The 144,179-nt window shown below is 35.4% G+C and overlaps 1 protein-coding gene across 4 annotated transcripts; it reads left to right on the plus strand.

Annotated features, from left to right (window-relative positions):
- Positions 1–17,974: 17,974 nt before the first annotated feature.
- On the plus strand, positions 17,975–100,539 carry RB1CC1 (RB1 inducible coiled-coil 1). 4 transcript variants are annotated; one of them, XM_090283704.1, is made up of 24 exons: positions 17,975–18,335; positions 39,620–39,735; positions 42,654–42,775; positions 44,105–44,231; positions 44,421–44,591; positions 51,447–51,649; positions 52,823–53,249; positions 57,474–57,644; positions 61,981–62,165; positions 62,335–62,521; positions 62,602–62,683; positions 62,975–63,036; positions 64,363–64,466; positions 64,884–65,010; positions 65,098–66,998; positions 76,490–76,655; positions 79,124–79,232; positions 79,333–79,573; positions 90,130–90,184; positions 91,202–91,249; positions 93,159–93,217; positions 95,331–95,467; positions 98,466–98,536; positions 99,179–100,539. In XM_090283704.1, the coding sequence occupies exons 3-24, from the start codon at positions 42,705–42,707 to the stop codon at positions 99,254–99,256; spliced, it is 4,782 nt and encodes a 1,593-aa protein (XP_090139830.1). In that variant the 5' UTR covers positions 17,975–18,335; positions 39,620–39,735; positions 42,654–42,704; the 3' UTR covers positions 99,257–100,539. The 4 variants fall into 4 exon arrangements, with proteins under 4 accessions (XP_090139830.1, XP_090139831.1, XP_090139833.1 ...); XM_090283705.1 differs by having other exon boundaries at positions 95,331–95,458; XM_090283706.1 differs by lacking the exons at positions 17,975–18,335; positions 39,620–39,735; positions 42,654–42,775 and having other exon boundaries at positions 44,183–44,231; positions 44,506–44,591.
- Positions 100,540–144,179: the final 43,640 nt, after the last annotated feature.

Here is a 144,179-nt window from a genome sequence, read left to right on the forward strand (position 1 = left end):
GAAAGCCATATGGATCTCCTCTTCTACCTCCTTGCAAACCCCATGGAATACTCCTCTCTGCCAACCACGTGGTTCTCCTCTCCAAAATGGCTGCTGCCTTATTTTTAAATCTGTGACATCATCCTGTGATGCAGTGGGAGTGCTAACAGGTTCTGACCATTCACAAAACCTTGGATAGGCCTGGTTGCTCTTTCCTCACCATTCTACAGTCAAAACCCATCCCATCTCCTTAAGGACTTGGAAGAACTAAAGCCATTTGCATAACTAAGATGCTAGCTACCAGCCATAGATATACAAAGGCATCTTGAAAGTTGGCTCCCTCCCTCACCCCCAAACCACCAGCTCTGGAGAATTCTAAGGACCGTGCTCTGTAACATCATCATTAAGTGAAATTGTAAGACACCCAGCTGTTGCCAGAGAATTGCATGAAGTGTAGAAAAGTGTAGAGGAGAAACAAAGGATTGGTTTTTCTTTATACTGGTCTCCTAGTATTTCTGTGGTTTTGGTACTTACACTTGGACATTTAATCCTTCTGTAATCTGTCTAAGGATAATGTGAAAGTAGCATCAGTGTACAGTAAATGAATTCCCAATGTCCCAACCAGATACAGAATAGTTGTTCCATACTTTTCATATACTAAATTTCCAACTACAATAATTTATTTCTGGATTCACAAATAGGATTTGCAAAATTGTCATATTAGGAATGTAGGCACTGCAGTGGAATTCTATACTGGAATTCAATGGTTAAGCAAGTATTCAAATAAGTCGTACATTTGTTATAAGAAAGAAAGCAGTGAGATTTTATAAAATGCTCAAGACTAAGAAATCACCAAGACACCTATTATCTATCACTCAGTAAATACTTAGTTATTGAAAGGAGCTATGAAGAAAAGTAATTGTTTAGCAGAATGAAGCCAGATTTTAGTGTTCTCTGATTTGTAGATACCTCCAAATTAAATCCAGATCCTTCTGAGGGTTATTTTTTGGTTTTCAATAACCCTTTTCCTCATTTCTACCCCAGTTTTTAACTAAGAATAAATTTGCATTTTAAGATTGATAGTGATTCTTTCTTTCATTGTCACACTTATGTATATACTAACATGTTGCTAGTCATTTTTTTCACTTAATGAGTCATATTAGCTTGAAAAACTGGGATATGTTCAGGGTTTATAGATACAAAGGAAGCATATGGCAGATTTAACTACAGTGAGTAAATTGGATACGTTAAAAAAATGTAGAAAATTCTGCCATCAATATAACAATCCAAAAGACTATAAAAAGTCCCGTGAGGTCAAAATAAGGAATATGTAATGTTTTATTCTGTCCTCCAGATTGAGTTAGTGATCCACTGAAAGTTGTTCTATGCTAAGTGTTGGGGTCTGTGCTAGAGTATGTGATTTAGACACTTTTATTTTTTCTTTTTCTTTTTGGAAGGCTCTTAAATATTTACTTAATTTTCAAAATTTAAAAATTTACTGGAGATGCAAAATATATCTATGTATGATAACTAAATCACTGTTCAAGAAAAATGACTCAGAGTAATAAGGTGAGCTGCAGAGGCAATAGTTTAGTGACACAATACTTTCCGTGATCATTTGCTGAACACATGAACTAATTCTTTGGGGATTGATAGGGTAATGAAGGAGAAGCAAAAGCCTTTCTGAGGTGATGGCATAGTATCAATGAAAGAAAATAAACGTGATTTATCAATTTATGGAAAGCAAAGGTCCTGGGAAATAAGACTGGTTTAAGCAACAGATACAAGGTTGTAGTTGAGGACATGGATAATAGAAACATGAGGTAGTCCCTTACAGCCCCTACGTCAAGACCTTGATATAGAAAAACAATTCATTCATTTTATTGGTTGGCTTTTGTGTGTCAGTAGGAGTGCTGGAGAGTTGAGGCTAATCTCATGTTGAATGGGAAAAAGTTACACAATATTGTATTAAGTTGAGACTGAGGTATGTGTGAATGTATGATTTGAAGGAAACCATAAGACACAGGCTGTCTGGAGATTTGGTTGCTTCTATGGTCATAAATCGCAGATCTATCTCTTATTTAATAGGTTTAAATCTCTAAAATAGCCCTGGGTCTAGTTCTGTCTTCCCCCAAGGCCTACAGATAAACAAAATGGCCCTCTAGGAGCATGAGAAAAGTTTTGTGACCTTCTGTATGGTATTAGAATACTTAAAGGCAGAGGTAATTCAAGTTTAATTGTGTCATTACAAAACTATCTTAGAAATTATCTAATCTAGTCTCTTCCTAACAGATAGGCAGAAAGATTATATTACATGCAGCAAATTAAAGTCAGCTTTTCTATTGAACTGTTATATCATACCTAATTTTGATGGATTAAAAAGTATACTATTTCTAACATTCTTGGAAGTATAATATTTTGTCATTATTGATTTGACTGTGACAATGCTTATAAAAATTCAATAATTTTTATTTTTTTAAGTTGAATTAAATTTGGACAGCTTAAAGATGATTAAAGGTAATATGAGCTGTTAGGAAAGTAGAGGTTTTAAAAAAATGTTACCAGCAAACAAGTATTCAAATTAAAATTATGCAATTAACATCAACTCAACATTTTCAAACATTTGAAGTTTTCTAGCTTACAGTGACCCCTGGTGTTATTTTGAAAACATGCAGTAAGTTATTTTTAAACAAAAACTTTTGATGCTGAAAATTGTCCTGAAAGAGGGGGTTTATTGAGTTGTAAATCAGTCAGAAAAAAGACCACGTCCTGGGACCTGCAGTCTAAACCACAAGCAGAAGGGATAATGGAGAAGAAATGTGCCCCAGTACTGGTGTTAATGGGTTTTTTTTACAGAATGGGTTTGGAGGAGAAAGATATAAGTTATTTTGAAAGCATTTACATTGCTATAGAGAAAGGGATGAGAGAAGGTGAAGGGGGAAAGTCTGGGATAGGTGAAGAGTCTGTAGGAAGAAGTTTTTGCTTCTGGATTGGTTGTGGGCAACAATGGGGGAAGTTCATGCGTAAGCAGGATGCAATGGCATCTGCTGGTTAGCTGTTCGTTGTAGATAGTTGCTGAAATGGCCACCTGAAAGCTGATTCAGAGTTTCAACATACATTCAAGAATGTAAGCAGTCCTTTGTTGATTTTCAGCTGCAGCTGTTAACTGATTAATTTCCCTTGTCTCTTCCTCCCACCCTATTATTAAGTTAATTTGGGAATCTCAGAATTTTTCTCTTTTCACTATTAAAAAGACTATCTACTGAAAGAGCTACTGGCATGGGTGGGCACATTATAAAAAGTAGCTCATTTCCAGTGGCCCATGGGGTAAATAGCAAATTTCTTTACAGGAAATTAGATTCTGTCCATTAAACATAGAAAAGAGCAATATTGTATTAGGTTAATATCTGTACATGCTATTATAAAAATGTACAAAAATACCATTTGCAAACTAATTTTATTTAATCTCAGCTATTAAAAATAATTATAGGAATTCAAATTTATCTTTAGCTTAATGTACTGGAAAAATTACTAAAAAACAAAACAAACGGGTATTTTTAAATTGTTTCAAATCCTTAATTATACAGAATTATAAGTTTGGTGCAAAAATAATGTCCGATTTTGAGGTCTATTTTAAAAATGAAAAAGCCCGCGATTATGAAAATATTTGTTAACATAACCTCCTTTGCTTTCTAGAACCTCATTCCATTTGTCAACTAACTTATAAATGCCATGCTTGTAAAATTCTTTAGGTTCTGAAGCAAAATATGAATCCAACTCATTTTCAACCTCTTCTCTTGATGTCAACCTAAGACCATCAAAATGGTTCTGTAGTCCCCAAAACAAGTGATAATCAGGAGGAGCAACATCAGGAGACTATGGAGGATGAAGCAATATTTCCCAACCAAGCTCTTTCAAGAAATTTTTGGTGCGTCTAGCTATGTGAGGATGAGCATTATCGTGATGGAAGAAGACAGCTTTTCTGTTGAATAAGGAGGGTTGCTTTTGGTTCAAAGATGCTTTCAAACGATTAAGTTGTTTCCAGTAAAGATTAGCAGTAATTGTTTGATTGTTTCTAACAGTTTGTAATGGACAATTCCTTCCATATCCCACCGTACACTCAACATGATCTTCTTTGGATGAAGTCCTTCTCTTGGTTGTTGAATTCTTTTTCCTCCTAAACTGATCCACAATCAACGACATGAAATGTTATGGTAAAGGATTCACTTCTTAGTACCTGTAACAAGCCTACCTAAAAATGGTGCCTGAAGGTGTTGCAAAAGCAATGATTCACAACAAGCAACACGCTATTGCAGATTCTCTGGAGACAGTTCATGTGCAACCCATTTTTTCAACTACTGAAACCTTTTCGATCCTTTTCGTTGGCGTAGCATGGTTGTATGAGCTACATTAAATTGTTCTGCAAGTTCCCTAGAGGTAATGGTGGGGTTTTCTGTGACAACAGCTTCCAACAACTCGGAATCAAGTTTTTTGGATGACCCTCTTTTGGCTCATTTTTCAAACTGAAATCCCCACTTCAGAAATGGGAAAACCACCTCCTGCAACTTCTTTCAGTCACTGCATCATCCCCATAAGTGCTCTGAATAGACTTTGCTGCTGTACTTGCATTGGCACCTTTATGAAACTCAGAGTAAAACATTTCTAATGTCGTCTTTAGATGGGACGAACATGGGTGCAAATATTGTGGGTGATTATGAACAATACTTTGATAATCTGAAAAAATAAGGTATAAATTAGTCATTGTGACACTCAAAAGTTATAAGAAGAGGCACAAATTTAATAAATACTATCTAAAACTTTCTTTTAAAAAAGTTGGACATTACTTTTGCACCAAGCTGATAAATGTTCCTTCAAAAATGACAAGTTTAAGCCCTGACCAGTGTGGCTCAGTTGGTTGGGCATTGTTCAGCAAACAGAAAGTTCACTGGTTCGATTTCCAGTCAGGGCACATGCCTGGGTTGGTCCCTGGTTGTGTAGTCGGGGCATGTAAGAGGGGCAACTGTTAGATGTTTCTCTCTCACATCTATGTTTCTCTCCCCTGCTTCCCCTCACTCTAAAAATAAAGAAATATTTTTAAAATGACAAGTTTAAGAAATCAGTTTTCTATGTAAAGTAATTCACCTCAAATCCTTCATGAAACATGATGGCTAAAAAAGGAGAGAATGACTGAAAATAATAGGAAGAAAGAATAGGAAGTGGGAGGGACAGAGAGGTGACAGAGAAAGACACAGAGAGAGGGACGGAGAAATGAAGAAGGAGGAGAAAGAGGAAGGAAAAGAAGAAAAATATAGAAAGGGTAGAAAAAACATGTTGGGTAGATTTTTGCCTCCTGAGAGTTTGAGCCTTGATCACCACTGAAGTCATTGGGCCTAGTACAATGCTTAATATATATTAGGTTGAACAGGTGGAAGGTGTTAAAGAAAAAAGTATTCAGTAACACTTGTTAAAGTCTGGTAAAGCCAGACTTTATGCAGGGGGCCTATCATGTTAGGGATAGGGACTACTACAACTGAGTTTTGCAGTAGAAGGGATTGAGCTCCACTGGAATTACCACAAAGAAAAGTGTGAATTTATGGCTGAGTAGGGTAGAGGTGGGTCAGTGGATGGGACATTAATAAGAGGAAATGTCAGGGGTAAGGGGAGATTTTAGACTTCTGCTGAAGCAGGTCAGGGTGAGGGGCTGCTAGAGGATAAGGAACCCAATTAGATGTTGAAGGTCATCAGGTATCGTGGATGTGGGTGGGATTCTGTCCAAACTGACTTAGCAGGATTTTTGCTTAAATTGGAAAATGTGGAGACAAACACAAAAGCCCAAAAGGAAAGAGAAAGTTAAGAAGAAGAAGAAAATTAAAACACGAGCTGGTGACTATAAAAACTAAGTCTCTATTACACAATTTTCACAAAAGCTAGGCCTATGAAAAATACTCCATCAGAAGCTATTGGTTCTCAAACTCACAGGAAGGGAAAGGCGATATGGAGGAAAGAGGCAGACCACTGCAGGTTTGTAGGTGTCAAGAGTTAATAAGTAAAGGAACTTATGAGGCTTGTCCTGGGCAGCTTCAAGACAAATAGGGCTTTGCACCTGCCTGCCAAATCTTAAGAGTATATATAGAAGCCTTAAGTGGGTTCAGTCACATATACCTCCCAGATGGTCTCAACAACTTCATTATCTCAAGGTTATATCCTTGGAACAGCTCCAACTGTGGGAATGGTGGGCAGATCATACATTCTAAAGACAGGAGGGAGTGAGGAGCCTCCAGTTGCCTGTGTAGCTTGCAGGTTAGCAAGTCCTCCAAGAGAAGCAAGAAAAGGATACTCAGTTGGAGGGACTAAAGGGGCAAATTAAGGGAGACCAAATATGGTCATACACCAATGTGTCTTCTGGAGAAAGAAACTAAAAGCATTCATGCATTCTAAATAGTGGTTCAAGATATCAGTTTGTCAGAGATAGAACTCATAACAATGCTTTTTCACTACCTGAGACCTTTGACTATACAGAACAACCTCATAATTGTGTGTGGGAGTTTACTCATGAGTTAATGAGTAATGAGGAGTGACGGGAAGAAAAGAAAAAAATGTTTCTATGATAATTGTATAGTTACAAAATGTAGGAGCAAACCTGAAAATTTTAAATATCTATCCATAATGGATCAGTTAAATAAGTGGGTTATCTCCATATGGATATCATATTCCATATGATGGATTACTATAAAGGCATTAAAAGAAATGTGATAAAATTTGTATTGTATTATATATATATAAAATGTTTGTGGTTCCATGAATGTACAGAGGACAAATATGTAACATTCAGTTGGGTGTACCAGGAAAAAAATTAAAAATTGGTAGCCTATTCATAGGGAAGTGAGCTGAGAAATTCCTAGGAAAAGTAATAGTCTGAGCAAAGGCATAAAGCTGGAAAGGGGAAGATTATTTCCAGAGTGAATGATAACAGAGAATATTAACTGAGCACTTATTACATGACAGATGTTGTTTTCAGATTTTTATGTGTTATTTCACAATACCCTGGCAAAAGAAGGTGCAATAGTTCTGCTTATCCACAGTTTTGCTTTGCGGTTTGTCACCTTTGGTCAACCATGGTCCAAAATGTTAAGTAAAAAATTTCAGAAATAAACAATTTACGAATTTTAAATTGGGTGTCATTCTGAGTAGCTTGATGAAATCTTGCATCATCCAGCTCTATTCTACCGAGAATGTCAATCATCCCTTTGTTCAGCATTTCCAAGCTGTAATCTGCCCCCCACCCATTAAGCACTTAGTAGTCACTTCTGTTATCAGGTCAACTGTCTTGGTATCACAAGTGCTTGTGTACAAACACAAGATTAGTGATGCTGGCAATTTGGATATGCCAAAGCACTGAAGTGCTTCCTTTAAGTGAAAAGGTGATAATCCTCTACTTAATGAAAATGCTGAGGTTGCTAAGAGCTATGGTAAGAATGAATCTTCTATCTGTGAAATTGTAAAGAAGGAAAAAGAAATTTGTGCTAGTTTTGCTGTTGCATGCTAGACATCTGGCATGAACTCTGAGGGACTGAAGTTTATATTTTCTACTACGAATTGCAGTATCTAAAGGAAGATGTACACAGATTTACTGAATACCCAGGGAAATCCCTGGTCCACTGCCATCATTTCAAAACCTTAGACATAAATCGAAGGAGTTGGGGAAGAACACCCTTTTATTGCTTTTAAACTCTGTACTTTTTCAATTTTCATTATTAGCCTTAATCATCAAAAAAACAGTATATATCAAGGATAGCTATTCTACTTTTAAATGTAAACAGTATCTTATTAGTCACCTTTTGAATTTCAGAGACACACGCAGCTGGCTAAGGGCCACCAACCACACCCTGTTTATATTTACTGATTAAAGAATAAATGTTGCTAGGTTGCTATAATGTTAAAAGGACAGACTGTTTAGAGTTGAAGTTTATATTTTCTGATTCTCTAGTTGGTTTTCATACCATGACAAGGGGCTGCTTCCATTGTGAATAGGACAGTATTTCATAATTGGGTATAATGTATTTGTGTCTGGGGCAAAGGAGAGCTAAATGTGGTTAATTTTACTGAGGTCATGCTTAGAAATTTCATGCTTAGGAAATGCCACACATACTTCCTCCTGGTATTTAGCTTTCTACTTGGTATTTAGAATTCAATCCAAAAGTTTACAACTGCAGATATGAGAGAACATTTTATGAGTATTTTAAAAGATACCAGTCTTGCTTCTTTCTTCTTTCCTGTCCTATGTTTTAAACTAGGGCTTATCTTAATTCTACCTCCAAATTATTTATCTGTCATTTAAATTAAAATCATGCACCAAGGCTTTGCTGATAGAGCCATTTTTGGACAATTTTTCTTTGAGGGGACTTCACATTTACTAAGCTATGAATTTAATACATTGTTAATTTAACAAGGTTAATTAAACTCACAGCACAAGACTATGCATCTAGTAGAGATGCAAGTATGTACTTATGTCTAAAAACAGTCCTTTAAAAATGTATGTATATACTAACAGTTCCATAATTTGGGACAGTGGTCTTGCCATGAAGTATACTAATGTCCTGGAAAGGAATTCTTATTCAATAAAGATCTAACAAATGTGCACAAATTTAAAAGTTACTAATTGTATTTCAATAGACAAGATATGGAAACAACCAAAGTGTTTATCTATGGATGAATGGATAAAGAAAATGTGGTTTATAAACACAATGAAATGTTATTCAGCCATACAAAAGAATAAAACCTTGCCTTTCAGGACACTTTATTAACTGAAATAAATCAGACAAAGACAAACACTAAATACTATATGATCTCATTTATATGTGCAATCTAAAAAAACAAAACACAAAATCAAGTTCAACAGAGAACAGATTGGTGGTTGCCAGAGGTTGGGATGGGGAGTGAGACAAATGAGTGAAAGGGGTCAAAGGATACAAACGTTCTATCAGGTTAGTGCAAAAGTAATGTCCAACTTTTTTAAAAGAAAGTTTTAGATAGTATTTATTAAATTTGTGCCTCAATTTTTTGACGTCACAGTGACTAATTTGACCTTATATTTTCAGATTATCAAAGTATTGTTCATAATCGTCCACAGTATTTGCACCCATGTTCGTCCCATCTAAAGACGACATTAGAAATGTTTTACTCTGAGTTTCATAAAGGTGCCAATGCAAGTACAGCAGCAAAGTCTATTCAGAGCACTTATGGGGATGATGCAGTGACTGAAAGAAGTTGCAGGAGGTGGTTTTCCCATTTCTGAAGTGGGGATTTCAGTTTGAAAAATGAGCCAAAAGAGGGTCATCCAAAAAAACTTGATTCCGAATTGTTGAAAGCTGTTGTCACAGAAAACCCCACCATTACCTCTAGGGAACTTGCAGAACAATTTAATGTAGCTCATACAACCATGCTACGCCAACGAAAAGGATCGAAAAGGTTTCAGTAGTTGAAAAATGAGTTGCACACGAACTGTCTCCAGAGAATCTGCAACAGCATGTTGCTTGTTGTGAATCATTGCTTTTGCAACACCTTCAGGCACCATTTTTAGGTAGGCTTGTTACAGGTGCTGAGAAGCGAATCCTTTATCATAACGTTACATGCCGCCCATCATGGATCAGTTGAGGAGGAAGAAGAGTTCAACAACCAAGAGAAGGACTTCATCCAATGATCATGTTGAGTGTATGGTGGGATATGGAAGGAATTGTCCATTGCAAACTGTTAGAAACAATCAAACAATTACTGCCAATCTTTACTGGGAACAACTTAATCGTTTGAAAGCATCTTTGAACCAAAGCGACCTTCCTTATTTAACAGAAAGGCTGTCTTCTTCCATCACGATAATGCTCATCCTCACATAGCTAGACGCACCAAAAATTTCTTGAAAGAGCTTGGTTGGGAAATATTGCTTCATTCTCCATAGTCTCCTGATGTTGCTCCTCCTGATTATCACTTGTTTTGGGGACTACAAAACCATTTTGATGGTCTTAGGTTGACATCAAGAGAAGAGGTTGAAAATGAGTTGGATTCATATTTTGCTTCAGAACCTAAAGAATTTTACAAGCGTGGCATTTATAAGTTAGTTGACAAAAGGAATGAGGTTCTAGGAAGCAAAAGAGGTTATGTTAACAAATAAATATTTTCATAATCATGGGCTTTTTCATTTTTAAAATAGACCTCAAAATTGGACATTATTTTTGCACCAATTAGTTATAAGTCATGGTGTAGTAACATACAGTGTGGTGACTATACTTAATAAACTTGCTAAGAGAATAGATCTTAAAAGTTTTCTTCAAGAAACTTTTTTTTATCTAGATGTTAACTCGATCTAGTGATCATTTTGCAATGTATGTAAATATTGAATCATTATGGTGTACATGTACACCTAAAGCTAATATGTTTATGCAAAATATACTTCTTTTTTAAAAAGGTACTAATTATATTATACAAATAGTATGCCATTGTATTGTTTGGTTTTGAGAACAATAATCAGCCCAAGATTGAGATAATAAAAATTATTCATGCTACTTAGAATTTTGTATAGAATTTGAGGAAAAACACTCAGTTTATTGAACTTGATCTTGAGTTTCCTCATATGTGGAAATAGCAGTTTGTTATATTACAATAGATTAAGTAAGATATGTGAAGCACCTGGCATAGTACCTCACAGATACTATTTGAGTTCTGTAAGCTCCCTTCTCCTTCTCTGAAACCATTGGCATACCTAGCACGTTGATAGCTGATACAGATAATTTTTAACATTATCTTTCTCTAAATGCGAAAACTACTTTTATTAATATTTATGAAATAAAATTAGAAATAATACAGACCAGATATAATTGTAGTCATTAAAAATACTTTATTGGTGTTCAAATACATAAAAGTTTAAATAAAATAATCACAGTACAAAAAGGAAAATAATAGATTTATACTTTTTTTTTTTTAAATATTTTATTTATTTATTTATTTTTAGAGAAGGGAGGGAGAAAAAGAGGGAGAGGAACATCGACATGTGACAGATACATTGATCCGTTGCCTCTCTTATGCCCCCAACTGGAAACCCAGCTGGCAACCCAGGCATGTGCTGTGACTGGGAAGCGAACCAGCAACCTTTTGGTTCACAGGCTGGCACTCAATCCATACAGCCATACCAGGACTATAGTTTTTCATTATGAATTTTTAAAGGGAAAAATGAAGAAATCCTTTAAGATTCAGAGAGTTATTCCAGATACAATGATTGAACTAAAATTATTCAAATTCTGTTTAGGCATCTTTACAATCATGGTGCTATCATTGTGTACATATTACCACAGAAGTTGGACACACACATTAACTTCATAGAATATAATGTTTATTAAAATAAAATACCTACTTTTACATTAAGGCTTATTATATGTTATTAAAAATTAATAGAAACCACAGCATTTATTTAGAATTACATCAGTGGTTCTCTGCCTTGGTGATTTTGCCTCTTGGGATATCTGGCAATATCTGGAGGCACTTTTGGTTGCTGTAACTGGTGGGGAAGAAGTATTACTGAAATCAAGGGTTAAAGGCCAGGGATACATTTACACATCCTAAGATGCACAGAAAAGCCTCCCACAACAAATAATTACCTGGCTCCAAATTACAACAGATTGAGAAATCCTGATTTGAACTAATGAAGTATTTTTTTGGTATTGATAAAGATTGAAGGCATATGGTGATAGTTAAAGCAGACTAATTATAGTTATATTTATTGCATGATAAACAATAACATGGACAATTTACAGTACTACCTTATTATCTGCACCCAGGGCTAGTCATTAGATTTCTATTAATTTCTCCTTCTAAAGGATTATCACTTCAAGTGAAGATTAAATCCGGTTTCTGTTTTTAAAGTACTTTAAACCACTTCAGTAATGGCTTAATGAACCAGAGCTTAGCAACAAGTGATTTATGTGGCTATTCTTTGTTTACTAATCTCATTTGAGTTTTTAAAATCTAATTAAAATTTTTTAAGTTTTATTGAAATATATAATTCACATACCAAAATTAATCATTTTAAAGTGTACCATTCAGTGCTTTTTAGGATACTCATAAGGTTGTATAGTGATCACCATTATCTAATTTCAGAACATTTTCATGATATTCAAAAGAAACCTCCTGCCTAGTAGCAGCCATATGACATTCTTCCCTTTCTCTAGTCTCTAATCCACTAACAACCACTAATCCACTTTCTTTCTAGGGATTTGTCCATTCTGGGCATTTCATATAAGCAGAATCATAAAGTATGTGGCTTTTTCTGACTAGCTTCTTTCACTTGGTATATTTACTTGGTTCATCCATATTGTACCATATATCAGTATTTCTTTTCATTGCCAGACAATTTTCCATTGTATAGAGAAGCCACATTTGATTTATTCATTCATCAGTTGATATTTGGGTCTCTTCCATTTTATTACTAAGATTGCTGTTATGAACATATGATTACATTTTTGTGTGGACATAGGTTTTTAATTTTCTTGGAGTGGAATTCTCTTGGAGTAGAACCTAGGAATGAAATTGCTGGGCCATATAATAATTCTCTTTACTATGTAAGAAATTGAAATTCTTGCATCACATAATACTCTACTATATGACCATTCCACATTATGATTATCCATAGACTAGTTGATGCACATTAGGATTGTTTCCACTTTAGCTGTTACAAATAATGCAGTATGAACACCTGTGTACAAGTTTTTGTGGAGACATGCTTTTATATCTCTAGGAGTGTAATTGCTGGGCTATGTGATAACTCTGTTGAACCTTTTGAGGAAATACCAATCTCTTTTCCAAGGTGGCTGCACCATTTTACAATCTCACCATCAATATATTAGAGTTACAATTTCTCCACATCTTTGTCATTGTCTTTTAAAATTAATAGAAACCAGATGGGGCTATTAAAACAGCTAAATAGGTTTATGTGAAGCTCACATTTGGCAGCTAAGACACATTCACAAATGTTTTATGGGCTTCAGTTAGGTTATCCTTTTTTAAAATAAACATATCACAAACTTCACCATTGAGGGATGAAGTTATAAAAGGGAGCCACTGATTGAAATACCAGAATCAAAGAATCACAAGGTTTGGGATCTAAATCATTGAATCTAATGTCTTTGAAGCCATTAGAGGGTGGTAAAATCAATTTAGTGGTTTGGGAAATTTACTAGCATTGGAAAACAGAATAGAAAAAATCAGAGTACATCAAAGACAATAAGTACTTTTTCATGAAACATTGTTTTATTGATAGAAGTCCATATCAGGTCAGTGTTAAAATGTATTTCTTAATGTGGGTCACAAAGAAGCACCTGATATTTGAATCCAATCCAAATCTGTATCTGTAGACTATAAGTTTCTGCTTTAGGACATTCCAGTTCTACTTTTATATATTTTGCTGAATTTTTCATCAAAATAATGAAAGATAAGAACTTAAAAAAATGTTCTCAATCTATTGACTTAAATCTGTTGGGACATTCAGCATGCTATAATTATCTTCCTGCATGTGTTGGAGCATCAGAAACAGCATTACTCACAAGCTCATCAAGCTCATGTTAGTCATAAGGTAGTCATAAATTAACTATCATTATCATTAGCAACATGTGTGAGTACCAACATACCGAGCAGGGCACCTTTAAGGTCTGTAAATACTACTGAAAACATTAATTTATAATCATAGTGACAAAAGCCTTAGTGTGTATGACCATATTATACACACATTAGCTATGATCTTAAAAAACAAAGTCCAAAACTTTAAAAAGGGGGTTTACCTTAAAAATAAAAAATTGTGATTCATATTTTGAAAAGGCAAATTATGTCAATTGTGGTTGCTCGCTGTTTAAACATAACCTAAAAGAAAATTAGGGTAATGACACTAGGTTGTTTGAGAGATATCTAATATATACACAGAACAAAATCCCCAGTCAGTTAACAAAAATAATTATCATATATACCATGATTTTTCCAATATCCTGATGTACAGTTGGCCCTCCAATACTGAGTTTCTCATCTGCAGATTCAACCAATCGCAGATTTTAATTATTATATTTTAAAAATCTTAGGTTGTTGCTGATGTGAACTACATAGTTAGGCCTACGATGGTGGGTTTGTACTGAATATGTACTTTTTCCTTGTCATTTATTCCCTAAATAATGTAGTATAACAAACTCTACATAGGATTTACATTGTGTGAGGTATTATAAGTAATCTAGAGATGATTTTAAGTATCTATGGATGTGCATAGGTTATATGCAAATATGCCAAATAAGGGACTTGAACACTGCAAATTTTGGTGTCTGTGGAGGGAAAGAAGGGTGGCCTGGAATCAATTATACTATTAAGAGCAGGATACCAAAAGAAGACTATCATATAAACTTATCATTACAATGATTTTTTAGTGGTCCCTGTATGAGTTTTTGAGATATTTGAGGGCAGTAATTTCCTGCAGTAACTTACTTCCTTGGCCCTCAATATTTGCAAATTTATTATATTCAATAATTAGTTGCTAACTATGTGACAAGCTCACTGTAAGTTCTAAGAACTTAAAAATGGATAATTTATAGTTCCTAATCTCATGGGTTTCACAGATTTAGAGGGGAGACAAAAAGTTATAGAAGTGTAATATGGAGCAGAGGTAGTAGAAGGGTGAGTAATCACTATATTCTCTACCAGTTGGAAGTTGGCTGATATCCAAGACCTGTTTTTAAGGGATGACTTTGAAGGATGAAAAAGAGGGGAAGGGCATTATTGATGAGGAGACTCATATAAGGCATATGTAAAGGTGAAAAGTGCTAAAAGATACAGGGGGTTGGTAAAAGTAGGTTTAGTGTTTGTATAGGAAATAATATATAATACAAGAATAAACTCATTCCATGTACTCACAACTGTAAATCTACTTTTGCCTACCCCTCTGTAATTGGAAATGGCTTGGTACCTAATAAAGGGATTCTTATGCTAAGAAATGTAAATTGTGTCTAATATACAAAACAAAACCAGGGAAGGTTGAGAGGCAGGGAAGAGACAAGATCAGATTGATTTTGGATGGAATAAATAATAAGACTAGTTGGGAGGGGAGTTGTACTATAAATTGGAAGGTCTGAAAAAGGTGTAGGGCATTATCAACAAATGTTTGCGTATACACTACCTACACAGATATTGGGAAAACAGTTTCTCCATTTAAAAAGGACTTACATTTCAGGTTAGATAGATACTTAAAGATCTAAGAACCTAGCAGAACTATGAACATATTATAGAAGAATTCCCTGAGAAAGTGACACTGAAGTTGAGACATGAAGGAAAAAGATTTTAATGATTGAAATTAATTTAAAGTAAATACTTAGGGTAAATATACAGTAAACTCTGTATAATCGCTATATACGCCTCTGAAAGAGAACTACTTTCTTTTACCCACAATGGAAATCTACCAAAAAATCTAAATGTTTATTATGAAATAATAATGTGATGAGGACAAGATGAAGTCTCTCTTATCTGTACTCCTACAGCATCTTATATTTGATCATTTACACTGTGTTATAACTATATGAAAATTTGGAAGAGGACTAAAGAAAAGGAATGCCAGATTTAAGAGCCAAGAAAGAGATACTACAAAAAGGGGAGATAAAAATATTAATTATTTTAAAATGGCAAATGCTTTAGAATGTCCAAATGTCTCAGCATTGTCCACTTAACACAATAATTTGGAGGTTCCTATTAGTAATTTTAGCGAGAAAAGCACAGTGAGTGAAAATGAGACTGTGGATTGAGGACTTCCTATTAAGAATCTTGGTTGAGAAATAATGCTACACAGGGTTTTTTGTTGTTCTTGTTTTCAATATCCTTGTTTGAAGGAAATATCACTGTTGAGACATTGTTATGGACACGTGGTTTTAGCAACCTACATTACTACTTCTTCTAGACTTCTGCATATATATTAAAAAATGTTCATACATTTCCTCCTATCACTAGAAAATAACATGAGGTACACATAAACTCTTAACATTTACACTCTGGAGAAGGTGTAAATTTATTTGTAAGATATGAACCAATCACTTATGGTCATTTCTTCCGGCCTATGACTAAGAGAGAAGACGAGGAATAATTTTTTTCTCCCAAATAAAGTCAGAGAGACAAGTTACATTTAAAAATTTTATTATATAATAATACATGATTACTGGCATATTCCAGAGATGTTTTTACATTCCAAGTTGTATCTGTAATGATGAATGTTATTGACAACTAAGAGGGCAAACACCAATTTATTATTATTATTTACTTATTTTTTAAATAGGGGAAGCCATCACTTTTTTTTTTTCTTTTCTGAGGGGAAGGGAGGAAAAAAGGGAGAGAAACATCATAGTCGGCTGGACTGCGGACTGAACCTGCAACCCAGGCATGTGCCCTCCTGACCAGGAATCGAACCTGTGACCTTTCGGTTTGTGGGACAACATCCAAATTACTGAGCCACACCGACCAGGTGCACCAACATATCTTTAGAGGCCTAATAGCGCTGTATTTTGCTTATCAACTTTCTGGTCAAACCTTTTCTCATCATGTGTTTTTTTTTTGTGCTCATTGCTATCCTATGCCTAACAAAACCAGTTCATACTTTCCCCCAAAGCATAACATTTTAGTCTCTTAATTTTCACTTCTCTGCTGTATCTTGCTGGGGTGGTGTAATAAAATTGCAGCTTTGAAAAATACATAAGTAATTGGGGCAGCTGTAATAGAAAAATAAAAAAATAAATTAAAAAGAAAGAAAAAAGTACTGAAGTAAAATGACTTATCAAAGACAAGATCTCTCTGGGATACACAGGAGTATAAAATTAAAAACAAAGTGGTAAAAACAATAAGTTTCTCAAACATAACGTTCAGATACCAGGTCAGTGTGATGAAAACTGACAATCCTTAATGCTTACCAGTTGGTTCAACGTTTTCCTTTTTAAAAAAAAAATCAGTTTCTATTAAAAACCAATGAAGTATCGCACAATTTACTTCCTAATACTATTTGTTCTGTTTTGGTGCCCTTGAAAAGTTTTAATACCCAATTTTATAAAACACAAGTCAAAAGTCCTTTGATGACTTAGCGGTACCACCTCCAAGCTTTCCTCATACCACATATTCCTGGATATAACAAGGATTTAAAATAACATATAATTTTTATACGTGTAACTTCTGCTCCTCAGATTTTAATACTTAAGCCTGTGGCTTCAAGTCACTGCTTGCGAATGCCGAGCTTCTCAAAATTAGGAATCCCCTGAAACGGTTTCCCACCTATTACAATATTCATGCCAGCTCACTAGAGAACTCAGTATTTATAAAGCTGAAACTTGTGATTGTGGAGTCGCGCGTTCATCTTCCTTCCAATCGACCAAGCCTGAACTTTTTTTCTCTTCGATGTTCTCTTTGCTTTACCTGGTCTGAGAAAAATTGTGCCGTCCCACATAAGGAGTTACCAGACACCTGTCAGCTCTTACAGTACGGGCGGTCTTGGTGAGGGTGGTGGTGGTGGCGGCGGTCTGCTACGCGGGCCCACAGTCATCCTGGTACTTCATCCTCTTACACACCTTGGCGGGGTCTGCGGGATGCCCCGGGGGCTGGCCCAGCTCCTCTGCCACAGGCTGAGAGGACGAACTCTTTTACCTGGAGCGAATCCAAAGTTTGGCGGGGTCGGCCTACCTCAGGCCGACTCTCTGTAGCAAGGAAGGTCAAGTTCACCTTGTGGTTGTAAGCGGCCGGACCGCGGAAAGCACCGAAACAGGCCGCCCCAGCAAAGCCTCCGCGGGTCAGGAGAGGACAAACAAGCCGCCCGCCGGCGGACAGCAACTAGAGGCGGAGTCATCCCCGTTTCCGGCAGTCCACTAACTTCCGGACCTGCGCGTCTCCTCCCTGCGCCTCCGGGACCGCCCCTCCCCACCCGCCCGCTGATTCCCGGCATGCTCCGCGGAGGAAGGGACGGAATCGACAATAACAAACCCTGACGCGGCCGAGTCCGCGGCCCTGCCGAGCCCTAGGCGCTGCCTCAGGGTCCTCCTTTCGTCTCGGCCCCTCGGCTCTGACGGCCGTGGCCCTCTGTCCCCCGGCCCCTGACCCAGAGCCGAGGGGCCTGACCGCGTCCTTCTTCGTCCGGACCACTCCCTCCGGTCCGGAGTTCGGGGTCGCGGTTGGCACCGGGACGCCGGCGTCTGTGGCGGTTGGCGGTGCCGGATGGGAGGTTGTTAGCCGCCGCCGAGGACGAGGCGGCGGCGGAAGATGGTGCCAGGGGCTGCCGGCTTTGCTGTTGCCGTAGGCAGGGAGGGAGGTGCTGCCAGGTAGGTACCGTCGCCGCCCGTGTCCTCTTCCTTCATTTTGCCCCGCGGCCGTTCTGCGAGCTCCGGCGTAGCGGGCCCGGGGCACTGGGGTCCGTCCCGGCAGTAGAGGAGCGCTGCCCGCGCGCAGGTGTGCGAGCCCGCGGGCCCAGCTCGTCCGGTCCCTGCAGGTGTTCCCTTGCGGTCGCCTCGCTAACGCTGCAGCCCCTGTGGAGACACACGGCTTCTATGGAAGCCCCACTGGGCTGCGGGAGGTGTGAGGTGGGCTCTCCCTGTCTAGGCCTGCCTGCGGCTTATTCGGACGGGGCCCCCAGGATGCCTTCCTGTACGAGCCCGCGGCCGAATTGCGGGAGTGGCCGAGCGGGAGAGACGCCCGCACTGCCGGGACGCAGCCCCACTCGGGGGCGCATCGTTGCTCGTCACCACTGCCGGGCTCAGCCCTAATGGTGTCTTTGACTTGAGAAACCGGAGAATGGAATTGGGCCGAGGCCGAACGAAGCGTATAGTGGGAGAAACGGGATGTCTTTGTCCCGACCCAGGAGTGCGAGGATCGGTATAAAGTTACTCCTAGGAATGACTCAGCCTCCGCCCGCCCCACTGATAGATTTGGGATAGAGTGTGTATTCGGATTTCATAACTTCCTTGGGTAAAAACAGGAGAAATGGCAGCTTCTCGAAATATCTTTATAGTTTCTAACACTGCCAGGTGGATGTGCTATGTTTATTGTTTATAGTTTAATAATCTCATTTTTTTCTGTCATGACTTTAAGCTGCGGTCATACCTCAAAGTAATGTGGGCCTGAGTGCCAAGGAACACTAATGTGCTTACTGTTGATAACGAGTCACGTTTCTACAAGACATTAAGGTACATAGCACTGTTCGCCTTAAGTGTACTATATATGGAACAGTGATTTAGACCATAGGAAAATGTACCTGTGTTAACCACTTTATTATTGCCAACCGTTTTTCTTTGTGTGTGTTGATGGTGTTTGGTTTATCCGAAGATTTGGAAAGTTAACGATTTAGGAGGAGACTTTTTAACTTAAGACAAATCAGGGTTTAATTGAGAATCTCAATATTGTATTTCGATATTTGATACAAAAGGAGTCCTTCCAATTCTGATATTACTATGAGAAGCATAAGGACGGTTGAGGAAGGTGGTTGGTGTAATTTTTTTGTGGGGGGTTGTTTATAAGCAGACCATTGCTAAGGGTGTGAAGATACTAGCATTCTGTATTTAATGTTGTAACAGAATATGGCCTGAAGAAACATTTTCTTAGTAATACAGTATTTCTGTCATTTTATTATATTTGCATTGTGTTTTAAAACCTAGAGTTTTATAAAAGAGATGCTTTATGTGGATAAATGCTTATATTGATAAGTGTTGATGGAAATTGGATATGGATTCAGACCACATTTTAAAATAATTTTATTTAGTCTATTTTGAATATTTTATGTTGAAGTAAGGATTAGTTATTGGCCTCGTTCTTTTATGTTGTTATTGGATGACAGGGAAAACAATGAAGTGTAGTACTCCTGTCTTTGAGAATATTTTTCTAGCCCTTGCTAACAAACAGAAAGTCAGAATGCCTGGCAGATTGACTTTTAGTAAGTCAAATTCATAAAGTCTAAAAGGGCAGAGGACACAAGACCTTTGTTCTTGAAAAGTCACACTTTTGAACCTGAATTGTTATTATGTAAGCTTGAGAAGAGCTTTTATTTGGCTTCTAATTTTGAGAATCTCAGGAATTTAGCGAGGGTTTGAACACCTGCCATATGCTTTATGTTGCAAATATGTATAATTTATGAATATTTTCAAAAAAGGGAATGACTAGTAAAATTTTCTCATTTGGGCAATGCTATTTTCTAACCCCAATTAAGCTTTTCCTGTGTACTACAGAAAATACTGGCTCAAAAAACTCAAGTGAAAATCTAGCAGTTCCTTTCCACACACAGTAATTCCTACGATTATTTATGTACCACAGACTTCTGAACCAGTTAGTGTGAGGAATGTAAGAACATGTAAAAGTATCATTACCTTATAATAGGAAATTGGATTCTTGTGTAAAAATAATTATAAATGAGCATTATTGGAAATTTGAAGGAAATATACTGAAGGGATTTGGGCTTTTACAGAGTGTATGAGACTATTTCTAGAAGAAAAAGCATGATAGGACATGGATAAGTCACTGTATTAAAAAAAAAAAAAAAATCCTGGCCATTTCAACAAGTTTTGACAGGATTTATCATGTACCTATTATGTGCCAAGCATTGCTCTAGAAATGTGGGACAGCGAACAAACCAAGCCAAATTCCTGTACTTATTCAAGAAAAATATGGAGTAGTAGACATAGAGTAGAGAGAAAAAATAAAGCAGAAAAGGGAGGAGATGAACTACCAGGATTGGAGGGTTGAAACTTTAGCTAGTGGCCAGGGAAGGGCTCACTGATTGGTAACTTTTGAATAAACATCCAAGAAAAGTGAGGAAGCTAGATTTGTGACTGACCATCTAGGGAAAGAATATTCTTGGCAGAAGAAATAGTAAATGCAAAGGCTTTGAGATACTTGGCATAGACACGAAAAAGTGAAAAGGTTACTGAGGGTGGCCAGGTTACAAAAGAGGGGAATAGTAATAAGAGAATGTGGTGGAGGTGTGGGGAGCTCTACAGATATTCAGGCTTTTGGGTCATAGTAAGCAAACTACTGTACTCTTTAACTGTGCATGGGCAAAGGCACAGAGATTTGTTTCATTAAACCCAACAAGGCTGTAAAGCAACTTGGAGCTAGAATCTTTTTTTTTTTTTTTTAATGTAATGTTAATTAAAACCCTGCAACACATAGTTTTAGCTCTAGCAAAGTGACCAATGAACAAGAACTTAATGTAGGCTTCGTATGTAAGGTTGTAGGAAATTTTAAAGAAGATAAATTACAAATGCAGACTGCTTTGAGAAATTGGGATAGATGTAATGTTATAGAAGCAAATTATGGAGTGCTAGGCTGATGGTTTTGTACTTATTGTCGTAGAAAAAAGTGTGTAAATTTTAATGATCTAATTTCTCTGATTTTTTTCATTATTGTGGACCTAATACCTCTAACCTGCCTGTAAACTAGACCTCTGTTGTCCAGAGCCTAGAGAGGATGGCTTTTCTTCCATTTTTCAGTAAAGCTGAGGTTCTCTTAAGTAATTTTTTGCAAGTACAGTACTTAAGTGCCTGCAAGCACCCTTTCTCTCATCTGGTTAGTTTCTTTTTTCACAGCTTTTTAGGTAGTGCCCTAAGGCTTATGCCATGACACCTCCCCCCCTCCCCATGATTTTGCTCTCTTTTGAATTATCCTATTTTATCGGTTTGTAGATATTCCACACATATCATAATTGGTCAGTAATTATATAAGAATATGTTGAAATATTAGTTAAATCACTGTCATACTGTTAATGTTTCCAGATTGCTGTGTGTTTGCATATAGTCTTGGCTTAACAGAATGAAGCTAATTCAACATTTGCTATGTAGGTAATTTTGTTTTCAGTTTTTTTTTTAAACTTTTAGTATCTATTATAAAATGAAACAAAGGACAAGAAAATTTTTAGTATAGTTATGCAAGCATTAAGAATTTAAGAGAGCAATTCATATTTAAAGGAAGTGTCACAACTTGATATTGCTGTCCCTTAACAATTATACCATGCATAGCTCTGGGTGTCATACCCCAATTGGTGAAAATAATATAAGGAAAATGGCTGTGGCATCCATACTTGGTATACTTTGGAGGCAGGAGAGTTATTTTGTAGTAGACCTGACTTAAATTCATTAAAAAATATATTTTTTATTTATTTATTTTTAGAGAGAAGGGAAGAGAGGGAGGGAAACATCAGTGTGTGGTTGCCTCTCACATGCTCCCAGTTGGGGACCTGGCATATGCCCTGACTGTGAATTGAGCCTGTGACCTTTCAGTTCTCAGCACAGCACTCAGTCCACTGAACCATATCAGCCAGGCCTTAAATACATTTTAATGGTTCTTTTAAGCAGAAGCTATCAAATGATGTGGCATAAGAAAAAGAAAAAAGAAAAAGCAATAATACTTATAAAGTGAATTTAGTTTTTATGAATGAAACTAATTCAAAATGGCAAATTAATGATACTCCTTGGGAAAACGTATTTTTAGACCATTTATTTACCAACATTTCCAAATTTCAATGATGTTTGTCAAGCATTTTACATAATTTTTATGAATGGCAGACATCAAAATTTATAATACATTTATATGTACTTACATGGAAAGGTTCCTGTGTTATGTTATATATTCAGCTCAAACAAGTGGTATAGCAGTATGTATAATGTTATTTCACTTTTAGAAAACAAACTGTATAGATATGTATTTCCTGTATACAGAGGGGGAAAAAAAGCTGCGAAGGACATACTCTAAGCTGTTAAAAGTATTCCTGTCAATGCCATTATTTTGGTGCTGTTCTTACATGAAGTTACTTGTTTAGTTGTAGACAAGATGTTCAATTTGTAGGCTCTGAACCTCTGGAAAGGTTCTTTTTTGGGAAATGTGAGGAAGATGGTAAACGTACTCTGATTAAGATTGAATGTGTTCAGTTTGGTGTTTTAGAAAATGTCATCTGGGATTTTTCTCTTTGTTTTCCCCATATAAGAAACTAATTCTAAAATTTGAATAAGTTAGACTAGCTGACAGTAAGTAACCTGGAATGAGCGATCTAACCATTATGGTTATAATCTCTCAAAGAGGAAATTGTAAATATTCTCCAGTTGATAAATTGGATAGACTGTTTTCTTTTGTTTTTTTTTGTTTTTGTTTTCTAAATAATTATAGGAGGTACTTTCTTGTTCTCCTTATCGGCATGAAAGCCGTTTTAACTCCTATATATCTGGGAATAAATTCAGTGGAATCAGTATTTTTAAAAATACATCTTTCCTTCTTCCCCTCATTTAATGCTGACTATATCCCAGAAGGATCCACGAGGAACAATATCCTTTGATGTGAAATTCCCCCACCCATAGCATAACTGATATTACCTTCTATAGCTAGGTAAGAGCTCTGTAAGTTCAGAAGTGGGGAAAAGAATACTTTCAGCCACCTGTGATTAGGGAAGACCTCCCAGAGGTGCTAATAGCACCATACTTTTGGACCAGACTTGGATGAATAAAATTCAGATGAGAAATGGGGGAAATTTTATGTGATACGACTTTATAAAGTGAGAATGTAAGTTTTGTGTAGGGGAGTAGTTGGAGATACTTTCAGAAAGATGAACTGGGGTTAATTATGAAGTCATTGAATTTTGGACTTGAAGTTATAATTGCCACCATTTTTAAAGCTTTTACTTTATTCCTTGCATGTGAACGAGTCTGAAATACATCATTTCTATCCCTTTCATTCACACTGTAAAAGGCAATATTTCACTTTATAGTTGATGAACTGTTGTGTAATGGTTATCTGAGCCTAAGTGGGAGGGATGAGATTCAAATACAGGTAAATGTTTCCCCTACCCCCTATCCCAAATCTGCCATTGTAATGCTAATCTAGTTTTATGCCAGAGTTGGCAAATTTGTATGCATACAGGGGCAGGCCTATAATGAAATAAGAGAACTCCTTTGGGTACTGAACCTAAGTCAGGAGGGGTAACTGCAAAGAACCAACAGAGCACAGTGGGCCATTGGTTTGTGGCCTCCTATGGGCAAGAGTGAGGCTCTAGGGAAGATACTTGAGGACGAGCAGCCTGACTACCATGGTTGTAACTGGTAGAAATGTTCAGAAAGAGTTGGAGCAGTATGGAGACGTACAGGCAGTAAGAAGCATGTTTAGGGTCTAAAATAAGGGTTATGTCATTTAAAAATGAGAGGTTGGATTATAAAGGAAAAAATGGATAGTATTTAAACAGAAATAACAAGCTTTGAATAACAAGAGAATGATAGGTTTTGTTGACAAAAGAAGTTAAGGAGTAGCTTTAAAGGAAAAGCACTGAATTGAAATGTGGACATGTTGAGTTTGAAGTTAACAGTATGATTTCTAAATGGAGATATTTAGCATCAGCTAAGTGATAGTCCTGAGTTTAGGACAGTGGTCTGGATTAGTTAATAATAATGGATGTTTGTATTGAACTTTAGTTTGCATAACTCTTCCATATATGTGTAGATTCTTCTTTATTTCCTCACAATAACCCTTTGAGATAGGTAGTTTATTTTCTTTTTGTAATCAAAATAATTTGTTAGATAAGGTTGGGCAGGGTCACACAGTCAGTAGTGGGGACAGGACTTGAATTATGGGTCTTATGATCCCAAATCTTATGTTCTATTCACAGTTCTATTCTCCATTTTAAGTGTACATAAAGATAACAAATGGAGAACTAAATATGAATGACTGTCTAAGGAAGACATGTACAACGGGAAGGCAGATCTGCTCTGGGACATCACACTGATGGCTAGAATGGGGACAGCAGTGGGAGTTATTGCCTTGTTCTTTTAGTTGGATCAGCTCTTCTAGGGCAGCATGTTCAGGTTCTTTATCATGCATGAAATATGGGGTTATTTTCTTTTCCAAAATGGAAATAAATTGTCCCCCGCCCCACCCCGACTCTAAATGTGATTTTTAAGGAGACCAGAGAAAGTGAGAGTTCCACATCCAGAGTTAGCCATCATTAAAAAAGATTGGCGTTAAACTGACTAGGCTTCTTTGATGCTTGTGTATACATATACATCCCTGAGCATTAGTTAATGAAGTAAAAATAAAATCCTCAAACAGAATCACATGACATTTCTTACTGAATATATTACTACTCAATATGTGTAGATGTAACAAATATTTTTAAATGCCTAAATAATGTCACATAGGTGCATCAGTTTTCTAATTTTTTATTGTTAAAATCAATAGTCTAACAAAAATTATTGGATATATACCTCTGTACTCGTGTCTAGTTATTACCTGCTTCTAAGACATCTCTATAGGCAGAATTGCTAGTTTGCATATTTTCAGTTTTGGTACATATTGCCAGATTAAATCTCCTTAACAGTTGTACCAGTATACATTCTTGCCAAAACTGTGCCAGTGTGCTGTTTTCTTATCAACACTTTGCAGTCTCAGGGTCAAAAAATGACATTTCAGATAGACTTTATTTTTCTGCATGCTATGAATAGCCATTTGTCATAATACTATTGCTTGAACAATTTATCATTTCCCCCAATTTGAAATTTTATTATTGTATATCTGTGTGTGCATATAAAGACATGTTTTCATTTGTTCTGTTCTATGTTATCTGTCTGTGAATGGGCCAGGATCCCAGTTTTAATTACTGTTTCAGTATGTTTAACATGTTTTGGTAAATATTCTTGCCTGCAGTTTCTCTCTCTATATGTTATAGATAGTTAATAGTTTGGTCTCTATGGGTAGAAACTAAACATAGTGTGAAGACAAAGGGCCACATAATTATTTTAAGAACATCTTTTTGTTATCTGTTGCTTTTAATTTAGAATTGGATTGTGTTAACTTCTGTAATACTGTCAATGTAACAAATATCCAGACCTCTAGAGAATTTTTATGAGTTTCTTTGAACCATACTGATGACAATTGCCAGGAAGCAAAAATCTCAACAGACTGAGAAAATGTTCCAGAGAATGGCAGTTTTTCAGTTTTTTTTCATGTTACAATTAAAGGAGGAGACAAGTATAAGGAGGGTTACATGAAATTCATTGGTGGTAGGTTAGGGAGGTGGGATAAGGAAAAGCAGGATCAGATAAAGAGTAAAATGAAGAGACAAATATTTCTTTTATGTTGGTGAGTATAAAATAGTTAAGTTACAGCACAGAAATGATGTTTGGGCAACAAGATAATGAAGGGATTCTGTGGTTTCTCACTTTGGTGGATGATTATGCCCTGAGGGTTCTGGAAAAAAAGGGATTACTCTGATATTCCAAAGGTGTGTTATTTTTAGATGCAAAGAGACAATAGACAGGCTCAATTAAGATAAAGATTGACCTTCATCGAGGGAGTTACTGGCCTAGGAAAGGACTACGCATCTTGACGCCCTTTTAGTTAGGAACTTTTAATTTCAAACCATTCTATGTAGTTATTTTAGGCCTCTGAATTTGTAAGGCCTGCAGGCCTCCCCTAAACTTGTCAGATTTAGTATGTGGCTTCTTTTATTTGTCCACACTGTACATAATTTCATTTGTAGAAGTTAAGATAAGTTTATATATAAAATGAACATTGGTATCAAGTAATACTGTGTTATATATATATACTAGGTTTATATTTTATATGTCATATAAAGTTAATTCATTTAACAACAATTGGCTTCTATGCTAGTTCTTAAAAATTGCATGTAATAACTTTAGTTCTAGATCTTTTAGATTCAACCCACTTATAATAGATTTTATATAGGGTAAGGGAAAATGTACCTAAAGAGCAATCCTAACTTTTAAAAGTTGATAAAATAAAGCAAGTAACTACTAAGCTTATCCCCTTTAGTTTTAATAAATGTAATCTAAGAGGGTAAATCATGGGTTCTAGCTAAAAATCAGTATTACATATTTTTCTTTTAATGATACCTATTTTATGTGAAAGTAGTAGTATTCACATCTTGCACATTTCTTCACAATATAACTTGCATACATAGCTCTCTCTAATATATATTATATTGAAATGTTCATTTATGTGATTAAGCTTCTTGTCAGAGAACATATATTTTTATTTTTTTAATCTTTGGTGACTGACACATGAAATAAATTAGAACTGGGTTTAATATATAATCTGACTACTTGGTACTTTATAGAAGCTTGGAAGAATCAGCCAGTGCTCCCCTTTGAATTTTCAGGTGAGAAAATGTATTTAGAGAAATTTAAGTACCTGGCTCTCAGGGTCACAGAAGTAAAGGTGGACTAAAATTCAGGTTTTTTTTTTTTTTTCTTTTAAGTTTCTTTTTTTTTTTAAATTTCAGGATGACCAGATATATGCATAGTTACTAATACCCCTTTTTGCTTAATGTTTTAACAATTTCATACAAGAGGAGAGACTTCAGCTTTGTTGGATCATTGTATTTTGAGAGCAAGTAATAAAAATATGTAAATTATACATTTTTGTAAATAGAGACAATATTCCTGTGGAATCTTGTGGAGCCTTTTTTTTTTTTTTTTTCTTTTCTGATTGTAGTTTTGGGTCTTGTTATAGTTCTTATCATGGCCTTGGCCTCATTTATTGATTGTCCAATGTTTAGGTAATATATTAGGTACTAGGGTGGTTTAAAGAGAGGTGTAAGGCATGGCCAAGTTTTCTTTAGCCATTTACAATATAATTTGGGGAATGTCAGGCATTTGGCACATGGGGAAAAAAATATAGCAAGCCACTGATTTATGTTCTGATTGCAAACACTGTCATCTGATTATTTCGAATTTGAAATGTGGGCCTTAGTAGGGAAGATCTTTGACAGCCAATAGATTGGTGAAAACTTTTGGGACCAGAATGGTGGTGAATTCTTGGTTACAAAATGAAGGCAATGAAATGACAAGAGTAAAGGCACAGAAAAACCAAGGGTAATTCACCTCTTGGGAGATCAGTTTAATGGCATGGAGCTTCCTGTAGTCAGGGCAATACTAGAGTGTTAGTCCAAGGAATTTAGACAATTGAGTAGATGTTATAAAGCATTTATAGTCTGGGGAGAAATAAAATGAAATAAAAATACCTAAGATTTTTTAGTTGGTGCTGTCTTCCAAGATAAATTTGAGATGAAGTCTGTAGGTAGGTGGAGCTCAGTTAGGTTATTGTCAGTTAGGTTATGGTAGTAGGCACTTATTAGATAGCTTAATGGCAATTAAGTAGAAGAGAGGGACACATAGTGACTATTAGAACAGGGGCAAGGGAGTACTTACTCACATGACATATTGGGTTGGCCAAAAACTTCGTATTTTTGTTTTTTTTCCATAAAATGAAAGACACATTTTTCATTTTCACCAGTGCTTTATTGATTTTGATATTTTGAGTATGTTAGCTGTCTCCTGCCTGGTATAATGTTAATTGTTTTCAATTAATGTCTTGATTTGATCATTGTCAACTGATGTACCTGACTGTGGATCATCATGCAGCAAGAAATCTTCAGCACAAAACTTCGCAAAGCACTTTTGACACGTTCCATCAGTCACAGCATGGTCTCCAAGCATTGCATAAATCTTTTTTTGTGTTTCATTTGCGTTTTCACCATTCTTGAAATAATAAATTATAATATGTTAAAAGTGCTGTGTATTTTCTTCCATCATCAGTATTAAAATGGCTAAACAAAAATTCACCAATTTTGATGCTTTTTTTTTTTTTTAACTGAGGCTCTCAGTACTGTGACCGTGTGCTGAGAAGTCAGCTTTTCTTTTTGTTTTTTAATATTTTATTTACTTATTTTTAGAGTGGAAGGGAGGGAGCAAGAGAGGGAGAGAAACATCAATGTGTGGTTGCCTCTTGTGTGTCCCCATCTGGGGATGTGGCCTGCATACCAGGCATGTGCCTGACTGAGAATCAAACCAACGACCTTTTGGTTCACAGGATGGTGCTTAATCCACTGTGCCACACCACCCAGGGCAGATTTTTTTTTTTTTTTTTTAATGCACTCTGATATAACAGCTGTCACAATACAAAATTGTTTCGAATGAAATTAAAGACAGCTAAGCACTATTATATTAGAGCCATTTTACGGGAAAAAAACCAAAGGAAATTTTTGGCCAACCCAATATTTAACCAAGTAGGAGAAATACAGTTTGAACAGGTCAAGATGATGATGATGATGGTGATAATGATAATGATGATTTTAATTAAAGAGCCTTTGAATACATTAGCTAATAAAGAAACTACTACGCCCTGGCTTCTGTGGCTCAGTGGATTGAGCACTGTCCTGTGAACTGAAAGGTCGCTGGTTTGATGCCCAGTCAGGATACATTCCTGGGTTGTGGGCCAGGTTCCCAGCTGGAGGCTGCAAGAGACAACTGGTGGATGTATCTTGTGCACATTGATATTTCTCTCCCTCTTTCGCCTTCCCTCCCCTTCCCTGCCTTGTAAAAGTAAATAAATAAAACCTTAAAAAAAAAAAAAGAAAGAAAGAAAGAAAAAAACTACTACTACTTGGATGTGACCTTTCTGGGTTACTATTTGAAGTCTGCTTTGTTATTTATTTACTGCTAATTGTATCCCAAGAATATTTTTGCTAATGAGAGGCTGTTCACTTGGTAGATGCTCTTGAGTACTTTGTGTTAAGTCACAGTTACTTCTGGTCACTAGGTGACATTTTGGAGTATTTACTGTGAAGCATTGTGCTGAGTTAGTCCTTTTGCATAGATTATTTTACTTGTTTTCTACAAAAGCTATACAAAGCAGGTAATAGCGTTCCCATTTTACAGATTCAGAAATGAAAATTTAGATGTGTACTGATACTAAGGTTTTTTTTTTCTTTTTTTCTTTTTTATAATAAAGCCACGTGGCTCATGGATTGGGTAGAAAAGATATAATTCAATACAATTTTAGAACTCTGACTTAGATTATCCACATAGAGCATTTAATTAATTTTTAAAATCGTGTTCCTATTTATTTATTTTTAGAGAGAGGGGAAGGGAGTAAGAAAGGGAGGGAAACACCGATGTTGAGAGAGAAACATCAATAGGATGCATCTTGTGCACACCCCAACTGGGGGCCAAACTGAATCTGGCATGTGCCCTGACCTGGAATTGAACTGGAAACCTTTCACTTTGCGGGATGATGCCCAACCAGCAGAGTCACACTGGTTGGGGCAACATTTAATTAATTTTTATAAACCATATTTTTCAGTTAGAATCTGACCAGTGCTTACATAAATATTCATATTTTCATTTTCTTTTGTGTCCAATCTGTGAAATTTAAAAAAATTAAAAGATAGAAATAAAATCTTTCTTAAACATATTTCTGTTAAGCTATGACATAACTACATAAAAGTTAGTAATCCAGGGTTCAAATAACATTTCAAGAAAGTAGATTTTTGAAAAAATGACTCTGGTTGTGTAGGAGCTAAAGTATAGAAGAGAAAACTTGAGATCAGGCAGCTCTATAAGGAGATTTAGGTGATGGAAAAGTGAAAATCTATATGATATCCAATTGTTTGGTCTGGAGCAGAGTTCATACTTACTTGAGAGAGAGTAGTGGAACTTAAGTTCCCATTTATATCTGGCTTTTCTTTACATTTTGTTACCCATGTTATATTGTACAGCCTTTCAAGATAGAGACTCAATTTTGTCTGTTTCCTTTGTGAGCCTTATACATAAAATTTACCTCATAGAATCCTGAGTACTCAGGCACTTCAGTCCTCATCCAGGTCAACTTTTCTGTAGTGCAGTGACAGTTCAGGGGAACTTTTAACTCAAAAGTAAATTTCATTTTTCACATCTATGATGATTTTTGCTGAAAAAGGTGAGTGTAGTTTAAGAATAAGAAAGTCTTGAATTTTTAAAATATTTTTTATTTATTGTGTTGGTGCAAAATGGAAATTTGATTTGTATGTTTCAGTACATATATGCTTACTTATAGAGCATTGTGATTTTCATTGTATTTGCAATTGTTACTGTTTCTTTCATTTAGTAAAATAATGTTTATGGCTTGTCATGGATACTAAGTAGCCACAGAGTCCCTATGTGTTAGACATTGTGTATTCTGTTCATGTTTCTGGGTTGTTTGCAAATATTGTTTGCTGAGAGCTGATACGCTTTGTTCATATTTATTTAACAACATGTTAAGCATTCTCTGAGAAATTATGGAAAAGAAAACTTAGCTCTGTCTTAACCACAGTGAAAGACTGCTCTCAGAAAATGTTTCAATACCTTATATCCATCAACATGAGAAAAGATGATCAATAAGTGTGGGGAAAATTAAGTTTTTGTCCGGCATGAATGGCGGAGGGTGAGATGTGTAATTACTAGTATGCTTTTGTAGTCCTTGAATACACATTGCTAATAGTTAGATTTCAGGGTAGACATGGTTCTTTATGGTAGTCTTTTATAGAATAGATTTACTTTTGTGAAATCGTTCCTAATATTGCTAAAAAACAAAACAAAACAAAACAAACCAATGAATAAGTTATTTATCAAAGTTTGTAGCTTTTATTATCTTTCTTCTGTTGTAGGGATGAGGAACTTCTGGAATTGTTCTATAAGTTTTGGTTATTATGTCTCTTCTCCTTTAATAGATAGAATTCTTCCTTTTATTTCTGAAGCTGTTTGTTAAAGAAATTAGATTGTTCTGTCGAATGCTCATTTCTGAATTTAACTGATTGTTTTTTTTATATTGTTTATGTTTTTCTCTATAGCCCATATTACTTATTAATTGGTAACTGTACATAGAAGTAGATTTAGCCTCATTTTTTGGGAGGTAGGCAAGAATAGTCTGTAGATGGAATGTATAGTTTTAGTTGAAACAGACACTTCTGTCGATAGCAGAGTGGCAAATGATCAATGTATTTATGTTTATAGCCTTATTTATCTGTCACATTTCTTCTAATTAACATCTTTTGATGTCTAGATCCAATATTTTATTGCACAGTGATCATCTATATTTTTCTATAGTATTAACTAGAGTTTTTCTATAATAAAGGACATTCCTTCATCAGATATTGGTTATCCTGAAGTACAGTTCATGTACTCTGAAAACCACAGGACATTGAAGAACACAAATAAATGAAAAGATATACCCTGCCTATGGATTGGAAGGATTAGTGATATTAAAATGTACTTACTACCTAGAGCAATAAAGAGATTCAGTGCATTGTGTATCAAAATACCAATAGCATGTTTCTCAGAATTAGAAAAACTAGTCCTAAAACTTATATGGAACCACAAAAGACCTTGAATAGCCAAAGAAATTTTGAGGAAGAACAAAGTGAGAGGTATTTAGCTCTCTGATATCAAACTACTATAAAACTACAATAATCATAACAGTATGGTACTGGGATAAAAACAGAGCTGTTGATCAATGGAATAGAACAGAAAGTCCAGAAAGAAATTCCGTATTATATGGTAAATTAACCTGTGACAAAGGAGTCCAGGGTATACAATATGGTAAAGGTAGTCTCTTTTCAATAAATGTTGCTGGGAAAACTGGACTGATAAATGAAAATAGAAAAAATGAAATTGCACCACTCTGTAACACCATATATAAAAATAAATTCAAATAGATTAAAAATAAGCTCAAATGGATAAAAGACTTAAATGTGAGAAATCATAAAACTCCGAGGCCAGAACATAGACAGGAAACTCTTTGACATTGCTCTTAGTTATATCTTTTTAGCTATGTCTTTTCTGGCAAGGAAAACAAAAAATAAGACTACATCAAACTAAAAACATTATGTACTACAAAGGAAACCATCAATAAAACAAAAAGACAACCTACTGAATGGGAGAAGATACTTGTTAATGATATATCTGATGAGGGGTTAGTATCCAAAATATACAATATAAGGCACTCATACAACTTAACACAAACAAAAAAAAATTATTTAAAAATAGGCAGTTCTGGCTGGTGTGGCTCAGTGGATTGAGTACTAGCTTGCGAATTGAAGGATTGTCAGTTCAGTTCCCAGTCAGGGCACATGCCTGGGTTACTGGCTAGATCCCCAGTTGGGGGCGCACGAGAGGCAACCACAATTGATGTTTCTCTCCCTCATTCTCCCTCCCTTCCCCTCTCTCAAAAAATAAATAAATAAAATATTTAAAAATAAAAATGTGCAAAGGATATGAATAGACATTTCTCCAAAGGGGATGACATACAGATGACCAACAGACATGAAAAGGTGCTCAACATCATCATCAGGGGAATGCAAATTAAAACCACAATGAATTGTCACCTCACACCTGTCAGAATGGCTGTCATCAGTAAATCAACAAGTAACAAATGCTGGCAAGGATATGGAGGAAAGGGAACCTGTGTACACTGTTGGTGGGAGTGTAAATTATTGCAGCCGCCGTGAAAAATATGGAAATTCCTCAAAAATTTAAATATAGAGCTGCTCTATGATCTATTAGTTTCCTTTCTGAGTATCTATTCAAAAAACCAAAAACACTAATTTGAAAAGATATGTATGCCCCTGTGTTCATTGCAACATTAATAGTAATTAGGAGTGGTAGTGGTCACAATATGGAACCAACCTAGATATCTATCAGTAGATGAATGGAGTGTGTGTGTACAGGGGTGGACAAAAGTAGGTTTACAGTGTTTGGCTGGAAAAATACAAATAAATAATAATACAAGAATAAATTCTTGCTTCGTGTACTCAAAGTGTTAACTTACTTTTGCCCTCCCACCATACACATGTATAATGGAATGTTGTTTCTCAATAAAAAAGAATGAAATCTTGTCATTTGTGATAACGTGGATGGACCCTACAGGGTATTCTAAGTGAAACAAGTCAGAGAAAGACAAACACTATGTAATATCACTTATATGTAGACTGAAAAACAATTGAATAAGTAAAACAAAATATAAACTGACACATAAATATGGAGAACAAACTGATTGTTGCCAAAGGGAGGGTGTGGGGGAAGGGAAATAAAAAGAATTGAAGGGGTAAAAGAGAAAAATGGAATCACACGCTTAAAAAAACAAAGAAAAAGTACAGCAGGAACCAGCCTCTTTGAAGAGTATGGGAAGTTAGATGAATAGGTGATGCCAGTTGGTAGTTGTGCTGAGGAGGAAGTCTGCATGCTTATTTATTTACCTAGATTCTTGTAGGTTTTTTATAGAAAAAAAGAAGGGCCTATTGTTGATCCAGGGATATTTTTTTCACTGCCATCCCCACCCCACACCGTTCTGCCATCTTATCCCCCTTACTTAGTCTCGGAACTGTTTTTGTATTGTATTTAGAAAAATAAAGACTTAAAAATGGTCATAGAAAGTGGTAAAATAGGTGGGGGAAAATATTGGAATTTCTGAAGGGAAGAGTTAAATGTCAAGTCACTGAAGGTGATTACATGTTTTAGCAGTGCATTCATGTTTTTCATTTTTTTCTCTATCAAGCCATGGATTTTAACTCTGGTTGTACTACTCTTTCGCTACATGTCTTTGCAAAATAACTGAGCTTTCTTTTTATGCCACGGTTTGGTCATTTGACTGATGGGTGTAAAACGAACTTTTCTCATGGAAGGAATTGTGAGGGTATCATAGCTGGTAGTCTTTGGTTCGTTAAGTCAAGAATATCGGTATCTTTAAAGAGTAAAACAAAGGTGCAAGCTTGTATTTTGGAATTGTTTTTAAAAGATAAATGCCTTTTTTGTAGTTATTCTTTCAGAAAGTAGATATGGAGTTTGTATCATATATAGACATAAAATTTTCGTGTTGCCTGAATGTAAGTTTCATGAGTGAAGGCAATTTTCTCATATTGTTTTGTTTTATTCCCAAAACTGAGAAAATGCTCAGGACATATTAGATTCTCAAGTGATATTTATATTGAATGAATGTCGTAAACTGACCTGGTTTTAACCCTCTGGAATTTCTATTTACCAAGGTTTTGCCTTTATGGGCAAGCCGAGTAACCTTTGAATCCTACCACTCATTTGCAAAAGGAAACTGATAATATGGATATCTTACATGTTATGAAAATTATTAAAGTAATGCCTACAACACACCTGAGTATAATGACTGGTGTACAATGAATCACTCAAGTGTTAGTGGTAATTATTTTATGTTCCATGTACAATGGACATTTGGAATAAATACGAGTAATCTGTGGCTGTAAAGTCATAAGCCTGACATTTACTCAAACCACCATCGCTGGTAGACCCATGGGGAAATGCTGACTGATCTTACTAGTTAGATTTTTTTCTCTGTGCTCTTCTAGGGCAGTCCCTTGGTGGTAGCTGACATTAAATGGGGGTATATAGAGTGAAAAGGGAACTTCTGATTAAAGCTGTCTGTTTGATGGTCATAAACAATGATAATGGATGAAAACATGGGATGTCATATCAGGGTAGGTCAACAATTCCATCCTGTCATTAACTTCACTTAGAAGCTGTTAGATATGAGCTAAAGGACCAATAGTATAGTAGTCTCAAGTGTGCATAGATAGTAGATCCAAAACTTATCAGAACTATCCTTGAAATTGTTTACATTGTTCATGAAGTATATAGACAGGTTAATTCTCAAATAAATTTTGTTCACTTGGCTTTTTTTGTCAGCATCATTAATGATTGTGGTTTCTTAGGTAGAGCTGTTTTCTATGATGACTTATCAGATTAAAAGATTGGTTGTTTCAATGCACGTAGTAGCCACTACAACTTGTCAGAATTTCTTTCTCTTACTGTAAGTTTTATGGAACTGAGTAATGGCATTGAGGTCCTCTTTACTCTTTAATAATTTCTAAAGCCTCTGATGGATTGAGAGCACTATTGACTCAGATCATGAAGAGAAAAAGAAAGATTGATGGACTGTTCCATAATGAAGGAGAGTAATAGATTTACAACTAAATCCAATATATGATGCTGAATTGGATCCTGAAAGGGGGAAACACTATAATGGATATTATTGGGGCAATGATTTGCATGTGGACTGTGGATTAGATACTAATGTTGCATCAGTGTTAAATTTAATGATTTGATAAATATACTGCAGCTATGTATGAGAAAATCCTGGCTGTTAGCAAACACATAAGACGTTTGTCTGCTAATTACTTTCAGATAGTTAAGGGGAAATTCATATATAGAGAGAGGTGTATGGGTTATGAAGTGTCTCAAATGATAAAGCAAATGGCTAAAGTTGAAACTCAGTAATAGTTAAAGACAGTGTTTAAATATAATTTAAATAATACTAGCAAGCATGTAACAATATGATATTAAAAGCATAGAGTCAACTGGTTGACCAAGTATATTGTCTGAGGAGTATAAATTGGTAAATGAATCAATTCTAAGTCTTAAAATATTTGAATGCTTTGGCACAGCAATTTTACTTGTGCGAATCCACTTTATGGAAATAATCATAAGCATAAGAAAAATGTATATCTGTGAGATAAAAACACCAAACCCTGGGAGTTAGTAAGTATATAAATTATGGTGAATTTACAAGTTGGAATGCTTTTTGGACATCAGTATTAATGTTTATGAAACATTTGTAATACTGGGGAAAAATTATTAAGTAATGTAAGTCAGGATATACTGGGTCATGCTCTGGTATGAAATACTCAAACTTTTAGTGACTTGTAACAATATTTTTTTTCACCCTACAGGGATTGGCAAGGGACGTTGCTTACTGTTACTCACCCAGGGGCCCAGCTCTGTTACCTGAAGGCTATGAAATCCTATATTCGTCATTTTAATCTGTTGACTTCCTAGCCATTTTCCTTTATTCATTAAAAGCTTTGGTGCTATTCGTGGCCAGGTGGCTCAGGTGGTTGGAGTGTCATCTCATACACCAAAAGGTTGCGGGTTTGATCCCCAGTTAGGGCCCATACCTAGGTTGTAGGTTAGATCTCCAGTCTGGGGTGGGGAGTGTGTGGAGGCAACCAGTCGATGTTTCTGTATCTCTTCTCTCCCCCTTCTTCGCTCTTTAAACAATAAACATATCCTCACAGGAGGATTAAAAAAAGGGTTTGGTGCTAATCTGTAGTATAATAGGAGCATCTTATATCTGTTAGCTAGGTGGAATGGGAGTATCTGTTTTGTTGGGCCAAGTCATTGAGTCTGCATTTGTAGAGTATCTGAATCACCTATAAATGATACTAGTGGGCTGATGAATGAAATGGAGCCTTATTGTCGTGGAGATGATGTTGAAAAATCTAGGGCTCACTCTTTGAGAACCTGAAGAAATTCTGTGGTAGATGTCAACCATGTGACTTAATAGCAGTTTTAACAAGGATATAGAATAATCTTTTACTAATATAGAATTATTCATTTATTGTTATTTAGAAAATATTTTAGGACTAGTTCTTAGGAATGCACAGCCCTTGCTTTAAAGAAGCATGCTATTCAGTAGAAGGGAGAAATATGAACAGAAACATCAAAATATATGCAAGCATAGAAATACAAAGTACACAGCACAGTTAATGATATGATTGTGATTAAATCTATGAAAGAAAATGTTGGGCTGGGAAGTAGGCAAGGGAGAAGGAGTAATAATAGCAGATAGAGGAAGGAGGGTGTTAAGTAGGGATGGTGAAGGCTCAGACTTTAAACTGTTTTGTTCATGGAGTTTAAGCGATGTGATATTTGGGATTTGTGGGGAGGAAGAGAATGGTTAAGTTGTGGTGGAAAGAAAGAAGCCATGTAATTTTCGCTGTCTTATTGGATGTTTTTGTACTCGTTAAAGGGAAGAGAGAAAATTGGACTGCCTGGGTTTGATAACTGATATCATTATTTATGTCCTTAATTCTTAGTTTTTAATCTGTAATATGAGAATGATAATATATATTATCTGCCCACCACAAAGATTCTTGAGGATCAAATGAAAGAATTTCACTTAATAAAACATTTAGAATAAGTTATGGAATATAGTCATTACTCATAAAAGGCAGTTGCTGTAAAAAATTAATCACAGCTGGTACAGCAGAAAACTCGATTAGCTGAGCATTTAGAATGGTCTTTTCGAAGGTAGTGTGGATGTTGGTGGACTAGAGATAGAGATAGAGGTGATGTGGAGCAGGTTGTTAAAAGCTTTTGTGTAAAAATTCAGAATCAATAAGGGCCTGTGAGGAAGATGAAAGATCTAGTATAGCACTTGAGAGGTCTGTGAGGAAGATGAAAGATCTAGTATAGCACTTGAGAGGTCAGGTGAATGTAGATTCCATCAACAAAAAGATACAATTAAAAAAGGAGTAGGTTAGGAGGCAGAAAAAAATGAGTTCAGTTTTAGAAACAGTAATAATGAAATGCATATGGAAAATTTGGAGTTTGAGAGGGGTTGGATAAATAACATAGGTTCTATGGAGAGATTTTGGCTAATTTTGGGAATCAACAGTGGTGGTAACTGCAGCCATGGGGATAGGTGAGCTACAAGAGTGAAGAGGGATGGTTGAGATCCCACATGAACACTGGAGAGTCAGCAAAGGAGGAAGAGCCTAAAAAGGGATACTAGGGTTATTTACTGAATTCTCTTTCTTTTTGTAAATTTTATTTATTTATTTTTAGAGAGGAAAGGAGAAGGAGAGAGAGAAAAAGAGGGGGGGGGAGAGAAAGATCATTTTGTTTTTCCACTTATTTATGCAGGTCATTTTATTTTTCCACTTATTTATGCATTCATTGCTTGATGTATGTGTCCTGACTGGGAATTGAACCCTCATCCTTGGCGTATCGGAACAAGGCTCTAACCAACTGAGCAACCAGTTAGGGTCTATTGAATTCTTAATTATCTACCTAGCGCCATACTGATATATTAACTTTTTTTTCCTTGCTTAATTGTCATAGTATTCCTATGATGTGGGATACTCTTACTGGGTAAGAAATTACCACAATTTTAATTGTTTAAAACAATACAAATATTATTTCACAGTTTCTAGTCATGGCTGGCTGGTTCCTCTACTTCAGGGTCTCACACAAGACTGCAGTGAAGGTGTTGGCCAGGGCTAGGGTCTTATCTAAGGCTTGACTGAGGAATGATCTGTTTTCAAGCTCTTGTGGTTGTCAGATTCTGTTCCTTGCAAGACTGAGACCTTCAGCTTCTTGTTGGGTTTTGGCCAGAGCCTAACTTCATTTTCTTGCCATGTGGGCCTCTCATGGCAGCTCATTACTTCATCAAAGCTGGCAAGCGAGGGAGTCAGTTGGCAAGGTGGAAGCTATAATCTAGAGTAGCAATCATGTGGCATTTCATCAACTTCACCAGGTTTCATTGATTGGAAGCAGTTCATAGGCCTTGCTCACACCAAGGGTGAAGGGAGTCAGGATTTCACTTGAGTATGGGTAATTGGAGGTGGAGAGGTCTTTAAGGTACCATTTTTATTCCCGTTTTACAAACAAAGAAACTTCGATAGTTAAGTAACTTGCTCAAGTAATGGGGCCAGATCAAACTCAGGCAGTCTGGTTCCACAACCTGGAATCTTACCATTATATTTTAAGGAATGAAAAATGGTAGTAGGGTTTGGCAGTTTGAGGAGTTCTTTGGAGACTTTTGTTTGATGTCTTTTAATGGAGTGATGTGGGTTGATATCACATGCTTGTGGTTTCACTGAATGTGCAGGTAGGAAAGAGACAGAGTAGAGATTACTCTTTCAGTAGGTAATTTTAAAAGGAAGAGAACAGTAATCACAGATTATTGTCACATACTGAATTATTCTGTCTGTAATAATCCAGAAATTTTTCTTTTTCAGTTCACTGAGTTTAACCAGTAATGCCATTCAGTTGCCAATATCAAGCAAAGCAAACATAAGTTCGTTTTAATCTGCTTTGTTAAGAAAAGCAGTAGCCCTTTTCACAGTGCCTGACGGTAAGTAACAGTTCCTACCTTCACAATAGAGATTTCAGTAGATCTATAGTAGTCTAAGGCATTTAAAATAATGATTTGGGAAGCATTAACTTTTAAGACTTTTTTTTTTTTTGCTTTTTTATCTTTTCCTGGTAATTTTACTTTTCCTGTTGAAAGAATATAAAAATGCTTACTACTTTCTGGAAATTTATTTATTGTTGTCTTTTACCACTTTTATTAATTTTAGGGATTTTTACCTCCAATTAAAAATAAATTAAATGCTAGATATTGAAATCTTTCTCTTTATTTTATAGATGAGGAAGTTTTATTTTATATATGAGGTTTTGATGTTGACAGCTAGTTAAATGGCAAATTTTTAAATATTCTGATTTCCAGACTCCATTGTTAATGAGGTCATGAAATTGTTAGGGACAGAGTTTCTTATACGGAGGATTTCTAAGTGAAGAGTGGAGAGGGAACTCAAGGGCAGCTGAGTAAAAGGAAGTGAACTAACTGATTTTCCCTAACTTGCCAAGTTAATGGCTACTTTTCTTCTTTTTTTTAAGTATATTTTATTGATTATTTTGTTACAGTAGTCCTAATTTGTTTCCCTTTCCTTCCCTCTGCCCAGTAGCCCCCTTCCAGCAATCCCACCTCCTTAGTTCATGTCCATGGATCGTGAATATAAGTTCTTCGGCTTCATCCTTTCCTATATTCTTATTATCTTCCCCGTGTCTATTTTGTACCAACCAATTATGCTTCTTAATCCCTGCACCATTTCTGCATTTCTCCCCCTGCCCCTTCCCAGCTGATAACCCTCCAAGTGATCCCATACCTATGATGCTGTTCCTATTCTGGTTTGCTTAGTTGGATTTTGTTTTTATTTTTTAGATTCAGTTGTTGATAGTTGTGAGTTTGTTGTCATTTTAGTATTCATAGTTTTGATCTTCTTTTAAGTAAGTCCCTTTGACACTTCATATAATAATAGTCTGGTGATGAAGAACTCCTTTAGCTTTACCTTGTCTGGGCACTTTATCTGCCCTTCCATTCTAAATGATAGCTTTGCTGGATAGAGTAGTCTTGGTTGTAGGTCCTTGCTTTTCATCACCTTGAATACTTCTTACCAGTCCCTTCTTGCCTGCAAAGTTCCTTTTAAGAAATCAGCTGATAGTCTTATAGGCACGCCTTTGTAGGTAACTATCTGCTTTTCTCTTGCTGCTTTTAAGATTCTCACTTTATCCTTAACGTTTGGCATTTTAATTATGATGTGTCTTGGTGTGATCCTCTTTGGGTCTAGCTTGTATGGGACTCTCTGTGCTTCCTGGACTTGTATGTCTATTTCCTTCACCAGATTTGGAGAGTTTTCCTTCATTATTTTTCCACAAAAGTTTTCAATTTCTTGCTCTTCATCTTCTCCTTCTGGCAACCTTATGGTTCAGACATTGGCCTGCTTATAGCTGTCCCATAGGTTCCTATGTCTCTCCTCATTTTTTTCAATTCTTGTTTCCTCATTCTGTACTGGCTGACTTTTTTTTTTCCTTATGTTCCATATCATTGATTTGAACCCTGGTTTCAGTCCCTTCATCATTGGTTTTGTGTGGATTTTCCTTTGTTTCATTTAGCATAGCCTTCACTTCTTCCCTTATGCATCTGCCATACTTAAGCATATCTGTGAAGCCTGTGAGCATCTTTATCACCAGTGTTTTGAACTCTGCAACTGTTATGTTGGCTATCTCCTTATTGCTTAGTTCTCCCACTGGAACCTCGATTCGTTCCCCCTTTTGGGCCATACTGCTCTGTCTCCTCATCTTGGCAGGCTCCTGTGTTTGTTTGCCTCTGTCTTAAGTAGAGCTGTCACTCCTGTTATGTTGTAAGGGGTGGAGCCTTAGGTATTTGTCAGTAGTGGGCGACCCATTTCACCACGTTGTGGCACTGTTTCTGGGGGAGGTGTCCGAGAGGGAACAATGCTACTTTCCCAGCACTCACCCCTTTTCCAGGCACTTCTCCCACTTTGTATGGGACTGGTGCCTCTCTAGCTGTTGCCCTGGCTGTCGTCCCAGAGTGGGTGGGTCTGCGGACGTTCGAGGACTGTGGGGGCCTTTTAAACAAGCGGACTCTGCTGAGAGACTGGCAGTTTCTTCCTCCGCCCCAACCCCCACTGGTTTGCACAGTCAAAAGCAATGAGGCTTGATTTTCCCCAGAGCTGGGACAGTGAGCTGCGTGGTCTGGTGAGGAGCTGGGACCGGTTCCCAGGTGTCCCTCCTGACTTTTTAAAACGCGTAATGGCGCTTTCTGCCAGCTTGCTGCTGTTACCGCTGCTGCTGCCACCACCACACTGTGTCCTCTCTGCCCCGGCTCCACCCCTCCTGCCTGTCCGGATGAGTATTTCTTCTTTATATCTTTGTTTGCTGGGCTTCCATGCACTTTGATTTTCTGGAACTTCTGGTTGTCTCTAGTTTTGAGGTAGTTGTATTCCTTCTTTTTTGTGGAGGGAGATGCAGCATGTCTGTCTAGGTCTCCATCTTAGCCGGAAGTCTTTTTTTTTTTTTCTGTTCATAAGTTTAACCTTAGACTTTATTATTGTTATAAGGAAAACGTGGGTAAGAACTTTTGGAGTTAGAAAGATGTTTGACCAAATTTTTAACTTTTGTATTTAGTTTTATTCTTAATGTAGAACAGTATATGTACACATAACTTTTTAAACCACTGGCCTCTTTCTTTAAATTATTTATTTTATGGCAAAACAGTTATGTTTTTTACTAATTTCTTTTTATTTGTTTTTAAGCAACAAGTTTACTAAATTGTCCACTTAGTCATCATAAACATAAAAACCTGTTTTTTAAAATTATTGATATAGTATAACTGCTGTGCCTTGTGTGAGGATATTTGTGTTTTAAATTTGACTACTTTTCTTGTCTCTCTCTCTCTCTCTCTCTTAGTAACCGTATCAAAGTGTGAGGTATAAGCCTACGGAATCCAGAGAAATCATCATGAAGTTATATGTTTTTCTGGTTAACACTGGAACTACCCTAACATTTGACACTGAACTTACAGTGCAAACGTGAGCTGTATTTCATATTTTTTCTCATCAGCTTTGCATTTTGTGCATGCAAAAGTTAACAGGAGTGATTTGATTTTGTGAAAAGAATTCCTTTGTTAATGAAAGTAGTAAAATAGCAAGTCTTAAATACAGTATTTCATTCTAGTATATTGTTATCTTTCTCTAAAGTGCTAAATTTAAAATCATAAGTTGTGCTTTATTCTGATGTGTGACCATATTATTCACAATAAACAACTCTCCCACAAACAAACATACTGATTTCAAACCAAAGTTATCAACTAGAAGTTTTCATAGCTGATTGCCATCTAAGTTTTGTAGGGCACTGCTAAGGGGATTATTGCTAGCTTATATAAAGCAACATGTATCAGTCACATATTTTTTCGTGTTTTTTAAAATTCTCTTGTATGAATAAAGACAGCGGTATAGTACTTTTAGCCAAATTAGTGGGACTCATGTCTAATAATTCTCCAGCTGCACAGGGCTTTCAAATATTTGACTAATGAATGGCTCTTATATTTGTAAAAGGTGGGGAGGGGTCTCGGGGGAGGAAAGATGTATTTTGAGGCCAAACAGGAATGAAATAGAGATTACCAAATACAGGGTCAGGCAAAAGTAGGTTTACAGTTGTGAGTACAGGACACCCAGAGTTTATTTGTGTACTGTTATTTATTATTTTCCATATCAACAACTGCAAACCTACTTTTTCTCTACCCTGTATTTCCAAACTTGCTAATGTTTTTATGGTGGCCATAATACAGAGACTTGATAGCAATATAGAACAAATAAATATGACACTGAAAATATTATAAATAATTTGTGCAATTAATAATCTTAGTTCTAAAAACGGAACTGAATTTTTTTAAATGTTCTTATAAAATATGATTTTACCTGTAAATGAGTTGTCTTTTTTAAAGATAGGGAAAGGAAACAATTTTCGTATGGTTTAGACTTAATACACGGTTTTGTAATGTGATGTGGAGATTAAGGCACGTCCTGTGTTCTGAGGATTTTTAACAGACGTGATACTAATTTGAGCATATTCCTTTGCTACTATATAAAGAGCACAAAAATAAATGTCTGCTATCTGTATTTTATAGACTCACTTTTAGATGGGGCATGTCAGTGATTTATTCACCTAAAGTCAGCTAGTTAATTACGAAATCCAATTCCAGAGATAAAGAAGCTTATATTTTTACTATTATTTTGGTGCAGAATTTAAAGAGTGAAATCTGTTAATCCATCAGATATTTTTACATAGTGCTACTTTGATAATACAAATGTTTGTCATTGGGCTAATGTACATAACTGATTTTTTACTTTTTATTAAAGTGTGGCAGATCTTAAACATGCTATTCATAGCAAATACAAGATTGCTATTCAGCACCAGGTGCTGGTGGTTAATGGAGGAGAGTGTATGGCTGCAGATAGAAGAGTGTGCACCTACAGTGCTGGGACGGTAGGTGTCTTAACAGCTTTTTCATTCGAACATGCTCCAGCTTCATATCAGATAGGAAATTGGGAATTCAGCATTCAGAAATAAGATTTATCTGCTTCATGTATTGAGGGCAATGTGCATGTTTAGTATTTGTAACATTTTACTTTAGTTTTTTTTTTTTTTTTTTTTTTTGCATTTTTACTTCTATAGGACACAAATCCAATTTTTCTTTTTAACAAAGAAATGATCTTATGTGAACTTCCACCTGCTATTCCTAAAACTACCTTTTCAACAGAAAATGACATGGAAATAAAAGTTGAAGAGTCTCTTATGATGCCTGCAGTTTTTCACACTGTTGCTTCAAGGACACAGCTTGCAGTGGTGAGATATAAGTATTTTTTGAGATATAATAATATTTATTTACATCTAGCACAATCTAAAATTAAAAGTTGGTGCTTCTAACAAAAATAAGTCTTACACGTGTACTTGGTAATATTTTCATGAGTTATTAATATTAGGTGTTAGTGAACATTCTGACAAATGTATTATCTCTAAAAGCATTCAGATCTAAGCAAAGTATTCTGAATTACAGAGGAAACATAAAAAATATGAAAAATAATAACTTTAAAAATATGTATATTTTGTTATCTATATCTGGTTTTTAAATTTAAGGACCATACATTATTAGTTATTCTATATTGTCATTCAATGACAAGATCTTAGAGTAGAAAGTGGTTTTAAATGTGATTTGTTCAACTTCTTTTCTAAATGATGGCTTGCAGATGACTTCTGAACATAGCTTTAATCAATAAAGTAACTATGTTAGAATAGACATAAACAAAGAGCTTAAGTAAATATTTAAAATGTGATTCTTTTTCCCCTATTCATATTTAGGTCCTAGAGGAAAACGAATTTTTTTTCCAATACATTCCTTTTGTATTATAGTCTCCAGGGATTATTTTCCAATCATCGGTTTTCCTTTTCATTTGCTAGTACTTGACTATTCAGCTGCGAAGAGAGGGGGGGTCTGCTGCATGGGCAACAGCAGACCCTCCATATCACCCTGCCCAGGCTCTGTAGCTTCAGCGTCATTGGAGAGGACACTCCAGCGTCATCGCAAGATGTCGATTCAACATGGGAGGAGACAGATACCGTGTCACTCCCGAGTCGGACTGCACAACAATTCTCGGCGGTGCAGATAGACTCTTAAGAAGCTACACCATCGTCTCTCGAGACGGACGGCTGCCGACGACTTGACTATAATATTGACAAGAAGCTATCACATTTTACCTTCAGACATGAAAAAAATGCTCTTTTAAAATACACCAACAGTATTTACTTTTTGCTTTTTTATTTTAAATCTAGCAGTTTGGTTTAATGTAACATGTACATTTGTGCAACTACCCATTTTTCACATAGGATACAGCATAAAAAGAAAATACCTTCATCTTTCTGGGACATACTTAATAAGCATTAAAGGGTCCTGAAATGTTTTTGAGAAGCCAACATTATTTTTGTAAACTTCTATAATAGAGTTGTAGATTTTTTTAAGGATTATTAACAAAACAAGAATACTAGTGTACAAATATTGGTGTACAAAACTTTAGGCTACACAATTGTGTGTCATTTAAAAAGTAACAAAGTTTTGAATTGGTTGAGAAATAGATACTACACATTAATGTATTAGATAAAAATATAAAGGGTAAAATGTGATATATAATTTTAAGTGATCAGAGAGAAATCAAATAAAACTAGATTAAACAAAGGTATAATATTAAAAACACATTACATTAAAACAATTAAAAAATTGATATGCCCGGAAGTAGTAGGCAGGTAAATTGTAGAAAAAATAAAAATAGCAATATTAATATTTCACAAGATGACTGTTAAATCATTAAACAAGGCAAAGTGAAATTAATAATAAAATAATTTGTGAAGATGATAAGTCAAATCTGTATTTGTCTATTAACACAGACTATGTGATGATAATTGTTCCACAAGAATGTAATACAACTTAATGATGTACACTGGTGTTTATAGCAGCATTATTTACTTCAGCCAAATGGTGGGAACGACCCAAATGTCCATTAATGGATGAATGGATAAACAAAATATTGTATATACAATGGAATGTTATTTAGCCTTAAACAGGAGGTACAGTCTGATATGAGCTACAACATGGATGGACCTTTAAGACAGTATTCTAAGTGAAATAAAACATGAAAAGACAATAAATATTGTATAATTTCAATTATATGAGGTACTTAGAATAGTCAAATTCATAGAGGCTGAAATAGAATACTGGTTACCAGGGGCAGACTGGGGGGTGAGGGGAACGTTGAATTAATTGTTTAATGGATACAGTTTCAGTTTCAGTTTCAGTGTGGGATGATGAAAAAATTCTGGAGATTGTTGCTGGTAATAATGGTGTGAATGACTTAATGCTACTGAACTTTATGTACACTTAAAAATGTGTTAAAGTTGTAAATTTCATGTGTATTTTACCACAATAATTTTAAAAATGGGAATTTTATTTAATTCATTTTTTCATAATCAGCTCTTGTTGAATAGATTTAATACTCTTTATCCTGAAAATACAGAATATACATTTTTTCTTACAGATAAAACCCAGAAGAGTATTGAAACAATAATATATCAATAGAAATGAGGCTACAATATAGGAACGCAAGATGGTACAATATTGGGGATGTATTTATTTAGCTAATTGTCTCAATCATTAATACTTTATAGGAGAAAACATATAGGGTCAGAGTAATGTTGTCCAGAAGAAGCATTTGTTAAAATTTCAGCACTTTTCCTAATAAATGAAATAGAAGGAAACAAAATAAATGTAACAGACTTAACCAAATATAAAAAGATAACAGCTTTCAAATTAATGAAATGCTAGAGCCCTTTTTGCCTAAATCAGAAACAATCTATTCAGTATTGTTTTGGAGCTTCTGGGGTATGTACTAAAATAAGAAAATGAAGTAAGTGGTAACATTAATGGAAAAGAAAAATTCAAATTTAATACAAACCTATTAGAAGGAATTTTGGTATGGTGGCTGGATCTGTGATAAATATTTAATTGAATTAGCCCTGCTTTGTAATGGAAATGGGAAATATTGTACATTCAATCTCAGTAACAAAAAATGTACATAAAATTCTATTCAAGAATATTAATTACAAACAAAGACATTTTTAACATTAATGATAATATTAATACATTCAGTAATGAATTACAGTTAAAATTTTCATGATGATGAAGCATTTTTGCTTGGGGTGTGGGACTAGGGAGAACTTTGAGTTATTTGGTTTTGTTGTAGATAAAATGGACTTCAAGTTCATGTGTAAGGATCAAGGTCCAAGAATAGCCAAGAACGTTTTGAGAAAGAAGACTGGAAGGTAGTGGAAAGAATGTATCTTCTTAGATTTCAAAACACTGAAAAATATTCTAACCAAAACAGTGACTTAAGTCAAACAATTTATTAGTATATAAAGAATTAGAGGCACTATAATTTAATAGCAAGTGTGTGGTCTTCTAGAGTAATATTGCTTGAGTTTAAATCTGGTCATCCTAATTACTTGTTGTGTGACCTTGAACTCAATTTTCCTTTGTTAGTAAAATAATAGGTTTTTGTTTATTGAGCTATATGCGTACACATTCATTTTTTTAAAGTATATTTTATTGATTATGTTGTTATAGTAGTCCCTATTTTTTTTTCCCTTTGCTCCCCTCTGCCCAGTACCCCACTTCCTTCTAGCAATCCCACCCTGCTTAGTTCATGTCCATGGGTTGTGCATATAAGTTCTTTGGCTTCACCCTTTCCTATATTATTCTTCCCCCTGTCTGTTTCGTACCTACCAATTATGTTTCTTAATCCCTGTACCATTTTTCCATTTCTCCCTCTTCCCCCTTCCAGTTGATAAACCTCCAAATGATTCCCATACCTATGATTCTGCTCCTATTCTGGTTTGTGTAGTTGGATTTTGTTTTTGTTTTTTAGATTCAGTTGTTGATAGTTGTGAGTTTGTTGTCATTTTAGTGTTCATAGTTTTGATCTTCTTTTTCTTAAGTCTCGTTGACATTTCATATAATAATGACTTGGTGATGATGAACCCTTTTAGCTTTACCTTGTCTGGGAAGCACTTTATCTGCCCTTCCATTCTAAATGATAGCTTTGCTGGATAGAGTAGTCTTGGTTGTAGGTTCTCGCTTTTCATCACCTTGAATACTTCTTGCCAGTCCCTTCTTGCCTGCAAAGCTTCTTTTGAGAAATCAGCCAACAGTCTTATAGGCACGCCTTTGTAGGTAACTATCTGCTTTTCTCTTGCTGCTTTTAAGATACTCACTTTATCTTGAACCTTTGGCATTTTAATTTTGTTGTGTCTTGGTGTGGTCCTCTTTGGGTCTAGCTTGTATGGGACTCTCTGTGCTTCCTGGACTTATATGTTTATTTCCTTCACCAAATTTGGGAAGTTTTCCTTCATTATTTTTTCACATAAGCTTTTGATTTCTTGTTCTTCTCCTTCTGGTACCCCTGTGATTTGGATGTTGGCACGTTTAAAGTTGTCCCAGAGGTTCCTAAGCCTCTCCTCATTTTTTCAGTTCTTGTTTCCTCATTCTGTACTGTCTGACTGTTTTTTCTTCCTTATGTTCTAAATCATTGATTTGAACCCCGGTTTCCTTCCCTTCACCACTGGTTTTGTATGGACTTTCCTTCATTTCATTTAGCATAGCCTTTACTTCTTCCCTTATGCGTTTGCCATACTTAAGGATATCTGTCAAGTCTGTGAGTGTCTTTATCACCAGTGTTTTGAACTCTGCAACTGTTAGGTTGGCTATCTCCTCGTCTGTGAGGTTGGCTATCTCCTTGTCACTTAGTTCTCCTACTGGAACCTTGATCTGTTCCCTCTTTTGGGCCATACTTCTCTGTCTCCTCATCTTGACAGGCTCCTGTGTTTGTCTGCCTCTTTGTCTTAGGTAAACTGTCACTCCTGTTATGTTGTAAGGGGCGGAGCCTTAGGTGTTTGTCAGTAGAGGGTGACCTGTTTCACCACCTTGTGGCAGTATGTTGGTGGAGGGGTCTGAGAAGAAAGAATAGTGCTTGCTCAGCACTCACCCTTTTTTCCACCTGTGTACGCCTGATGCCTCTCTAGCTGTTGTCCTGGCTGTCATTCCCAGAGTGGGTGGGTCTGCAGACATTCTAGGACTGTGGGAGCCCTTTTAAACAAGCTGACTCTGCTGAGAGACTGGCAGTTTCTTCCTCCGCCCCAACTCCCATGATTTGCACAATCAGAAGCAATGAGGCTTATTTCCCCAGCGCTGGGACTGTGAGTTTTGTGGTCTGTTCTGGTGCTGGGAACGCTCCTCAAGTATCTTTCCCTACTTTTTAAAACGTGTGACTGCGTTTTCTGCTGGCCTGCCGCTGCTGCATCTGCTGCTGCCACCACATCTGCTGCTGCCACCACATCTGCTACCGCCACCACACCACGTCCTCTCTGCCCTGGCTCCTCTTTTTCTACCTGTCTGGATGAGTATTTCTTCTTTATATCTGTGTTTGTTGGACTTCCATGCAGTTCGATTTTTTGGAACTTCTGGTTGTTTCTAATAGTATTCCTTCTTAGTTGTGGAAGGAGACGCAGCGTGTCTATCTATGCCTCCATCTTCCACAAACTATATAAACACAAATTTTAAAACATGGCATCACCTCAGAAATCCTACTTCATTCTTTCTCCCAATTAATATCCATCATCCATCCCTCTTCCCTAAAGCATAAATTACTTTGCCTGTTTAGAGCCTTGAGTGTAATCATACAGTTTGGTTCTTTTGTATGTGCCCTCTTTTACTCAATGTTATGTTCCTGAGATTCAGTCATGTAATTGTAGGTGTTAATGTTGTAGTCATTGCTACACAGTATTCTGTTGTACAAATGAGCCACAGTTTGAGTACTGATGGATAATATTTCCAGCTTTAGACTATTTTGATTAAAGCTGCTGTGAAATATCATTGTACATTGTTTGGTGCACCTTTTGCATTTCTCTTGCATGTGCCTCTTTTCTGCTTTATGTACTGTTCTGTTGTTTGAAATGGTTGTATCCATTTATACTCCCACCATATGTGTGTGATTGTTTCACTTGCTGAACAAACTCACTGATACTTGATTTTCATGGTGCTCTTAATTTTAGTTATTCTGATAGGTGTATGTGTAGTGTGGTAGGCTGTTGTGAATAATTTGTATTTGATAATTAATAAGGATGAGCAGGTTATCTTATATTTATGAGACATTTGAATATCCTTTTTGTGACATTAGTATTCTGGTTTCTTCATTATTGGATTGCTAATCTTCTGATTTATTTTTTAGTACCTTTATATAATCTTCGCATAAGCTTTTTGTTGCTTTTATATATTGGAAATACCTTCTGCCATTCTGTGGCTGGCCTTTTTATTCAAATAATTTGATACCTCGTGATGAATAGAAATTCTTAGTTCAAGTTTCAGTTTATTAATAGTGTTGTCTTGTTTTGGTTCTTAAGAAACCTTTGCAAATCTCAAAGACATGAAGGGAATAGTCAGTATAGATAGAGGTACTGGAGTATCTCTGATATGCTATATTCTAGATGCCACATCTCCCCCCAGTCTTCTAAAAAAATCTCTCACATTTTTTGTATAGATTACTTGTAATTGATTTTTTATATAATATATAAAAATAGAATATTTACTTTATAAATTTAACACCCCACCTTTTAAATTTAATACTATATGTTGGTATTTCTGTATCCTTATATATAAAAGTATTTCATCTTATACTACATAAATTTTATTGTATTGGTATAAATAATTTTGATAGACCTTGAAGTTGTTTGCATTTCATTTCATAGTATTTCATTAAAGAAATTTTACTATTCTTTGTTTAAGTTCTTATGGGATAAATTCCTGTTTAAGGAATCACTTTGCCAAATGTAAATACCATTTTGCTTTTGATAGTTATTACTGAATTGCCCTCAATAGATATTTTACCAATATATATCCCCAGAAGCAATGAGTTAGGCATTTCTCTTCTTCCACCATCATTAACAACAAGCCAGAAAAAATAAGGTAAACTAAAGCATTCCCTTAACAATGCTTTCTTTAAAATGTGTTTGGAATGCATTCATGCGTACATGTAAGTACATATATGGAAATGTGCACAGAAACATTACATTTTACTGTTTCTTTTTTCATTTTCAATATAGGAAATGTATGAAGTTGCCAAGAAACTCAGCTCCTTCTGTGAAAGTCTGGTCCATGATGAACACCTTCAACACCAAGGCTGGGCTGCAATCATGGCCAATCTGGAGGACTGTTCAAATTCATACCAAAAGCTACTTCTCAAGTTTGAAAATATTTATTCAAATTATCTGCAATCCATAGAAGACATCAAGTTAAAACTTACTCAGTATGTGTGCCATTCAAATGGATAATAAGATGTTTGTTTAAAATATGTTTACAAATTTTCAGTAGTTTTAATAATTAATATTATTTCAAATGGTCATATATTTATTAAAATCAAAGTTAATTTTGTGAGACTTTTATAGACTCTTAATATTATGGTCAGTTTTACTCACCATATATGCTATGGAGCTCCCACATTTCTTTTTCTTACGTTGTTTTCTTTATGAAAAGGCTTAAAATGCTTTTGAAATCTTTTACAAACCCAAGAATCTTGGCGTCTTCTCTCCCTGCTACCAACTTTCCAATAAAGTAAAGTTAACATAAAAACAAACAAACAAACAAAAAAAAAACACATCTAAAGGAAATGGAAAAATTTTCAAACATAACCAATCAAGAAAAATTTTATTTTCCTTTTTAAATATTGCCATATGAAGTAGGCTTGCTAAGATGGAAAAAAGCCATTGTGTTCTAGCTCTTTAGATGACTTTCTGTTTCTTTGCATATAAGCATATCTAATACCCTTTGCTGCTTTTTTAAAAAGGGCTATAATTAATGTAAAAATATAGCAATAGTTCATGAATATAGCTCTTAGTGTTGTGTGTGTATAAGCTTTCAGTTTTTTCCTTTTTTTTTTTTTTTTGTATTTTATTGCCTTGAATTGGAATTTTTTTCATTCATTCAAGTAAACCTTATAAAATCAAGTCTCTATTTTGTGTAATGAAACTATAAGATTTTGTCCTCAATTTGACAATGGGACATATCTTGGGAAGGAAGGGGGTGATCAAGACTATAAAATGTCTTTTAAAAGTTTATATAAAAACCTTTCAGCTAACTACTTTTTAGTCTCTTGGGTATGTTAATTTAAGATAGGACTCTGATTCAATTTTCCATATATTTTTTACAGAAACCACATTATTAAGATTGTATCTTTTCCCCATGCCTTTATTTTCAGAGTTGGATGAATGTAAGAGTTACCTTAGATTGTTAATTTTATCCTGTGCTTTCTCTCTAACTCAGTGTCTTTTAAAGAACACCTCCTAGGTTACTTTATATATGTATAACATAATGAGGATATGGTAAGATTGTCTGGGTGATAATAAAATGCTAAGCTTTCAAAAAGCTAATCTCTAATTAGAGTAGTCCTATTATTTTACTGACAGAACTTTCATATTTTAAGTTTAGGAACTGCAGTTTCAGTAATGGCCAAGATTCCGCTGTTGGAGTGCCTAACAAGACATAGTTACAGGGAATGTTTGGAAAGACTGGATTCTTTACCTGAACATGAAGGCTCAGAAAAAGCTGAGATGAAAACCTCCACTGAACTGGTGCTCTCTCCTGATATGCCTAGAACAACTAACAAATCCTTGTTAACCTCATTTCACAAGTCAGTGGAACATGTAGCCCCAGATACTGCAGATGCTGAAAGTGGAAAAGAAATTAGGGAACCTTGTCAAAGTACTGCTCAGCAGGAGGAAACTTCAATAGAGGCTAAAGAAAGAGATCTTCCTTTTTTTAATGTTTCTTTGTTAGACTGGATAAATGTTCAAGATAGACCTAATGATGTGGAATCATTGGTTAGGAAGTGCTTTGATTCAATGAGCAGGGTAAGTAATGATAATTTGATATTTGTCATTTTAACTTTGAAATTATACTAAATATTTTGTATAATGGGAGAATGAGTTATAGTAGGAATAATGAGTTTGGAGTTAAAGATAAAATTTTGTTTTTATCTTTATAGTTTTTATTTATGATTAATTAAGACTAAATATCTTAAATTTTTTTTTATATAAAAGTTTTTATTTTTTATTTACACTGATAATGATTTACGTTCAATGAAATAATACACACATTCTTGAGTGGTTAATTCAGGAGTAACCACCACCCAAAAGAGGTATTGAACACTTCTGTCTCCCAGAAAATTCTCTTGTGTCCCTTTCTAATCACTACCCCCCCCCCAGAGGGAACCTCTTTCTGACTTTTAAAAGAAGAATTATAAAATACTGCATCTGCCGGAGATATTTAGTTGTTTTTAGTTGTATTTTGTAATGATAGCCTGTGTCTTAGACTAAGTTCTCCCCCAAATACACTTACAAAATCTTTTAAACCTGGGGAGTAAATATCTCTTCAAATCTGATCCATAAACTGAAAGAAAATCTCTGAAGCCAGAAAGGAAGTTGATGGGTACATGTTTCAGTGATGTAGAAATACAAAATACTGTTTTGAAGTCTGTTGTTGTCTAAAGATAATTGGCAGAATAGACACTTCTAAAGGTGTTCTCAATGGGAAAAGAGGCTTGATTTTTGAATACTGAGAGAAAAGTGTAAATTGTCTGGGATGCCTGGATAATAGCACCCATCTTTTTTAAGTAGGATAGTAAAATGGAAAATTAAAAAAAATAAATTCTAAGGTTTTTCTTAGTTCTTTTAATATTCATTTTTTTGATGTCTTTTGAGTAGGCATTTCATTTTAACCATTTATCCTTGAAATCGTCAAAGAAAGCTTCAATTAAGACATTTTCTGGGGCAGAGGAATATGTAATAAATTATGCAAAGATGAGTACCAAAAAAATGAGTGAAAACTACTGTTCCTGTATGACCTGTTGACATTTTAGTAGCTTAAAAATTTCATCTGTGAGTGTGGAAAATCAATTACATGATTGTGATTAGGATGATTAATGTATTGTTTCTTATATTTCTGTGTGAGTCAGCATATAAGTGAAATCTACCAAGGCCATAATTTTTATTCACTTTATGTGACAAAAAGGGAAGAAATTGTTCCTTTTTTGTCTTAATAAAAATAGTAATTTATACCTACAGAAAACAAATTAGCTGTGTGTTTTTATTATGGGATCACATCATTGACTTCAGAGGTTAATGGTTACTGTGTTAAGACATAGCAACAATATCTGATGTCTTCCTGATATTTTACATAGCTATTTTATTGTGAAAGAAAAATCTGAACTTTTATTTGGTTATGCTCATTTGTTATAAAATTTAGTTAACATGACTTAAAATAATGCCTGTAAAGTAGCACTCTCATTAGTTGCATATGCCCAGTGGATTTAAAAAATATTATTATTTGCTCAACAACAACAGATATCTATTTTGAAGAAGTTGTTTATATATTTTTGCTTTTACAAATATGGATGTTCTGTTAGTGGGATGTATCATATAATAGCAGCACTTTGCTGTGATGTTTTTATTAGATTAATATTTTTCTCCTCTTTAGTAGTTTTATGTATTTGTTCTTAATAACACCTGTGCCATTTCTAAAGATTGACTAAACTGAGTATGGGATTTCTCTCATCCGAAATACCTTCTTTTTATGTTACATTACATGGTTTTCCAAAACAATTAACCTATTGATTATCTGATATTAGTAATGCTACCTGCCAGTGAATTAAAAAATGTACCAAGGTTTGTTGTTCTTATGTAAAAGCAAATTTTATTTAAAGCTATTATAGACTAATCCCAATTTTAGCAGTTTTTGTCACATATTTTCAACTGCCAAAGTCATATCTCTTTTTTTATGAAGTTAGACAACCTGGCTGGTGTGGCTCAGTGAATTGAGCACCAGCCTGTGAACTGAAATAAATTAATCAAGACATAAGTATTATGGAACTTGCCTAAGATTTGGAATCATGAGGACCCAAATCCTGACACTGCCATTCATAATAAGTCTTTTGAACCCTCTGTTTTTACTATTTGTGTGGACTGATAGGTGCTCATTTCTTAAACTATTTAGTATTCCACCTTCATATATCAAGAAAAATTTAGATTTGTTGCTCATACATTTTCTTTAAGTTGAAACTACTCTAGGATGTTCTCTTTTCTGTTATACTATAAAAGGCAAAACTGATTTGCTGATGATTAATAATTGGAAACAGGTACATTTAGTTCATTTCTAAGCTGTCCAGAATAATACAAGCATAATTTATTGAATTTTGTCTTAGTGGAATATTATTGAGATATTATTGTTTACTGTATTGCACTGAGGGTGGGTTTAGAGGTAGGATGGAAAAATGAAAAGGGTAAGATAATTTGTATCGTTTCTTCTCTTCTAAGACAACACTAATGTTAATCTTTGTAGATGTTAAGCAAAGAGCCCAATTGTATAAAATTAGTGTAGCACTATGTTTAATTACTGAAAATTTGCTAAATAACTATTAATTAATATGTATAACCCATATTTAGTGTTTCACTAAATATTCTTAAGTACCTGTCAGTGTAGTTGTATTATACTCACAGTGAATTATGAAACGAGACATCAGGAACCCTGCTTTTGTGTTTGCTTTTTCTTCTTTAAAGCATTGCTGTGCTAATTCTGTGCATAGTTGTAATTTTGCCCAGGTTGAAAATTTAAATCTGTTTTAGTCACCTTTCTTAGTCCTTTATCACCCTAACAACTTACAGCTAATCTTTGGTTTGTACAATACCATGGATCAAAAATGTGTGCACATTGGACTCAGTTACCATGAAATTGAGAAAAAGGGAGAAAATGTTCACACATGCACAAGTTTTACTGCCAAGCAAATGCTGCCTGTAGTTAAATAACATCTCTTAACTTTTTTGTGGTGTCACAAATCAGCTTTTTATTAACTACATTGGTGGTAACAATAGTTTTAACTGCTTTCATATGTTCTCTGTGTGCCAGACACTGTACATAAAACAAATAATTTACAGTCCTTCTGACTAGAGAGATCAGGAAAGGCATCATGAAAGAGGTAGTATTTGACTATGACCCTTACAGAGAGACAGCGATGGTCTCAAAAAGCTAGGTGGGGCAATCAGGGTAAACAAAGATCAGAGCTAGAGAAACAGAGTGTTTGTCTTGATAAAATAGGCAATTCACTTTCAAAAGAAGGTGGGCCTGGAAGGAATTATTGGTATCAGACCCCTGAAACTTTATTGTATTCTATGTTTTCATTGTGGACAGAAGGAAGCCATTTAGGGATTTTCACAGTAAACAACTTTAATGAGTTTGTAGTAGGACATATCATGGTTGATATCCACACACAGATATATACCAAGCAGTCAAAACCAGAGGCTGAAAATTAGTAAGGATCAGGGACTCAGTAAAGGTTGCGAGTTAGCTCCATAGAAGTTATGCTGAAGTCATATAAGGAGAAGTAAAAATGGGCTAAATGCTAAGTCCTGGTTCATCTATGTTTATGCATTAGGTAGGAAAAAGAGCCAAGAGGGTCCTGTACAGGAACCCCTGAGATAATGCCCAAAAGCTTCTAAAGTTTGGAAAAGGTTGTCTTCAATGCTAAATGTATAGGAGCCTCAAGTGAAATGAGGTCATTGGTTATCTTTGGCCAAATGTTTTATTATGGAGAGCTTATTCAAAAAGACCACCAATGTAAAGTATTCTTTCAAGGGAAAGTGTAGTTAATCCAATTCCTTGAGGAACTAGGGATTGAGAACAAAGATATTTCCAGGAGGGAGTTAAGTTTGAAGATGTTATGTTTTGGAGAGAATTTGGATTGATAAGACAGTCAATGACCAAGAATATGTTTTAGTTTTTAACTCTGCTTTACTTCCTTAGACGTTGAAAATAACATTTTCTTTGGGATATTGACAATTGAATAATTTGTGGCATTGATTAAAAAGTGTAATTCCTAGAACTATATATTCCTAATTGTGTATTCCAATATAATCAGTAATACTTGTGTTTTATTAACATAATTATTATCTTGTTCTTGACCTTCTGCTGAAAATATCACTTAGATGCCTACATTTTTCTCTGAAGTGGTTATCAAAATAGTGTGAAATATATTTTAAACCATTTGATGAAAATTTATTCATATGTGTGTCTTTGTCATCTAGCTTGATCCAAGGATTATTCGACCATTTATAGTAGAATGCCGTCAAACTATTGCCAAACTTGATAATCAGAATATGAAAGCCATTAAAGGACTTGAAGATCGGCTGTATGCCCTGGATCAGATGATTGCTAGCTGTGGCCGACTGGTGAATGAGCAGAAAGAACTTGCTCAGGTGCTTATTACACTTTTCTCAGGAAAAGGAATTTGTAGCTTTTCTATATAAGTATTTTATGTGCAATACCAGTTTGGAAAGCACCGTATTTTCACTTCATCCCTGAATATTGTTAATTCAGTATTACTGTTTCCATGTATAATAAAGAAGTGATGTACTTAATATTTTTGTTTGATAAAATAAATTGAGCTTAGGTTATTTTAGACAACAACTGAAAGATAAACCATGAAAATGCTATGAGCAGCTGGGAAAAAATGTGTTGAAAAAACATAACAAAGCAGTCATTGTACTAAACATTTGAATATCTTCTGCTGTCCTCTCAAAAAACTACAAAGAAAAAATAATTAATTAATGAAGAACAGAAGGAATGTATGAAATCTTAAAGAATTACTAATACTTAGGTTTTTATCACCAGAAAAAGAGGGATTAACCTAGACATTTTCTCCCATACTAGTGACTTTGTTTAGTTCATCACAGCTTTGTCCTCTACACACCCTGGCAAACCCTCTGGTGAAACAGCCTATAACAAAAGAGTTGACTTTTAAACATGCTTTTCCAGTTGTGTAAATGTCTTTTTTCATTAGAATATGTGAATAATCATTTTAATGGGTGCAAATATGTAATTTAGTGATTTAATTTATCTTGTAATTTACACAGTCAGTCCTTTTCTTCCGTGATTTAGGATTCAGCCACCTTACTTAGAACTGAATTTATCTTTTCTTTTAGGACTGACTGGAACACTAATACAGTGCTACAGTCATTCACATCTTTAATTCCTGACCTATGGAAAATGGGCAACGTTTCACAATTTTAATGTTGTAGTAGGTTTTTCCCCTCCTTGTTTCAGTAGAAATCCTTAATCAGGTTAGGAAAGTTACATTTAAGTTCTAATTTTGAATCATGTTTGAATTTGTGGAATAAATCTGGGGTAGCCTACTGTGGTAGGAGTTCTGTGAGACTTAGTAGTGCATTCTTTTTGATCTCCTGATCTGGATGCCCTAGGGATGCCCCTTATTCAGTTCATGTGGGCTTCCTTGTTGCACTTGGGCTTTGATTATTATTATTATTTTTTTTTTATTATAATTTATCTATTTATTTTTAGAGAGAGGGGAAAGGAGAAAGAGAGGGACAGAAACATCACTGTGTGGTTGCCTCTCACTCAACCCCCAACTGGGGACTTGACGTGCAACCTAGTCATGTGCCCTGACTGGGAATCGAACCAGTGACACTTGGCTCGCAGGCCGACGCTCAATCCACCGAGCCACAGCAGCCAGGCCTTGGGCTTTGATTATTGATGGCTCATTTGTTAGTGGGTTCTCCCCTTCAGCTAGCTGGCTGGCTGAGAATCACAACCCCTACCATGTTTTGTATACTGTTGTACAGGTGCTGGCAGAACAAAGCAAAACTCCCCAGAAAACCAAACCCACGCCAGCAAAAATAGCCCCTGCCACATCAGCAATATCAACAGCAAACGAGCAAAGATTAATAATGGTGGGAAGAGATAAAGAATATTATAAGATAGGAAAAAAGAATATGATATGACCTAAGGAGGAAGAGGGAGGAGAAATACTAAGAGTAAGGAATAGAAACAAGGCATAGAAAGGGAGAAAATAAAATATAAAAACTTAAGTAAAAAAGGGAAGGGTGATGGCAAAATGGAGTGAGAAAAAGGAATAGTATAAATATGAGGTTTGAAATAAAATTAAAAAAATATATAGTGAACCACCAACAGGAACAAAATTGAAGAAAAACCACAACAGAGTCAGTTAACAAGGACAGATGAACAAAAATCAATTATGGTGAAAAGAGAATAAGAATATTATAAAAAAGAAAAAAGATAATATAAGATGTCTACAGTAAAAAATGATTTTGAGAGGATAAAGGGAGGAGAAATAGTAAGAGTACGGATAGGAATAATGTGTTAGTAATGGGAAAACACAATTTAAAATGAAAATAAAAGATAAGGAAGCAAAAGGGAGTAATGGGTACAATGTGAGATTTGAAATAAAAATATAAGAACATAAATAAAGAATAAAAAATACAAAAGGTAATGAATTGGTTGGAATACAATTGAAGAAAAAGAAGAAATGTTAAAGGCTATACGAGAGAAAAATAATGCAAATTCTGAAGAGAAAGAGGTGGAATTCATCAAAGCAGAGTTTAGTGTTTTTGCCTTCTGTCTTCTCCTTTTAGGTCATCCACCTTCTGGCAACACCCCCTTTATCACCTTCACCTACTTCTAGAGGGGGCTTTTATTGTGATTGAGAGGATGGGACCCAGTATCTACTGGGAAAATTGTGGGTGTGTTCCCCTGCCCCTGCGCCACCCATGTTGGTTTGTTTCAGCTTCTTTCCAAATCATGTATAGTTTCTGATGAACTAGCTATCTGTTTCAAGGGAGGGGCCCATCTGTGTAAGAGAGTCAGCTCTCTCCTGCTTGGTGTTGAGGGCAGCTCTGTTTGTGCTCCTAGCTGAGGCTGGGTGGGGCCCTGATTCCCTCTTGCTGCACCGATTTCTGATCTCCCTGCTTTGCTGGCCTCAGTGGAATAGGGCCCTAGGAACCAATATATTTTGTCTCTGAGAGAAGTTCAAAATGGGCCTTTTGGCATTTCTCTTCCTGTCTTTCTGCTGATATACACCCTGCAGGAGGTTCTTGAGCCTCTCCTGCCTGTTCTGTACATTAGTCTCCCAACTGAATAATGGTACTTGCAGTCCCTCAGGAGGTGGGAGCTGGGTACATCATTCCCTTCCCAGAGGTTTGAACTCTGCCCGGGAAGGGGGTTCTGCCTGGCTGTAAATAATTTCAGGCTCTCAACTCTGGCATAATTCCTAGTCCACTGTCCAGATCTCTCTGTTTTGTGTATCCCCCAGCTTGGTAGTTGCACTGGGCTGGGGCCCAGAAATCCTTTTGCTGTGCAACTTTCTTATCTCTCTGCCCAGCTGTGTTCAGTGGGAGCAAACTGTGCTTTCAGTCTTGTCCCTTTGCTGGCAGGGCAGCTGTGCATGGGGTCCCTGCCCAGCATGCTTCAGCTCCCATTTTTAAAAGTCTCTGTGGTGCTACCACTGCAGTAGTGAGTCACTGTCCGGTTTTCCATGCATACCACCTTGCCAAATACCAAAAGGCTGGCCACAACCTGCCTCCGCCCCACTAAGGTGTGGGCCCTGATCTTTTTGGGAGATAGAGTTGGTCTCTCTCTGGCACTGTCCCCGTTGGTGTTTGGAGCTGCAGCTGTGGACGTGCTGCTCACTGTGTGTGTAGCCTGGATCTCCCCGTCTTCATATATTCCCCTAAGTCACTCCAGGCCTGGGTCTGGGGGTTCCCTGAGGGAACCATGAAGCTGCGATTTCTGACTAGTCTCTCCAAGGCTGCAGGTGCCACGCATGGGGCATTTCCCTTTCCACTTATAATCTACCAGCCGTTGTGAAGTGTCTTCTGTACTCCTTGCTGTCCAAACGTCCTACCAGCTAAGATTCTGTTGATTGTTCAGGCTATTTGTTGGAAGACAAGCCAAGACTCAGAGTTGGGAACAAGAGCAAGTTTCCACCTACCTGGCTGCCATCTTTTACATATCCTCCTTGGACATTTTTCTCAGTGTTTGCTTTTGGGTTTCTGTTTGGCTGGTTGTGTGTACAAAAGAAGACTTTTAAATGTGACACACTGGTTCAAATTTATACCCTAAAGATAATCCCTTTCCTACTTAACAAAATTATGTAAAGTTCACCTATAAAAATATATTAATAAGGATAGCTAAGAAAAAAGTATATTTTTCCTACCAAATAATAAAATGTACCATAAAATTGTAATGTTAAGCCATTGCTCTAAAGATAGCACAGACTGTCTTGTTTGTCAATGGAACCAGATATAGTCCAGAAATAAAAAATGCAATGTCCGTTATTTTTCTTTGGGTAAGTATACAATATATTACTGAATATCATTGGTCAAGATTAAATCAGTTACTCTTTCTCATGCCTTAAAATCATTGACTGTGTCTTATTTAATACCATGCTCTGACTGACCCATGTGTAGTAGGAGTCTAGACACATAGGTTCTAGTTCTAATTTGGATATTAAATGTGTTCTTTGACAAGTTACTTTCTCTTCCTGGGTTTTACTTTTTTCCCCTAGCATGACAATGGAAATGAATTAGATAAGCATAGATTTTTTAAGAAATGGAATCTTCCTCTATGTCCACCTGTACCACATCCAAAAAAGTAGATTTTAAAATTTTGTTTGAAAGTAGGACAGTTCTTATTTAACATAAAGATTTTCCTTCTAAATGAATGTCCGTGGCGCTCATGAAACAAAGTTCATGTCTTTTAAAATATTTTCTCTCAAAGGGATTTTTAGCTAATCAGATGAGAGCTGAAAACTTGAAGGATGCATCTGTATTACCTGATTTATGCCTGAGTCATGCAAATCAGTTGATGATCATGTTGCAAAATCATAGAAAACTGTTGGATATTAAACAGAAGTGTACCACTGCCAAACAAGAACTAGCAACTAACCTACATGTAAGACTGAAGTAAGTGTTACTTTGTTACTTCTAATTTAGGATGTTTAGAGTTGATATTATTTAATTTCTCCCAAGTAGTGGTGAATTTTTCTCTTATCACTATATTGAAATACTTGATTGATTAATTTGGGATTAGATTATTTTTATAGAGTTTGTATGTTTCAATTTCATTCTGTAGGTGGTGTTGCTTTGTAATGCTTCATGCTGATCAAGATGGAGAGAAATTGCAAGCTTTGCTTCGCCTCGTGATAGAGCTGTTAGAAAGAGTCAGAATTGTTGAAGCTCTTAGTACAGTTCCTCAGATGTACTGCTTAGCTGTTGTTGAAGTTGTAAGGAGAAAAATGTTCATAAAACACTACAGGGAGGTATGCAAGTTGTATTTTTTTTTGTGTGTGTGTGTATCATTAATGAATTGTGTGATATTAACAAACTTTCCTCCTTTTAGTGGGCTGGTGCTTTAGTCAAAGATGGAAAGCGATTATATGAAGCTGAAAAATCAAAAAGAGAATCCTTTGGAAAATTATTTAGTAAGTGCTCTTCATTAATAACTAAGTTTATTTTTTTAAGTAAATATTGCTGTTTTTATTTTAAAGATATAAATATATTATAGCATGTATATGATTTTAATTAGGATTGAAATCTATAGAAACATTCTTTTTAAAGCCTGTAGAGTTGAATTCATTGTAAAATTTTAAATATGAAGTATTATCAGAATGTTTTTAAAAAACGAGACGGTTTTATTCCCCTTTGGTTTTATTTATTTATTTATATCCTAAATAAAGTTATAAAATAACCACACTCTTAATTTCTTTATGTAGGGAAGTCTTTTTTAAGAAATCGCCTGTTTAGGGGATTGGATTCCTGGCCCCCGTCCTTTTGTGTATGTATTTATTTCCTAACCATAACTAAATTTTGTATGTGTTTAAACCTTTATTTCAAAAGAAGAGATATTTATCAGAATTTTTTTTTTATCAACATGAAGTTTTGGTTTTAAAACACCAGTTATAAAGCTTTAAAATATATTTTTAGTTTTTGATCTAGACTCTTCGTAGCACAGGGAGATGTCTTACTACACTATAAGATTGATAGTAATAGATTATCTAGTTTGAATTTTGTCTTTTTCTCCTTAAGTCTCTTCCTTTACCTTTTTCTTCTTTTTCTTCTCTTCCCTGCTTTTCCTTCCCCCATGTTCTCTCTTGTTGTTCTTCCTCTTTTTTCTTATCTTATCTCTGGATTCCCTTTTTTTTTATTTATGTGTTGACAAATCAGAATAGGATAGCTCTTCAGGTAGCTTTCATTGAAACCATGGAAAATAAGTTCGATATATTTCTAAACCAGATTCCATGGTCAAAGAAGTTTAGGAAGTGGTATACGTTTCTTTGCTTGTTTGTGTTTTCTTAGACATTCTACTTAGCTATTAAACAAGTGTCTGTGCTGCAGGATTTCTTAGGGCTTTAAATGTACATATTATTGAATATTTAGAATGAGTGATGTAATAGGATTCCCACACTTACTTATCTAGGAAACTTTAAATAAGAGAATCTTGACATTTCTAAATCTGCATAAGTAAAGATTGAAATAAATGGAGTTATTTTTAAAGGTTCATTTCTTGGCCACGTAATAAAGAAATGTTAGGACTTACCAGGTTTTTTCTTTTTTTTTTTTTTTTTTTTTAGGAGGTTGAAATTAACTTAAAGATTTATGTTATATTTAAAAAATATATAACATAAAGGTCAAGTGAATGTCAGGGAAGTGTTATATGGGAAAAATGATTATTACCATTTTAAAACAAGGGAAGCTAATAAGTTATATGAATAGATACAGGATTAAGGCTAGAGAGATCTTTATGTTCATTCTGTAGGTCAAGGAAAAATTCGAGAATCATCTTTGTACTAATGAAACAGATGATTCCTTTAATATTGATAGAAATGTTAGAATTCCCATAAAAAGGTGCTGAAAATAGAAATGGGCAGGAATGAGTACATCAGTTGATTATTAACAGCTCGTGTATACCAGTTACTTAAGACTCAGAAAAATAGTACACCATATCATTGAATAGTCCTTCATTTTAAATTTATTTTATTCTATTTGTTAAGTGTGAGTAGATGAGTTGAAGCATTTTCATTTATTTGATTATAGTAAGAGACCATTTATAAATCTATTCTGTATATTTTATGGTAAATTATTATTATTATTATTTGTACAGACACAGAAACCTCGAAAGTTTGACTGTGAGCTTCCAGATATTTCATTAAAAGATTTACAGTTTCTGCAATCATTTTGCCCTTCAGAAGTTCAGCCATTCCTCAGGTAAATGTCATTAGTATTTTTAACATCACCTTATAATGTTTTCATTATTCCCGAGCTGTGGAAAGCAGCACCAGTGCTCTTAGGAGATGCCAGAATAGATAATTATTTTATGATAGACTGACTCTCCTGTGGCTGCTTAGGAAATTTCTGCAGAATATAAAAATGATCAGAAAATAAAGAAATTCATGTCTTATATCCAATTAATCTTTTTCTGGTAGTGACTCTGATTTTGCATACTGTGGGAAATTTGTAATTTGTCATTTTAATGATTATATCTTAGGCTTCTTGAGCTATTTCTGGTATTGATTGAAAGAGGAAGATAATGTAGTTATTTTTGACAGATTAAAATACTTGATTGTTCTTACTCATCTTTTTATTAAGAAATCTGAAATTTAATTTGATTACATTTTGTTTCAGGGTTCCCTTACTTTGTGACTTTGAACCTCTACAACAGCATGTACTTGCTCTACATAATTTGGTAAAAGCAGCACAAAGTTTGGATGAAATGTCACAGACCATTACAGATCTACTGAGTGAACAAAAGGCAAATTAAATTTTTTCAAATGGTTCACTTTATTCGTGTAAAACATTTATGTTGCTGCAGCTGTTTAAGTGTGTCTTTCTTTTCCAGGCATCCATGAGTCAGACATCCCCACAATTGGCTTCCTCACCAAGGATAGAAAGTGCAACAGGAATTACAACTACTACCTCACCAAGAACTCCTCCTCCACTCACTGTGCAGGATCCCTTATGTCCTGCAGTATGTCCCTTAGAAGAATTGTCTCCAGATAGCATTGATGCACATACATTTGATTTTGAAACTATCCCCCATCCAAACACAGAACAGACTATTCACCAAGTTTCATTAGACTTGGATTCACTAGCAGAAAGTCCTGAATCAGATTTTATGTCTGCTGTGAATGAGTTTGTAATAGAAGAAAATTTGTCATCTCCTAATCCTATAAGTGATCCACAAAGTCCAGAAATGATGGTAGAATCACTTTATTCATCAGTTATCAACGCAATAGACAGCAGACGTATGCAGGATACAAATGTATGTGGTAAAGAGGATTCAGGAGATCATGTTTCTCTAACTGTCCAATTGGAAAAATGTAAGGTTGTTGCCCAAGACTCCCAATTGACTATACAAACCATCAAGGAAGACCTTTGCCACTTCAGAACATTTGTACAAAAAGAACAGTGTGACTTCTCAAATTCTTTAAAATGTACAGCAACAGAAATAAGAAATATTATTGAAAAGGTAAAATGTTCTGTGGAAATAACACTAAATGAAAAACATCAAAAAGAACTACAGTCTTTAAAAAGTGAATATGAAGGCAAACTTGATGCACTAATAAAGGAGAGTGAAGAAAACGAAAACAAGATTAAAAAGCTTAAAGGAGACTTAGTATGCCTTGAGGAAGTTTTACAAAATAAAGATAATGAATTTGCTCTGGTTAAACATGAAAAAGAAGCTGTCATCTGCCTGCAGAATGAAAAGGACCAGAAACTGTTAGAGATGGAAAATATAATTCACACTCAAAATTGTGACATTAAAAAACTGAAAGAGTCACGAGAGATAGTGTTAAAAGACTTAAGAAAGCTCCATGTTGAAAATGATGAGAAGATCCAATTGTTGAGGACAGAACTTCAGAGCTTAGAGCAAAGTCACCTAAAGGAATTAGAGGACACTCTGCACGTCAGGCACAAACAAGAGTTCGAGAAAGTTATGACAGACCACGAACATTCTTTGGAGAAATTACAGAACGAAAATCAACAAAGAATCAGCCAGATACAAGAGTCTCATGAGACAATTATTCAGGAAAAAGAACTACAGCTACAGGAGTTAAAACTCAAGGTTTCTGATTTGTCGGACATGAGATGTAAGTTAGAGGTTGAACTTGCATTGAAGGAAGCAGAAACTGATGAAATAAAAATTTTGCTGGAAGAAACCAGAGCCCAGCAGAATGAGACCTTAAAATCTCTCCTTGAGCAAGAGACAGAAAATTTGAGAACAGAGATAAGTAAACTAAACCAAAAGATTCAGGATAATAATGAAAGTTATCAAGTGGGCCTAGCAGAGCTAAGAACTTTAATGACAATTGAAAAAGATCAGTGTATTTCAGAGTTAATTAGTAGACATGAAGAAGAATCTAATATGCTTAAAGCTGAATTAAACCAAGTAACTTCATTGCATCACCAAGCATTTGAAATAGAAAAAAACCTGAAAGAAGAAATAGCTGAACTGCAGAGTAAATTGGAGTCAGCGTTGAGTGCTCTTGAAAAACAAAAAGATGAAAAAATCACCCAACAAGAAGAGAGGTATGAAGCTATCATCCAGAAACTTGAGAAAGACAAAGAGAAATTAGTCATGAACCAGGAACAAGAGAGAGAAGAGTTAATTCAGAAGCTTAATTGTGAAAAAGAAGAAGCTGTTCAGAATGCCCTAAAAGAATTTAAATTGGAGAGAGAAGCTATTGAGAAAGAGTTATTAGAAAAACTTAAACATCTTGAGAGTCAAATAGCAAAAAGGTAAGACTTAACTTTAGTCTGTGGTTATAAATTTAAAATATTGGTGATTCAAATCAATTTTGTGTTTAATCACAGTTCTTTGATTTGCTCATATATCTTTGCTGAATGTAGCAATTGAGATACATTTATGAAAAAAATTGTACTTTTTAAAGTTAATATTGCAAACATTTTGAAAAGAAAATACTGCATAAATCTATTAATGAATTTTAAAAATGGATTAGTTTTGGATTTCTAGAGAAATGATTTTTTGAAAATTTCAAATGTTTTCAGGAGCTTTTTAAAAAATTTATCAGTTTCCTTCTTTGGTTTATTTGAAGTTTTTTCCTCAATTCTTCAATTGAAAATTACTTTTCCTCTTTTTGAATTGTGTATGTATGTGTAAAAAGATAACAGTTTTCTCTGAGCAGTGTGTATAGTAAAGGCTAAATTCAAGATTGGGGCTGTGTATAGTTGCATCATTGTTATTTTCTTGATATTAAAATTTTGGTTATTTCCTGTTGTTTCATATATTTTTAAATTTCAGGTTTTATACAGTGGTGGGTTTTTTGCAATTTTGTTATTGTTACTGGCTGATGTTACCATTTTTTATTAGAGAAAATGGTCTTTAGTTTTTCTATTCTTTAAAATTTATCAAGGTGTTTAATGGCTAATAAAAACTTTTTAGAACATTAACGATTAGTTCTATTATTAATTCTTCCAAGGGAATATACTTATAGTTACATATACATTACATATTTTAATTTGTTTCTTGCCTTGTGATTTTTATACAGTCTTTCGTGATTGGCTCTGCTGTGTAATCTTCATATTTGGTATACAGTTAAACCTCTTCTGTTTTGAAAATGGAAACTATGTATTATGGAGGAATTTAAGGGTTTAATATAGGAATTAGGGCTTGCACAAATGTTTATAAAACTGGGCTGGTAAGGTCAAGGTAGTCAATACTGAAGGCCAGGAAAGTTCTAAGTGAACTATGAGGAAAAAAGACACTAAGCACCCACCAAAGCTCATGGTTTCCATGGCTTACTTGGAAGCTGCTGCAACATTCAAGAATCTCTTCAAGCCCCAATGATGTGGCTCCATCTGCAGCACAAAAATGGTAGGAAAGCTACTGTGAAACTGCATCTGGATACAGCCACTTCTGGAGAGTTAGCCTGGGCTGCTTTTCTACTTTCCAAATTTTGTACCTGTTCTTTTCATTGGCGAATTTGAAGTTATAAAGGGGATTCTGGAAAACGGAGAATCTGCATTACATTGCAGACAAGATTCTAGAAAAGGGGTGAGACCAATGGCAAGATGACAGCAGCGTAGCACTGTACACCTTGTTTCAAACTCAGTAATCTCACATATCTCTTTTATTCATATTGAACTTCCAAATAAAGGCACTTGTAATGTCATATTTCTGTCGGATGTGATTCAGCTTCTATCTCTCATATCTCAGATATCCTAACTCTCTCTTCCAAAGGTGAGACTTAAACTTACGTCATTCTAGCCATCCTAGAGTGAACATATTTATGTTCATTCATTTTTCTACACAGATACAATCTCTTTGATATTTTATATATAGTTACATGTTAAAATAAAGAGTTAACTAGCATTACCACAACACATGTTACATACTAGGGGAAAGAGAAAAGGAAAAAAGATGAAAACTTGATTAATATATATAGGCTTAATGACTATAGTCTTTATTTCTGTAATTAGCCTTGTAACTCTACGAGGTATTTACAGCTTCCTTCTATTAACCACTCCACTTTTTACCTTAGACATTACCTCAGCTGATTTTACTATTTGATCTGAGAAGACTTTCCTTAATGGTCCTTCCTACAATATAGTTGTTGTAGTTTTTCATTTGACTCTTTATCATTGGACACGGCAGTGCCAAGAGACATCCTGGAAAAGCCCCTGACTTCCAGTAATATTTCTCCCTGCCCCTTACATGAGAAACTGTTTCCCATTAATAATTGAGTTCAGTTATATTAATTCAGCCTTCTTCTTTGCCTGCTGATTCAGTGGCATGAGGAAACCTAACTAGCCAAGTGGTAGTTTAAGCTTCCAGTTCAGTGGGGCCCTGATTGTATCTCCTGGTAAATGAATTTTTTTGTGGGGTAGGGGCATGTGGGAGCCATAGCTTCTCTGTAAATCAGCATGGCCCAAAATTGTAGGAAGAAGCAGCAAAATTTTTGCTAACGGCTCCAGGAGTAATGGAGTAGTTCTTCCAATATCTATCCTCTGTTGTCCAACCCATGTATTCTAACTGTGGGAGAGTCTCACGGCGTAATGTTTGATTCAAACCATGTACTGCATTCCTTACCCTAGCCATTCAAAATGTCACCATCTGGTACTATAACTGAGTTTTCAATAAATTGATCCACAGTTGTATCAGGCCAGCTGCTTTAGAGATTGACATACGTGGTGAGATCTGACTCCCATGGGCATGAGGCCATGGTTATACATCTTTTTCTATAAAATAAAATCCCTTCTTCAGAAGCAATTCTAGTGAAATACCATAACAGTAAATAAAGCCTTTTGTAAGTTCAGAAATAGTGTTTTCTTGCAGAAACATCGTGGGCATGGAAGGTTAATCTATATAGCAAATAATGGACTTTTTATGAGAACAGATTACTGTCCTTTTCATGATGGAAGTGATCAAGGGTCTCAAAGTGATTGATTGGTATCCAGTGTTGGAGGCTCACTTTCTGCATGTCATTAACATTTTGAATCGACTAGTGTGACTAAAAAATTTGATACAGAATGTTCATCTGATTATTACAACGTTCCTTGTAGTAGGTCATAATATACTCAGAGGAGTTAGATATCCGTATACTTTGTGCCCTTTTTAAGGAGTTCATTCATATTTCTCTTCTGCAAATCTCCCTTTTCACCAGATTTCAATCTGGTTTCTTCCACATAACTCACTATCCAGTCAAGTTGTTGGCCAGTATCCATGAATCACTAGTTTTATAACCCTGGCCATTTCTTCTCCTAGGTAACTTCAAGGACACTGCTTGACATATATGTTGCTACTGGGAAGATTTCCTTTCACTACTGTCAGAATAACTCCTCAATGGGGCTCTAGTACTTAAACTAGGTTTTTGAATAATGTCAGCATATTGTGCAGAATTATCAGGAAACCAGGTCTTCCAGTTTTTCCCCCTCATATTGAATGCTCTACTTGTGATGGAGAGAAAAGAAGCAACGTAGCAGGAGTAAGAACCTTGGGAACCTGAACCTCTTCAATCTTCCTTGTGCCATGAGGACTTGTTTGAGCTCCATCCTATATATGCCACATCTACTTGATGGTGGAGTGCTGCTGTGTACACTCAACTTCATGGTTGATGAGTTAAATATTATCTACTTTATAATGGGCAACTCAGGTAATAGAACTTGGGAGACCATGATCAATCTTTCAATATATAGACCCAGTAGCAAGCCATTTTATAAGAGCTTCAAAAATCCTAAGGGTCTCAACTGATTTTCCTATAGCATGTGCCAAAAGCTCCATACAGTATCAAAGTCTGCTGCGGACACTTCTAGAATCTGCTGGGAAACATGGCTCAAGTGGCAGAGCAACTTGCATGTTAGCGTGGACCTGTTGCAAGAGTGTCTCTTGCTGTGGACCTCTCACAGAATGGGCAGCCCTAAAAGTTATTTGGTAAATGAGTCACAGCAGCCTACCCACATGTACTATATATTGCATCCAAATTCAGAGCTGCTAACCTAGCAACAGCTTGTCCCTTCATCTTAGAGGGAACATCTCACATGCCCAGATCCCTGGGTCCTTAGACATTTTTTCTGTACTGACAAGTTTTTGACTGTTCATGGACTTTATTGCTCACTCTTTGGTACTTTTTTTTTTTTTTTTTTCCAGTGCAGCTATATTGGAATACTGGGATGCTTGTTCTTTACCTGTGACTGCTTTTGGCAGAGTTGAGTACTTGTGACAGAGATCATCTGGCTAACATTTTTACTAATTACCCCCCGCCACCCCTCCCCTCAAAAATGTTTGTCAACCTCTGGTCTATATTAATAGCTATAGTGACGGAAGAAATCACCAAATCAGTAGCTGCATGTCAAGTAGTAGTGACCTTGTTGATTTGCTCCACTAAAGATCTCATATGTGAACTAGATAACTCACTACCTGATTAAATTTATGACAATCCATTACACGATTTTATATGTTTTCTACAGGACACATACATAAATAAAAATGTGACAGAAATTTCCTCTCCTAGTCATTTGAAGTGAGAGACAGTTTTAGGGATTTTAATTGGTTCTTTCTGCCATAGTAGTCCTCATTCTATGAGTAAGGGAAACAACAGGGATTGCCGATCAGTTGTTTTTATGTCTTTTACTGCAGATTCTGGATATAAGGAGATATCTCTTATCAATGGTGAGGAACCCACTGGGCCCAGACTCTACTCATCACTTGATCATAAACGGATGAACCAGAGTGGCATTTAGACTCCCCTCAGAGCCAGTGTTGAGTACTCCCCCAAGACTGGTTAATTACTTTCCCTGAAACATACCTGGAAAAGCACCACAGGTGTTTTTAGTGAAGGCTAGAAAGAAGACTATAAAATTTTGGCATTGTAGTTGGCTACCAACTCAGATCTTGGAATTTAAATTGTGAGGGGTGGTGACCCCTTTGTTTTCAGTTAGCTGTCTGAACACCAGATACTAAGTTTTAAAAAACCTTTAATATGTCTTTATTAGCCCATTCTATTATAGCCTTGAGAACCACTGCCAGGGATTTTCTGGGTCAAACCTGATTAATGCTCTGGGCTACCTGTCATGGCATCACATCATGTCTGGTTAAGGGTCAGTGATTGGCCTCTGTCACTCTGGATTCCTGTTATTCTCATTAAATTCATTGAATTTCAGTGGTTTTGTCTCCTGCTGTCTCTGTTGTGCAGAGCACCACTACAGAGCTTTTGAGGCTGTATTTCTCAAAACCTTGGTAAAGAAAGTATTCTCTGGCCCTTCCCAGGGTATGTATAACTCCCAGTATGCCTATCACCATCATTCTTTGGATGCCTTCCTGTAGACCAAGGGCCAGTAAATTTGTTCTTTAAAGGGACAGATAGTAAAGTGTGTGTTTGTGTATATTATCACTCTTTATGTAAAAACCAAGGGTAAATGGGTTCTAACTTTGGTCTTAATGCCCTTTTACATAGTCAAAAATTATTGAAGACCCCAAACTGGTTTAGTTTACATGGATTATCAATATTTTCTGTATTAGAAGTTGAAACAAATTTAAAAGATGTTGAATCATTTAAAAATATTAAACCTACTACATGTTAGCCTAAATAAGATTTTAAATGAAAACTATTTTCTAAAATGAAAGTTTATTAGAAGAATTGCATTGCTTTATATATTTGCAAATTTCTTTATGTTTGATTTAGTGGATTCACATATCTGCCTCTGCATCCAATCTATTATAACATCTTTTGATTGAAGTATATGGGAAATCCAGCCTTTCACTTATATGGAATTGGAAAGGAATATTTAAATAGCCTTTCAGATAATTGTGGATATTTTTCCTTGACATTAAATCAAATCCAGCAATTGATAATTTCTTAAACATTGGTGTCATTGTAGAATATAAATCTATGTTATTGGATTTTGTAATACTCTTTATGCTAATATGCGTTCAACTCTCACTTTGGCTATTTTATCCATATATGATTTTGTAGCACAGTAAATTGGTCATTTGGAAAACACTGGTTTATTGAGTAATACAGATCTTGCAGATGTTGATACTTTTTATTAACATAGAAAAATCAGATTTGTTAATATACCTGTTGATTTTACAAGAAAGATCTTAGGTACTGGGAAGCTCTCAAGCTCATACTATCAAATACAAGTTTTCTTTTTAAAGGGTTATATTTATCATTGGTAACAAAATTGTTGAAACAACTGGCTCACGCCGATCAATTTTTAGAAAATGTCAAAAACGAAAGTGAATAAACCAAAGATTATCATTTTTCAAATGGGAAGTATACCATGAAAAAAGCAGCTAGTTTGGCATACTGCCAAAACAATTGTGCAAGTACTTTGTCATGAGAAAGACATACTTTGTAAGTGGCAGAAGTGCTTTATATATAGTTATCATTTGTCACACAAAATATTATATACTTAATAATGGGGTTCAATTTTATTAATTTTTACTATATCAAGATATTTCAAAATAAACCTACCTTTTTCATTTTGAGTACCTTGAAGGATACAATGACTAAAAGTTTAGTTTGGTGTTACTGTATTTTAATTCATGTGGAGATTGCAGAAGTTTTATTATATCATCTGTGCAAATGTCAGTGAGGTGTAAAATACAAATATCATCTTAGTATTATTGTGAAAATAGTTTTGATCTTACTGATCTCCTGTAAGTGTTCTAGTTACACCCAGGGTTCTGTGGGTCAAATCACATTGGTGTAGAGAATGATGGCAAACTTTCTATTAAAAGGCCACTACGTAAATATGTTAAGCTCTGTGGGCCCGATGGCCTCTATCTGAGCTACTCAGCTTTACTGTTGTAGCAAGAGGGGAGTGAGATGATAGAAATGGATATGTCTATATTCCAGTAAAACTTTAATTTCACATATAGGAGGTAACAGGCTGGATCCAGTCTGCAGGCCTTTGATTGCCTACCTGTAGTCTAGAGTATCTCACCTCGACATCTTATTTTTGTTTAATGTTAGCCACTGGGTCAAGATTTCAGGCCACCAACCTAGCAAACTATTAGTAGCTCACATTGAAACTATAATAGAATCTGCGGTCATTACATTCACACAAATAATTTTGGCTTATTTTAGCATTTTGTTTGTCCTTCCTGTTCTAACTCCCATTGGATCTATTTCCAAATATATTTTCTATGTTTCTTCCAAAATAAATGAAAAATCTTAGAATTGCAATTCCTCCTCTTTTTTTTTTTTTTTTTTAACTTTCCTTGGAACATGGATGTGAATGTAGCAAGGGGTCTGGGAGTAATGAAATAGTGGGAGAGATTATTGAGAATAATCAGCTTGTTGAGAAGGGAACCTCAGGTAAGGTGACACTAAAATAGGAGAGAAGAGGCTGCTGCTGGTAAGGGAGACTTGGTGGGATTTGGAAGGACAATTAGGACATCTCTAAAACCTTGTCTTTAGTTATTTAATCCCAGACAACTACAGTTGTCATCTGTTCTGCCATAGAATGCCCTGGTCTACCAAAGTTCCATTTTGCACTGGGGGTGAAGTCATTACTGCCTTGAGATCCAAGCAGACCAAAGAATTCAAGAGTCTCATCTTTAGGGTTTTTGTTCCCTTCTGGGATTATATTTGTATCTTATCTTGGTTGAGTTTAGAAAACAGAACCTCTTTTAAATATTTCGAGACAAAGAGTTTAGTATTAGAATTAGAACTTCCATAAAATTTAAGAGAGCTGGGTGGTGGAAGTGAAGGGTAAGGGAGTCAAAGTCCTGGAAGTCTATAGTTTCAAAGTAATCGAAGCACCCAAGTTAGTGGCTAATTAGGAAATTGCTACTATTTTTGGGAGACTTAAACCAATTGTCTACTGAGATACCAATAGAGGTAGTTTACTTAGAAACCCCTTATGAATCTTTAAGTTGCTCACATGTCTGAGCAGAGCCATCTCTGGAGAATGATACTCTCTTTAGCACTCCAGATTTTGTGTGGGTATAAATTTTGTTGACAAACTTGAATTCCCTCAGAACTTAATGGGAAGAGGATTCTGAATAATGTAGTTCTCAGTTTCTCTTCCATGCAGATGAAACACTTCCACAAGTCAGGTTTTGAAAGGGCAAACAATCCATTAAAAAACTGAGCAGAGGATATGAATAGATCAGAGAAGAAATACTAATAGTCTATGTGAATAGCTGTTCAGTCTACTTGAGATAAGGAGATGCAGAATTAAAATAACTCCTATATAACTGGGAAAAATTAAATCAATAATATACGTTGTTTTTTGAGAATTTAAAGGAAAGGGCTTTCTTATATACCTGTGTACAAAGAAAATGAATGCAGAATATATGTATAGTTTCTATATATCTGGAAATCTATCTACTGTTCACAGTCATGCTTCCAAGGAGTAAATATGGGTCTGGGGGAGTATGGGAATATTAAAAAAAAAATTTTTTAAAGATTTTATTTTTAGAGGGGGTGGTGGGAGGGAGAAAGGGAAAGAAACATCAATGTGTGAGAGAAATATCCATTTGCTGCCACTTGCATTCCCCTAGTAGTGGACCTGGTCCACAGTCCAGGCATGTGCCCCAACCAGGAATCAAACCTGTGACAGTTTGCAGGCTGGCACTCAATCCACTGAACCACTTAGGTCAGGGCCAATTCTCAAAACAAGAGTTATAAAAACCAGTGACGATAATTGTGTACTAGGCCAAAATCTAGCATAGTCAATGATGGGAGAAAGTTGAAGCATTAAGATGATCTAGTTTGTGTTCAGTGCAGATTTTCTGGTTACTAGAAATATGGGATATAATGAAACCTTTTGCTACACACAATTTGTTAATGGTAGGGATGGTATCAACCAGAGGTGCTTTATTCCAAGTTTTGTGTATAATAGTATGGAAGTTTCCAACTGATAACAAATGTATCAGCTTTTTTGAGTTCTAATTTCCAGGCCTTGTTAGGGTATTAATATGTGCAAAGGCAGGAATATGTAATTTTCTCCTGTTGTATGGAGAGTTTGGGGAACCTTTATTGATAAAGTATCATTTAAGTTTGAGTAAATTAACATTTAATAAAACAGTTGACTTAGTTGCTCAAATAATTTGGAAATATTTTATGTGAATATACTAAATGGGGTAACCTCTTTCCTGTGGTGCAGCATATTCTAACAACTTTGATAGGATTACCTACTTGGATTAATTTTTGATGTAAAGGATTATGTGGTTGAAAATAGATATAATTAACACCTGTACCAGAACTTAAAATAATGATTAACTTGTGTTTGTGCTTTTCTCTTTGCCTCGTTCTCTTTTCTGGGGTCAGCAAGTTTTGAGGGAAATGAATATGAATTTAGGAATATGTAGATATGCTATGTGTGAACACTTAAATTCAGCTTTAGTTTTGTGTTATTTATTAGGTAACAAAATGAAGCAAAACCTTTTCTTTCACCTCTCAGTTGTCATGTATATTGCAGTTGTGGGAACAGTAAAATTGAAATTTGAAGTTGAGCTCTGGAGAGGTGTATTATTTTTATATGAAAAATCTTACTATTTTTTTGGTATAAGCAGATATAATTACTTAATTACGTTGTTGGAGAATATATAATCTTTTAAATATTAACCTTGTACTTGTTCCCCATTCCTTGGTAGATAAAAAAAGGGTTCCTATGTCTTTAACACTGATTAACTCTACTGTTAAGTTTAAGAAAGATCTGTAGCCTTTCTGGTGTTAAATAGTTATGGTGTTTGGTCTATTTGGGATTACATCTGCGATTTTGAAAAAAAAAAAAAAATTAATACTCTGACTTTCAAGTTCTGGCATTGAATCTACCAGAGAAGATTCTTCAAGCCTAGTTGCTGAACTTCAAGAAAAGCTTCAGGAAGAAAAAGCTAAGTTTTTAGAAAAACTTGAAGAGCAAGAGAAAAGAAAGAATGAAGAAATGCAAAATGTTCGAACATCTTTGATTGCTGAACAACAGGTATGTTCTCCTGCCCCCTTTTCATTATTTTAGGCTGAAGACAATAAATATAAATTAAGAACATAATTTCTCTGTGCAGCTGAGAATTTGTTATATCTTAGATGTGATTTTCCTGTACTGAGCCTGTTACTATTTATTAAATCTCGTCTTCATGATAAAAGCATTTTCTTTTTAAAGGTCATTATGTCACATGAACAGGTGCTTCAGAATGAAGTAGTCCTAGATTAGAAATTAGGAACTGTGAATTATGTTTATAGTTTCTTAACTACCTATGTGATCCTTAGATACATTTTTTAATTTTTTTAAGATGTAGATTAGTTGTTTTTCAAAATGAAAATGTTTATACTAACATGATGAGCTCTAAAATTTTATTCTAAGTTACATGCTGTTCAATAGAAAATTTTATACTTTTTATAATTCTTGTTCATGGTAGGTTGGTGGTAGATTACAATTGAATATTGTTGAACATTGCTGATAAAATTATTAATTAATGGTGAGTGGTAAAGCTTGTGAGGTAAGGAGGGGCCATACCATTAAAGAGTGAAGTATGCTTTGTTAGGAAGCTTGTACTTACTTCACTTAAGATACTTAGAGGAATGATACAACTGGATTATACTTAATCAAAATTTCCCTCTCAAATGTGAAGAAACAGTAGAGGACTGCAAGACAGAGGCATATGTAGGAGCGGTTGGTTGTTGCTGTAATTCAAGCCAGGGATAATATACCTTTTGTTTTGTTTTTTTTTTTTTATCCCGAGAAGTATTATACTTTTCTGAAACTGATTCACGTTATAGTTGACATAAACATTTTTTATAATGTGTTATTTTTCTTTTCTTAAAATAGTAATTTAAATGGTCTTTTTAGAGTTAAAAATGTCTATTGGAACAGAAGGAAAATGCAGTTCAAAACCCTTAGGAACTTTACATTTTCAGGACTGGGGAAAGAAAGAAGAGCCTGAAATAGGGAATGAGAAAAAGTAACCAGAACAAAGAAGAGAGTAGCTTCATAAAGCCAAGAAAATTAACTGTTCAGGGAGTGGGAGTAGCCAGCAGTTTTAAGGAAGAATCATTGATGACAGGAAGTCATTAATGATGTCTCAGTTTCTTTTTTTTAATCTGACTTTGTACATAAAATAGATCTTTTTCACTTTCTTGACTTTTTTCTGTATGCTCCTTTGTGAACACATAAGCAATTTCAGATTTACAAAATTAAGTTGGGGATGAATTAACTGACTGAAACCAAAAGAAAATGGGCAGCTAATTTAAATTTAGATCTTTTTATTTTAAGGCCTCTTTTAATATTTATAAAATGAGATTAGGATCAATGATTTCTAAAGTATCTTCTAATTCCAAATAGTTGGGATATTAAGTGGTACTAATTTGATTTGTATCTAGTTTATATGAGTGACTTGAGCCTAGTTGGTTCTTATCTTAACCAGTCTTTGTTTCTCATATGCTTATCATAAATTAGTTATCTTTTCTAAAAATATTTCATATTATAGTAACAGCAGTGTCTAATATACTGTTATAAATGTTTATTAGTTTTCTATACATAAATAATATATGTAAAATTGGCTTAATACAAAGATATATATATATATATATATATATATATATATAGTAAATATTCTTTTGAGGTATCTTCCTGGATGCTTTCTGGCTAGAAATGATACTTGATTCATTGTTTAATGAATTCACTAATTTTGATCTAAAAATGCCATATTCTTCTTAAATCTCCCTTTTTGCAACATAATTGGCATTATTCGTTGGTGGAAGGATCATAGACTCTTAGTTTTGGAAATAGAAATGCTTGGTAGGTGGTAAGAATCGATTTAGATAATTTCATTATTCATCTGTTGCTCTGAAGTTTCAAGATCTTAATAGAGATCTTATAAATGAAATTTTTGACAATTTAGTCATCTTTATGAAATAAACTGTGCAATTAGATCTTTGTAGGCAGTTCTGTATGTGATCTTTACAGTAAGTTTTTCTGAAAGTTGAGTAACAAGTCTAGTCATATAAAGCAGAGGTTCAGTGGCCATTGAAATAGCCAGATAACAGATCGAGATGGGATAAAGTCATTCTGAAATATTATTGTGGCAGTCAAGATTTAGCAAAAGACAGGAAGATTCCAGAGGCAGGAAGCTTACTAAAAAAAATAAAATAAGTAAAGTATATAATGGCACTTGTTTATTTGTTGATCATTTTATCTCTTTAACCCAAATGGTGCTTTTCTTCTGACAGTAAATATATGGACAATAATATCTTAATATGGAACCAGGAAAATACAATCACATTGTATTTACCACAATATAGCATTTTCATTTAAAAATAAACATCATTAGTAAATTTCACTTTATTTTCTTCACACATAAATATACCATGTAAAAATATTTGCAAATTTATTTTTTCTAGCCTTAGTTGCTATGGCTTGCAGATAATTTGTATACTTATCATTCTGTGTTCTAGACCAATTTTAACACTGTTCTAACAAGAGAGAAAATGAGAAAAGAAAACATAATTAATGATTTGAGTGATAAGTTGAAAAGTACAATGCAACAGCAAGAGCGAGATAAAGGTTAGTAACATTTTGTAATACAATATTTTTAATTCCTTTTTTAAATTAACAATCATTTGAAATGTTTTGTAATTCTTATTTCAACTTGGGGTACCCTCAGATTTGATAGAAACACTATCTGAAGATAGAGCTCGCTTGCTTGAAGAAAAGAAAAAACTTGAAGAAGAACTCAGTAAGTTGCGTGGGAGCAGTTTCGTTCCTTCACCATATGTATCTACAGCTCCGGAACTTTATGGAGCTTGTGCACCTGAACTCCCAGGTGAAACAGAGAGTTCAGCCATTGAAACACAAGATGAAGGAAGAGTGGACTCAGCAATGGAGACAAGCATGATGTCTGTACAGTAAGTGTATCTTTCTTCAACTGCTGTAAAAAATAGGTTTTTAAACCGCTAGTGCATTTCAGTAAGTTAAACGTTCTGAAGATAGGAAATATATTTAGCACTATTGGTTGTCCATAGCCCGTTATATCTAAAATTTGTGGCACTTTAATTCTTTTAGTTATAAATGTGACAAAGATTTTAATATTACTGATTGTGTATCTTATGAATCACCCTGGTATATTTTCATAGGCTGCCAGGTTAAGTGTCACTATAGTAGTATGAAGCTATTCTTATTTACAGGGAAGATTTAAACTTTGAGTTCCATAACCTAGGATAAAAAGGCATTACTATACTGATGAATATATTCTTTTTGGTGAGGGTATATTCTGTGGGGGAAGGCAGAGGGGTTTTTTGAAAAGTAAAAATGTATATAAGTTTCAGTTTAGCTCAAAAGAAGGGACTAGAAACTGGTTAACTTGAGACCTGGAAAGGTATGAAGCTTAAGAATATATGGGAAAAATTGAACAAATAAATGTAATTCAAAAAATGCAAAGCATAAACATATAAAGAGACTATGGCATTAGAAAACATAAATGACACAAATAAGTTCAAATGTATGCGAAAAAATAAAACAATTTATGTACAAAACCTTTCAGGAAAAAAACCATCCAACTGTATTCTATGTATAAGAAAAGCATCTAACTAAAAAGTATACAGAACATTTAATGTAATGCGATTGACAAAGATATCGTCGTCGTCGTCGGCAGCCGTCCGTCTTGAGAGACGATGGTGTAGCTTCTTAAGAGTCTATCTGCACCGCCGAGAATGGCTGTGCAGTCCAACTCGGGAGTGACACGGTATCTGTCTCCTCCCGTGTTGAATCGACATCTTGCGATGACGCTGGAGTGTCCTCTCCAGTGAAGCTGAAGCTACAGAGCCTGGGCAGGGTGATATGGAGGGTCTGCTGTTGCCCATGCAGCAGACCCCCCCTCTCTTCGCAGCTGAAGGGTCCAAGGGAAAGACGGAGTCAATACAGCTTGGTTTCAGGTGCGCCGCAGGAGTTGCCGGTGTTGACTACGATGTCAAACCGCCTTAGGGACTCCGGCTCCGGATTTTCTGTCGGGGTTTACTCCCTTAGCCTTTCCCCTGAAGAGGTATGCTGCAAGGCAGCGGAGGTTTTTTGGAGTCAGAGTTTTCCTTCTCTGATGTGCCCTGACTGGAAGATCGAACCAGCGACACTTAGCTCGCAGGCCGACGCTCAATCCACTGAGCCAAACCAGCCAGAGACTGACAAAGATATATAAGGCAAATAACTACACACACACACACACACACACACACACACACACACACACACTCACTCTACCTAATGCTAAAGGTTTTAAAAGGTAAATAGGAACTTTTATATAAAGACACAGTTCACCACACACTATTAATTGTTAATTTATAGGTATTTTAAATGTGACAGTCAAAAATGGACTAAAACTAAAATGAGAACTTTTTAGAGCCACAGTTAGGATAGGACACTTTTTCATCTCAGGAAACAATTAAGTAAAACATAAATAAGGCAGTTGAAAAACAATTAAGAAAATTAGCTACATATCAAATCAAAGAAAGTCTCAAAGTTCTAAATAGTAATATAATTCAGGCCACCAAACATAAGCAATAATAATAAAAGTTAGTAACAAAATTTGCATTTCTCTGATGATTAGTGATATTATTCATCTTTTCAACATCTTTTGGTCATGTTTATATCCTCTTTGGAGAAATGTCCATTCAGGTCCTCTGCCCATTTTTTATTTGGATTGCTTATTTTTTTGGTGTTAAGTCACCTCACCCTGTCATCAATAAAACAAAAAGTGTTGGCAAGGATGTGGAGAAAAAGGAACCCTTGTGCATTGGTGGTGGGATTGCAAATTGGTGCAGCCACTATGAAAAACCCTATGGAGGTTCCTCAAAAAATTAAAAGAAGAACTACCAAAGGGCCCAGCAATTTCACTTCTGGGTAGTTCTGAGAAATCCAAAACACTAATTTGAAAAGATATTTCCACCCCTTTGTTCATTGCAGCATTATTTATAATAGCCAAGATATGGAAGCAGCCTAAGTGTTCATCAGTAGACAATTAGGTAAAGAAAATCTGGTACATACTGTACATACATTGGAACATAAACTCGGCCATTAGAAAGAATAAAATCTTAACCATTTGGAACAACATGGATGGACCTAGAGGGTATTATGCTAAGTGAAATAAGGCAGAGAAAGACAAATACTGTATGATTCTACTTACATGTGGAAATCTAAAGAACAAAATAGGTAAACAAAACAGAAACAGACTCATAGATATGAAGAACAAACTCATGGTTGCCAGATGGGATGGGATTTGTCAGGTGAAAATGGTGAGGGATTAAGAAGTACAAATTGGCCCTGGCTGGACTGGCTCAGTGGATTGAGTGCCGGCCTGCTACCCAAAGGGTCGCTGGTTCCATTCCCAGTCAGGGCAAAAGCCTGGGTTGTGGGCCAATTCCCCAGTTGGTGGCACACGAGAGGCAACCACGCATTGACGTTTCTCTTCCTCTCTCCCTCCCTTCCCCTCTCTCAAAAAAATAAATAAAACCTTTTAAAAAAGAAAGAAATACAAATTGGTAATTGCAAAATAGTCATGGGGATGTAAAAGTAAAGCATAGGGAATATAGACAATAACATTGTAATAATTATGTGTGATACGATGTTACTACATTTATTGTAGGTAGGGTCACATAAGTTATTTAAATGTCTAACCCCCAAGTTGTACATCTGAAACTAATAGAAGATAATATTGAATGTCAACAGTAATTGAAAATAAACAAAAGAAGTTAGTAACAGAATAGGTGTTTATACATCAGGAAGTTTGTATGCCTATCTATTCATATCCATATATAGGCATTGATAGGAAAATGGAAATTGAGTACTCAAGACTAAACAAAATATCAAAAGTGACAGCTTATAGCCTTTGCTGCTGTGGCTCAGTGGATTGAACACCAGCCTGTGAACTGAAAAGTTGCTGGTTCGATTCCGCGTAAGGGCACATGCCTGGATTGTGGGCCAGGTCTCCAGTTGGGGGCATGTGAGAGGCAACCGATTGATGTTATTCTCTCCCCTCCCCTCTCTCTAAAAATAAATAAAATAAATAAAAATATCTTTAACAAAAATGACGGATATAATCAAGGTGGTACACTAGGAGAACTAGATAACCTTAAATACATTTATTTAAAAAATGAAATTAAAAGTAAATGAGCTATGATAAACATATGATTAAGCAAAGAAGCTACAAGTAAGTTTGTGGAACAATAGAATTATAACCCACAAGTATGATTTTAAAAATTAATAGAGAATAAGATAATGGGTTTATCTCACTTGTGAATTAGATGTGGAAAGTCCTGAAGACAATTTTAGCATATTTAATAATAATGGAATATGAAGATGATATATTCAACATGACTCAGTGGAGTATTTTAGGAAAACAATAATAGTTAAACTTCAGAATTCTCTCAGTGTAACTGTATTCACTGATCACAGGAGAAAGTTTATATGGTAATTTCAATAAACAGAAATGGCAATTGATAAATATCAGTGCCCATTAATTTAAAATATTTTTTTAAAAACCTTGGCAAACTAGGAATAGAGGGGAACTTTTTAGACTACATGTGAAAGTGAGACACTTACAGCAAACTTATTTAGTGTTTAAACATCAAGAAGCATTTCTTATAATTTGGGAAGAATGCAAGAATGCTATCACCATTACTGTTCAGCAAGACAATAAATAAACAATGAAAACCGGCAAGTAAAGTCTGACCTGTCACCATTTTAGATATTACTCTTTGCAACCCACAAAGACCTAGCAAATTATTAGAACGAATAAGACTATGTCAGAGTGTAGGTCATTGATTTATCAAAAACAGTTTGTATATTTCCTAGCAAAAGCTGATTTGAATATATGTAAATGGTCACAATAAATATGTAGGAAAATGATTTGTCACTAATAAATATTAACAAAAATGTACAAGACTTTTATGGAGAAAAATGATAGGATTTTATGAAAGATTAAAAGGGCTGAAAAGTTACAGATAGATGGAAATACAATATTATAAAGATACTATTTTCTCTTCTGTTTTATTCTGTTATTTAATCTTTACCCAATTAAAATTTCAACAGGATAAATTAGGTAAAATCTACTGTTGAATGCTAAAATTCATATAAAAAAATAAACATGCAAAAATAATTTATATTTTCAGAAGTGTTATAGTAAATAGGATTTTATCCTGCTAGTTGTTAATTTATCCTCCTAGTTTTAAGCTATATAGATAATAATGAATTCAACATATTGTTGGTAAAGTCACAGATAGATTACTGGAATTGGTTGTCTTGAAATAAACACATGGGTATGTGGAAATTTGTCATTTTCAGTCATTTTGGAGAAAGAAATGGGACATAGGAGTAATTTGTTACCCATTGGTAGAGGGTAACCCATACTTGACATTATATACCAAAAATATTATGTATTAAAGAGTCAAAATTACTTCAACCTATAGAATTTCTTAAAGTCGAAGACTGTTCTGAATGTGTGGTAATGAAAGTATAAGGAAAAGACTAATAAATGTTATTACATGAAACTTTAAAACTTGAGCTCAATAAAAGATACCATAGAGAACTTCCAGCCAAGATGGAGGCATAAGCAGACATGCTGAGTCTCCCTCAAAACTAAGTAAGGAATTTACAACGACTTCAAAACTAAAAAAAACCCCAGATGATGGAGAGACAGAGATGCGGGCCTGCGGGGGCGGAGCTTGGCAGTGGCAGCTGGACTGGCGACAGTGGCAGTGTTATAGGGATGGTGGCTGCAGCCAAAGTCAAAGTCATACGTTTTAAGCCTGGGAAGCAATTCCAGCCCCAAACCAGATGATCCCAGACCCAAACCAGAGCATGCAGTGCACGGTTCCAGCGCCGGGGCAAACAGAGCCACATTGCTTCTGACTGTGAAAGCCAGTGGGGTTTGGGGCAGAGGAAGAAACTGCTGATCTCTCAACAGAGGCAGCTGGTTTAGTATGGGAGCGTGTAGAAGTACGTGGAAAAGCAGCGGCAACCAGCAACGCTCCCTCTCAGACCCCTCCCCCACATACAGCACCACAACGTGGTGAAATGGGTTACCAGCACTAACGAATACCTAAGGCTCTGCCCCCTAATAACAGGTGCTACAACCCTACCTAAATCACAGAAGCAAACACAGAAAGCTGTGAAGATGAGGAGACAGAGAAGTATGGCTTAAAAGGGGGGATAGATAAAGGTTCCAGTGGAGAACTAAGCGACAAGGAAATAGCAAACCTAATAGATGTGCAGTTTTAATCACTGGTGATACAGATGCTCACATATTTGTCAGAAGAGATTAAGTAGGACCGGGAAGAAATGAAGGCTGTACTAAGTGAAATGAAGGAAAATCCACATGAAACTAGTGGTGAAGAAAAGGAAACCAGGGTTCAAATCAACAAATTGGAACAAGGAAGAAATGAAGAGTCAACCAGTACAGAAGGTGGAAAAGAGAATTGAAAAAAATGAGAGGTTTAAAGCCCTCTGGGATAATTTTAAACGTGTCAACATTCAAATCATAGTGGTGCCCAAAGGAGAAGAGGAAGAGCAAGAAATTGAAAGTTTTGTGGAAAAATAATGAAGGAGAACTTCCCTAATTTGGCAAAGGAAATAGACATAAAGGTCCAGGAAGGACCGAGAGTCTCAAACAAACGAGACCCAGGGAGGACCACACCAAGGCGCATCAGAATTAAAATGCTAAAGATTAAGGATAAAGAGAGAATCTTAGAAGTAGCAAGAGAGAAGAGTTACCTATCAGCTGATTTCTCAAAAGAAGCTTTGCAGGTGAGAAGGGACTGACAAGAAATATTCAAAATGATGAACAGCAAGGACCTACAACCAAGAATACTCTATCCAGCAAAGCTATCATTTAGAATGGAAGGGCATATAAAGCGCTTCCTAGACAAGGTAAAGCTAAAGGAGTACATCATCACCAAGCCATTATAATACAAAATGTTAAAGGGACTTATTTAAGAAAAAGAAGATCAAAACTATGAACATTAAAATGACAACAAAATCAGAACTATCAACAACAGAATCTAAAGAAATAAAAGCAAAAACAAACTAAGCAGAAAACCAGAGTGGAAACAGAATCATAGGTATGGGGAGCAGGTGAAGGGGTGTTAGCTGAGAGGGGGAGGGGAGGAGAAGGAGTGAAATGGTACAGGAATTAAGAAGCATAAGTAGGAGAGTACAGAATAGATGGGAATGTTCAAATTAGTATAGGAAGGGATAAAGTGAAGGAACTTATATGCATGAACCATGGACATGAACTAAGAGGGGTGGGACTGATGGAAGGAGGTGGGGAGCTGGGCAGAGGGGAGCAAAGGGAAAAGATATTTGGACTACTCGGCAGCCGTCCGTCTCGAGAGACGATGGTGTAGCTTCTTAAGAGTCTATCTGCACCGCCGAGAATGGCTGTGCAGTCCAACTCGGGAGTGACACGGTATCTGTCTCCTCCCGTGTTGAATCGACATCTTGTGATGACGCTGGAGTGTCCTCTCCAGTGAAGCTGAAGCTACAGAGCCTGGGCAGGGTGATATGGAGGGTCTGCTGTTGCCCATGCAGCAGACCACCCCTCTCTTCGCAGCTGAAGGGTCCAAGGGAAAGACGGAGTCAATACAGCTTGGTTTCAGGTGCGCCGCAGGAGTTGCCGGTGTTGACTACAACGTCAAACCGCCTTAGGGACTCCAGCTCCGGATTTTCTGTCGGGGTTTACTCCCTTAGCCTTTCCTCAGAAGAGGTATGCCGCAAGGCAGCAGAGGTTTTTTGGAGTCAGAGTTTTCCTTCTCTGATGTGCCCTGACTGGAAGATCGAACCAGCGACACTTAGCTCGCAGGCCGACGCTCAATCCACTGAGCCAAACCAGCCAGGGCTAATTTGGACTACTATAACAGCATAATCAATAAAACATACAGAAAAGAAAAAAGATAACATAGAGCTCAAAAGATTGGTGGTTAATGTTTTTAACAAAAGGCAAAGTTACCAAACATTTAAATAATGCCAACTTTTCAGTCTTCCAAAAAAATCGAAGAGGAGAGAATGCTTCCCAATTTATTTTTTGAGGCTAGTATGCTGATAACAAAATCTAACAGATATATCTCAGGAAAAAAAGTCTCTTTCTCCCTCTCTGTCTCTCTAGAACATATGGAAAATTTTTAATTTGATAGGTATGTTTAGTTCCTTGGTTGTGATGGTATTGAGTGTATACATATGTCCATACTTATCAAGATGTATATATTGAATGTATACAGTATTTTGCATATCAGTTATACTTCAGTAGAACTAAACAGAAAACAATGCTAGGGCTAGTAATGCAGACTTGGTCCTTTCCTGATTCCTTGTTGCACGTGCTGGATTTCTACTTATTTCAGCCTAATTTAGAAATCCCACTTAATTTTCTGTTTGTGTTTCTAAAGTTGTAGAACAGAACTGTTCATTTTAGAAAAATTAAAAACTGGTTAGCATGGTCATCTTTAAATTCATTCTCTAAATAAGCAACATAAAAATTACCATTAAACTTTAGAAATTAAAATCTTAAGCCCCATCTAGCCTTACTGAATAAGGAATTCCACATCAATAAATTTATTTAAACTATGGAAAGAAAAATATCTCTTAGGACTATAGATCCAGGTATTCTCAACAACAATAACAACAACAACAAAAAAAACGAATAAACTGAATCTATCAGTATACAGAAGGAATCTTATTGTGTTTATCTCAGGAATGCAAGTTTGGTTTAACATATGAAAATCAATTTATATAATATATTAGTATCAATAGTTGAAGAGAAAGCATTTGATAAAATACAAGTTTTTCATTATAAAAACATTCAACAAACTAGGAATTGAAGAGAACTTTCTGAACTTAATAAAAAGGCATCTATGAAAACCCACAGCTAATATCATACTCAATGGTTAAAGACTGATAGGCAGTCTTCAATTTGGAAGATTTAATCTTAAGGTGACAGTACTCCCCAAATTGGTCTGCAGATTCACTACAATTCCTGTGGAGATGTCCCCCCCCACCTTTTGCATCAATAAACAAGCTGATCCTAAAATTCATATGGAAATGCAGGAACCACAATAGCCAAAACAATCTTGAAAGTGAAGAAAGAAGTGGAAACAACATGCTTTTATTTCAAAAATTAATACAGTGCTAGGACAGTGATGATAGCCATGTATGTATATCGATCCAGTAATATGCCCTTTTATATTTAATGTCAGTTGACCCTTCCTTGCATCCTTACATTATTATCAATGGTGCTGAGAAAATACAGTGGTGGAAATAATATAGCCTTTTCAATGAATGGGGACAGTTGAACATGCAAAAGAATTAACTGGAACTTGTCTTCACCATACAACACAAATTAACTTAAATGTAAAAGCTGAAATTATAAAAATTTTATAGAAGTAAATCTTTATGACTTTTCAGTAGTCCAAGACACAATTCCTGCCTTTAGACAAGTTGTTTAAAATGTAATTGCAGAAGAACTTAAAAGCCTACATTACAGCCAATACCACAGACATACAGAGAATTATAAGAAATGACTATGAACAGTTAAATGCCAAGAAATTGGACAACCTAGAAAAAATGCAAGACTGAATGGAAAATCTGAACAGACTAATTACTAGTGAGGAGATTGGATCAGTAGTCAAAAACCTCCCAGCAAAGAAAAGTCCAGGACCAAATGACTATAGGTGAATTTTTATTAAACATTTTTTAAAGAACTAATACCAAACTTCTGAAATGCTTCCAAAATCTAAAAGAGGAAGGGACACTACCAAACTCATTTTATGAGACAGAAATAAGTGGAATAAAAAAGTTGATGTTTCTCTCAATTAATTTAAAAATGGTGAAAAAAATACATATGGGATTATTATATAAAGAAGGAAATCATTCCTTTTGCAACAATGTGGGTTAAACTGGAGGGGACCATTTTGCCAAACAAGCCAGAAAGAGACAAATATTGGATAGTATCCCCGGTAGTATGTAGAATTAAAAAAAAAAAAAAAAAAAGTCAAGCTCATAGAAACACTAGAAAAGTCATTGCCAGGAAGTGAAGGATAGGGGAGATGTTCCTACAACGGTGCAAATTTTCAGTTATAGAATGAATAAGATCTGAGTATCTAATGTTTAATACAATGATTATAGAAGATAATACTGTATTATACAGTTGAAAATTGATAACAGAGTTGAATTTCAGTGTCATCTTCCCTCTCTCTCAAAAGGTGATAGATTAGTTAAATAACCTGAAGGAGAGACTCCTTTCACAGTGTATACATGTACCAAATCATCATGTTGTACGCTTTAAATATCTTAGAGTTTTGTCAGTTTTCCATCACTAAAAATAAATCAAAAGCCTGCACACTTCTTTTTTAATTAGTTATTTAATATTTTAGTGTGGTGGGGAAATTCATACATGTCATATTGACTAGCACTTTGTAGTCACTTAGTGATACTTTTGAAGCCTAATGAGATTTGTTTTATTTTTTGTATACTGAAATTATGAGTTCTGTAAGCTTACTTAGGGGTATGTAGCATTTGGTTTTGTTTTTAATTTGAATGGTGAAGCCTCCTCCAAGAACTGGCCCTGGCTGGTTTAGCTCAGTGGATTGAGCGTCGGCCTGCGAGCTAAGTGTCGCTGGTTCGATCTTCCAGTCAGGGTACATCAGAGAAGGAAAACTCTGACTCCAAAAAACCTCCGCTGCCTTGCGGCATACCTCTTCAGGGGAAAGGCTAAGGGAGTAAACCCCGACAGAAAATATGGAGCCGGAGTCCCTAAGGCGGTTTGACGTTGTAGTCAACACCGGCAACTCCTGCGGCGCACCTGAACCCAAGCTTTATTGACTCCGTCTTTCCCTTGGACCCTTCAGCTGCGAAGAGAGGGGGTGTCTGCTGCATGGGCAACAGCAGACCCTCCATATCACCCTGCCCAGGCTCTGTAGCTTCAGCGTCATCGCATGATGTCGATTCAACACGGGAGGAGACAGATACCATGTCACTCCCGAGTCGGACTGCACAGCCATTCTCGGCGGTGCAGATAGACTCTTAAGAAGCTACACCATCATCTCTCGAGACGGACGGCTGCCGACGACTCATCCACACATAGGATGAAGAGGGTTTTTAATCCCTAAAAGATATAAAAAAAATACTTGAAATGTAAAAGACATCATCCTAGAAAGAGGCATAGACAAATGTTTTGTTTATACGTAATTTTGAAAGATTTATGAGTCTAAGTTCAGTACCTCTGGTACCAAGAATGTATGAGTCTAAGTTCAGTACCTCTGGTACCAAGAATGTACACCACTGGAATGTATCCTAACTTAAACAGGAAGCTTTTTAAAATTTAGTACAGACCCTCAGATTTTAAAGTACTTTGTAGTAATAGCTAAATTCTTAAAATCCTTTTGAAGAATTTATAAGACTTAAACTAAAATAATTTATTTTCTCTTAGAGAAAATATCCATATGCTATCTGAAGAAAAACAGAGGATAATGCTGTTAGAACGAGTAAGTAAATTGTTTTCTTTAATTGCAATATTTACTATGTTCACTCTGAGGATGCAGTTAAATAAATTTTATGCTGAAAATATACCCTATTTGTGTTTATAAATCCTTTTTCATTGGTTTTTTTTGGGGGGGTTTCGTCTTTTGAGAAGTGGCTAAACAATTGTCAGTATTAAGCCTCTTATTTGTCACATCTTTCCTATAAATGAAGTGTATATTAGAGAAAACGTTAGTGGTCTTTTTTAAATAAATATATGCAATAATAGTTTTATTCATTAACTCAGAATTCATTAAAACATTGTAACTACAAGTTTACGTATTTCAAAAACAACAAATACTTGAATTGGGCAGAAATAGGATATGTGAATGATGAAGAAAAGTTACATTTTTTATAGAGATTAATTGAAATGAACATGAAAAAATTGTCAGTAAGTGCTTCCCTCCCAATTGTACTATCAAATAATATCATTCTGTTTTAACTTTTAACATATCTTTGTTTATAGACCACTTCTCATTCCTTGAGATTTTAAGGTTTTTCAGCAATTTTTTTTTCTTTTTTTTTTTGCTCTTTACAAACTTATGTTCTAAGAATCTAGTAAAAATTGTACGACTTTGTGTTCTAGCATGCATTTTTGTTTGTTATTAAAGGTTTGTATGATCACTTACATTAGAATCAACTGGGGTATATGCAGGTCCCTCCTTTAAGGCCAGACGTAGTGGGATAGATCTCAGATATTTACTGCATACTTAGAAGTTCCACAAGTGATATGATTCAAATGCATGTTGAACTTTGAGAATCATTGGCTTGGGTAAATATACTAGAATTATTCTTATTATTTAAGCCGGTTAATAATTAAAATAGTGGGAAAGGATCTACAAAAAAATATATCCCACTGACCTCTCGAACTACAACCAAGCATCCATCTGAAGAAAATTTTGATAATCTTTGTATTTAGATTTTAGTAGATATAGGAATAAACCACAGGTCTCTTTTTTTTTTTTCTTCTCTCCCTCCTTTAGACATTACAATTAAAAGAAGAAGAAAATAAGCGGTTAAATCAAAGACTGGTAAGTGTTTTCTTGCCCAGTTGTTCTTAACATTTAAAAAAAATTTATTGTATTTCATCATGAAGATCTACTGTCAAATGGATGTGTGGTTTGATCTAATTCATTCCTAGTATTTTTCATTAAGCCATATTGGTCATTACCAGTGATTTTTAGAGTTAACATCTGTGACCGTGTACCTGACCCATATAATTTTAAAAGCAATGAACAAATTAAGACAATTGTTTTTATCATTTTTTAAAGATTTTATTTATTTTTAGAGAAAGGGGAAGGGAGAAAGGCGGGGAGAGAACCACTAATGTGCAAGAGAGACATAGATCAATTGCCTTTTGCATGCCCCCAACCAGGGACCTGGCCTGGAACCCAGGCATGTGCCCTGACTGGGAATTGAGCTGCCAACCTTTTGATGCCCGTCCCACTGATACACGCTGGTCAGAGGTTCAGGGCTTTTTTTATTATAATCTCTTAGGACTTTAGAATTATTTTTTATAATTATGTGTTTGTAACTAACATCAATTAGGATTCTTAAGTCAGTAATAAGTTAGAGCTACTCTTTATAGTCCTTTTGCAAATTATTAGCATGTTCACTCAAGTGTGTGTAATTAATACATTATATTCGTTCATGAGTCTGTTATTTTAGACTAAAGATGTTTGAGCCTAACACTATGGTCTGCTAGATTACCTTGACTTTATTCTAACCCATGTATTTAACCAAGTACTTGAACAATAATTTTTACAGTCAATATTATATGCTTTAATGAAGCAGTTACTTCATTTTTCAAATTCTAATAATTACAGTTTATGTGGAGATAGGAACTGTTCAAGGACTGTCTTGTAGGGAAACACCTGCTTTCTTCCGTATGCCTTTCTTAACTTGAACAGCAAAAATTACATATTAATTCTATAGTGATTAGATTGTCAGCTATTAATTTATTTCCATAATAGTCTTCAGGATATTTGATATTTTTATAAGTAGAGTAAACTGTTTTTCAAAAGTGTTGCCTGTTCTAGACATCACTCAACATTGTGTTTTATGCAGTATTCTCAGTAGAATATAAGCTTTTTTGGCAAGGGTTTTAGTCTGTTTTATTCATTGCTGTATTCCTAGCACCTAGAATAGTAACTGGTATGGTCCCCAGTAGATATTTGGGAAATGTTTATGAATGAAAGGATTTTGCCTTTCAGATCCCATCCAAGAGTGTCTCAATAGGAATTGTACTTTCATATCACTTTACAACTGTATTCACAATGTTTCCTCCTATCTAAGCCCTCATTTTAATAAATTTATGAAAAACTTAATCTTTTCAAAAAATTTAAATAAAGTTGAATATGTCTGAAAATAGATGCTCAAACTTTTCTTCACTGGCAGCATATAGACCATTTGGATGATTTTTATAATCAGTTGCAATACACTTTTAGGTCTTTCTGGTCATTATTTGTTGTAGTTCTTTTCTTCATCTTTTGCTTTTAAACACCAATTGAGACCCTGCATTGTTCCAGATAGAGTTCAAAGGGAAATAGAAGAAATTCTGAGCGTCAAAATTAGACTTAATAATCAAAGAGAAATACATTCATCTTCCATTGATTTGTACAACTAGGCCTTGGGCCCACTCTATTCAGGAAGTATATGTGTCAGTCTTTGTCCCTGTTAAATTTTTAAGGTTAAATGTATAATTATAAATAAAATATAATTTGATATTGTTTTTAATCCAGCCAAATTTGATTCAGAAATAACATAAAGTAAAAATATAGGTAAATTTGTTCACTGAAAGTAATTGTTGAAGGAAAGGAATTATATTAATCAACCATATAAATTCGGACTCTTAAAAGCTCGGATAGAATTTTTGCACTAAGAACCTAATAAGCATTGTGCTTTAACTATAAACTTTTATGAACTGTTTTTTTTTTTCAGATGTCGCAGAGCATGTCTTCAGTATCCTCAAGGCATTCTGAAAAGATAGCTATTAGAGAGTAAGTATTTTATATTTTGTGCAAAACGTTTTACTCAATAATAATGAATTGTTGATGAAAATATATTTCAATGCCTATAATCCTTCAGATCCAGGTTCATTGAGCTGTTTTATATTCATTGGTAGTGAAAAAGTTTTATTTAAAAGCAGGGTTTTTCTAAATTATTATTTCTGGTAACATTAGCATTGCATTAGAAATCTTTCCTGTTACAGCTTTAATTATCATTTATGCATAAATATTTCTGAAAATTATTTTTTATTCTAGTTCACTTTTCAGTTGGTGCCACCTCTTTCAAATCCCATTTATCTCCTTAGTCTTTCTAAATTTGAGATTGGAGAGTCTTGGCTTTTTAAGTTAAAATGTTTTATCATTTTTATTTTTCAGACTTTGTTTCATTGCTGTGCTAAAAATTTATAATACACTTAAATTTATCAAATAATAATATTTCTGGACCAAATTACCCCATATTAATATATTGTTTTTTGTTGTGATCTATTTAAAAGGACGGTCTTTGGAATAACAAAAGCATTGTTAGCAGCTCATGAATACTGATCAGTTTTCTATACCTATGAGGACTGATAAAATATCAGTAAACAGGCTTAGTTGTTTGGCGTGTCATCCTCTGCACTAAACGGTTGCAGGTTCCATCCCCAGTCAGAGCATGTTTTGGGAAGCACCTGATTGATGTGTGTGTGTGTGTGTGTGTGTGTGTATCTCTCTCTCTCTCTCCCCACCCCCCCTTCTTCTTTCCCCTAAAAAAAAAAAAAAAAAAAAAAAATGAGTAAACATCCTCAGGTGAGGATTAAAAAATATATATATCAGTAAACTAAATATTTTTAAAAGACCCTTTGTTTTGTCTACAGTAGGTCTGTTGATCAAAATTTTGGCTGTCAAATATCAGTGGTTACTGACATTGAAGTAATTATTAGAATTTTATCTTTTCTCAGTGATTTGAAATGATGATATCTGATTTGACCTACCAGCTTTATGTCAAGTCAAATCAATTTATAGTCTTTCAAAGATTAGAGAGAGATCAACTTTTAAAAAAAAGAAACAAGGCCCTGGCTGGTGTGGCTCAGTGGATTGAGCTCCGGCCTGCAAACTGGAAGGTCGCTGGTTCAAGTCCCAGTTACGGCACGTGCCTGGGTTGCGGGCCAGGTCCCGGTTGGGGGTGTGAGAGCGGCAACCACACATTGACGTTTCTCTCCCTCTCTCTCTCCCTCTCATTACCTCTCTCTAAAAATAAATAAAATCTTAAAAAAGAAGGAAGGAAAGAAAGAAGGAAGTCCTTATCTACCTTTTTAAAGTTATCTTCTAGTGGTTAGCCAAAGCAATACCTTTACATTTTGTTAGGCAACAGGTATTTGCAGGGTAAACAATTAATGAATAAAAGACTTAATAATTTAAAAGCTTCGGTGATTTTGATGATTTATTAGGTGTAGGGCCTACTCAATGAAAATGTTTTTACAACTAGGGACTCCAAGAATAACTTTCAAGGAGTGTTGTAGATACTTTTCAGGAGTCTGAAGAAACAGACACCACTTAAAGCATGTTGTCACTGGTACCATTTCTTTTCTTGTTCCCTTCTTTCAAGCCTTCACCCTAAGTTAATAATTCCATTGTTTAAACCTAATTAACAACATAAACCTGGTTCAATTAGCTTTTCTTTCAAATTAAAGAGCACTATACTTGGAGACTGGAGAAATAGTATATAGTAATATCTTTGCCACAGCAACTATAAATGTTACCTCCCTCTGAATTTGTGTTTCTTGTTGTAAAATAAAAGGTTGTGATGAATATCTTCTTCACATAACTAGGGGAGTTTTTTCTCTCCCCTCCTTTTTTGTGTTCTTTAAACAGTAGATAGTATTACAAATTTTATTTTAAAAATACTTTAGGTCTCTTACAGTCCCTGACATCATTCTGTGAACATCTATATATGACCATTAGGTGCTAGAGTTAAAAAAATTATATATCATGTAAATGTGAAAATTAATATTGCATTGATGATATTGCAATATATATAGTTGAAATTGCAGAATATATACTTAAAGTTTTCAGGATAGGGTGATAATAACTTTTTAGGGCAATAAAATAACATTATTTTATTCAGTTTTCAGGTGGGAGATTTGGTACTCATCATCCTAGATGAACGCCATGACAATTATGTGTTATTTACTGTTAGTCCAACCTTATATTTTCTGCATTCAGAGTCTTTGCCTGCCCTGGATCTCAGACCAGGTGAGGGTGGTAAGTGTCACGTCCATAACTAAAATAATAAATCTGGGCTGAAGAGAATAAATTTAATATTTTTCTCCCTGTCTAAATATTATCAGAATTGAATAACTAAGAGGGAACTCTGTTTAACCTGTTTGTTTTTAAAATCTGCAATATCCAGATTTTCTGGATTCTATTGACAATTCGAAATCGATGTAATTAATACGACTAGGCCAAATATCTCATCCTAGCAACAGCAGAATTGAATTGTGACAATTCTATAAATGCAACCTATTTAAGCTTACATGCTTATTTGTTTATAACATTATCTTTTTATGGGCAAATTATAAAATGTCTTTCCTGTCTTATCATTTCATGTTTCTATTTTTTATTAAATTTGTCAATACGTAAACATTTAAAAAAGACTGTAATAGCTTTGTTAAAATACACTAAGTTATAATGTCTATTATCTATTATTTATTAAAAATATATAGCAAGTTTAAATAATTTGCAGTTTTGCTGAAAAATTTATTATGAGATGCATCTATGGACCAGTGGGTGTGATGTACTGAACTATTCTCAACCATTAGGTATAAATCTTCCAAAATGATTTCTGGACTACTTAATAGTTCAACCTAAAATCAGGCTGAAAAATAAATAGCTCTCTGTTGCCACAAGCCGTTCTACCCTCCATCTTTACCTAGTACCTCTTTTTCTTCCTCAAAATAAGAGAAAGAAGATGACGGGGCAGGGGGTTATTTTTCCAATGACCTGCTATCACTATACTGACCAATGAAGAAGCAGTTTTCTTTGCCAGCTCAGTCCATTTGGGGAGGGAAAAGAATATACATATGTCCTACTTTTCTCCCTCTCACATTGATTTCTTTTGGATGACGTCTTTATTCGACTTGTAGAAACCATTCTGTGTTTCTGTATGGCATCCTACTGCTTGACTTCATTTTTCTTCATGTTCATTCCTATTTTCTCATTTGTTTATATTTTAATTTTTTCTTTTCCCTAGAGTGAAAGAATATAAAATTTTAAGATGAAATTTGTGTTAGGACAAAGGTTTCGCATTCTGTAGTAGTTCTGCCTATGGTTGTAACGGATTGTTTCTGAATATATACTTATTAGTGGACCATGATTTTTTTTATTTAAAAACCTATGGGATAAAAAGTGTTAACTATTTAGAAAGGTTTTTTAGTGTTGGGCTCCTGGAACAGTGGTTAAATAATCATTCAATGAACAATAGCCTCAGGTAGGCTGGGTCTCTACTCATCTTCATCCCCAGCTGGTCCCAGGGGTAGACCATATAAATAGGTTAAAGTGGGCACTTAGAGATGCAAACAGTACTAGAACAATAGTGATAGGGGAAGGGATTCTCCCTTTATTTCTTATTACTATTCAATTTTTTTCATTACTTTGATGAATTCCAAAAGAACAGAATTGATACCCTGGGATATTTCACCTAAATAGAAAAATAAGAATATATGTTTATTTAGATTGCTGTTCCTATTTGGAATGATAACCTGGTCAAATACTAATTCCTTAGGTAGGCCAATGTCTCATGATTGTTCTGTTGTAGCTGTTGATGGTGGTTATTTTTTTCTGCGATTTTTTTTTTTGTGGGTTTTTGTTTAAACTTTTTACTTGAAAATGATTTTTAAATTTACCCAGAAATTATAAGTATAGTCCAAAAACCTCATATACCTTAACCCATGTGCACATTTTGTTATCAATATATATGTGTTGTGTGTACATATTCATTTCCAGAATCATATGAGGCTGTTATATTATGGTCCTTTATCTTTAAGTAATTTTCAATGTGCGTATCCTAAGGATAGGGAGTTCATTGTTTAAATTTCAGAAACATTCACTGTACACTCTTAAAGATTGACAGTGCACATTATTTTAAAGGCTCTCACGAGTTTGCAGAAAAGGATTTATTCAACAATCTTAATTTACCATGGAACTCCATACCCTCCCTAACCACCACCACCATCTCCTTCTTTTTTTTTTTTTTTTAAGAATACAGAGCAGGGGGTACCAATTGGGGTAATGCTACCCTACCCCTGTATTATTGCCCTGGGGATGGGTGGATTACTAGTGTTTTTATGCCTGATACAGTAGGACTTACTAGTCCTTGTTCATAAAACATAAGCATTTCCTTTTAGAATGGTCTAGGGGCTTCTATCTATCATGTGATAGTCTCTATGTATGTATATTTTGTTTATATGTATGGATTAAAAATCAATTTTGGCTTCTCTTGGAAATCTCAAAAGCTTTAGCCTAAACAGATAATTTATTGGCCAAAGTACTTTTATAGTCAACTTCTTATGACAGTTTCGGATGAATTTAAAGAGAATGAGTATTTATATCTTACTAGTTTGTCACACTTGGACTCTATAAGGACTAGTTTTTTCATCTCATCTCCCACATTTTCCATCTCCCCTTCACTCAAGTACTACCCTTCTGAACTTGCTTTGCATCTTACCAACTGATTAGTTATTTACTGTGCACCGACTGTGTTCACACAGCTCTGCCAGACTCTGGGAAGTACAGATGTGAGAAAGGTGCAGTTCCTGCCCTTGAATACTGGTGTTAAAATCACTGCTCCTCAAAAAGCAGTGCCTTTCTTTGAACCTAGAAAATAAATTTTCTCTACATAATTGCTTTCATAATGGGAAAGGCCATCTTTGTTAGCACTTTTCAGTAGATGGCACTGTTGAGCTAATTTAGAATTCCTGCATTTATTTGTTTATGATTTTTACTTAGATTATTTATATTTCTTTAACTTTGTTAGTTCTCTGATTTGACTTACTGCCAATATTTAATGAGTAAATAAAGCCAAAATCACTGGTTGAAAAAAAGAATGAATTCAGTCTTGTTTTTTAATTTGTGATACATTTTTCATGATTTAAGCAATTTTAAAGAAGTCTTACAGTCTCAGTCTGTTTTGATTCTGGCAGTTATATATTTATGATAATTACAACTATACTTTTAAAAAGAAACTAATGATTTGATTCAATAGCTTCAGGTGCATCTAGAAGACCTTGGGTTCTTGGAAAAGTAATGGAAAAGGAATACTGTCAAGCCAAAAAGGTAAAAACTGTGACATACGTTATAAACCTAGGAATTATGTAGAAAATTCTTACACTACTTTATAAAGTGTTTATGTTTTTTATCTTTATATAGTAGAAGTAAATTACCAATAATTCATCAATCTGTATAGGAAAACTACTATAAGTTTCTGTTCTATGACTTTTGGTATTAGTGTTTGCCGAAAAGGAGCATACTAACTGTTGATTAAAAGTGAAAGATAGCATTGATGTTTTCTTGTTTTCATATGCTGCCTGTGTTGAAATGAAATATTTGATGGCTGAAAATTCACCTGTCTGTAATATCATCAATGCCAATGTAATACAGTCAGTGAAATCTAGTGAGCATTTTTCCTAACTCACTGTAATTTTGGGCCCCTCTGCTCCAAAACTCTAATTAAACTTAAACTGTGTAGTATTGAGGTTTTGATACTTTAAAATAATGACTTATGGCTCACCTTGTACTATATTCTTTGTACTGTGTTCTTCCATCAGTATAAGTGGCTCAGTATGTCTTTACCTGCTCAGAGGTAGATCTTTTATAATTTCACAAAGAAACCATCCCTCCACGCCCCCTGCCAAATACTCTAGTATTGAGTAGTATGATATGGTTGTACCTGTGTAATTTGATTTCTTTCCTTTTTAGGCACAAAACAGATTCAAGGTTCCTTTGGGGACAAAGTTTTACAGAGTGAAAGCTGTGTCGTGGAATAAGAAAGTATAACTTATGGAAGAAATTAATACATCCTGTGACATTTTTCTGATGTGTCCTACAGTGTTCATTCATCACTCCAAAAACAGCAGGCCATCTTTTATACAAAAGTCAACATGACAATATGCTTTATTGGTGTACATCATTTACTTTTTAAATGGCGAAACTTTAGGAACAATAAATTCATCAAGACCCTTGGCTGAATCAAAATGGTTTTGTTTTGTTTTTACCCACATGACTCTAGAAATGCGGACCAAACGAATTCATTTTCTCAAAGGGCGTACCCTGTGCATTGTGGCTTATGATTAGCCATATTAATTGCCTGTTACATATACATTAGCTTGAACTTAGATATTAAATGTTAGTTGTTATTACCAGCATTTGTCCTTTTGTGAAATCAATATCAAAAAACTTGCACTCTTTAACACATTCTTTATAAACTGTATAAGTGCTTCAAAACTAAAGAGGAGTGTTATTGCATGCAGATAATCATAATTTTGAATTTGCCTCTGTAGATTACTAAAGCAAATTGTTTCATTTATTTTTTTAAATGCCCTTTGATGTTTTCAAAACAAAAAGAAACTCGTTTGATTGATTGATTTTTAAGATCAGCCATAATTAGCAGTCTTTAAAAGCACTTTCAACAGATTGGTCACCTGGTTCTAAAGGGAAGCGTGTGCTATTGACAGTTTCAAATGCAGCACTGAAACCTTCCCAACATCTATATTATTCTTTTTAGAATAATTATATTGATGGAATTATTATTCATGATTCAGTTTCAGAAAAAAAATACTCATTGTACATTAACCATTTAGAGGTCATTTAAATAAAATATTGTAAAAGACATGTAAAATTTTAAAACAATAAAGATTTGAACCTGTAAATGCGTGTGCCTTTTAAGAAGGATACATTTTTAATATATTTGAGTGATTGCTGGGATATGGGAAAAACTTGTTCTGTATTATATCAAAAAAGACATGTTTATTACAAAAATGTTCTTTAATTATATGCTATGTAACAGGGTAAAACAGTGTTATGTAGAATAGAATTGTGTAAACTAGATCTTTAGGCATATCGCTGTGGAGCAAAAGTATTCAAATTAGTTGTTGGATGAGGTTTGTTGCTAGAGAACAATAAAATGATTTTTTTCCAGAAAATATTTAATTTCTTCATAAAAATAAGTTGACTATTTTTTTAAATATGTATGTCTAATAGTACAGAAAATGGAATAAACACCATAGTGTGTAGAGAACTGAATTTGACAGCATATTAATGAATAAATGAACAAATGACTTAACATGTTTCTATTTAATCCTTCCATGACATCTTAATGCAAAGAATACCAAAGCAATGAATTACTTTATATACACAGTGAATTTTTTAAGCAGATTTGATTGGGTCTAAATGAATGAGCCAAGTGGGCCATATTTACTTAATTGGTGCCCTTCAAATTTAATATGTGGTCATTGTGCTGTTGATTTGTAGTGGGCCGACCATGATATCAAATTCGTCTCATTAATGTTGCTCTTTAATTTTGTTGCTTACAATTTTTCTTATATCCATCTTGTCGATGTTCACATATACATATATAAAACAAAAAGGAAACGCAATCTTCTTTCTTAAAAAGAAGAATGAAACCTGGCCTCGGCTGAGTAGCTCAGTAAGTATGAACATTGTCTCGATACGCCAAGGTTGCAGGTTCGATTCCCCCATCAGGGCACATACAGACATCAATCAACAAATGCATAAATAAGTGGAAAAATGTGGAACGACAAATCAGTATTTCTCTTTCCCTATCTCTCTCTGTCTCCCTCTGTCTCTCTCTCTCTCAAATCAATAAATAAAATGAAATTTAAAAACAGAAAAATGGAACCTAAAAATGAAAACCACCAATTGTATTCTTACCTTTGGGTGGTTAAGGAAAGTGTGCTGTGAACTTTAGCATCAGAATGCTTGCATTCCAGGGCTTGATATAATTTAACTTTGGGCAAGTTGCATAAACTATTAGCTGTTGTGAAGATTTCTTTAAAAACCTGTGAATTCACTATTCAAGTTCTAATAGAAATATAGTTTTATTATAAGAATGAATATTTAAGTCGTTTCACTTCAAGTAAACTTTATATGTAACTTGTGTGAATAGTTTTATTTATTTTAGCAAGGGTGACTGATATACTAAGAACAGAATGAGCAAAAATTATTTAAATTTTTTCTTTATTTGAAAAATTACCATGGTGTACAACAAAAAAGAAATTAGTATCTCCCTAAGCCCCTGATATTTCCCAGTTTTGCCACCAAGAAGTAGTATTTTGTATCCATTTTTTTCTTATGTTCCAAATTATATGACTATACTGCTATTTCTTGATAAATCAATGTACATTATTGATGTTCTTATATGAAGATTTATTTCATAAGAACTTTCTGTGCTTTCAGTTGCTTTGTAATTGGCTCATTAGCATTTACATTATCTTGTCTACTGAGCCAAGTTTTGAATACATTTCCTTGTTACAGTTCAGCCTTTATTTGAAGCTTTTCTGGGGTGTGTGTGTGTGTGTGTGTGTATCGCTATGTGTGTATGTTATGTAATTACTGTAGCTTTAATCTTTTCAAATGCTTCTTCACATTTTATTTACTGAAGTCACATTTTTTCAGAGACTTCATCTTGGAAACATTAGCTGTCCTGCTTCAAACTGATCTGGTTGCTCTCTAAGTCTAATATATTGTATTCTAAGAATATGAAGTAACATTAATGTTTTTTTGTTAGGAAGCCATTGTTTCTTGGGCTCTCTTGCTGGAGCTTATGATCAAGTTACTTTCTAGGAAAGAAACATTAGGAAAATTTTTCTTTCTGATTTTGCAAATATGATAGGCTCACACTTGACAGGTTAGCTGTATAGAGAATTTTTCAGAAATTACTCCATTGTTTTTTACTTCCCAAGTTATCATTTTTCAAACTAATGCCATTTCATTTGTGTTCTATTATAGATTATATATATATATTTCCCCACTCCTGTGCTCCCTGAAAATTTTAAGAGCTTTTTAGACCCAGAACTATAAATGGCATGATAATGTCTTGTAGTTTCCAATCTCCTTTCTTACTGATAGACAATCAGTGAATCTTTTCAACCTAGGGATGCATGTCCTATAGCACTAGGGAAATTTAAAAAATTTTTTGTTTACTCCTCTAATGTATGTTAAACCTTTTAGATCTCCATTTCCCTTGTATTCTGATTTCCTATTTTCTCTCTGATTGATAACTTGTAGTATTTTTCTGAGAGTCTTCTCAATATTTCCTTTAAACCATGTCATTGAATTTTTGTTGGCAATTATGGTTTTAACTTCCAAGAGTGCTGATTACCTTTTGTGATAGGATCTATTACCTTTTCACATCTCTCTAAAGATATAAATTGTTCTTCTATAGTTCTTTTTTATTTCCTCTATTGTCTCCAGGAAATTTTTTCTTACTAATTTTTTTTGTATCAAATTACATATGCTTATTTTTAACCTACTTTTAAATTTAAACAGCACAAACTTTTTTACGTCACATGCTTTTAAGTGTCTGCATAACCATAAGGTATTCTATCATATGAGTGTATCATAATTTATGTTTTTAACGTTATTGTTGACAGTATTACAGATGCCCCCCCTTTGCTCACCTTTACCCAGCCCCCACGCCTCCCCCCCTTACCTCTGGCCATCACCACACTGTTGTCTGTGTCTGGGTGTCATGAATATATGTTCTGTGGCTAATCCCTTCACCTTTTAAAATCCAGTTCCTCCCCACTATTTTGTTGTTTTTATTTCATGTAGGAAGGGTACCTGAAATCTGGTGTTCTGTGTTTATCCCCACAGATTAAAGATACGGCATTAAAAAGGTGATAGCCAACTTTGTTTTAAAATCCCTCTCTCCACCTCTGGCTGGAAAATAGAGAAAATGTTTAAAATTTTATGCAACCTTAGAAATCATCTGGCCCACCCTTTTGTTTTTTTTATTTTAAAACGAACAGTCTCAGAACTTTTATTTCTTTGAATGCATATATATATATACTGAAAGTTCATAGTCCATATGAATTTTAGGATTGACTTTTCCATTTTAGTCTTTCAATTTATAAGCATAATATCTTTCCACTTATTTATATCCTCTTTCATTTCCTTCAGCAATGTTCTATAGTCTTCAATAAAAGTGAAAATGAGCATCTTCATATTGTTCTTGCTCTTAGAGGGAAAGCTTTCGGTCATTCACCATTGTCTGGTACTTACTGTGCCCTTTTTATTTATGGCTTTTATGTTAAAGGCAGTTCCCTTCAATTTCTAGTTGAGTGTTTTTATCACAAAAGGGGTGTTGACTTATGTGATTGAAGTAGAGGCCTTTTTTGTTCTAAAATTTTTTCTGCATATGTGTTTAGCAAAGAGCAATCCCCTAAAAATTATGTGGGTTTTCTGTAAAACTTTGGAGTTCTCTACATGTCCTTTAAAAGCTAAATCAAAATTACATATACGTATCTCTGAATGGTATAGAGCTGTGGGGAAATACTTAAGATTCTTAAATATTTTGTCTAGCTAAGAGGGTTTACCAGGTACTATCTTAAACCTAAAGTTTTGTGTTTTTTTTTTCTAAAGATTTTATTTATTCATTTTTAGAGAGCTGGAGAGGGAAGGAGAAAGAGAAACATGATCAGTTGCTTTTCACATGCCCCCAACTGGGGACATGGCCTGCAACATAGGCATGTGCCCTGACCAGAAATTGAACCAGCAACCTTTTGGTTTGCAGAACGATGCCCAGTTCACTGAGTTGCACCAGTCAGGGCAAAACCTGAAGTCTTAAAGGACATACTCAACCTTGATTTGATCATGACCCTGAAGCCATTTTATTGAGAATCTTTAGCTTGCTAGAGGTACTGGGTCCAACTCTACTGGTCCTGAGCCTCTTGTATTTTTGCTAAACTCTTACATACTGAATAGTTTATTTCTTCTCTTACAGTGCCTCATGGACAGCTAAATAAATCAATTGACTCTGAACGTTTCTTGGAAACTCAACCAGAAGCACACATTTGTTTGTTTTGCTACTGCATGTGACCATCTTTCTAGCTTCCAGTAGTAGTTTGTTTTCCTTTCCAACCTTCAGAGTTTGTTCACTACTCTAGCCTTGGTCAGGCAGTGCCAGATGTTCTAGGTTTTCGTTACGGAAGTACCTCACTCTTGGTACTAATATCTGTATCAAGTAATGTGGAACTGCTCATTCCAGACAGTGGCTTCAAATACAGTCCATCTGCTTGCAAGGCTGCAGTCATCCATTGACTCAACTTGGGCTGGATGTACCATGAGGCCTTCGTTCAGGTGTTTGGAGGTTGGTTAGGACTGTCATCAGGGATGCCTTAGTTCCTTGTGTGGCTTCTGTCAAAAGACCCTGGGTTTCTAAACAATGGCACAGCATTCCTAAAAGTGGCAGTGAAAAGCAGAAGCTTGGATGTCAAATTATGTCACTTCTACCACAGGCTGTTGGTCAAACTGAGTCACAGAACCAACTAAGATTCAAAGTGTAAGAGGAGTAGCTGCAAAAAGAAAGTTTTATAAACCGTCACACTTTTTTTGAAGTTAGGTTTAGAGTAGCTATTGCCCTTCAATATTTAGATATAGATATCCTTGAAGATTTAAAGCCACAGTAATTTAATGATGCCTAAAGTCACCAAACTAATTTTAATTTTCATAAATTTACCTATTTTTACTTAAGCCAGCTAGTGATAACTGGGAAGCAGTTAAAAATGTTTTAGTGTTCACTATTTGATAGCTTTTATGTTTAGTCATACTCAGAATATAAACAAGCCGTCTTTGACCAATTTTTAAAAATACTTTGTATAATTTGTAATCTTTATGGATAAGATGGAAATTCTTTCAAACAATTCTTAACATAGTAGTAATGAGACTAAATACAGTCAAATGTAAGTTGTTTGGTTTACATAATCCTTAGGTATCTCAGGCTCAGAGACGATTTAGACGGAGCTTTACCAGTTTATTTCATTTCCACCTTAAAAAAGGCGTAGTAGCCATATGACTTCTAATGTTAGTGGAAGTAAGTGGCAAGCATCAACAAAATTAAAGCTATCGTTCATGTACTTATCTAATAAAAACAATAATAGGATGCATGTGTCACGTAAGAATACACCCAAGGGTGTGTATCTAGTGTCCATGACTCATTAAATATTGTGCCATTAAACCATTTTAACAAATGTCACCCATTCTTTTACAGGGTATTCAGCCTGCTAGAGGCAGGAATCCTTTCATCCTAACAACTATCATAATAGTTTAGTGTGTTGGCAATTTAGGAAATCCCAACACTCGTGGCTTTCAGGAGACATTTTAGCACATATTCTGTGTTGGTTCAGAGAGATATCTCCAGTTTTATGGAATCTGATAGAAGAGATACTTCTGACAGTCTAATTCCAAATTGCTGTTGTAATACCCTTTTCTTAGACTGATTTAGAAATGCCACCAATTAATTCTTCCACTAGTCATAGTAGTAATATTATTCGATGAATAGCTAATGTAGGTGTCACTTAAAATCTCTTTGGAATTCTGTTCCACTAGTGGATGTCTACTTAAGCAGTTCAGGCTTCTGAGATGAATTGCTTGATTTCTTAAAGATTGAGTTCTTAAACTTAACTCCCACAAAAGTGTAAGGCCTAATCTCAAGCCTGTCTGATGCCTGAATTCACTCAGCAATTGCAGTCATAATCATGTATTATTACAAGCTTATCTCTTCCTCCAACTGATTTGAGAAGTATTTCTAGGGATGTCACTATGAATAGAGGAATTATTTTTAAAACAGGTAATAGTTGGTCTAGAGGAATGTATACTTTTCTGTTTTTATGCCACCATATAATCAGGTCCTTCTAAAAAAGACTTTATGAATATTTCTCAAATTTAGCCTGTAGTATTGAAGAATACAAGGAAGCATAAGGGATCTTCTTACTAATAATTAGTGCTAAGAATGTGCATAATTTAAGTTTTTATGATGTCTTACAGGTACTAGTATCATATAATGAGTAGGATCATTAAAAAATGCTGCCCTGGACGAGAATTCATCACTAATCCTGATATTTCCATGGGGATCTGGAATGCCAGACAAGTCACCTACCAACTTTGGTACCTGAAATTTCCTGAAGCACCTCCACATTAACCAGTGATAACTACAAACAATTGTGCACTCTTTAAAACATCAGAGAGGCTTTTTGAACAATTAAGTTTTTATTTTATTGAAAAAGTTACCAGCCATTCATAATCAGAGTATTCTCAGTCGAGACAGTGGAAATCTCACATCAACTAAGTGACAATTTCTTATTCAGAACGTATACACTTTAAGTTGTCTTACTTAAATTATCACTGTTTTACAAGTATGTCAATGTTGCTGTCTTCAAAATATCCTGACTCAAACTGTTTCCTAAAAGATAAAGATCATGAGTTAGTACTGTGTGTTTTTCCATGTTTGCATGATGCCAGGCCATGTCACAGGGACTGAGGTTCTGGTATAAACCAAAACCATGCTCGTGTGATGGGTAACACAGTTGCCAAGGGTATATAGTATAGTAATAGGTGGATTTGTGTTATCTAAAAGAATTATCACAAATTTGCCTGATGAGCTAGAAATGGGAGCAAAGTTGTCAGATGGCAAGGTTGTCCAGCTGTGTAGGCTAATTTGGGGACATACCTTTTCAATGCTACTCACACATTGGCATGTTCTTTTCCCGGCACCCTTCCCTAGCTTTTCCCTCTCAATCCCCTTCAGTTAAGGCTGCCTTTTCAATTGCTTAAGTGTTAGCTTTTTAAATTTTTTACTTTTAAATTGTAGGTGACATACAATACTATAATAGGGTCAATGTATTGCATAGTGATTTGATATTTATATACCCTGTGAAGTGATCGCCATGGCAAATCCAGGAACCATCTGTCACTACACATAATTGTTAGTATATTATTGACAATATTCCCTATGCTGTACATTGCATCCCTGTGACTTGTAATTGGCAGTGTGTACTTAGTGTACTTAGTCCTTTCACCTTTATTGCCCATCTCCCCATTTCTCTCCCCTCTAGCAACCACTAATTTGTTGTTTATGAATTTGTCTCTGTTTTGTTTTGTTTCTTAGGTTTCACATAAAAGTAAAATCATGTTTTTCTCTGACATTTCTCTAGCATGTAATACCCTCTAGGTCCATCCATGCTGTAGCAAATGGCAGGATTTTACTCTTCTTTATGTCTGAGTAATATTCTATTTGTGTGTGTGTGTGTGTGTGTGCCATCTCTTTTTTATTCACTTGTCTGACCACCTAGGTAGCTTCTATATCTTCATTATAAATAACACTGCAGTGAACATAGGGATGCATACATATTTTTAAGTTAGTGTTTTCTATTTCTTCAAATATCCAGAAGTGGAAATTTCTGGGTTTTATGATAGTTCTATTTTTAAGTTTTGAGGAATCTCCGTACTGTTTCACGATCCCACCAACAGCACATGAGGGCTTCCTTTTCTCCATAAGTTTTAGCTTTTATTTTTTTAGTTCTCATTTTTTAATTTTTTCAATTTTTTAAAATTAAAATTACATTCTATCATTTCTCCTTTAGACTATAGCCAAATTTGTGTTGTTTTGGTTGAACTACTTATCATTTTAAAACTTCAGCCATACATCCACAACATCTAGAATGAGTTCTCATGATGGACTGTTCAATTATTTCTTTAAACTTTTCCAGTTTTAACTCATTTTCTAGAAGAAGCCCGATTCCCTCCCTGCATGTGTTCTCTATAGTGTTTATTAGAATAAGCTAACCTAGAATTGAAAATTTATAAACCTTGAAAATTTCAATGCTTTTGGCATGCTAAAATACCTGCTTAGTGCTCATTACCATCTTTATTCTAATTCTTTTAATTACAGAGCTTGTCACAGAAATTTATGATTAGAACAAAGTTCAGAAATTTTCCATTAATACCTGACATCAGATGATTCTTTGTTTTCATGTAATAATTTGGTGTGATGATGAAAGTTAAGTGTTTTGCATATTAAAAAGTGCTGTACAAAGATTTATACATCCCTAGATAAATTTCAGAAACATTCTACGTGATTTAAAACATTAACTATAATTAGATGTTGCAGGGTGGTCTTCCTAAACTTCTCTATCAACGCTATTGTTATTTTGTTTCTTAGTATTTAGGTTTCCCACCCTAACCTCAGCCACCACCAAAATCCCACAGAAGTCCAATCATAGCGCATTCAGACATACATGCAAATTAAATCCCTGTATTTAAAGATTCGAGGAGCACTAAAAATATCTGCTCTCTTCCCTATGTTTTTTCCTTGGGATAAATATTTAAGAAAAAATTTACAAATAAAATATTTTAATTTCCATGCCAAAATTAATGGTGTAGTAGCACTTAGAGTATTTAATATCCATATTTTATTTTATTTATTTTCTTCTTTTATTGTTGACACTATTACAGATGTCCCCATTTTCCCACTATTGTTTTCTTTTTTCTTTTTTGGTATTGTAGTCAGATTTTATTATTCAACATGTTATACAATATTGTCCCATTCATTTTCCATGTTTTTTCTAAATTTTAGATGAAAAACACAGTATCTTATTTTATTTTTATTTTTTGGTTTCTCAATTACAGTTGTCCCATTCTCCCCCCATTGCTCCCCACCACGCAGCCCACCCCTTCTCCCACAATCATATCCCTCCCCGTTGTCCATGTCTATGAGTCATTTCTACATGTTCTTTGACTAAACCTTTCCCTTACTTATCCCCCTTCTCTCACTCCCCCCTCCCCGCTATTGCTGCTATTCTGCTCTTTGTCCTATTTAGTTCGTTTTTTTGTGTTGTTCTTTAGTTTCCTGTATTAGGTGATATCATATGGTATTTTTCTTTCTTGGCCTGGCTTATTTCACTAAGCATAATCCTCTCTAGTTCCATCCATGTTGTTGCAAATGGCAGGAGTTCCTTCTTTCTTTCTGCTACATAGTATTCCATTGTGTAGATGTATCACAGTTTTTTGGTCCACTCATCTACAGATGGGCATTTAGGCTGTTTCTAGCACTTGGCTATTGTAAGCAGTGCTGCTATGAACATAGGGTGCATAAGTTCTTTTGAATTAGTGTTTTAGGATTTTTTGGGTATAGTCCTAGCAGTGGAATCACTGGTTCAAAAGGCAGTTCCATTTTTAGTTTTTTGAGTCCATATTTTATTTTAAAATAATGTTAGCATATATATTACATAGTCTGACCCCTGTTTTAGTTTATACCATTTATTAGATAAAATCTTTTTTATTTTCATAATTAAATTTTGTTTTAAGTGAAGTATAATTTTCATTAAAAACAAGACATATATAAAAAAAGTAGTTTGTTTTTTTTTTAAGGAATTAAAGTTTCCAGAAAACTAATCACATCAGTAACCTTTTACTGATAGGTGAAAATTTTTTTCAAGTAGGAAACATTTATTAGCCAGCTTGAAATTTAAATGAGACTTTCTTGGTCTAGTACAAAAATGCCTCATCTGCTTCTTATATCAGTTTACATGATTCAAAAGCAACTGAGCTGAGAAAGTGATCAGCTATATAACCTCTTTCACATATATATCCTTTTGCTCTATTTGACTTGTCTTCACAGACTAAGATTTTTATAGAAAAATCTTGCAAAAATCCAGTTCCTTTTTGATCCTTAATTTGTGTGTATTGTGAATATAAACAAACTCTAGGTCTTCCACAGTGCTAGTTAGCCAGAACTGACTTCTGTTGGACAGTGCCGACTTATTCTAAGGTTATTCTTTTAATAGAAACTTCCTTGTTCGAATGATTCCAGTATCTAATTTATCAACAAACTTTTGTGTCAGATGAGACCTCAAAAGGGTTATTCAAATTTCGGAGGAAGCATGAGTGGATCTAGGAAAAGAGAAAGAGAATTCCATAGTTTCACAAATGTAGCTGCACATATTGCAGAACCTTTCTTTTATAGCAGCAGGTGCATTCTCAGATGGATTTAAGAAATGTTCACAGGGCATTAAGTGTTCAGTGACCAAATACTTGTAGAAAATTGAAATTCATATACTAGTGTTCCAATGGGTGCATCAGAGAGTTGCTCAATACTTACATTAGGAGTTTTTTTGTTTATTTTTAGTTGTCAGTTTATAAAAAATATATGGAATCTAATTTCATACAAATATCACAACCAAAGTATATATAAATATTTCTATTTATAGCTGTTCTCATTCACAAGCAAGAGCTAAAAGTGTACATTTCTAATTAAAAGATAATTTAAAATATACATTGCAAATACAGAGATTACATGAATATAATTATTATATTAAATTCCAAGATAAAGATAAACTGATGTGATTTTCACGCATAAAAAATAGGGAAAGTTAAAATCCCATTGTCTGTTATCTGAGATCTCAAAACATTTGTAGAATATTTCTAGTGAGTGTTAAGATACACAATTAGGAATATGGAAAATGAATTATGAATAATGCAAAGTACAGGCTCCTTGGGCATTCATGTAATTTCACTTTCTGGATATTGAGTTAAGGAGCATAGTAAATTTTATATTGTTCATTTTTTTCTTCTATTAGAAGAAATAAGACATAAAATTTATGGTAAAAAATTTCCAGTCACCACTGCCAATGCATGTTCTGGAGCTCATTATCATCTTCGTTTTTATAAAGGGATGGAAGTAAGTCAGGGGATAGAACTAAAAGAATTATACCAAGGCAAAAGCATTCATGTCGCAATCTAAAAATAGCGTCTTGGGAAATTATTATCTTTGGCCACACAACCCCAGTCCTCGTTGCTGATCACAGAGTAAAATGGGAAAAACAACAACAACCAAAAACAGTTCAGAAATAGACCCACATATATGCAGTCATCTGATTTACTACAAAAGTTCCCCTGCAATTTGTTAAGGAAAAGTTGGGTTTTTAAATAAAAGTTAACAGATGGAAAATAAATGAACCTTAGCCTTGACAGCATACAATGCACAAACTGTATTTGAAACACAGAAAAAAATGTACTTCAAATGGATCATACAATTAAATGTGAAAAGTAGAACAATAAAACTTTCAGAAGTGTAGGAAAATAAATTCTTTTCTTTGAGGAAGACAAGGAGAGCAACTAAAAGATTAAAACATTGGATGTCATTGAAACTAAGAGCTACTCTTCATCAAAAGACCCTATTAACACAGCAAAAAGGCAAGTGCTGGACCGGGAGAAGATATTTGCAACACATACATTCAACAAAAGAATAGTATAAAGAACTACAATAAGAAAAAGACGAGTCAATTTAAAAATGAACAAAATACTTGACTAGGTTCTTTGTAAAAGAGGATAATTAAATGATCAATAAGCAACTGATAAAGTGCTTAACATCATTAGTTTCAGGAAAATGCAGATCAAAATCACAATGTGATATCACTGCATATCCACTAGAGTGGCTTATATTTAAAAGACTAACAATACTAGGTGTTGGCAAAGAAGTGGGACAATTGGAACTCTCATACACTGCAGGGGAGAGAGTAATTTGAAACCATAGTAGTATCTTTCAAAAATAAACACACTCCTACACTGATATGGCAATCATATGCTTAGTTATTTACCCAAGAATATGTTTACAAAAGATGTATACAATTACGTTCATAGATAGAAACCAACCCAAATGCATTTCAATAAAAGAATGGATAAATAAATCATGGTATCACACAGTGATGTCTTATGTAGCAATTTGAAAAGACAGGACTATTGGTATACACAAAACGAGAAATATTACAGACATTATGATGAATTAAAAATGACAGATACCAAAGATTCCATACTGAATTGTTTCATTTATATAAAGTTCAAGAATATACCAATGAATCATGATGATATAAGTTGATTTTGTAGAAGGGGCATGAAAGAAACTTCTTGGGTGCTAGAAATAGTCTATATTTTCAACTAGGTAGGATTAAGTGGATGTATTCATACACTTTACTATATATGTGTTTTACCTCATTACTTTCTAAAATAACCACAATGTTTGATTTATATATCTCTTCTCATTTTTTCATATGTCATTCTGTGTATTTTTAGATTATATTGTTAGGTGCATCTATGTTTATAATTGTTACATTACTTGATCCATTTTTTCTTTAACTTCTATACAACATTTCTTTGTTTTGTGTGATGTTTTAGCTTTAAAAATATATTTTGTCATATAATTAATTGCTACACTTGCTTTCTTTCCATATTTTTCTGACATATCTTTTATCTATTCTTTTTATCCCTTTTATGCTTTCAGTGTCTCTTGTAGAAAATATATTGATGAATTTTTAAAAACATTTACTGTAAATATTACTTTAAGACAATCTTTTTTCCTGATATTGACAGTATTTTACCCTCTTTCCTTTTTTATTTCTACTTAAAAAAACTTTCTGGTGATCATCTCTAGTTTATAAAGATCCACATGTATGCTCCATTTTCCAAAAAGTATCTATAGCTTTATTTATAACATGTTATTTAGTTTCTATGTCTGCATGTTTTTCAGTGTTTTTGTGAGTGATTTCTAGTTTCATAGCATTATAGTCAGAGAATATGCGTGGTACAATTTCAGTCATACCAAATTCATTGAGACTCGTTATGTGTTCTAACATGGTCTATCCTAGAAAATGTTCCATGTGCACTTGAAAAGTATGTATATTCTGCTGCTTTGGGGTGAAATACTCTGAAGATATCAATTAAATCCATTGGATCTAGTGTGTCATTTAAGGCCACTGACTCCTTGTTTATTTTCTGCCTGGAAGATCTATCTATTGAAGTTAATGGCTATTAAAATTGACTATGACTGTATTTCTGTTGATCTCTCCCTTTGTGTCCATCAAGATTTTCTTTACAAATTTAGGTTCTCCTCTGTTGGGTGCATAAATGTTTACTAGAGCTATATCTTCTTGGATTGTTCCCATTATCATTATGTAGTGTCCTTCTTTGTCTCTTACTATCGCCTTAGTTTTAATATAGCTTTACTTATATTTATTCTCATCTGTGCTTTTTCCTAGAAACTTTTCTCTAAGTAAAGTCTTAGCATATTTATAAATCTCTTTTGTTTCTCTTGACACTGTCCATATCAGTGTTGTTCAGAGGTTTAGTTCCATTTTTTTCCCCATAGAATTACAAGGATTGAGTGGAGTTTACCATCTTTTCCAGCCTTGAACTACATTCGTCTCTCTGTTTTTGCATATAAGGACCCTTGATGCTTAGAGAATTAAACAAAGTAGTCCACGGTCAGTATCATGAATTCTATTCCTTACTCACTAATTCTACTCTTAAAGACAAATAGAAATAGTCTTATTTCAAATTAACTCCTGTTTCTAGTTCCTTATTTTCTACCACAGGCACCGTTCCTCTCCCTTCTTCCTGTCTCATTTATATCCTCACTCATTAGCTGCTATATGCAAGTCATTGTGAGAATGCAGGGATATTCAGTAGGGAGGGGTGGGCCCAGTCTCTTTCTTTCTGGTCAAATATTACTCTCCAAAGTGGCCACTAGACTCCCTTCAGTCTCTAAAATTCAAACACTGTAAGCATAATATTGTAATTGTACCACTAAGCTAAGATGCTCAGTCTACATGGAAGATGACATAACTTTAAATGTATTGTCTGCCTTTGTATGTGTTTGTCTTGCATTTATTATCTTGTCTTTCTGTCTATCACTGAAAGCTATGAGTTCCAGAAAGGCAAGTGTGGTGCTTGGCAGAGGCGTTCAAAACAAGTTTATTCTCATCCTGTCAGCTTGGGGAAGTTCTTTAGCCTAAATCCAACCTGATGTGACTTTAAACAACAGAATATTTGTCCATGTCTGTTCACAAATAAGTATGGTAGGAAGGGGGAATTCAAAAAGAGAAAATGAGGGAAAGCTGTGCTTTTCTTAGCACTGACACTTGAAAAGGATGTGCATTGCTCCAGTGGTTAACAAACATACCTAGAAAAGATTCAATGCTCAGAACAAATGATAGGCTCTTTTAAAACACTCAAGTTAAATCAAACTAATGAGGTACCTTATAGCCTAAGAAATACGTGCATAAAAAAGAGAGGGCAGCTTCCTATCTTTGATAAAGGTGAAAAGATAATAAGAGTGGGATGATTTATTTTCAGTTTTTAAACCAGACCTCTCTTCTCCACATTGTAGGGGACTCCCTGGCTGGGTCAACCATGCTGGTGCCTGGTAGAGCCAGATGAAACCCCACAAAGTGCACCTCAGCCTACATCTCATACTTCTGTCCCTAACCAAGACCACCAGTGGCTCTCTGCCCTCAACTAACTACATCACTGAAGCCTGCAACACATCAGAAGTGAAGAACGTGGGTCCACAGAATCCCTTTATAAAGTAGCAGAGGAAAGAAGCCAGTTTATCCAAATCAACACATTTTATAAATTTAAACAGAGGAGACATCAGTCAGCCTTGCTTTTAGAGAAAGCTCAAAATAACATCCACAAGAATTAAAGATAGAAACTGTAGACCCCATTTAACATCCAGAGAAATTAAAGATAGGAACTGTAGACAGCATTTAAAAGCAAGAACAGTGATAGAGTTAAATGCTTGTCATAACCCTGGAAGGGGAAGAATTTTTAAGCTTACAAATAGAAAAATTATAAAGGAAAGAAAAAAGGCTTTTAGTCTACATATTAATGAAAAACTATCTTCAGTGAATGTAATAACCAAATAAAATTGTCAACAGCTAACAAATAAATATTATTTCTACAAATATGATAAAGGCTTACCATTTTCTACAATTAAATACAAATTAACAAGGAAGTTACTAAGGTCAATAGGTTAATGGGTCCAGTTACTTCGAAGTTTACTAAGAAATTCTCTAAAAAAATAGAACCTGACTTTTTAAAACTTTTGAATAGGGTGTATCAAAAGAGAAAGTTGAAACTAAAATGTTTGGTACTCAACAATCTAAATCACATACCATTTACTAACATCATTGCCTTAATTGTTTAATCCCACCTACTTCTTGGTGAGCTTTAATTTATCTTCAGGGAGAAATTCAGCTTTTCAGTAACATCGAAAGTTATTATTTCAAGATGCTTTTGAGCTACAGGTAGCTCAAATGAACATGACTGCTTTGGGAATTCTCAGAGCTCCACACTCTAATTTGGATAGCAAAATGTATAATTAGGTGTCTTAAGAAATTCAACAATATTTTGTCAATCTCATCAAGTTTTGAATTAATATTTGCTCTACAAGTTGTTAGGTCATAGTCCTTCAAGAATTTTGGGAAACACCTTTTTATCAAGTATCAGTTTCTTCAAAATTCAAAGGACCAGCCCTTACAGGCCTTCCTACAAACCTCAAATGATTTACATCCCTGCATGTCAGGCAGCACAGCAAGCATCTTGGGTGGGAGATACCCAGGCAGCCTCATTTGCTTTCTACCTTTGAAAATGTAGTCCTATACTGCACCTTCCAGATGCAGCTTGTCTCATTGAATCCATATTTCAAAATAACTTCCTTCTGGAGGAAAAGGTCTATAAAACAAAGGTGGTCTGTTGACCATCACTACTAAATCCAGCTTGCAATGGCCATGGCAGTGACCGAGAAAAGTGTGTTAGAAAGTCCAAGTTAGTCCTCAGATTAAACACCATTAAAGCCTCTGCTTGTTCCCTCTGCATTTCTGAAGAGGGCTGCATGTGAATTGCTAATAATGAGAATATTGAAGGAATGTCTGTTCTCTATATGTGCAATTTGTTTATAAACCATGTTTTTGTTTATAAACAATTTTAAGTTAACATACACTTAAGCCTTAGTTTTTAAAATTGCCTTAATTTATGAAATTATACCCTAAATAAATGTTACCTTGTAAGCATCTTCCGGGAAGGAAGAAATCTAATCTATGCTGACTTCCAATTGCAGGGGCTTAGTGTCCGTGGCTGGGGACAGGGTGCCGTGTACAATGACCACTGAGCGCCTGTGTGAGGTCTATTGCAGGCAAATACTGCTTCTTAGATAATCACTGGCCATTTAGAATTTGGACCCTTTTGTGTCTGTTGTATGCTAACAAATAACTCTGCTTATCAAAAAGTAGGAGTTGTTTATTATCTCAGCAGTTATGTAAAAATGCTTGCAGCCAAGCCAAGGAACTAATTGCTAATTTTGCAGAGATGCAAATGTACTGTCTGTAGATGAGAAAAGCCAAATTAATAACAGTCTCTCAAGTGCCATCTTAAAACAGGTCAGAAAGAAAAAGCTTCCTAACATGCAAAACTGGTGGAATTTGATTTGGTTTAGATGATTATGTTCAGTGAATAAATTAATGAAGAATGAAGAAACTAACATGGTATAAGGTGAGAGCTGAGAACATAAATCCTGGAGCACACTGCCAAGTTCAGATTCTGAGTTGGCCATTTTTAAGCTCTAACCTTGAAGCAGTGACTTTCATGATTCAGTTCCTCAACCCATACAAAGAAAATGGGGATAGTCATAATATTTACAACTCCAAAGGGGAATTGTAAGTATTAAAGTTGTTGTCATAGGTTAAGTGCTTAAAATGATGCTGGCATAGTCTGCATGGTAGATGGTTAGCTCAGGGTTACTATTTTAGCATGTCTTATCTTTCCTATAGTTAACACGTTAACATCCCCTCCCAAATTCATATATATTAACAATAAAGAAATAATTATATATCTCAGTATAATTACTCCTGTATGCATACATAACATTAGTTACTCAATCCTCTTGGGGATTTATTAGTAATTTTTTACTGCTGAGTATAGATTATTTTAATGGTATGATCTATTTTGGGGGGCAGATGGTAAAAAAAAGAGAATCTATTAGAAATTGTGACTCAGAACCAATGGAAATAGCCTTATATACTAAATTTTGTTTCATCAAACTTAATATTGACAACTGTTGGTATTAAATATGATATAAATAATAGCTATTTTTTATTAAAACTGTATATTTTATGATTCTAGAGATATGCTAAAATATAAATTATAAGCCAGTTCAAGCTAGTGTTCACAGACATATTCTAATGTTTTGTTAAAGTTTCTTTTTAAATTAGAGCTAATACTTAAATAAAATTATGTTATCAGTAATGATGACAAAATAATAAATTACAATTAAAACATATTTTCATAGAGGATTACATTTCGTGCTTCTAAGACCATTTTAATTCATTATAATTTATAATTCATTTATAATTTCTTATAAAACCAGTGAACCAATTTAGAAAAAGGCCTTAAATATACATTCCAAAATATGTTAATATAGAGGTACAGCAAATGCCTCAACACCCATTGCTGATAGTCAGAAAAAAGAAGAGTTCACATATTAGCAACTGAAATAGTATCTGTAAATGAGAGGTGCCTTAAAGAGAGGTCATTTAGGTAGCTACCAACAGCACTCAAGTAGTCCAAACTCCTATAATAGCATAATAAGGAAATAAGTGAGAGGACATTTAGATTTTGAGTGATATACTTAGGAAACACATTATTACTGCCCATCTGCTCCTCTAAAATATGCCTGGACATGTTCCTAGTGGCAGAAGGTGAGACTAGGCAAAATCTCACAGTTGTCAGAGTATGGTCCCACTGAAAACAACAATAGTTATCTTGCTAAAGTAAGTGTGGTGTTTCAATTATTTGCAATCACGTTTATGATACTGTATTTCCTATTTTTTACTTGATATTTATGAGTATGGGTTATAAAAGTGGCTTTAATAATTAGGGCACCAAAGGATCATAGGAGATTTAAACTTGTTTCCATAAAATTGGCTAATACTCATATGCAGAGTGCAACAAGCTTCTTTACCATACATCTAGCTTAAATCTTTTGTTAAGCTGAGGAATAATGGATGAAAATATTATGTAAATATGTAATTTTTTTTACATGTTTACCCATATTTTATTGATGGAGTCTTCCTGTAGTTAATGATTTAAAATCTATTCTCTTAATTAGTAGGCAACCTTTCAAGAACATCAGAATTTTGTAGATGATGACTTTGGCATATGATCTTCTCCATTGTAATTTATATACAAAACATAAATCCAAACATTTGCCTTGGCCTCAGTATTCAAAAATCTGAACTACTATAAATTAGCAGTAGAGTTGTATAATATCATAAAATATCAGAGACCATAAAGGCCATTATCACCAAAAACCTAAGCAATGATTCAATCTTGTCTGCAATATATATGAATTCCCTATGGACATCCAATATCTGCTTGAATTGCTCCAGCAATGGAAAAAGTTACTACCGCCCAAGTTAGTTCATTTGACCATCGCAAAATCTCTGACTGTTAAAATAATCCACCTGTAACTTCAATTCATGGGTCTTCCCGGGAGTTTCCAGAATAATTCTGATCCATCTTCCATAATGAAAACCTTCAAATATGGACAATATAACTATCTTACACATGACAGATCCATCCTTAATTTGAATTAATAACTTTCAATGAAATGTAATTTCCTTAACTGAAGAAAAACTGAGAACATGCATATTAGGCATTCTGAAAAGCTTAACCTGCACCTCAGAAATTAGTTATGAGTATTTTGAAAGCAGGTAGTTTTAAAAATGAATATTTGATAACTTTTGAAATAAAACTTAAGAATTTCCTGGATAAAATATGAGCTCATAGGACAACTGGGGTCTGAATTAACCTGATATGAGTTAAACCAGAGGATGATGATGCCTGCTCTATGTAGTGAACAAATCAGGAAAGGGAAGACTAGTGACACAGAAAACTTGAAGTAATAATCAAGCTACTCAAACCAAGCCAAACAAGATAGGAAAAAAAAATGTACTCTTATCAGGAAAAGTGAAAGGATTACCCTGCATTTTCACTTTTGCCTAGATGTTAAGAGCAAATATTATAGGTATTCTAGCTATCTAACTAAGATTCTAGAGTCTTTGGTTTACTTTCATGGATACTTACTTGTTTCCCTGAACTGGAAGATTGATGTCTGTATTTTCCTCCTTTTTTGTAGTTTTTGCAGGATTTCCAGAAATATAAAATTCTTTAAATGCCCTTTTCCCCACCATCTTGAACCAAATGTTCTATTTTTTTATGTTCTACATTAATTTGTACTTTATCAGTATGAGAAAAAATTCATTGTAATATGATAGAACTATCTTGACATTTAAGTTTCTAATTTCTAATTTTTTGATCCTTGGTAGGTAACTTTAATATAAATAAATGTATATATAAATATAAAATTATATCTCTACGACAGAGAAAATGCTCCGAAGTCAAGAGCAATTTTAGTTTTGGGGATTTTATGCTTTTTTAGGTTAGGTACCAGCTTTCTAAAGATTTCAGCAGAATTGAAGGATAGTTAAGTGGCTCCATGTTTCTGTGAAATAAAACAAAACAAAAACCAATTAAACCTCATCCCCTTATAAAAAGAAGAAAAAGTAAACCCTCAGGAAGTATCATGTGATCCCCCCACAGCATAAGGCAAAAATAATGAGTAAGTTTAGTGTAATTCATAACTACCATTTATATCTTACTGCCCTAATCAATGAATATTTAGAGTTTTAACTTGACATGTATTTGTTAGTCATTATTGATTTTTTATATTGTTTAAATTGAGGTAGAGAAAAAATTATTTTCAACAAAAATTCATGCACAATTTTTATTATTGTTGTATCTATCAATATTTATTAAAAAGGAATCTTCTCACAGTGTTTTTCTTATATCATATTGTTTCACACTTGTGAAAATTTCCACCAAAAAAATAAACAAGATATAAACAAAATAGTCAATTCATTAAATAATGTGACAATGACTTTTACTGATGGTGGAAGAGCAAAGGGAAGACAACTTTTGAAAACATCACAATTTTTATTTAAAGGAATAAAATAGAAATAGAAAATCTTATTTTTTTTTAATAGGGTGCAGGGAGTGAGGAAGACTTTCAGTGCCCATGGGTCAACCCAGAGCTTTGCTGGCACATATTTTTATGATTTCCTTTTTAAAAATATCCTAGCACAAGGACATGCTTATTGAATTTAGAGAGAGAAAAAGGGAGAGAGAGATACCGATTACTTGCTGCCTGCCACCCGCCCAACTCCAGCCCCCATACACTCCCAGACTAGGGATCAAATCAAAACCTATGTATATGCCCTGACCAGGAGTCAAACCTGCAACCTTTTGGTGTATGGGATGATGATCCAACCAACTGAACCACACAGCTAGGGCTACAATTTTCTTTTTCATCTTAATTCTCCTCCAGTAAGAAGTTTCACACCCTTTTCTTCTGAGTCTTTAGTGTTTTCTTGTTCATTCTTTCCAGAGTGCTTCTTACTTTAAGCTTCCTGGGGAGATGGTGGCACAAAGTGGAAGGGTCCCAGTCTCTTCCATAAACAGACATTAGCACCACCAGACTTCTGGAAAAGTGAGCTATGTATATAGCATTCCTCTTTGGACAGGTGAAGGGGCTTTTTGCTGAACCAAGTCTGGAAGGGGTGGAGGATTTTCATTTCTAACAAGTTCCCAGATGAGGGTTGGAGAACCTCTTTAAAAACTACTACTCTAGTCTTTATATTTTCTGGGAAATGATAGTCCAAGCATCTTTTTAAAGAAAGGGTAATTGATATATAGGCACAGAACTGAACAGCATGAAAAGCAGAAATGGCTGCCCCATAAATATGGAGAAATAGGAGAAAAGACAGAGTTGAGAATAGTATAAATCTTTACCAAAATAGTAATGTGTAACCAAATCAGAGGAATGGACATATCAAACTAACACACTGAGCTCTTCATGTTGAGGTTCTGGGCAGTAGTGGATAGAGCAGCAACACTTAACCATGTGATAAGAAGTGGGGGAACTGACTTTTTGTGGTAATATGAATAAAGAGACAGAAAACATTATTTTAATGTATATGTGTATATGTCTGTTAAAATAATGTTTTCTGTCTCTTTAGCCATATTACCACTAAAAAGGCATTGTATATATATATACACACATGTATATGTATACACACACATATAAGTATATGTATTTAAACCTCCCAAAACAGAATGCAGGTGAGAAGGGAAACATAGAAGGCAAGTCTTCTCCATAACATGACCGTGACCTTGGGATTTAATTGTGAACAAGGCAGGGCTGAGATGGTATCAAACATGGAAGAAGCAAAGCTTGGCTCTGGCCATGGATTCCACACACAGGGACATCCTGGAGAGGCACCAGAATGATGCTAAGCAGCTGAAAGGAACAAGACCAGACATAAAATACAAAGTAAATAATCCCTCATAAAACGGTCAGAAAAAATCCCACTTGGGTTTAAATAATCATATTATTCACCTTCAGGAAATTTACAAGTTTAGCAGATAAATAAGGTAAATTTTTTCCTTCAAGGGTTTGAATGTGTTGTATATTTAAGACTATTTAAGAAGACAGAAGATGGAAATTTAAACAAACTTCATAGTAACCTTAACACAGTAATGCAGGAGGGCTGGAGACTTGAGCTGTATTCTTAGCTCAACCACTGATCTCTCTCACTCAGAAAAAATTCATTAATTTAACTTGTGCCACAATGTCCATTCATAAGAAGTAAACCATCATATAAATGGTTTATTTAAAGCAATAAATGATATTTCTAACTATATACCTCAAATTATATTTCGGAAAACATTATGAATGAGCATCGTTTCTGTGCTAAATAGGTAAAGTAAAACTAGAAACAGCAATTAAATTTCTAGTCCACTGAGTATTGGAAAAAGCCATTTCCCCCATTATTCTAATCACATTTAAGCATTTTAGTAATCCAAGTAGAATGTAATACTTTCTTCAGAGATCCTTAAACAATGTGGGTTAATTTCTTTCATTTCTAAAGATGACAATCAATTAATTTGTTTGAGACTGGAAAGAGTAGTTAAGGAAGCTACTATAACTACAACTGTTCAGGCAGCAGTACTAAGGCAAGTGGCAGACAGAGCTAAGAGAGATGGTGAGGGCATTGGAAGCTGTTAGAAAATGCAATGCAGGAATGGAAAATGAAAGTAGGCATTTTTCGCAATTTACTACTTTTCTGTTCTAATTATCTGTGCAGAAATTAAATCACCAGTGCCACCCATTGGTGACTTAGGTTCCCATTCTAACATTGCTCTACACAGAAAGATTATCATTTTATATTCTTAAGAACAATGCTGATTTCTTTCTAATCAGTCCCAAAATATTTATCAAGCTCTTTTCAAGGTACTGAGAGGAGTGAAAAATAAATTCCCTGTCTTCAGGCTGGAAAAGTTTAAGATATAGTTTAGGAGGTAGTATATGCAAAACAGTCTCCTGCTAATCTATTTTAGGCCAAGTGAGGTTCCAGAAGGGGGAATTTAATGGGACTAATTCAGTTTGTCACTGGTTGAAAGGGTGGTGGTATGTGGTTCATCCCAAAGGTACACACACGGAAGGCAAGCTTTAGATGTGACTGATAGGAGAATTTACAGGTCAAATGTATCTAGGAGAACTTTCAACGTCAGGCTCTGGTTATGTTTTTAACTGTCTTCACAGTTAACTCTCCCGAGCTTTATGCCAGCTGAACTTTTTTTTGAGGTGTGTAAGATCAGAGGAGGGGAATAGAAACATCTACCTTCTTTAAAGCAGAAACTGTTTGCAGGCAAAAGCCCACTGTGGCAACCTCCTCGAAAGTAGAAGATCTAGCCAAATCTTTTTTTTTTTTTTAAAGGAAGGAAACATTAGTCACATCACTAGCAGTGGATTGAATACTGTGAGAATCAAATAGCACTTGGTTTTAGGCTGTCCTGTAGTTTCTACTTTTGTATTTATTTTAAAGGAGCCTAAAGTTAAGTCTAACCTAGACATGGCAGTCAGTTTTACAGTGAAGAGACAGAGGCTTGGAGAGAGTTAAATACTCCATAAGGTCATATAGCTATGAAGTGGTTGAGCTTAGATTTAAACACAGGTAAACTGACGTGGGAGTCTATTTTTTTATTTTGTCCTGTACTCTACTCTTACTTGAGTTAACAGCAGCTAGTTAATATGGCATTAGTAAATTGCTGGTACCACAGACTATGACTAATTTTTATTATGTTAAGCACAGTCTAACGAATACTATCTTTTTTCTCCTTCAAAGTCAGAGTGGTGCCTTATAATTTTTTCCCCCAGTATAGCATTTTACATATAAAAGTTTATTAAGTACTTCTAAATTCTAATCTTCTACTTTCTTGGATTATTCCCAATCACTTGGATGGTTTGTATGTACTCAGCATAGGATACAAACTTTTTAAAAGTTTGTTATGATTCAAACATTTACCAAAGAACATTATAATATCTTTCTTTATTGTTGTATCTGAGTATCTCAGCTCAAAAATATGAATAGAATGCACTATGAAGCACTTGCTGGAGAATTATAAATATTTCCCCTCCTACTTCATTTAATTATGCTACTCGGCTGATTCAGAATCATAAAAATGATGTGAAAGTAGCTCAGACTAAACATGTAAGAGAAAAATATGCACAAACACTAGTAAATTAAGCTCTTATAACTCTGGTATAATTCAGTAATTTCTTTAAAAACTCCCCCTGTGTTTGTATCCAGAGCAGCTTCCTACTAAGTCCAGTTTGTTATCTCCTTGGCAGAGATCATCAGTGTGGAATCAGCAAGTGTACAAGTATATGTGGGTACACAATTATTTTTCAATTTTATATGTCTTGAAAACAATGTGTATTTTCTACATTGTTTCTTATGAGATTATTACCTAGGTTTTCAAATCAGCTGTAAACCAATAAGTGTTATGTTTTATGTGTCATTAACTAAGAGGATATGTTAAAATGTCCCATTCTGGAGGATTAAAAAATAAAAAAAGAAACAGTCAAGGATAAACAATGAACAAAAGAAGAACAGAAATCAAAGAGTAACTTTGCATTAAGAAACTTGTTTAGTTATGGTAAAACTATTATGTTGGGGAACTAGACCTCAGAAGTTAGATGCTTCCCAAAGACAAGGATCTTGTCTATTGTAGTTCCAGTGTTTTCCACTATGTTCGGCCTAGTTCGCTTTTAGATCTCTTTTGCTGAATGAAGAACAGTGGGTTTGAAGGACCACTTGCTTCAGGACTAGCCAGAGGCCTTTCAAGTGCAGATTAATGGTGCACATGCCATGTGAAACTGAAATCCCTGGAGTGTAAGAATCTGCATTCTTCGCAGATTCACACATGGTACAAGCTGTCTGAGCACAACTGAATTCAACCTCTTCAGTTTGTCAGAGAGACAATCGAGGATAAATAATTTGCTTGAGGTGCCATAGCTAAGGACTGAACAAAAAGTAGAGTTCAACTTGTCAGGGTCTGAAAGTTCATTAATTTACTTCCAATAATTTCAGTGTACAAAAATCAGAAATAATCCAGCTTGCAGTTTTCTTTTGTCTTGACAGATTTTTCCTAGTCTAGAAAGAATGATTTGAAGGCATTGGGATTATTCTTCAGGGTTTGTGACTGACAAGTTAGTTCTCTTTGTAAATGATCATTGGACAATGCCTAAAGTGGTTATTCCTCCCCTCTCTCACACGTTTGACACTTCACATATTAGCAATCAATTGATAGAAAATTAGCATTCAATTGATTGGGGGCAATTAGGTAATTAGATAATAAATCATCGATTTAAACATTTCTCCATGTATATTTAATATAAAACAATAAAGCAGACTAATGAAATGACCCAAACCATCATAATTTACAGAGCGAGGTTTATCAGAGATGACTGCCCCCTCCATTTTAATCAGAGCAAGCGCACTTAAAATAATTTTTCTGTCATTAGCATCGACAAAACGTTTGGAGAGGAGCTCTTTATCTCAAAAAAGAAGAAATATGGCCGTCTGTGTTCTTGGGCATAAACCTTGGTAAACCTTGGTGACTTCTCCTGCAGGAGCAGTTGAGCTGGTGACTCGGGAAGAAACCCCTTGGAAGGCTGGGCAGCAAGGCAGTGCAGACCCCCCGCCCTCCTGGGTCCTCGCCTCTGCGTGGTCAGAGGCCGGTTAAGCCATGAACCCCGCTGCTCGCGCTGGCTTCGTCCCCCCCGCACAGGACCCAGGGGAGGCCCCGGGGTCGCCAGGGAGCTCGCTTTGCAGATGAGGAGCCTAAGCTGTGGCTTTTCCTTTGCGCGGGAGGGGCCGGTTCGGCTCCCAGCGCCACGCGGGGCGCAAGTAAGTCCTGGTCCCAGCAGGTCTTTTGCTCTAAGCCTGAGTCTTACGGAATTACTACTGCTGGGACTGGAAAGGTGCTCTTTTTTAAAATTAGAACAACAGACCACCTCTGCAAGGTAAACGGTTCTCAGGGGAAAAAGGTAAAGAGCTCATTAGATTTACCATCGTTGAGACTTAAGTAACAACAACAACCCATCTCGCAAAGGAATAGCTTGGCAGGCCCCTTTCGAGATGTGGGAGAACTTTTTAGGACGCTGGTAAGGCAGCCCAAATCTCAGGGTCTCAGTCCCAGCAGGGGAGGCATAGTGGACAGGTGAGGTACCTGTCAGCGTATCCTTCTGGGTAAGATCAACGCTGTCACGTGCCCCCATGGCACGTGCTGGAGACACTCCGCTGCTTCTCCCTTCAACAGAGGGCACGGTGGAGGACCGCTCGGACTTCAGCAGGCTGCCTCAGCTTTTGTTAACGCTGTCTGCGGTTTCCAATCAGCTCTGGGCACTCAGGTTCTTGGCTACTTAAATGCCTAAAGAGGAGGAGGGAAGAATGAGGGGGGGGGGACCCCAAACAGCCGGTATAGAGTGGTCATGAGTCCAGTGCGTGAGGGCTACACCACACAGGCCCAGGGGACACCACAAAATCCCAGGGCACAAGGAGATCAAAGGGAGTTGGAGAGGAGGGCGAGGCACACAGAGCAGACGGAAGGCAGTGAGGAAAGAGGAAAGAGGGAGAAGCTATTCAACCATTCATCTCTATCTCTGGTTAGAGACTGTGGAAGCAGAGAGCAAGGTAGAGCTGCAGGCCGCTGAGGCTCGGAGCAGAAGGACCCCTCTTTGGGGCCACCAGACTTGCTGAGAGGACACAGCCCACCTGCCTGGGAAGCCCCGCAAGATCCACCTTGCTGTCATCTTAAAACTCTTTTGCCTCATATTTCACTTTTCAGAAAACAGAGGGATTATTTAGTAACATTTTTCTTTCTTAATTGTTATGATACAAATATATACTTATTCACTCCACAAACTTTCATTGAGTACCTGTTAATGCCAGTCATGGTGCGGGTGGCTGAGTCTGCCCAGAGGCAGTGGGGTGTCTGTGCTCTCCCAGTTCATCAATATGCGGAGGGAGGAGGAGGCTGGCACACAGGTAAACCTAAAGAGGGAGCAATGGGAAGGGCGGGAGTAGGGGATGGGGGGGGGGGAGGGGGAGGGGTTGGGAAACTTCGTTCACTGGGTTGCTGAGCTCCCGTTTCTTGAATCTGGGCAGAGCATTCTAGGTGGAGTGTGAAGGTAAGCACAGCAGTGCCACATCCTTTATGTCCTTGGACTTATTGTTTGTCTAAATATTTATCTCAAAGAATAAGATGTCACTTTAGAATGTAAAAAAGTGGGAGAAAGTCTCAAACTACAGAAACATTTATGGTAATATATTAATTCAGACTTGTTTCATTTAAATTTAACATATATTTTCTCTTTTATTAAAAGACAGTGAAGATTTTTTGAAAGTGAGCTACAAGGGAGAAAACAGAATATTTTATTAAAAGTTAAAAGTGGTAACAATCTAAAGTTTTGAAAAACAATATAGCTGGACAGGAAGTGATCTGTGGATCACCCTCAAAATCCATTGCTTTCTCTAGCTGTTTGCGATGGTCTCATTTTTTGATTATTATACTTTATTACATGAGGTGAAGGGTAGCTCATTAAATCTGTGTCTGTCTGTGAATGGAATACCTGGGTGTGGATCAGAGACCAACAAGGACATGAGAATAGAGGACCTATCTGGATATTCTCACAAGACTCACTCAGAGGGTGGTGGTGGTGAGGGGGAGCTTCATAGCTCATTTAGAAACATCTCCCAAATTCTAGAGGCCAAGGACTCTCATTTTGTAGGCTGTGAAATCCTTGCTGTGTGTGTAGGATAGGTGACCTCTCTAAATACAGATGTGAGGCTCAAGGTGGGGGAGGATGGTTTAGGAAGAGGGGGTGGTAAATGTGAAAGCCTGAGGCACAAGGGTGACCAGTGAGGATGCCATTAGGATTGTGAAGGGGTAGGGGCAAGTAGGAAGAATTGTGTGTTAGGTTCCCAGGACACTCAGGATTAACTGTTGCTGGCTCTTCTCCTGTCCACAGCCTACCTGTTTTTCATGCACTTATTCATCCATTCATTTAGCCATTCTACAAACATCTGAGGTCACTCTGGTAGGTTGGGGTATAATTATTGACTCTCATTCTCAAGAAGTTCAGTTTCGCTAACAAATCCTGCCTCGAATGTCTCTATAATCTGATTATCCCTTTTGATTGTCCTATACATTACTGTGATTCAAGCCCTCATGACAGTGTTCCATGACCTTTTAAATGGTACTCCTAGCTCCATGAGTGCTCCCTACTAGTGTGTCTTACTGGGATAAGACTTAGAAAGTGTGCATTTTCTTTTTTTAAGTGTTTATTTACATACATATTTATTTATTTATTGGGGAAGAGAGGGAGGAAAAAAGGGAGAGAAACATTGATCAGTTGCCTCTCACATACACCCGACCTGGGGATCAAACCTGCAACCTGGGCATGTGCCCCAACTGGGACTTTTTGCTTTGCAGGATGATGCCCAACCAACTGAGCCACACCAGTCAGAGCAGAACTATGCATTTTCCTAGCCTTTGCTCCTCTCCTGCCATTGCCTCTGACTACCACACCAGCAGAATGAAGAATCCTACCCAGAACTTTGCCAGAAGAAAGGGAGCATTGGGGTACTCACCCACTGAAATAAAGGCAAGATCAGACGTCTGAGAAATGACCAGTGGTGGGAGTTGAGGAGAGGTTTGAAGGAATTTGGGACAGAACAGGAATTGGTATGGAGAGTAGGACTATATAAGGGAGACTTTTAGAAAGTTTTGATGTGTATTTTCTCATTAACCTTTTCAAGAGATTTTAGTAAATGTTTACATTCCTCAGGAGACTTTCTGGAGTCAAATTTGTGTTGCTTTTTTAAGTATTAAAACCTTGCTGGCTTGGGGCTTAAGACAAGGATGTGAAGGTCATTTTGACAAGGCAACTCTGAACAATTTCAAAGAAATATTCTTAATAAATAGTGCGGCTGGTTCCTACCCAGGCACAGGTCTGCAATGGCTTCTCTTGATTTTCAAAGAAAGTTCTAAGTTCTCTTGGAAGCAGGACATTCCTGTCTTCCTGTGGCCTGCCCCACCTGCCTTTATATGGTCCTCACAGGGGTTTGGCTTGCTCCTTGCAGGCACTATTGGCCTCACCTCTGCTAATGTGCCACTTCCTGAAATGTACTTCTCTCATTTTTACCTGTCAGAATTCTATGTATCCTTATAGGCCCTCTTCCTTTGTGATGTCTTTGCAGTTATTTTCATGTTCAAAAACACCTAAATCTAAAAATCACTTTACAAGTATCCCCATATTTTTGATAAAACTTTAAAAAATATACACTGAATACTGCTTGGACTTGCATAATAGTAAAATTTTATGTGTACAACCCAATTTATTCTACTGTAAGTCTGTTACTATTACATCTGACCACTTAGTCAGTCCTACCTGGTGAGCATGAATTTCTTCCATATGAATAATAAAAAATAATCTTTCTCTATTTTACATATCACCAAGGAGGGGCTACAGATGGCTACTTTTAGATATTTTGTTTGCAGAGTTACTTGAAGCTATTTGTGTTACTGAAAACTGTTAGTGTAGGAAGCAATCAAGATGTAAAAGTTATGTATGATATAAGGCAAGTGCTATCACAGAAGGACACTTATGCCAGAGCTAACTTACACTAATGAATTCCTGCCATTCAAAGTGTTTCTGAGTAGTAATTGTCACCTATTTTCAGGAGCGCATTCATCTAGCTGCTAGGTAGGGAAATTCTGTGCAGAAAGTGCGCAGAATCACACGTGATCACTTCTCTTTCTCTGTAATGACACAGTCCATAGGGGACTACTTTCAATCATATATTGGCTAGGAAAACCAGGATTTAAAAAATCTCTTTTTACTGTTAAATTTTTCCCCTTCATTTTCTCTTTTATTGCTGAAAGTGAGCTCTAGATCATTCGAAAATAGATTTCTGATCTTTGTTGCTGCGTAGGAGGACAGAAAACTGTGGCCAGGTGATGACTCCAGATGCTCTGCTCCATATCTGCCATTGTACAGCACATCATAGAAGTGGGAAGTAGCATATTTTGGAGTTTTGGTATTTGTTTTAATTACAATTCTATGTGTGTCAACAAATTGCCAGGAAATAGTAGCTAAAATATTTACATCATGTTGAGAATGTGTAGTCTTCTATATTTTATTAAATTTTTTTTTCTATTACCGTTGCCCCACTTTTTCACCCATTGCTTCCTTCTATATTTTAATAAAATTAAAATACTGTTAAAAGATTATTTACTTGGACTTATTGTTAGCCTTTTTAGTTAGGTTATCTCATTCAGTGATATCTTTCACCGTTATCGCACACATCATTTTTGTATTTATTATTATGATTATTTAATTGTATTTTTCCATTACCATTTAGTCCCCTTATACCTTGCCCCCCACAATCACCACACTATTGTCCAGGTCCATGAGTCCTTTTTCCTTTTTGCTCAATCCCTCCACCCCATAACCTACCTGCCCTTTGCTGTCAGCCTGCTCTCTATGATTCTGTCTCTATTTTGCTTGTTATTTCAGTTTGTTCATTAGATTCTACATATGAGTGAAATCATATGCCATTTGTCTTTCTCTGACTGGCTTATTTTACCTACCATAATGTTCTCCAGGTCCATCCATACTGTCACAAAGGTAAAACTGTTTTCTTTTTTTATGTCCAAGTGGTATTTCTTTGTGTAAATGCCCCATTGTTGTTTTACCCACTCATCTACTGATGGACACTTGGGCTGCTTCCATAACTTGGTGATTATAAACAACGCTGCAATGAACATAGAGATGCTTATTTTCTTTTAAATAAGTGTTTTGGGTTTCTTCAGGTATATTCCCAGAAGTGATATTACTGGGTCAAATTGTAGATACATTTTTAATGTTTTGAGGTATCTCCATACTGCTTTCCACGGTGGCTGCACCAATCTACATTTCCACCAACAGTGCAAAAGGGTTTCCCTTTCTCCACATCATCGCCAGCACTTGTTGTTTGTTGATTTCCTGATGATAGCCATTCTGACAGGTGTGAGCTGATATTTCATGGTGGTTTTAATTTGCATTTCTCTGATGATTAATGACAGTGAGAATCTTTTCATATGTCTATTGGTTATCTGTATGTCCTCTTTACAGAAGTGTCTATTCATGTCTTTTGCCAATCTTTTAATTGGGTCGTTTGTTTTTTTGGTGTTGAGTTTTGTAAGTTCTTCATAAATTTTGGATATTAACCCACTATCAGATGTACGAAAGAATATGTTCTCCCATTCTGTGGGTTGTCCTTTTATTTTGCTGATGATTTCCTTTGCTGTACAAAAACTTTTTAGTTTGATGTAGTCCCATTTGTTCATTTTTTCTTTTATTTCCCTTGCTTGGGGAGATATATCTGATAAAATATTGCTATGAGTAATGTCTGAGATTTGCTGCCTATGTGTTCTTCTATAATTTTTGTGATTTTGGGTCTAACATTTAAGTCTTAATCCACTTTGAATTTATTCTTATGTGTGGTATAAGAAGGTGATCTAGTTTCTGCATGTATCTGTCCAATTTTCCCAATACCACTTATTAAGTTATCTTCAATCCATTGTATGTGCTTCCTTCTTCTATCGAATATTAATTGCCAATAAAGGTATGGGTTTATTTGTAGGCTCTCTATTCTGTTCCATTTATCTATGTGTCTGTTTTTATGTCAGTACCATGCTGTTTTGATTACTGTGGCCTTTTAGTATAGTTTCATATAAGATAGTGTGATTCCTCAAGCTATGTTCTTCTCACTCAGAGTAGCTGTTGCTATGTGGATCCTTTTGTGGTTTCATATACATTTTTGAAATATTTGTTCCAGTTCTGTAAAATACACCATTGGAATCTTGATAGGAATAGCATCGAATTTGCAGACTGCTTTGGGCAATATGGACATTTTAATGATGTAAATTCTTCCTATCCATAAACACAGTATGTATTTCCACATATTTGATCTTATTCAGTTTCTTTCTTCAGTGTCTTATAATTTTTCATATAGAGGTTTTTACATCTTTGGTTAGGTATTTTATTCCTAGGTATTTTATTCTTTCTGAAGCAATTTTGAGTGGGATTATTTTCTTAATTCCCTTTTTGTTATTTCACTGTTGGCATATAAAAATGCACCTGATTGCTGGATATTAATTTTGTATCCTGCAAGTTTGCTGAATTTATTTTTCAGGTCTAGTAGTTTCTTGGTGGCATCTTTGGGGTTCTTTATGTACAGTATCATGTCATCTGCAAATAAAGACAGTTTTACTTCTTCCTTTCGAATTTAGTTGCCTTTTATTTCTTCTTCTTGTCTAAATGCTGTGGTTAGAACTTCCAGTTCTCTGCTGAATAAGAGAGGTGAAAGTGGATATCCCTGTCTTGTTCCTGATCTTAGGGGGAACGCAGGTAGTTTTTACCCATTGAGTATGATGCTGGCAGTGAGTTTATCATATATGGCCTTTATTATGTTTACCTATGTTCCATCTATTCCCACTTTGCTGAGAGTTTTTATCATAAATGTGTGCTGGATTTTATCAAATGCTTTTTCTGCATCTATTGACATGGTTGTGTGGTTTTTAACCTTCATTTTGTTTATGTGGTGAATCACATTTATTGATTTGCAAATATTGTACCAATCTTGCATTCCTGGAATAAATCCCACTAGATCATGGTGTAGATCTTTTTGATGCATTGCTGTTTTAGATTTGCTAATATTTTGTTGAGGCTTTTAGCACCTACGTTCATCAGGGATATTGGCCTATAATTTTCTTTCTTTGTAGTGTCTTTATCTGGTTTTGGAATTAGGATAATGCTGGCCTCATAAAATGAGCTTGGGAGGCTTCCCTCCTCTTGAAATTTTTGAAATAGTTTGAGAAGGAAAGGTGTTAGTTAATCCTGGAATGTTTGGTAAAATTCACCTGAAAGCCATCCAGCTCAGGGCTTCTGTTTGTTGGAAGTTTTTTGATTACTGCTTCAATTTCACTAGGTGTTATCTGTCTATTCAGATTCTCTGATTCTTCCTTATTTAGTTTTTGAAGATTGTATGTTTCTATGAATTTGTCCATTTTGTCCAGATTGTCCAGTTTATTGGCATGTAGTTGTTCATAATATTTTCTTACTTCCTTTGTATTTCTTTGGTGTCAGTTATTATTTCTCCTCTTTCATTTCTAATTTTATTTATTTGGGTCCTCTCTTTTTTTTCTTTTTGAGTCTGGTTAAAGGTTTATCAATCTTGTTTATCTTTTCAAAGAACCAGCTCTTGGATTCATCGACATTTTGTATCATTATCATTTTTTTAGACTGATTCATTCATTTGCTTCATCTAACCTACTGTTTATTCCTTCCAGTGTATTATTTATTTCAGATATCATGTTCTTTATTTTTGACTGGTCCCTTTTGTATGGTTTCTATGTTTTTTTTTCATGCTGTTGAGTATCCTTATAATCATTACTCTAAACTCTTCATCTGATAGATTGCTTGCCTCCATTCGTCTAGTTCTTCTGGAGAATTCTCTTGTTCTTTCATTTCAGGCCTGTTCTTTGTCTTCCCATCTTGGCTGCTTCTTTGTGTTTGTTTCTATATTTAAGGTAGATCTTCAAAGACTCAGGTGTAGGGCTGTGTAAAACCAAGCCTGTAACTGGCCCAGGGCAACCTGTTTGGAGCTATCAGTGATCCACAGCATGTGGCTCCCTCTGCTGGGCTTGTTTGTGTGCAGAAAGAACCAGGTGCGTACACGAAGGCTGGCTCTTACCAGCACCAGGCCCTGGGAGCAGGGATGGGGGTGGTGTCAGCTAAAGTTTCAGAGCTCCCAGAGCCTCCGTCGGCAGGCTTTCTGTTAGTCTTAAACAGTGAAAGTCTTACAGCTGTATTTCTCAGCAGCAGGGCTTAATCACCACGGGGTGGGGCAAGAGTGATTCCTGTGGGCAGGGCTTTTAATTCCCCTCCGGCTGTTGCCACTTGGAGAGGAATGCTCTGTCTGAGAAAGATGGCTCCTGCAGTATGGGAAATGACTCAGCATAGGGATCCTGGTGGCTGACCATTCAGTTTTCTTCTCAGATCCACCAGCTCAGACTTTCCTTATGTGTCTCTAGTCCATTCTTCCCTCCTTCTGCTGGAGCCCAGGGGAAGTTGCTGCAAACAGAATTTTGTGTGTCTCTCCCCTGTGGACAGAAACCCTGCTGCTTTTCACAGCTGCCTGTTACTTGCTTTCCTTTTCCAGTTTTGATGCTGTAGGCTGGGGAGCCCAGCTTGGAGATTAGACCCCCACAGTTCTCAGGGGAACCCCCTGGCCACTGAAATATCCCTCTGGAACTTCAGCTGCTGCCCATGGGAGCCCAGCCAGCCCTCTCATGCTTCCTCCGCACTCCCTGCCAGTCACATCGTGGTGAACTGGTTTCTTCCACCTGTTAGGGGTTATAAAGGCTTCTCCCCAACTAGTGTTCAGTTGGTTTTTCAGGATAATTTTTCTACAATTTAGTTGTAATTCCAGTTTGGTCCTGGGAGGAGGTCGGTGTAGCTTCCACTTACTCCTCCACCAACTTGGGTTTCTCACAAAGCGTTTTTTTCATTCTGTACTTCTCATATTATAATTTGTGTACATTTGATATTATATTATATTTGTCTGCATGTAAGCTTCTTTAAGCTGAGGACTGAGGATTATTCAGTTTTTAATACCCTGTAGCCCACCAAAGATACTGTACAAAGTTCACATAGGGCAAAAATTTTTCTTTAGAACTAAAATTTTGAAAAGAAAATTTGAGTTTTTAAAAATTTAACTTTAAAAGTAACACAATTTGAGTTTTTATTTGCTCCCAAAACCAGCTCAGACTTATTATTTTATAATTTAATCTGTGCCATTGTGTCATGAGCTCATTTGTTAGTATTTATAACCAAGTTCAGACAATACGTTTGCTGCCCTTAGGTTCCTAAAATGGGGATCCTATGGCCATGTGCCTCAGAATCAATCAGGAGGCACATTTCAAATGTAATTGTTGCCCTGTGCCCTGGATATCCTAAATCTTTGAGTGTAGCGCATGCTTGTGCATCACACTCTTGAAGGATTCTTGTGTACATTGATTTTTGGGGAAGACCAGAGTTTTTTAACTGGGAAGAGTGGGGAAGGGCAAAGATATATCAGAATCTTCTGGACATTTTCTTTGAAATAAAAACAATTCCTGATTGCCCTCCATACCCTGGCCACACCTCTGTTTTAGTAGCTCACTCTCTCATCCCCACATGCAGTCACAGCTCTATACCTACTTATCCAGTGCATTTGGAAAGATAATTTGTAGAAAAATCTTCCTTGGTTTACCATCATCAGGAACATAGCCATTAAGCCCCTTGTTAGAGAGGCACTGTATATGGGAAACTTGTGGTACAGGAAACTAAGTAAACCAGTGTTAGTCAAACTTTTCTTTCCTCTCTCCCTCCCTCCCTTTCTCCTTTCTTTCTTCCTTTTTTCTTCCTTCTTTCCTTCCTGTTATCCCTCTGCATCCCATAGAACTAGTTTTGAAGGAATCTGCTTTGGAAAACATTTTGGCCGCTGCATGAGCCCAACTTTACCCCAGTACCTGGGGACACTAGAAAGAAAAGTCGAGGCCAGAGTAACGTAACAAGGGAATGAGAGAAAATTGGCCAGAGAATGGTAAAGCAGTGGGGAGGGGCCGCTGAGGGTGACTCAAGGCTGCTAGACCTTTAACAAGTGTGATTACAGTAAAAGGCATACTGTTGTTCAATGGAAAAATAAATATTGAGGTAAATTTAATAAAATGACAGGTTATTCATCTGAAGTTTAACTGCTGTTCCTGAATAGTATGCCCACTGTGAACATTTTGTACTTTTGTTAATATTTTTAAAAATGTAACATATGAATCTTTAACTTTGCCTAAATTGTATAGAATATGTAACACTATTCACTTATCGTGCTACATGTCTACTTTAGTCTTCGCAGAGTATGTATTATCTGTGGATATAAAGGAAATGATGTGAGCCAACTGTAAAAAAATATCTTATTTTATTAAGTGATAGTTACTTGAGAGAGAAGAGTAAAACAAAATCCAGCTGATGGATTTATAAAAAGATTATCAATAGTATTGGATTGGCCATTGATCAGGCAGTATGCTATGGGGACAAAAAGCACTGGTTCTGAGCTCACTTGGGTTACGGAACTGTGGGCTCTGGACAAGGTGCATCTCTGAGTTTCAGGTGCCTGTGCCATGGGGAAGAGCCCTTGGTGGGAATTCTTATCGAGATTAAACAAAGAAGGGGTGTAAAGAACCTGGCAAGGCTCCCAGTCGAGGAGGCAAGCAGGTGTGTTGGTTTCTTGCTTGCTGGAGTCAGAGTAATGGCAAATCTGTGAAGATGAATGTCATCTCAACTGTTTCAAAGCTTGGTTATATTTATAAGATTTTTTGTTCACAGAAGACCTGCTTGTGCCTAAGAACAGAAAAATATATACTTAACAAATCAGAAGGTCATCACTGTGCTAAATCTACAGATTAAAATTATACTCTAAAATGCTTTTAGAAATCGAATTATTCATACATAGTCTTTGACATCTTTAGCCACAGTCTTTCTGCTTTCTGAGGGGGCCAGCAGAGCAGCCTTGCCAGAGGTAAAGCAGAGTATTGAAACGGCAGCAGCCAGTTTGCCAAGCTTGGGGCAAAGAACCATGTCCGACATGCTGGAATATAATTGATGAGAACACCAGAATATTTATATAAAGAAATACTTTTATCTTCACTTCTGCTTTGTTTTTCTGGGTTATTTTGATTGTAAAGTGCAAGTATTTGTTGTCAATAGGAGGGGAGCTTCCTTTCAGCCACACTCCTGCTGTGCCCTCATGATGTTGCCCAGGGCCCACACAGGCTCCCAGGAACAGGGAAGGGATCTTATCTGCCTCATTAACTTCCAGGATGGAAAAGACTGTTAGAATTCCCCTGTCTTCATTTTCTACTCTCTTGTCTCAGTGAGATCACATAAGTCAATGTGGTAATTCAGATTCACCTACAGGGAGGTGACAAATATTCTGTCCCTGCCATACTCATAGAATGTCCGATATGACCAGGACATTGTGAATTTAAATGTGTAACTGCCAACAAATATTGAGGCTCAAGATTTTATTAAAGTTTCTGTTTTTTTTCCTCTAAAAGAGTTGTATATGCGCCCATTATAAATTGCATTTTCTGGGAGATGTACTTATAGTGAATATAGAGTGAAGTCTGAGATGTAGCCTGATTATTTTCTTTTATTTTACACGCAAAGTCTTTAAGTGAGAGAGTATCATGACCTGAATACACTTCCATTCATTTGCTCTGGCCCCTGTGGGGAAGGCAGATTCTAGGAAGGAGACCAGTTTGGAAGCTGCTGCCCAAACAATCACAGAAGTGTGATGGTTTGGACTAGTCATGTGTTAATGAGAGGAAACAGAAGTATTGGAAGTGGACTATAGAAAATTAATTAATGGATTGGATGTAGTAGTGAGAGAAAGAGAAAGTCAAACATTTTTCTTATATTTGGCCTGAACATGGGGTAAATGATACCACTTACTGAGTCTGAGGAACACAGGGAGAAAGAGGTTTGGGACAGAGGGGAAATCACATTCAGTTCTGGTTGTGCACATCTCAGAGGTCTGTAAGATTCCCTCACAGAATGGTAGAGTGAGCAGTTAGCTCTCCTGAAGGTCTGGAGTTCTGGGGTATGGTCTTGGCTGGAGACACAGGTTTGGAATCAGCTCCATAATCAGCTACAAGTTCAATGTTTAGTGTTTGCCTATTTGTAAAGATATTTTCAGTGGTGGGAATGCATTAAAATTTTTTGCAAGTTTCTATTTTCTTTTCAGAAATATTCCCAACAGATTTGAACTTAAAAGACAAATTCATAAAGCATTTCACAGGTAAGCATAAAATTTATCAATGAGTCATTTAAAGAAAAAGATGGTATACAAATTACTGTTAGGTACTGGGGATGTAAAGATAAATATCTTTATGAGGTTCACAGTCTAGTTAGGGAGGTGGACAAATGCTACTAACTTGCATTAACCATAATGTAAACTAAACCTTGATAAGTAATAGAAGTATAAACAAAGTTTTAGGGACACATGGGTAGTGAATGATTTTGGCAAGAACTCCAGGAAAAGGCTACATTGTAGTGGACATGATATTTAAGTTGGGCCCTGAGAGATGAGTAGGATTTTTCCAGATGAGAGATGCATTCTGATCCAGAAGAACTCTGAGCACATGGTGTGTTTGGGGGCAGGACATGTAGATGACATGGAGGTACTGGGGGGTAATTTTAGGTAAGGGTGTGTGTGGCCACTGGGTAAAAAGTATGGTGGAAAGGTAGGTTGGAGTCATATTGTGAAGACTCCTAAATGGTATGGTAAGAAATTTAGACTGTTCCCCAGCCAATGGAGCAATGGAACTTTTTTGAGTAGGAGAGACAGACTTTTATATGCCACATCTTAGGCACAGATGAAAAATTACCTCTGTTTTGTTATTCATGTTCATTCACTTTGTGAATCATTAGAAATGCTGAAGTTTTAGCAAATCACGTGCATTCTTACCTTTACTATTGCTGTTACCTCTCTGTTCCTAATTATTCCAGCTACCTTTCATTGTTTTACAACTCAGACCTATCAGCTTGGAAAGTATGGTTTCCCCACTTAACCAAAGCCAAGGCCTGTATTTGTTAACATCAGACCTATGCAGGATTCAGCCAAGACCCACCCAAGACATAGGGAAATGTTGAGAGTTTTTAGGTAGTCTGTTAGTGGCAGGGCTGTGGGCTCTCCTACTCTACCACTCCTGAAAAAAAAACAAAAAAAAAAAACAGACTCCAGGTGCAAGGATAAGTTTTGATGGGCTCTATGTTGGGTTTGTGGGGCTTGATAAGGGAAGCCTCATGGCCTTGTCCACTTTAAAATGGACCTTGAGACTAGTAAGACAAAAATTACTATAATTAGAAACATCCCTGTACATAAACATAATTTCAACAAAATAAATATCTGGAGAACAGAAAGAAAGAAAAGGATATTTACTTTTTATTCTTCATGTCCACTTGACAGACTTTTTTTCATTGTAGAGCTCTAAACTATTTACTAGATATGAAATTCTTAACATTTTGAGGCTGTTTTCTCATCTCTAAAAGGAAGATAACAATACCTGATCATGTTATTAGGAGAATTAATGAGAAAATCAGATTAAACACTTGATGTATTAGGTGCTTATTGGATTATAACTATTATTATTGTGAATTAATGACCATATTTAACATGATTTTCATATTTGTAGTAACTGTTTACATAATTTACCTTTAAATGTCTTTTTCTAGATTGCAAAAGATATGCTAGATTGTTAACGAGATTAGTAGAGAGTCCACTGTACTCACAACACTAGAGAACTTACCCTGTATGTATTTATTCATTTTTCTTATTCTGTCAAATAGCCTAACTTTTTAAAGAAATTTTGAACAACTTAAAAAACCAGGAAGCTATATGATTGCGGGAGAGGGGGTGGGTTGGGTGGGGGAGAGAAATTAGGGGAAAAGGGGACAACTGTAATTGAAAAACCAAAAAAAAAAAAAAAAAAAACCAGGAAGCTGATTTTAGCAGCACCTAGTGAACTTAATCTATGGATTTTTCATTTAGTGTTAAATCTTGGTCTAAAGGCACAGAGTAGCCTATTGAATTAATTAAAAATGCCCTCAACAGGGCTTGAATTTAGTCCTATAAACAAGTTTATGGCATCATTAACAGTCTTAACTAATTTTTAAAAACCTTCTAACATTTGCCATTATTTTTTTTATTGTACAGAAACCATATAAAGATAGATATTAAATGAACAAAACTATTTAAAAGTCTACCTTTTCTTAATTAGCCAAAAGATATAATAAAAGTAGAAGCAGGTCCTAAAACTTTGGTTTACGCAGAATAGTTAGAGAAAAGACAAAGTATTGGAAGAGTAGACAGAAAAACAAAGAATCAAAAACATGAACATGTAATCATCATCAACTCTAGTATATACTTTGCTGGAGTGAATTAAGTCAGAACATCTCATTCTGGCTAAATTATCCTAGGAGAGCTAGGGCAATAAAGTATATGTATAATCTAAATAAATCTAATACAAAATGTAACATTTATTTACAAAAGTAGAATATATGCAAAAGACTTGAAAGATATTTACTTCTTTGCAAAGATGTTTTAAATCAGTCATTCTTTTCAGAGTGGTATAAAGTCATCATTTTTGAGGGTCAGTGTTTTAGTACTATGAACAAGTCCTTGTAAGGAAACTGGTTCCTGCCCCAGGTGGTTCAGTTGGTTGGAGTGCCATCTGGTATACCGAAAGGTTGTGGGTACCATCCTGGTCAAGGCACATACCTACAGTTGGAGTTCAATCCCCATTCAGGGCATAGATGAGAGGCAACCAATAGATGTTTCTCTCTCTCTCTCTCTCTCTCTCTCTGTCTCTGTCTCTGTCTCTGTCTCTCTCTCTCTCCCTTACTCTCTTTCTAAAATAAATAAATATATCCTCAGGTGTAGACTTAAAACAAAATAGAAAAGGTGGAAAAATAAAAGGGTAGAAATAAAAGTAATGGTGTACCTGTAGTCTAGAAGTATTTGTGACTGTCTCAATCTAGTCAATGTAATTTACTCTATTCCAAATAACTGTGTGGGGATTTACTTACCCATTTCAGGTTCTGACAATTTCTGAGAATACTGGTCTATTGTTGCTATTCTTATTTAAAAGGAAAATTTAAAATAATAATAATAATTGCCACCCTTAATTCTACTAAATTTAATTTTTCCTCTTTTTTAGATTAAGAAAATGAGGTAGATTATTTCAATGTTCAATGACAATATACTCAGATTAGTTACTCTCAACCCATCTACCTTTGAATAAACCAAGAAAATTTATTAAACTGTTGAAATGGCCTACATAAAGCCATAGTTATTTTAATTATATGTTAATAAGTAAGTTTACAGAAGTCCAAAAAACAACATAAGTAAAAATGTCAAAAAACAAGTACTTGTGTTATGATTTAAATTTAAAATATTTTACCCAAATTTACATTCTCCTGGGAGTAGATCCATAGAAGATGGAGCTCATAATATGCCCTTCTAAAATTACAGAGTTTGGAGATTTTGTGACCTTCTCTGTAGAACTCATCTAGATAATATCTGTCTAATTATTTATTTAACAAAATATTATAACCAAAGCATTACAGATTAATACATTTTAGGGATATATTTGAGTTACTTAGGTGATGTCATTTATTTATTTTTGGTTTATTTAAATATCATAAAACTTTAGTGGGGGTTCATTTAAAGTCTCTAAAAGTACTAATTAATCCCTCTCCCCCTTCACATGCATTAGTCTACATTCTTAGGATTAAACTACAAATTAAGAGTCCATGATTCTTTAAATAAAATTTAACTATATTAAATCTATGTATATTTTTAAGTATATAAAACATCAGTTCATTAATGACATTTTTCTTTTTCCCTCCTTCACAGGCATTTCTTAAGAATGAAAATCTAATTTGAAGAAAAAGTGCTTGGCATCATACTAAATATAAAAAGAGATAATACGTTTAATTTTATGGTATTAAGATGAGTATAATAAGAGATGTCTCAGAAATAACTAATTTGTGTTCCTACCATAAAATAGAATCTTTCTTGGCTTATCTTTGTATATACAGTATTTTGAAATTTTTAAAAACAAAGTTTAGTTCACATGTTGCAAATAGAGTATTAAATGTTGTTATTCTACTTTATTTTTACTATATATTATTTTCTTATTCATTAGCATTTCATATATGTATGAGTTATATATTTAGTTATGTAAATTGTGTCTGAGAGTGCCAATGAGAAATAATTTTTATATGGTTTTTAGTAATATGTTTGTCAAATAATCATGATTAAAGTCCACTTTTATAATTCTTATTTAATAATATTTAAATACATTTATTCAGATTTTTTGTTTTTGTTTGTGAGATATGAATTTTGTTGAACTTAAAAAGTCTGTTTTGAGACTTCCGGCCAAGATGGAGGCTTAGACGGACACGCTAGGTCTCCCTCTACAACTAGAGAGGAATACAACTACTTCAAAACAAAGGATAACTAGAAATTCCAGAAAATAAAACTACACGGAAGTCCAAAATATGAAGTTATAAACCAGCGGTGCCATTTGGGCAGGTAAGAGTTAAAGAGGGCAGTGCTGTTTGCGGTCGCACCTGGGCGGCGAGGAATCCCGGCTGCGGTCAAGCCCCTGGCGGTGCGCGACTCCGGCGCTGGGGAGAGCGGCTGCCGCATCGCCTTGAACAGTGAGGCCCAGGGGGGCGGGAGGACGGATCCCGGTCTCCTAGCTGAATAACTGTGTGAATCCATCTTGGACCCCCGCCCCCAAAGAAAGCACCACAGGGCTGCGAAATAGGTCGCGGACAGGCAGGCGCCGGTCGCTGATTTGTGACGCGTACACACGCACTGCCCCGGACAGCCAGCCCAAGAAAACAAAACGCATCTGTCAAAATGAGGCAGACAACTATAGAAATCCCGGTGACACAACTCACCAGGCAGCAGATAGAGAACCTGACAGATGAACAGATAAGAAACCTGTCAGAGGCTCAGTTCTGGGCCATTGTTATCAGGTGGCTTACAGAATTCACAAAAGAGCAGGAAAAAGATAAGAAAGAAGTGAAAAACTTTCATAACGAAAGGAACGAGATAGATGGTGAGAAAAAAAAATCCAGAGTTCATTTCAACAAACTGGAATATGGAGAAGGAACAAGCAGTCAACCAATGCAGCGAGAGGAAATAGGAAGCAACAATGAGAGGATCAGAAACCTCTGGGACAGCTATAAAAGGCCCAACATAAGAATCATTGGTTTGCCAGAGAATGAGGAAGATGAACTAGAACTTGAAAAATTGAGTGAAAATATAATAAAGGAGAACTTCCCAGACTTGGGGAAGGGAATAGACTTGCAGGTCCAGGAAGCAAGGAGAGTTCCCAAGAGACTGGACCCAGGGAGAACCACTCCAAGACACATTATAATCAAAATGTCAAAAATTAAAGATAAAGAGAGAATCTTAAAAGCAGCAAGAGAGAAGAAAAGAATTATGTACAAAGGGGTCCCAATTAGACTATCAGCTGACTTCTCAAGGGAAACCCTACAGGCAAGAAGAGACTGGCAAGAAATATTCAAAGTAATGAAAATCCAAAACCTACAACCACGAATACTCTATCCAGCGAAATTGTCATTCAGAATAGAAGGACAGAGAAAGTGTTTCCAGGACAAAATAAAACTGAAAGAGTTCATTAGATCCAAACCACTGTTATATGAGATGTTAAAGGGACTGGTTTAAAAAAACAGAAGCTAGGGAGATGAAACAAAGGCAAACTAAATAGGCAACGAGAGTGGAAAAGGAACTGTGGGTACGGGAAGCATATTGGGGGGAGGTCAACAGGGAGGGGGAATGGGGAAAGGGAGGGAGATGATATAGGAATTGGGGATCAAGGTAGGAGGGAATGGAATAGACGGAGAGAGGTTGGGAGGAACTGTATGCACAACTAATGGACATAATCTAAAAGGGGGGGACAACTGGAGGGAGGGGGGCCACCGGGTGGAGGGGAGCAGAGGGAAGGGAAATTGGCACAAATGTAATATTTTAATCAATAAAACACATTAAATCTGAAAAAAAAAAAACTAAAAAAAAAAAAAAAAGTCTGTTTTGTTTTTCTTTGAGTTAAAGGTATTTATGGCAAAAGTTGTATATTAAAATATAACTACTATATGTCTATGTATAAATATGTATTTTTAAATTGATAAGTAGGATCCTTTGTTTTTAACTTAGAACATAAGTGTTGTCTTAAATAAAAAGAATTCCAATTGTACTTAGACTGAGGAAATACTTGTCATGGAGTGGGAAGAATGTGTGCGTTGCCTGGATGTTCTGTTTAGAATGTAGCAACACACCCTAATGCATTAAATTAGTTTCACTTGAAAACAACAATGAAAAAAATAAGAAACCTACAGTAAAATGATAGAAAATCCCCATCTTTTTAAAGTAGACAAAGCATAAATTGCTTAACAATGAATAAGTAATACAATCATTGACTTTTTATCACTTTTCCACAGTTTGTGTTGGTGTCACAAAGACATGAATGTGTCTGTACTAAGCAATCACTTCCATTTTCCAGTATCTTTGATCTTTCCCATAATCGAGTGTATTGGATCTAATTGTGTATGTAAACACATATACTCCTTTGTCAGAAAAACAATCTGAAAAATGCCCTTTGGCTTCAGGATCATCGTGAAGCTACATTTTCAATTTTTAGTTTTATTTGTTCTATTGGGCTGTGGGCAAAGACTTACAAATAATTATGTTAAAAGAAAATGATATATGCTGAGAAGAATAACATGTTTTTAGTTAGTTGCACTTAGCATACTAATTATTATACTTATACAACATTTGGAAAAATGAAGTAGCTTTTTGTTCATATCTAGAGAGCCGGAGAGCTATTTTTATACAAGTGAAGAGACTATTGAATGATGGCAAATAAAATTTCTCAGTGATATGTATTTGACTAAAACACATAAAGTAGCCTAAAAGGGCTTCATAAT

Source organism: Furipterus horrens, unplaced genomic scaffold (assembly GCF_987537825.1).
Source record: "Furipterus horrens unplaced genomic scaffold, mFurHor1.1.pri manual_scaffold_7, whole genome shotgun sequence".
Classification (NCBI taxonomy): domain Eukaryota; kingdom Metazoa; phylum Chordata; class Mammalia; order Chiroptera; family Furipteridae; genus Furipterus; species Furipterus horrens.

What these genes read in the sequence shown, in the direction of transcription:
- RB1CC1 (XM_090283704.1), top strand. Translation starts at nt 42,705, where the DNA reads ATGAAGTTATATGTTTTTCTGGTTAACACTGGAACTACCCTAACATTT. An exon ending in GCTTTGATTCAATGAGCAGG is followed by an intron (nt 53,250 to 57,473) that starts GTAAGTAATGAT and finishes TTTGTCATCTAG; the next exon opens with CTTGATCCAAGGATTATTCG. An exon ending in CTTTGATTGCTGAACAACAG is followed by an intron (nt 76,656 to 79,123) that starts GTATGTTCTCCT and finishes TCTGTGTTCTAG; the next exon opens with ACCAATTTTAACACTGTTCT.